This window comes from Perna viridis, chromosome 10 (assembly GCF_037379345.1).
Source record: "Perna viridis isolate PV_CMFRI_1.1 ecotype Kerala chromosome 10, ASM3737934v1, whole genome shotgun sequence".
NCBI lineage: Eukaryota > Metazoa > Mollusca > Bivalvia > Mytilida > Mytilidae > Perna > Perna viridis.
Window position 1 is genome coordinate 26,886,582 of NC_142454.1, and position 131,468 is coordinate 27,018,049.

A 131,468-nucleotide genomic window follows, 5' to 3' on the forward strand; every position below is an offset into this window, starting at 1 on the left:
AACATTGCGAAGACATTGCCATTGGTCTGGAAATATGAACATGTTGAAAGTTCTTAAAATTGAAGGAAAAAAATAATAAAAAAAAAAACTATTTGATAAAGTGTTTTACCATACAAAGATATTGCTTTGAATATAAAATAAATAAAACTATTTTGATGTGTACATTTGTTGAATTTGGATCATTGTGATAAAAGCACTCTAATTTAAAATAATCAATAGTTATTTTAACTGACGCGATTCCATCTAAACAAAATATTATTACATTGCTGATATGAAAAATGTCAATTAAATTATACATGGTACATTGCGAAAACGAAACCATTTTCACTGGTTTCTGCATGAGTATGAAACTTTAGAAATTTAATAAAATTTGGGTAAAATAGTTACAAGTTTTAGTTAATAAAGTGTTTTTGACTGATGCAATACCATTTAATTGCTCTGAATATAAGAAAAATGCAATTGTCAAGTGAAAATGTCCACATTTGTCGTATATGGGTCATTGTGAACACATTTCCCTTGTTACAGGTGAAATAAAAACACTACAATTTCATAGAGTATTGATAAAAAGTACTCAATTATATAAATAATTTAGCTATTTTAAGTACAAGGGTACCATCATTTTTGTTTTAAAACGAAAATATTGCATTTTTGATATGAAAAGTGCCCAATTTTATTATACATGGTACATTACGAAAACATTTTGATCGGACTAGGAGTAGGAAAAAATTGAAATTTCATAAAATGTGAGTAAAGTATTCTCAATTTTTAGATAAAAGAGTATTTTTGGTTTTTGCAACACCATCTTATTGCTCTAAATATGAAAAGAAAGTAATATGTGAGTGACAATTTGTTGAATATGGATCATTAGGAACACATTTTCTTTGCTCCAGGAGAATTAAAATACCAAAATTTCATAAAGTATAGGTAAAAAGTGCTCCATTTTAAATAAGTAAGCTATTTTAACTGATGCAATACCAGCTTATTTATCTCAAATAGAAAATATTGCATTGTTGATATGAAAAATGTCAATTTTTATTATACATGGTACAATGTGAAAACATTTTCACTGGTCTTGAAATGAGGAAATATGAAAATGTGATAAAGAGTATTGTTGGCTTATGCAATACCATCTAATTGTTCTAAATATATAAAAAAAGAAAGTATATTTTATGTAAGAAATGTACATATTAGTTGTATATGGATCATTTGGAACACATTTTCCTTGCTTCAGGAGAATTAAAATACCAAAATTTCATAAAGTATGGGTAAAAAGTACTCTTTTTCAAATATTTTAGCTCTTTAAACTGATGCAATATTATCTTACTTGTCTTCACAATAAAATATTGCATTGTTGATTTGAAAAATGTTTATTTTTATTATACATGGTACATTGTGAAAGCATTTATACTGGTATCTCAGTTTAAAATTTCATAAATTAGGGTAAGATATACTAAATTTTTAGATAAAAAGTAATTTTTGATTGACATGATACCATCTTATTGCCCTGAATATGAAAAGAAAGTTTTGTTTTTTTTGAAAAAAAGTCCATATTGTTGTAAATAGATCATCGGGAGCACATTTTCCTTGTTCCAGGAGAATAAACATTTCAAAATTGAAAAAAGAATATTCGTAAAGAGTACTCTCTTAAAAATAATTTAGTTATTTTAACTAATGCAATACCATCTTATCAGTCTAAAAAATAACATTGCATTGTTAATGTGAAATATGTTAATTTTATTATACATGGTGCATTGCGATAAACATTTTCACTGGCCTCGAAGTATTAAAATTTTGAAATTTCATTAAATTTGGGTAAAATATACTCAATTTTTAGATAATAGATTACTTCTGACTAATGCGATACCATCTTACTGCTCTCGATATGAAAAGAAAGTAAATGTCATGTAAACATGTCCATATTTATTGTATATGGATCATTGGGAACACATTTTTCATTATTGCAGGAGAATAGAAATACCAAAATTTTATTGCTAAAAATTACTGAAAATGTTGAAATTTTATGAAATTGGTGTAATATTTACTCGTATACTCAATTTTTATTCTCAAAGACAAACTATCCACAAGGGAATGATCGACATGAAATCATAAACAGCTATAGTTCGGGAAGCTTTTACCCGATCATTACGGAATGCCATTCAAATTTTTGCAGTATTTTATTATTTGTACAAATAATTCTCGAATGCTTGAAACCTATTAATTCCTACAAGTATTTATAACCGACAAAATATTGTCTGTTCAATGTTCAATGTTAAAGGAATGTTGAAATTACAGCGGTATGAAATTGATCTACCATAGGAGCTATTTTTATCATCCAATCAGAATACAGAACCGTTGCACAAAGAACATTACACGAAGAATGAAGTACGAGGTGCGCACACGAACGGCACACGCATACGAAGCCCACGCTGCAAGATACACGATCCCACGATAGATGCACACGAAGCACACGCTACGCGCACACGAGGCATATGAAGCACGCTAAATGGGAATGTTACTCGTTTCAGGAGGTTATATATACACGACTGGCACCTGCACTAAATATGGTCTTTTTCAATTGAAGCCACGCTCATTATCACATTCAGTTATATAGTGTCCGTGTAAAAACCAGATGGTTGGTTGCAAATGTCATTTTTTTTCCAAACAATTTTATCCACTTCATATTAAAAATGCATCATTGATCAAAGTTTATTGTCTGCTATTGATTAACAGCAATAAGTTAAATTAATATAAAAAAAAGCATTTAAATTCAGTGAAAAAAGAGAGATGACTCTTTATATATTAGCAAGATTAAGTAGCTTTGTGAGGTAATTTTAAAATCGTCTTCCAAATTATTTATCGTCCCATTCAAACATTCTTTGTACTATTTGTTACCCCTTGAAATACATGGTCAATATCAGCTACGTGACTGGGTGACAACGAATTTCACGAATTAACAGTTTATGACGCATTGACAACATAAAAGTATTACCAATTTCCAACGAAACATTTTATTACTTCGTGACAACGTAATATATACATAATACTTTACTTGTCCATTTGCATATCAAAAGCATTATCAAAATAGTTTTGAAGTAAGAAATGGTTCATTGACTTCCTTGCAACAGATCGTTTTTATATCTTAAAATAAGACTTAAACTTGATTTAAAAAATGTATAAGAAATAAATAAAAATGGCTGAAAAGTTGTGTAATTAATAAAAATGGCTGCAAACTAATAATAATTAATCAAAATAATTGCAAATTAATAAAAAAAACAATTTGAGTGGTGCAACCATTTTTTTCAACAATTTAAAAATTTACCGCCTATTTCAATTTGCCCTGCATATGCGCTTTTCTGCGTCCCTCTCTGTTCAAATTTGAAGATGTAAACAAATGCCGACCGTGAGGAATGAGAAGAAAAAAATGATTATAGAACATATTTGTTCGATTCATTGGAGATACGTAAGTTATTATAATAAACACATTGATAGAGAATATATTTGATATCACATATTGTGTAAATAATTACATTTTTGTTTAAAACACCGTTGTTATTCGTAGAAAAGGGTGACTCATGTGTACACAAGTACGATGCATAGCACAGATCATTCAATGGGGACAATTTAAGGGGGGGAACTGTAAGAAATTGAATTACTTAGTTGATGTTTGCCCTTCATTAAATTACAGACTACGCTGTCAAAGGGAACTTACAGTCTAAAGAAAGCAAGAAACGGTAACACTTCAATGAGTCTATCCAGGTTTTAGCACATGTGAGTATATATTAAACATACTGTTACATGGGGATTTACTCTGTACTCTTACAAGATATGTGCCTATGCCTCTCTCAAAAGTTCCCCATTTATAAACGGCTTTCAACCATAAAACCTATCCTATAATCGTGATAGCATAACGACTGAACAATGTGTCAGTATTTATATTAGTGATTTATGGAATAACGTTAATGCACTTCATCTTTTTACCTTACCACCAACATGGTCATAATATACATGTATATTTGTTATCAGTAGGAGTTCTTTCTGTTTACAGATGTGTATTTAGTTCCATAGTGAAGTTGTTTGTTTTCTTACATATTGGGATACTTATTTCGATCCTATTGTGATGATCAATATATCTGTTATATATATACGCAATTGACATTGTATTTATGTAATCGTTAATTTTTTTAATTAAAAGTTTAATGTTTAAAAATACCGTTGTGTTTACCAAAATCTTAGTCAAATACATATATGGAAGAAATGCCAATTCATCACATGAAATCTCATGAAATCAACACATGCAACGAATTATAATCTATCACAAAGTACAGTATTTAGATAGTTTCACTTATGAATAGTTTTAAAAAGAAAATACACCTTATCTACTTATAACAATTTATTTTCAACTTCAGAAACGGGAAAAAGACTTAGAAGTAACAAATTTTAAAAGTGGTTGATGTGGAAACCAAGTGCTGCACAAGACCATTTTATTCGCATCATTCATCCACTTTACTTAAACATGAGTTCTGATAAACTGCTGACATCTTACTTTTTTTACTTGTTTTATTGGGGAAAACTGTTGTACATCGATACAAATAAAATATTTTGTTTTCATTATCTTATTCCATGTCTATTTTTCTGTACCAATCAAATGATAGATGTAAAACATACACAAAATGAAACAAAATTATGTTCGTCATATTATTACGTTGATACAACTTCTTAATGACGTTGTGAAGACCTTGCGTGAATGGTTGCATTCGCGTGCTCTAGATTCTACAAAATTACGTTGAGATAACGTAGTAAATATAACGTTACGACGACGTAACGTAAAGTATTATGTTGTGACAACGTCCTCTAAAACGTAGGATTGTTTGTTTGGATATCACCCCCTTTAGGCTTACTTTATTTATATAATATATAATTGTGGTGTATTGTGTGCTTTTTGAACATCACATGGAAATATAATCACATTCATGGGCAATGAAACCAAAGAATGTTATTGCATTTTTTTTTAAATCTCAAAATAAGATATGTTTCAGGTTGTTGTGGACACACATAATCTTTAACAGAAATTAGGAATACTCTGTAGTTCACATTTTTTTGTGCTCATCGTTGTGTATCTTGATCATTTATTATATTTGCATCAAGCAAAATTAATATTGATGCCAAATTAACCAAACTGTTTGCTCTTTTTCATGCTATGCTTTAAGTGGTAATATATCTTTTATTCCATTGTTTCCAAATGGAAAGCAATTATTGTTTTACCTTAATAGTAATATGTATTGACTTCCATTTGATGCCATTTGAAAAAAAAAAAACATTTCACTTGGATCAGGGCAAAATATCACAAAGACAAATGACCTTTTGCCCTACTTTTTTCCCTGATTTCCGTCAAAAAGATCCATTTTATATTTTTAATGTACATACATGTATCTATCGACTTATAAAGGTCTGCATGGGAGTTTTCGTTATTGTACACATGGACTTTATCTACGATTTGTACTGTATTTTGTTTAGCAAAATAACTTTTTACACAATATATGTCTTGTGTTACTGCATATGCTCTTGAATCTTCATGTTAGTCAATTATTTCTGAAAAAAAACAAGTTTTTTTTTTATTTTCAAGGCAATATCGGTTACATAAAAAAGACGAAAAACAAAGAACAATTGTACAGCGCAAACTTGGAAAAGAATACATAAAGTTAAAATAATACTCAAACCTCTGTTTAAAATTCCAATCCATTCAGGTGCTACCAATCGCGATCTGTACATGTATCTTGGGACAGAAAATAGGGATATATTTGTTTGGTTGGCATTTCAATCAGTAATATTTATACAAAAATATTGTGTATAGACAAAAATAGTTACATACACGACCTGCGCCAGCACTAAGTATGGTATTCTTCAATTGAAACCACGCTCCTTATCACGTATTAACATGATGACATTAATGTCCTTCAGTTATATCTCGTACAAATAACCTTTTCAAGGGTTTAGATGGTGTGCATGCAAAAACCAGACAGTGGTTTTTACATGTCAAATTTTGTTTCCTAACTACTTGATCCACTTCATATAAAAATACATCCTTTCTGAAAGTGCCATGTGTGTTTTTTATTAACTGCAATGAGTAATTAATTGAAAAAAGGATAATACTTCTTATGTTTTAGCAAGATTTAGTGCTTTGATAGGAAATTTTAATCATCGTCTTCCCAGTCCTCTGTTGTCGCATTTCAAACAATCTTTATTCTATTTGACAAATATGATATAAACATTAAATTTGAACAAAAAAAAAATTCATTGGGATAAAATTTACCATGTGCCAACTGTATTATAAGATCTGCCTGGTTATTACATGAACAGCCACTTCATAGAAGATCCCGTACCATACTTACACAAACTTATAAACATATCATTATATCGTCCTACTTTATAAAGTACGACCTTCCTGTTTTTTTTTTGTTTTTTTTTTATAAAATCCTTGACCAAGTAAGTCAATAGGGTCACAATAAGAGAAAAATGATATACATAAGTAAAGTTTAAAGCTTTGCAAAAATCAAAACAATGAATAAATAACACCTACACTATTTACAATGCATTACATGTATTCAATTAGGAGTCTAATATTAAATAGGAGGTATTTAAAATAATTAAGTCACATATATCATTTCCATCCTCGTATTTTTAAGGATACTAAATATTTGTAACGTGCATAATGTTGATATAAAGTTGGTTTAACCAAATTCACGAGTTCGTCTTGAGTCGTTTTATTTTCTGTTTGTTAGCCATTTTCCAAATAATATAAAAATTCCATGTCAGTGTATCATTACTTTAAATGTTTAAGACAACAAAAAAAAAACAAAAAAAACAAACAAACAAAAAAAAAAAAAACACAATAACACGTTTCCTGACCGAGAAACCAGACTGCTGTAGTTAGAGAATTATGAGTGAGTATATATTCCGACGTCATTTACAGGCGTTCTATTATGGAATAATGTGAATTATCTTAACTGTCATCAAAGGAACAAACGCAAACAAGAGCTTCTAACTTGGAATAGTAATACATATTTGATTGCCTAACATGTTATTCCTCTTAAAAGCTAATGCTGCATACAGTGTAATGTTCTTCTTAACATAAACATATCGCTTAAATATGTCATATCATTCAATCAGTCATTTTTGAATCGAAACGTGTATTTACTTAAGTTATTAAAATCTATACCAACCGATAGCGATGTTTTGTGTTTGCAGAATGAGTCGTAAAAGATTCAATATTTTGTATCTGAGAGAAAACGTTTTCACCATACTTGTTTTAAAATTTGACTTCATAATCAAATACATGATACGCTTATGTGTAACCCCCCCCCCAAAAAAAAAAAAAAAAACAAAACAAAACAAAACAAAACAAAACAAAACAAAACAAAACAAAAAACAAAACAAAACAAAAACAAAACAAAACAAAAGAAAGAAACAACAAAGAAATAAAAACATAAAAAACTGAATTTGTTGTAAGTTTTGACAAAGTATTACGATGTATCTCTAAAGTATACCGTATTTTTCCGCTTGTTAAGTGGTACGTCTCTTACATACTTTATATTGGATTAAATGTAATTGAGTTCTATTAGAACTGAGTGCTGGTAATACAGGCATTGTTATTTTCTTAACATTAATACAGCCAAGGTAAGCATTTTGTTATCATTTTTTAATAAATAATTCTATAAACAAATACTATCCCTTTTTTCATTTTAGTTGACTTTGAAAATAACGTTGTATGTCTTTCTGTTCTATATTGATGATTAAAAGTTCAGCCGTACACAAACTATAGACCCTCAGTTTTTCTTAAGGCTTATCAAAATTCACTATTTAAAATTAATTCAATATGAGGAAAAAGGGGGCAACGTTCATGCACTACAATGCAGGGCTAGAAAATTAAAACATACAGTCAACACAAAATAACACAACCAGGATGAAACGAGAAAGTTCAAAAGGATAATAGGGTCGACAAATTTAAATTGCCACAAGAAAAACGGAGGGATGGGTGGGATCGGGCAATTTAGCCTCCTATGGTGGAGCGCAAAAGTTCCTACTCCTATCAAATATCACAGCAGGGTTCTTTAACGTGCGAGGAGCGTGACATATTTCCCAACAAGGTGCACAACTATGATTTGCGGTCAGGTTTTCCGCATTATAGCCTGACAATCCCAGCATATAACACGCCAGGGGTGCCCCATTCTACCACCTTTGGCACACATCCAAGATGCTCTGTGGACAGAACTCCTAGCCACCGGGTAGGTTCTGAGCACTATTTAGTCGCCTTTTACGACAAGCTTAGCACTGCTGCAGGCCTATTCTTTTGACACCCGGACTTGTACGGGGCGACACTATTTATGAACCGCTGCGATGTTCTTAAGGGATGGTTTTCACCTCGAGTGCGGGAGGTTATAGGTTCTTTCCCCGGTCGAGTCATACCAAAAAATTGTAGTCACTGCTTCTCCGACAAGCACGCGTAATGAAATTCGAATAAACAGAAAATTCTCCTGAATCCAAAAATGAGTCTACCAGGAAATGCAAAAGACCAAAATTATCAAAATAGGAAGCCAAATCCATCAATTAGAGGTTCTCTCATGTACAATAAATGGAATATAATCTTAGTTTGTATATATTTTGAAATTTATATAAAACTGCACATTGTTATAAATGATATATGATATTGTTGGAGGTCAGACAAGTTTGAGTTCTGAGTTGCCAAATGCCCTCTGGGACCGCAGGTCCATCCGCTGTAGCATCGACCCAGAGGTTATAAAATATCAAATTTAACTTTAAATATATACTGCAAATTCCGGTATGCTATGCATGAGTTTCAAGGAGTGCCCTATCACCAGGAGCTTAAGATCAACATAAATTGAACATGAAAAATAATTGCATTCAAGAATAATATCGAAGTAGGAAGCCAAATTAATCAGAATAGGATGTACTTTGTTCAATACAAAGAATGCAACTTCAGTGCGTTATATATTTTGAAATTCAGAATGCTACATATTGTTTACAAATATGATTTTAAAAAAATACAAAACAACAAAACAAAAACAAATATATTCATCAAATTTCGAAATAAGAAACATTGAAGTCAACCGATAAGGAAGTAATAAACCCCTATCCTGAGTTGTGACATACACTGACGTACAACCATACTTTTAAATTTTAAGTTGACATAGTTTGTATTTCGAAAATGAAGTCAAGTGTTTACTCTGATCAGCGTCTTTAATATTTAGCTTAAGTAACGTTCACGAAACTTGATAAACGACATTTTTGCTATGCCCTTTTGAAACAAAATGAAAATAGTAGATTGTCAGAGTATAAATGTATCGTCGCTAATATATTTATTACCGTCACATCAAGAATAACGACGACAAATATTCAACTGCAATACGGTTATAACCTAAACTCAAATGCAAACTCAAAGATTTCTGTCAAAATAACAATTATTTTTTTTCAAAATAAATCTGCGCATGCCTTGAAAATTTGAAAAGACAGTCAGTTGGGAGTCGACGTCCTGATTGTAAGTGTACAATTAAGTAACGACTTTATAAACAGTATTTATGAGAAGGCAGGGTACAGCTCTTGAATGAGAAAAAAAAACTTTCCACTCAGGTCATATACAATCCCCTTTTATCCATTGTCCAAATTCACATCCCCTATTGAAAATTCCCCATACACCAATAATAAATTATCATTCTCAATAAAATCCACATTGCATTATTTCATGAAATATTGCAATGTTCAAACTAAATTATACATTTCTAAGTACTTCAACATTTCAACTGTTATTGAAATTTAATTTCAAAGCATTTTTTATATCAATAATTTATTTTAAAAACTCATATTTCATCCTTTCCGCTCAAAATCCCCATCTCCCCATAAACCATCCCAATTACCAACCCCATACACCAGATAATGGGAAGTCTTTCCTATTTATAATAAAATAGTATTGTAATTCAATATCCGTTATATGTTTAAGTAATAATTTGCTTTACGCATCAAAAGATTCTTGTAGATACATGGTCATTCTTATTATTGTAACCTAGTGGTTAAACGGTTGTGGAGGTGGTGCTGACTGTTGCTGTGTTGGTGAAGAGTCAGTCTGATTAGCTGGTGGTTGTTGCTTACTCTGTTGTTGTTGTTGTCTGTTACCCCTGAACGGTTGGTAATTACCTCGCTGGTAGCCTCTATCCCTGTAACTACCTCTGTTGTAACTCTGTTGGTACTGTGTGTTCTGCTGGTAGGAACTCTGCTTCAAATCACTTACCTGTTGTGTCAGTTGGCTGATCATGCCTTTGAGTTCTTGGTATCTGAAGTCTTCTGTTGTTACTGCAGACTTTGAAGTACCTTGTTGTTTCTTCTGTTTTGCAGCACCAGACAGACTCTTTCTGTGTGGAATGGTCTTTCTCAATCTATCTGAGAGCAACACGGAGGATGTCAAAATCTGGTATGATGTCGTATTTGTGACCGCTAATGTCCTTCAGTTTTTGTCTTAAACCAGTCCAAAGCATATTATGCAGCATATTGTCTATCGCATGGGCTTCTACTAAACCAAGGTCTTGGGCTTTACCAATAATGTTCTCTAGTCTGCAACTCCAGCTAGTTACATCCTCATTTTCACGTTGTCTAGCTCCATAGAATTCAGCTATGTTGTCATATATGCCGTCCAACTTATGAAGTATCTGTTCCACTGTTGTGCCTGTACCAAGTATCATCACTACTCTTCCAGCTTTACCTCTCAATGATATACGGATAGCTTCCTTGACCATGTTCTCGGAGTACAAATGTTGTTGTAAAAGGCACTTGATCTGGTAACGCCATAGGTCGTAGGTAAGCTCTCCTTTGGCATTCTTACCGGAAAAACATGTCAACTTGGGTGGTGAAGTGAATGGTGGCTTCGGTTGAGATGGTAAATTCTATGGGACTAAAGTTGGCGGTGGTGAAACATACTTTTGCTCCTTCTTGACTGTTATCTTATCTGTCGGTTTGGATTCAGTCTTAGATGGTGGCGGTTTTGACGACTCTAGATGACCTGAGGCTTTAAGTAGCTCTATCATGGCAGATGCAAGTGACGGGTCTAATCATGAAGCTGTAGTTGGATCTTTACTCATCGACTGCATCTCTTGGTATAAATCACCAGATGTCATTTGTTTAGTCGGAGTTACTACTACTTCGGTTAACTCATCAGCATCTTTTCCTCCTGTGGCGATGTTGACGATGATAATATCCTCATAAATATCACGTAAATAAAAAAAAACACTTTTCTTTCTGTATAACCAATTATCTGCTATCTATACTGCTGACAGTAAACATCTGTTGTAAGTGGACACGAAAAGAGAAATATTTAATTTTACGGCAACAATTTCTTAAATCAAACATATCGTATAAAGCTGTAACTGCGTAACTATCTAAAAGATTATCCTACGGTAGTGCTCAAAGTAATATATCACAGATATGAAGTATCGCTCAAAGTAAACTCCGCTAAAACGGTGTCTATCTAATCACTGCGTAACTATAGTAACTCAAGTACAAGTGAAAACTGAAAACTCAAAAAAACTAGATCTGAACTAAGAAAACACAATAATACCTGAGCACGAATAAAAAATATAAGAAAATATGAAAGTCTCGGGAGGTGCTAGGCAATCGAACTAAAGGATTGATGGTACAAGGTAGTGTGTGTTAGTTAAGTTAACTGTTAGTTCAACATGCAATGCAAGAATACGCACACCCATACCAATCAATCGCTACAGTAAAAGTTGAGTTTATTTCACTACGATTTACTGAAAGTTTACTTTATATCGGTTTATGTATATTAAACTTTTATCTCAACTAGTTTATACCTATTTAGACTTTTATCTCAATAGTTTTATTGATGTTTAAACTATTTTATCAGTATATCAACCACAGTACTATGTATAACAATACACGAACATAAACATAATACAATGACAGTATAAAAACAACATGCACAATCACAATACTATAATATCACAACATACATGACATATGACAAAGTACAATGTCAACTCAGATAATGTATGTAATATGTATGTGTAAGTATGGACTTAATAATTTTATGTATGTTCTTTTTAATAGGCACGGACAAGTACACAGTCACATGTAAATATCCACAAAAATGCAGATATAATAAACAAATCTAAGCTATAGCATAACTGACTAAGTCAAACTATTATGTTGGTTGTGTATTATAAACACTAAGTAATAATCACAAAACAAAAATGAAAGTGTATGCAATCAACACTAATGTAACACTAAGTATGCAAATATGTGCCTGTCTGTCTCAATCAATCAATAAATGTACCATATAGTAATGCATTAGTGTTTGTTTACATGTGGTGGGTGTGTCTCTATGATACTTCCTGTGACTTTGACCTCAATATGGGAGGGGGTATGGTCTACCTCAAACAAAAATGTTCTATGTTGACAAAATCAAAAAGTCACTGCAATAACATTACAACATCACATGTACACCTTTATCTACATATACGGTCTCTATATTCTAACTAGTAAAGCTATACTGTAACAACAACTTGTTATAATAAACTGAAATTCAGTGACTATTTACAGAAATAACAGTTTATAAATCAGCGTACAGTTTCAAAGTCTAACTTTCAGATTATTCATGAAAATACAGTATTTATATTGATGACAGTGAATAAGAATACACATAAAATATATATACACACAATAAACATGTAATTAAATATAATAAACCTTTTAAACAGTCTGTATCTGTCCTTCATCCATGAATATTGACAAATTTTCAATCGTTTTCACTACACCGGAAATGTCTGACAGCAATATAATACTAGGTCAATATTCGGAACGAGCATGATACGTAATGGGGATCCCTACGAGTACGATCAATTGAAGAAATAAACACAACCCACGATGGGCGCCATCTGTAACCTAGTGGTTGTAGCACCATTTGGGGATAATAAAAACTCAAGGCGTTGATTCAATATGTGTGTTGTTTTTCCAACCAATCATATCAACAGTAACAATGTATAAATATACACAAGTAACCCTGCTAGTAAAATAAATATATTCAGTACTAAGAAAGATGACTCTAGCACTCAAATAAGCAAATCTTCCAAAATTACATGCATGTCTCATAGCCAATAGAAAATAGTACTAGTTTTCTACTTTTTTCAATATTATCAAATATAAACTGCATAAAGTATTTGATTAGCAAAAACAAGCACATCTGTTAGATAATAATCCACATCTTTTGAAAATACAAGTTATTAATAAAACATATGCATTGACAAGACAAATAAGCTGTTAAAATGCACATATAAGCAAATCATGCTGAAGACACTACACTAGCACAAAAATACATATAAAAAACAACATGCAACACAACCTACCATGTATATGGTACAAAGGTCTTCTAGTCAGAGAAAGTAGTCACAAATGTGGGATCTACATTATCAATAAGTATAAGCTGTAACAAAAATAACTATTATAAGCACTGTGTGTATTTAGGTTACATTCTGATCATTTCAATATTCAACATAAAACTATATGCATTTACCTATTAGAACATATTATAGTCAAAAGTTAGCGTTTTTATAATGGAAAATATGATTTACCTGTTATTTTAATCCTTTGATCTCTAAATTTAGCCTTTTTATGATTTTAAGTATTTTAAACAATATTTAACTCTTTTTATCAATAAAATTTATGATTTGTATACTCTTATGTGTTTTATTATTTTATAACGCACTTTCATTCAGAAATCACACTCAGGCCATTTATACAAATTTGACATACAACACTCATAAAACTGGAATATGAAACTATAGACAAGAACATAAGTGAAGGATAACTAACCTTAAATACAGAAATGTTGTCCACTAAAAATAAATGCAGAAAACCTAAGTAAAGTAATAAAGTTGACTAAAAATTAATATGTCTGCCAATCAATCAAACAACTGGCTGTCAAGAGAAAGAAACAATATAATTTCCCTCCAAATGTGACACATGACCAAAATGAACCAATAGAAAGACAAACAATTAGAGGTTTTCCAAAATAGAATGATTAAACTTAAGAGTATAGGCATAGAGAGCACCTGCTCTAAAGATGCACTCAACCATGAAATCAACATATAGTAAACTAGCAGTGGAATTACTGAGGCATGGAATGATCTCTGACCATTCATGACAATGAATGCAATACACATATAATACATGTATAGCAAGAATGAACACAATTGATATAACTAAGTAAATATATTTATTTATCAGAAATACAATGATATATATAATAACTGTATATGAAAATATCCCCTCCACCACATATAATAAAATAGTTTGTTTGTTTGTTGGGGTTTAACGTCCGAGCAGCAATATTTCAGCTATATTCAGACGATAAACATAAAATTGATGATAAAATGAACATAAAATATGTGATAAAATAAACATGAAATATGTAATAAAATAAACATGAAATATATAATAAAATAGTAATGTAATTCAATATCCGTTATATGTTTAAGTAATAATTTGTTTTGCGGATCAAATGATTCCTGTAGATACATGATCATTCTTATTATAAATGCCTCAAGTTTCTGTATGAAAGTTGTCCGTCTGTCAAATTTATAAATCATACATGTAAGCAGTGTATCCTCAAGTTTGCTGAATCTGCAAACCTTTGCCGTAATGTTTAATTAACAAAATTAACAAACACCTTTAAATTACAAAAAAAAATGTGCACCTTAAACAATTCTACTAATGGTACAAAAAGTTTTGAAATTCCAACATTGATCATGATTAACTCATTGAAAAGATAAATATTGGCACATTGGTCCTCTTAAACATTTCAACGGTTGTTCCCAGTTTTTAGTGGAGTCCGCGTTGCTCATTTGCTTTTGTTACTTTGTATGTATAATTTTAGTTACTTTATGATCTTTGTTGTGATTGTCTGTTTTCCATGTCTGGTCTTCGTCTCTGGATTACATTCTTTTGATTACCGCTATATCCTTGGTTCCCTTGATTACTCTTACTCATCCACCAATTGACGTATTGGTATATGGTATATGTCAATGTAAAAAAAAACATGATTTGGACCAGCTTTTTAAGAATTGACTTAAGCACAAGGATCATGTAAGAAAAAACTACATCGATCAAGAAACAACCTTCTTTAAATAATACGAGCTTAAGACAAAAATGAAGTTAGATAAAATACAATGTGATAAAAGACTTATTTCACAATGCTTTTTAAATTGGATACATGGAAAATGCAACTTGTTGAAATTGTAGACGACGATACCCGAAAGTTTCACTAACAGAACGATTATAAGCATTTGGACATTTTCAAATTGCAAAGCTATCCAGCTATCATGCGTTTAGCAAAATCAAAATGGATCATTTTTATAAACAAAAATGTCATTATGACATTTAATTGATCAATTTTTTGGAAATTGAAAATATAACGTATAATATAATAAATGTATGAATGCAACTGGTCAACATATTATGACATTATGTCAGGTGCTACACTTCTTACTTTTTAGTTTTAAAATATAATCCAAGTGGTTAGGTTATAATTATTAGCTTTGAGTGAAAAGGTCATACATTTTAGGAAAAAGGAACATCAACATTTTATTGAAAATTTCCTACAATAATAACAATCTTTACAAATAGTATTTAAGTGCCTTTGATTAAAAAACAATTCAAATATATGGTATTTTCTCCATTTATATAGATCATGAGTCATTCTACGATTTTTCTAATTCTGACAATGGTGCTCATTGAAACGCCAGTCACTCACAGCATTTTGATGAGCAGGTATGTAATATTTCAATTTTTATTTTAACATAATGTCCACAATTTTCTCGACATGGGGATGTAAAAATACATGCGTGTCAGTTGGAATAACATTAAACTACTGCAAAACTCTCTTGGTTCTTAGAAATACATTCAAAGATGTAGAGTTAGATATAAGGTATGGGAAATGACTCTTGAAATTAATGTTTGTACAATACTCAATTTCACTATAGCATATCCATTCGAAGCCAAATGAAATCAGTCCAGGGTATTTGATGTTTATATAAGACTGATGTTAAATGCTTTACACAAACGTGGTAGATTTTTGTTCTAACCCTAGGTCTACCAATAACTGCATTTTTTAAACAGGAATGACAGGCATTTACTAAAAACTACGATAAATTCCGCACCCATTTACTTTTTTATTATTTTTTTTTTCAATGTAATTTTGTCTAATGCTCTGATCATAGTGATGATTGTAAATTGTCGTGTTCAAGTTACTGTGTATATGTTTCTACGATTATATGATCAGCTAATGCAGTTATAAGAGGTGAAAGATCTCAAAAGTGGGTTAATATACAGTACTTGTGGAAAACCTCAAATACTATGGTATATGGGGAATGTACATTAAGAATGGGGATGTGGATTTCGTATGGGGGTTAGGGATTTCCAATTTGGAGGATGGTGATTTTTTTGTATATTTATTGACGTTGAAAGTATATTAAGTTGAATTCAAAATAACAGTTTAAATGTTAAAGAATTCATAATTATAAACTTGTATATGATAAGGTAAATATTTGATATAAAATATACATCGGGGATTCAATGTGGGACGTTTCTCTAGGAAAATGGGAAATTGGAAATAGGGGATGGTATATGGTGTAAGTGGAAACTTTAAACAATTCAAGAGCTGTATCGCAGCAGGGGGTTAAATTATTACAGCACTGGGAAAAATATTCATAACAGATGGATAAAATATCGCAGCAGTAGGGGTAATTTATCGCACCAGGGAGTTTAAGATATCATAACAGGGGTTAATTTATCACATAAGGGAGGTTTAAATATCATAACACAAGTTTTAATTTATCGCAGCACGGGGTTACCTATCATAACCGGGGGTTAATTAATCGCAGCAGGTAAGTTAATTTATTACAGCAAGGGGTTAAACTATCGCAGTAACAGGGTTAAAATATCACATCAGGGGTTTTAAATATACCTACAGGGGGTACAATATTGCAGCAGAGGTATAATTGAACGCACCATGGGGGTTAAAAAATCATTAAAGAGGGTTTACTTATTGCATCGAGGGAGGTTAAAATATCATAACAGGGGTTCATTTTTCGCAACAGGGGAGAAATATCAGAGCAGGGGGTTCAACTATCACAACAGGGGTTAATTACCGGAGCAGTAGGGTTAATTTACACGTGTAGGTATCTTAGCAGGGGGTTAATTTATCGCACCAGGGGAGTTAAAAATCGGAGCAAGGGATTAAAAAATCACAGAAGGTGTTAAGTTTCGCAGCAGTAGGTTTGTTTTATTGCACCAGGATGGTATATTTATCACATCATAGGGGGTTAAAATATTAATGCAGCAGGTAATTTATGATAACAGAGAGTAAGTTCATCGCATCAAGGGGGTTAAACAATGGAAGAAAATAGGTTTCATTTATCGAAGTAAGGAGTCAATTTATCGCAGCACGGGGTTTATGATATCACAGCAGGGTATTTTTGATATCATAGCAGAGGAATTAAATATTGTAGAAGGGAGTACAAATATTCTACAAGGGGGTATTCGTAAATATATCACAGCATGTTTTGAAACATCATAACTAGGGGGTTATTTTATGTCAACAGGGAGTTCAGATAAGGCAAAAGGGCGGTAATTTAACGCTCCCAGGAAATTTACATTTTTCCATAGAGGATTAAATTTATCAAAGTAGGATGTTAATTTATCGCACCAGGAGAGTTGGGTGGGGGGGGGGTCAAAATATCACACCAGGTGGGTAATTGTTTTTGCAGGTGGGGTTATAACATCATAATATGGTTAATTTGTCACATCAAGGGACGTTAAAAATATCAACATGATCAAAGCAGGGGGCTCAAATATCTTAACAGGGGGTTTAATTATCGAATCAAGAGATAAGTATTGCAGCAGGGGGTTCAAAATCGCAGTATAGAGCTAAAATATCACAGTAGTAGGTTTAATATATCGCACCAGGGTGGTTAATTATTCGCATTAGGGAGGTTATAATGTCACAACAGGAGTGTGTATTTATCGTATCAAGTGGTGTTATAATAACACGACAGGGATTTAAAATATCAAAACGGGGTGTTACATTATCGCACCATGGAGTTAAAATATCGCTGCAGAGGGTTTAAATAACACATCGAAAGGTAAAAAATATTTCAGCAGTAGGGGTAATTTATCGCCAAAAGGGGGGGGGGAATTTATTGCATCAATACCACAGCAAGGTGTTAAAATATAAAAAAAAAGTCGGTTAATTTATCGCATCAAGAGGGTTAAAATATTTCAGCAGAGGCGTTAATTTTATCGAGGCAAGGTGTTTTTCTATCGCACTAGGTGGGCTAAAATATCGCAGCAGACGGGTTGATTTACCGAAGCAGGATGGTTAAATATGGCACGGGGGAGGGTTAATATTACAGAAGGGGTTGAAAATTTGTGCATGAAAATATCACACGGGGGGGGGGGTAATTGATTGCAATAAGGGGTTTGAAATATCGCAGCAGAAGGGTTAAAATACCACACCCAGGGCGGATTATTATATTGATATCTCCATTCGCCAACTTTCAATTGCACTTTTATCTTTAAAACAGTTTCTATGAGGCTTACTTAAGAATTTCAAATAGAAATAATTGGGATCTGCTATATATCTTGGAATATTATTTAACTGGTTATAGTTTAAAAAAATTCTTGCGGGAAATTTTTCCTAATGTTTTCTGTAGTAGAAAATTACCAAATCTGAAGTATCAATATCTCCATTGAACTACTTTTATTTGCACTTATATTTTTTAAAAAGTGTCTATGGGGCTCAAAGATTGCCAATAAAAATATGTTGGATCAAGAAAGGTATACATCACTAATTATAAGCCTCTGCCTCGATTTAAGGCAGACATGTACTTAAAAATCGCCATCTTTATGATTTTGTAAAATATTTTCAGTCCTTTGGAACCTTCTTGTTAAGGATAAGAGAAATAACCCTGCAAAAATTAATATCAAGGTAGTTATTTGGAAACTTGTACTTCTATTACTTAGAAATCTATTAATTTCTACTTTAAGCTTTGTCTGAAGTTATTGTGAGGACATCTAGCCCCTTTTGGCCCATAACTCCCAAAGTATTCAAATCACAACCCTCAGAAACAATTTCATCTTTAATGTTACTGTATAGAGAATCAGTCCTTCTAAGTTTTTATTTTTCAACTACTTTTAGATAATTTCTGAGTAATGAAAAATATGAAAATTTCTTTTTGATATGCATACAACGCTCGAATTTCTGTTAGACGATATTTTCGTCCGCTATGTCGAAACCGTTTATTGTCAAGTTATTGGAATTCACATAGGGGCAAATTATGCACCAATTATTCGGCAAACGTCCATCCCGTCACAATAAACTATTCTGTCCCCTGCAAGACTTGAGCAAAACCCAGCTGTTTTTGAGTTATTTGCATAATTCGGCTATTTTACCATAGTGGTCTATATTGGTACCGCACCCATTGTTTTTGCAAGATCAAAAAAAAAAAAAAAATAAATAAAGAAATAAGTAAATAAATAAAATAAAATAAAATAAAAATAAAAAAAGAAAGATTGTTAAATATATTATTCAGATAATTTATGCTAAGATTTGTTCCAATCCGTCCAGGAATGTCTTAGGATAAAGTTCGAAATGTATAGTTCGGGAACAACATCAGGACCTGTAACTCAAAACATCAATTAACATATCTGTAAATATTGGCATAGGTTAACCAACTGTTTTCGAGTCATTTGAGGTGAGCTGAAAAAATTGATTTGTTTGGGCGTTGTCGTTTTGATTCCTTAAATTCATAACAAAATTAAGAGATGTCTGGTATCTGAATTTTCAAATGGAATTTGATATTAATTTTCTTTAATATCTGACCAAAATGTGTTGAATAGTTGTTTTATGGGGGCATGATCTCTTTTGGCCCTTATGTGAAGGGGAAAAATCACAATCTGAACAAAATTTAACAATTTTTGGGGTAGCCATTTAAGTTCGAAAAACAAAGCGATATCCAAAAATTGAAAAGCGCAGGTAGAAATAATCATCAGGAATCCAATAAAATAAAACTCGAAAAACGGAATAAATATTTAAAAACTTGTTTTTTTTTTTTTGTTGTTTTTTTTTTTGTTTGTTTGGTTTGTTTGTTTGTTTGTTTTTTATTTGTTTTTGTTTTTCTTCTTTTTTTTTGGGGGGGGGGGTGGACCTTTGATCTCTTAAGTTTCGAAAATGGTCTAAAGATTTAAGAACACAATCAGGGATTTTTATAAGGAATGAACTAAAACTAATTTCCAAATAAAAAAAGTTGAATTTTTGGCTCCAAAAACGGTTAATGATAAGCAAAACCTGTAACTTTTCTCCAAGATAATTTCAAACGGAACTGACTGACATTTGAATCATGAAAATCATTCAGCAATAGAATCTGCCTATCAATTCTAATGATAATATACATTTCCTCCCTTTTAGTCCTTTATTTTTAAAAATGTTTTTTTCCGAAACCCTGCCAAAATCTGGCCCACTACCATGATCTTAGAAACAATGTGTAAAAACTAACTTCTATTTTTTTTCATAAATATGTTCTTATCTTAAAGCTTATCAAAACAAATTTTGTGCCCACGCTTGTCCTAAGTTCAACATGTTGCAGTCCTCTCACGCTGCACTTAGCAAAGCTATGTATTTGCATATGAGATAATCAGTAATATATAAGATAAACAGATAATACATGGCAATCCACCATATGTTATGATATTGAACCCCACTCCTGCAAAAATAAAATCTCTGTGTTACGTTATTTTAACCCCCAGCTACGATAAATTACTCCCTATTATGACATTTTACTGCTGTGTATAATTAACACCATTGTTATATTTCATGTATTTTAACCCCCTTGCTGCTTTAATTAACCCCTTGTTATGATATTTTAACCTCCCTGTTGTTAAATTTTAACACTTCCTGTGATAAATCAACCCCCTGTTATGACATTTAACCCCCTCGGCATGTTGCGATAAATACACCACTCTCCTACAATTATCCCCCTGCTGCAATTAATTGCCAACATTGCTGCTATAAATCAACCCCCTTGTAATGATATTTTGTTCCCCCCAGTGCGATATGTTAACCCTTCCTGCGATAAATAACCACCCTGTTAAGATATTTTAACTCCTTGCTGCAATAAATTAACACCCTGTTATGACGTTTTACCCCAATGATGATATGTTTTAACCCTTTCCTACGATAAACTAACCCCCTGTTATGATAATATAACCCCTGTTGTGATATTTTACCCCTCTGTTTTATTCAACTTGCAATTTAGGGTCATACAGGGCTCCGGGGTCAAGTTATCTTGAAGGCGGTCAAAGATTTGCTATGGTATTTCAACCCCGTTCAATATTTAGCGGGGTCAAAATACCGCATGCATCAATTATCAATTATGTTGTGGCATCGCACATGCTTGTTTTTTGTTATTGTTTTTTTTGTATATATTAGTGTCACGACAGTGCATGAACATATTCCGTGGCGTTTTTTTTTTTTTTTTCGTTTCTTGCACGAGTTCAGTTGCAAACACTTGTCAATTCGAACGAAATTTAAGGAAACTGGATGATATTGCCTCCTGTTATATTCAGGAATATACGAGACCTCCAACGACCAAAGACTGATCCACAAATTTTCATCATTTATGACACAAGTCTTTCCATACAGTACACAGTCAAGTAATTTTGATATTACAGAAAAAAAAGCAATTTGCAATCCAGATTTCAGTGATATTAAAACGATGATCAAAAATTATTGTCCAGTTTGGAGGACGTGTTTTTTCAACAAACGGTCGGTATTCCAATAGGAACAAATGGTGCTCCTTTAATTTTTTACACCCTTCTGGAGTTTTTTAATCGACACCATATTTGTCAAATGCGGTGAACGTGTTTTTCAACAAACGGTCGGCATTCCAATGGGAACAAGTTGTGCTCCTTTACTTTAGTAAAAACATTGTCTTCTTTACATGAAAAATATGTTGTCGTACTAGCAGACAAAGCCCAAAACAACATTGTTTATTGTTTATAATCTGAGATAGACGTAGAAAACAATAGCAGTGATACGACCTATACTGCTTTTACACTCTTCAAAGAAGAGGTTGTGGAAAACCATGCTATCCTCTTTTGGTCTCTCTACCAAGGATGATGATTGTGATTTACCGTCTATGTACTGGATTCCTTAACTCCACAAGAATCCATACAAACAACGTTTTATAGCTGGATCTGCAAAATGTACCACCAAACCTCTTTCAAAACATTTAACTTCTATACTCTACTGTCAAAGAGGTTCTGCAGTCCTACCACAACACTTGTTACTCCCGTAGTGGTATTAATTCAATGTGGATCCTGAAAAATTCGACAATTTTTTTGGAGACAATCAGTACAATACTATTATCTGAATATAAGAGCATTAAAACCTATGATTGTTCAACACTGTGTACTTTTATTTCCTATATTCAGTTAAAATCCCGACTTAAAAACATTATACATCTTTGTTTTTTTTTTCAGTTTGGTCAGTAGTTTGCTACCTCGAAGTGTAGGTCAATATATGAGGCTTACATCACAATGTCTGTAGTATCCTTTATCTCAAGTTCTTTGGGGGATAGATGCGGTGTATCAAATCCCACAATTATGATTGTTTAAAGTAAATACGTCATATATATATATCGGAAACTAAGATTAAAGGATATAGCTAAACGATATTCTTTCTTTCCGAACAAATCACTTATAAACAAAACAAAAAAAACACAATGGTTGTTTAGATAAGAAGCTGTAGAGATTTGATTCCTCAGCGGTGTTTGCCATACCAGCAACTTGCAGATGCAAAATATGATATTGTATAAAAATGAAATGAAAAAGTTCACCCTCAATGTACACGATGTAGCTACATGTATAATAATATATTAATTTGGAAAGGTTAGTTTTATTTTTGTAAGAAGAAAACCATCTTTTCCTCAATTTTCATACCAAGTAAGAATACTATAGTAATGTTATCATCTATCTCCTTCTATATATTATGATCACTATTTTGTTTAAAATCCCTTTGACCTTGCTATAAGATAATTTTCAATCTCACGCCAGTCGAATGAGAATGAAAACTATCGCTAGCTTCTATGTCCTCGCGTGACATACAAGCAACAGCGTAGGAATATTTGACGACCCAAATAACCATACGTTTGTTTACGGTGTATGAAATAATGGCTAATTTTTACATTATTTTCGTGTTTTAACGGTGTTTGTGGCCGGTGTTAAAGGGGGCAATTCTTGCTTAAATAGCTTTATGACTTTGTTCAATTTAGTCTAAAAACAAATTTTTCATAATACATGTATATGGGGGTAATTTTGTTAGGAACATTTCCCCTATTTTCTTCTCGTTATAACCAGGTTATTTTTAAATTCTCTAACCGGGGTCATTTGCGAACTTCATACAGGCCTACAACGTCAGTCGTATGTTTCTTTTTAACTATAACCGCAGACGTTGATTGAAAATCAGATAAAATCACGTAAATCATTCACATTGTTCCTGAATTTGCAAACTGATTATATTTTCTAAGACTGCTGGCTTCAATCTGTGGACTGAGTTTCGAACGTTAGACGCTGTTTCAGCGCTCAGGGGTCAATTAAAACTTTAATCACTATATGATACGATTACGGACCAAAATACACAAATTAAGAAGAATAACACCATTATACATTTTTTTTATGCATGAGTCATTTATTTTACATGATCCTTACTTGGATTGCTATCTAACTGAGTTAAATACTAATCGTTTGTAAAGGTTCTCAAAAAGGGACGATCAAGGGATTTTGGTGAAAACATGGAATGCTAAACAACTGATATTGCTATTTGTCAATTTATTGCAACAAGTAGCTTTATAGTATGATATGAAGTCGTAACTCTCAAGAAATAAGGCATTTCTCAGCTTATCTTCCATACAAAAACAAGAGAATTTCTTTTTTTTTAATTATTTTTTGAACGATTTGTATTTTTATAATACAGTAATTGCTTTGAAATAACCATAATACGATTACACATTTGAAAACAAAATTTTATATTCGAAATATATTTGTGAATATTTCTCCCCGTGCATTCTAACTAATTATGAATGCACTAACAAACCCTTTGTGTCACGCTTGAATGGGTTATGTGGCGATATGTAGTGAGGCGATGGTTGATAAAGACACCTAAAGTAATGTCAAAATGTTGTTGTTGACTTGTTTTTTTTTCTAAAATTATTTTGATATAGTTTTGTTTTGTAATTCGTTTTCTGAGTTCACGATATGATCTGACTGTATTATTTTTTTTCACAAAACAGTAACTGACGATTATGTTGGTTGAAGAAACGTGTTGTCTTGACTCGATTTAACTCCTACATTGTATCTTAATTAACTCAAAGCAACATCTTTAATTATATTGATAATAGTATTATAATAATAAACATTGTATTCATAGGACATCAGAGAAGACTTCAACGAAAGGTGAAAGGAATGAGGCATACGTGAATGTCGGTATGTTATTTCAAAGTTGTAATAGCAATATAAAAATAGTGTAATAGAAATATGTCATTATTCAACACCTTTTCTGAGAAGATTTTATTGACCTATACAAGACCCATTATTGTTCTTTCTTCAACATATTTTGTATCCTTTTGCAAGTACGTTGAAACTAAGTTTAGTACTCAAGAATACAAATAACGCTATCTTTTAAGTTAAGGTGGGGATGCATGAATTTTTTTTTGCAAGTATGTGAAGGTATATGACCGTAATATTTGTTGTAAAGAAATAAAGGCGCTAAAATTATTTCAGCGATACAGAAAGATGTGCATGCTTGCTCTGTATGTGCTTTGTACATTATCTTTACTTAATTTCGTACACATATTTTCTTTCCTTAGTATTCTGTATTCATTTGCGATGCCCTGGATTGGTAAAAACATGATTCAAACGCCGAATCAACAACTATCTATCTAATAAACTAAATATGAAGACATCCGAATATTTTTTACAAAGAAAATACAAAAACAGAAAGACAAAAATATCTTATTTCAAAACATATTTATCCGAGATTCAGTTTATGCATATTTATACTTTAACAAAGTATTTTGTAAATTTGACGTTATGATTTATGTTTGATTGCACATTAAAATTAACCATTCGATTGCAAAGTCGAAACAAACATGCCATTTTTTTCTAAATGTTTGTGGTTCAAAATATTATTATCATGGGAGGAAGAATACATTTTTGGTCAATTTTGAATAATTCTTTTCTTGTTTTCAAGATTCTATTTAATGACATTTACAAATGTATAATTTGTTTGCATGTCCAAATGGAAGATATTTGTTTTTCATTTCTGTAAACTATCGAAATGAAACCAAAGTAAACAGCACCTGTTGAAATTATTTTGTTAATTATATTTTAAAATTTGTGATTTACAGATGTTTGACAGTCTGAATCACAAAATATGCATGTTGATGCGATTTTCATGATGTTTAGTTTTTAAGGGACAGTCATCTGTGAACTTAATGTTATCCTTAAACTTCAGGTATGAGAAATGATCACCGTTTACAAGTATGCAATGGCCCACAGTTAAAGCGTACATTTCCAGACCTAGATTATGCTTTATTTGGATACAACATATTGAATGGCTTTCCTCTGGCTAATGGTCATGATCCAGGTTTCACCTTGCCTATCTTTGAAGCTGATTACAGCGATTTGCGACAATCTTCTGATTGCAGATTTTCAATACCAAAAGGTCTTGTTGTTGTTCCGGACGTCTCATGTGTAACAAGTTTTATATCTAAAGTTGTTCAAAGTAAACACGAGCTATCTGAAGCCCTATCAGTGTCAGCTGGCGTTAGTGGAGGGGGGTGGGGTGTAAGCTTTTCAGCAAGTGCAGGATATAAAGAAGCTGCGTCACAAATATCATCTGGAGAATCAGTAAAAATAATATCTTCAGCGACTTGCAATTATTTTTTCAGCAAATTGATACAAAATAATCCGCCAAACTTAACTCACGCTTTCCGCAAATGGGTTATTAAACTTAGTGGTACAAGAAATAAAACCTTGTATTTTGAATTTTTCAATAAATATGGAACACATTTTCCAACATATACAAAATTCGGTGCGCGATTTTCCTATGAATACACGATGAACACAAAAACGTTTGAATCACAGCAAGAAAAGGGTATAAATGTAGGTATACAGGCAAGCTATTCGGGACTTTTTTCAATCGGCGGAGGTTTCAACATGGATTCCTCGCACAAAATAGCTGCATCTGAATTTTCAAAGTCGGTCACAACAAAAACAATAAGTGTTGGTGCTCCTCCACCACCCAACGGCGACGCTCTGACTTGGGCTTCTACCGTAAAGGAATATCCTGTTCCTATGGAATATAAACTTGAATCGATTGACAAATTATTTTCTAAAAAATTTATGGATGGACTAGGTATCAATTACAATGATATTGCAGAAAATATTAATCGTTTTAAATTATCCTACTGCAACCACATGAAGGAGACTGGAAGGGTATATACATGTCAGAGACTTGAACCAGGACTGAAGTTATCAGATATAAGGCTGTTATCACATTACAAAGAAAAACCTACAGATACTATTGATGAATGTGTAGAAATTTGTAGAAGTACCAGGAAATGTTTAGCAATTACGATGCACACCGCACGAAAGAATTTCCGAACATGTTTTATGTATAATAGTAGGATGAAAAGTAAAATTCAACACAAAAATGAAAATGGTTGGACAAGCGTTATTATGACACACAAAATTGATGATGCTGATTACCTCCGATTAATAAATGCCAGATTAGATGGTAGAGTACACACAATGTACCATCATTCTCAAGAAAAGGTTTGCAAAAATGATTGTATTAGTAAGGCTTACTGCAAAGCATTTTCTTACAACAAAAATCGAAATGAATGCAAACTTTATTCAAAAGAAGATGAGAACAATCTTTTAGTTGATCGTTATGGCTCATATGTTGAGTTTGTGCCTGCAGGAAAATAGGACGTAACAAAACAAATCTAGGATAAATAAAGTCATTTCGTCATGCGAACAAAATCAAAAATTTCTGATGACTTTGGTAGGAAGTGTTATAAAAACCTGAAGAATATAATCAATAATCAATATACAAACAATATATAACCAAGTTTTCGCATCATGGTTTCACTATCTTTATAACTATGTACGTGTTAACTTAAGTGCTTGTCTCGGAGAAAACATTACAAAATAAAAAAAAAACAAATATCGCATTGAATGTCAGAAAAACGTGAGTCATAACTTAAGAAAGAGCTTCATAGAGAGCAGCACGATACGACCGCAAATGATAAACTTTGAAATTAATATAACACGATTTTTAAAGAGAAAAAATGACATTATTAAATAAGCGAAATTAGACAAAAACAAAAGAAATTAACATGTTCATAATATTTACTTTAAAATATACCATCATAAGTGAACTATCCTAGGAATATTAAAATTCGGTAACAGTTTGTATTTCAGTAAAAAAATATCTTTATTGAAACTGTTCTGACTCAATGTTGCTATTCACTCGAGGTAATAGTTATTGTCAATTTAAATTATTTAAAAGTTTTTAGAAATATTTTTTTTAGATTACTACAATCAATATTATGTAATTGTCACAATAAAAGATATCTCAAAAACAATACTACACTGTACACAAAGGGAGTTGTGTCCCTCGTTTACTCTTCTGCATTATTATAAATGACATCTCATTTATAGTCAAATACAAGGGATAGACAAAATTGGTTAGTGAGTAAATAAAGAGCTTCATGAAGTGCAGCATAGTACGACCAAAGTGTTCGAAACATTAACAGTTAAGGCGAGTGTGGACATAATAGACATGCTATACGTTTGTAACAAACTGTAAGCATATGGACATAATATAGCACACCATTTGGAAACTCATAGAAATTTTTCGAAACATTCTCGGGGGTAGCACATTGATCCCTTTTTACTAAGAAAAACGATAAGAGATATCAGCAAATCTAAAAGATGCAGTGTTATGCAGGGATTTTCACAAAGCACCATACTTAAACAAACAGAAATCCGACCATTTTATTTTAAATCGATTTTTTTTCCCTTTGACACTTAATTTATTAAAAGCTAGAGGCTTGAGAGACCTTGAATCGCACAAGAAGAGAACTTGGAATCATGTGGGCATATTATGTGATCATTTAGAGCAAAAATAATCTCTAGCGGTCATCTTTTTTAATTAAGCGGAACTTAAATTTTATCAGAAGTTTCATTTGCAACTTTGAGTAGCAACAGGTACCGGCGGAGCCCTCTGAGTAACACAAAAAGTGGATTTATTGTGCGGATATTTATGTCATTAACCCTTTCTATTCTCAAACTTGTGGTTCAAGAGGAACTACAAGTATCTTTGAAAAGTTGCCAATCAGAAGCTTAATTTGTGTCTGTTGAAAATCGTGTGTATTCAAGTGACACCAAACATAACTCGTTTCTGCCGAGATTGGTTAAAATTGATCAGAGTCTAATGGTTGATCCCATGTTCCTCCTTTTAGCCCTCAATTCCTAAAAATGCTAAGATTTCTACAAACATTCAAAAACTATAAGGTTCTACGCGCCATTGTCCATGTTGTCCGAGGATCAATGTATCATGATTAAAAAAAAGATTTGATAAGCATTAGTAAAGTTTCGTAAATATAAATCATGCGAGTAGACAGATAGTCGACCAGGTATTGTTACATAGACAGAGTAGCTTTAATAGTTCACTAATGATAATTGTGAAAAGTAATTAAAAAGAGTGACTGGCTTACCCCGTAAAAATAGATGATGTTTTGCTAATTTCTATCAAAGGATTAACACCCCGAAGTGTACCTAAACAAAAGAAACAAACAGCCAATCAATGTGATGCATTTTTAGCTCACCTGGTCATGTAAGCTATTGCCATCATTTGGAGTCTGTCGTCCGTATTTTTTTTTCAAAAATCATTTTTGAAACCAATGGATCAAATGGTTTGAAACTTTGCAGGAATGTTTTATTGAATGTGTACTACAACAATAGCACCTTTGTTTTGATTAAAAAACATGGCTGCTGTTACTAGATATGGAACATCGGGGCAAATTGTTGTGTTTGCCATATCGAAAATCTGACATAGAATTTTGAATTTTGAAGTATATCTGATGACCCACCTGCGAGTTACTGCCCTTTATTCTTTGTTGAGAAAATCAGAATCTAACTACCCTGCAATTTTGAAGTAAACACAATATCTATCTTGGAGTAATTGCCCTTTTCATCAATATTTTAAGTACTTGTGTCGCCTGGATAGCTATTTCATTTCTTTAGAAAGCCTCGTCAAAATAAAATGAGTTTGCTCCAACCAAAACTTTGGATGAGTTGTTCTCACCAAAATCTGAGATTGGAAATTATTATCCCCTCACAGCAAATCTTTGAATAGGATATAGTCATTTGGTTTTCCGTATCAATGTTGGAAACGGCATAGGGGTCGTATCTTACACCAGATCAACATCAAAATTGGTATACAAGTTTCCCATGAAAAGAGGAAAAAAAATTAATTTCAAGACCAGAGTTCAATGGTTATAAAATTTTATAGGAAGAGCCTACATGCAGAATAGGGTCAACAAATGCATCTATTTAAAACTATTCAATATTGGTTTGGTGAACCCAGTTGAATGTCATCAAGTCAGTGATGTAGTTACCTCGTAGCATTATGGACACAAATTGCGGTTTTGTGAACAGTTCCCCTCATGGAAGTGCCCTTATTTGTTGGGGAGCACATTATTTGTACACAGACTATATTTAGTTGTTGTATTTATTAGCTTTAGTTGAAGTTGTTAAAAAGTTGCTTGAATAAAGAGATAATTTGAATGTTTGAGTATGCTGTTAGATCACAAGCAAAGGTGGGGTAAGCTTATATCACCACTTATCCTAACCTCAAACAACTTGACCCAATGAACTTGGCTTCCATTATGTCTGTTATTTGATGACGAGATACATGTTGTTTTAGTCTCTCTCGTACTTTTCAGTGATGTTATTCCACGCCACACCTTGTTTGTCTTTGACCTAGACTTTAGATGTATGTCACATGAGTGTATTTCCAGAATGTGTGTCGTGACCGTCAGATCAAAATACTTAGTGTTAACTTGTCTTAAGCATGTTTCTATGTTTTTACCTAGGCTACAGATATTTGACTTTTACACATATGGTGTAAAATAGTTGTTGTTTGACATATTTCTTCCATCATAGATAGTGGCAGGGGATTATTTCGTTTAATGGAAATGCAAACGAACAACTTTTCAGTTGATTGATATGAATCATGAAATTATGTATGAGACTTTATGTACAAAAGTGTAGTTCACTTTGTAATATGGGTGCTGTCATCGTAGAAGACTGAACACAGTTTTGTACATGTATTTGTATATTTTCATGTGCTGTGCATTATGCTCATACATGTGTACATAGAGTGAACCCATAATCTGATTTTGGCAGTCAAAATCGAGGTCAAAACAATATGTGCGATCATGTGGGAAATATCTTTAACAATAATATCAAATATTATAGAAATGCTCAAAGCAAAGTTCTGACCAAGTGCATCCTGGCCAACGCATGCTATTACAAACTATAAGATGCTGAAAGTTTAAAGATTAACTTGTGTTAATTTATCAACAAATTCAATTTCTTGTAATGATTTCTAAACACTTGTAAAAAGTCATTGATTCCAAAGTTTTCATGAGTTTGGTTGACTTCTCTCGATGCCTGTCTAGACTGTTCGTTGATAAAATGGCTAATTGGGGCAAATATTGGTCGGTCCCTTTCCTCTGTGTTATTCAAATTAATATGTCCTTTAAGTCCATACTCTAGTAATTCTGTTTCACTAAGTTTTATGCTTACTGGGTTTTGAAGTTGGCCAGACGACCACAAAATCAAAGGAGACGATTAAACTGTACGCGTTTTATGACCAGTCCATGCTGTTTTCCACAGTTGTACAGCTGCTAAATGCTGAAGGTTGAATGAATTGAATCTCTGAATCCTTTGATTGTGGGTACTCGGGCGTGAACATACTTCCATCATCCCTTTCACTGAGCACAATTTCTGCAACTGACACTTTTTTCCAGTCCCTTGTGCGATCTAACCCTTAGAGGCACACCGAAGTTTGCGACACCTGAAAAAAAAAAACATTTTAAGACTTTTTCAGACGTGTTTTTATCACAGCATTTAAGAAACATTGTCATTCTGCTAAAACCATCAATACCACCTATTATTACGAATCGCCAACGTACAAGCTTATGGTTAGTATCTATATGCCACAAGTGGTTAGGCCCCATTACGTTATAAACTCGTCTGTGAAGTATTTCCGATTTCCTTGTTTGAGCTTCAGAATCTAAACTTTGAATAGGGTCTCTAAGACGCAATCTCTGTACTTTAATGCTTTTGGCAATTAACATATGTTTAAGCATATTTTTACCACACAGAGGAAACTCTTGAATAGGTTTTCCCAATACAACATCAAGGTCATCATCGTTTAGTTCTGAAAATGTACATTTACTCAGATCAAACAGTGCCATTCTTCATATATTGTACGTTCATATACAATTAAAAGCTGTGCAATATCCGAGATCAAAAATCCATTATAAAGGACATGTCTGCTGTATTTGAAACTCCTGGAACTTCTAATTCATGTCTTGAAAGCATACCCACAATGTTTGGTGTTATTTTTTCACTTTCAAAATGTACAAACGGATGCTTCAAATCAACGTCTTTAGTACACACAACATGAGTGATTCTTCCATTTTGTTTTGTTTTGTTTTTCTTTTTTTTAATTTCCCATGATTCCTTTTGTCTTCACAAAATGGCAAAGTACCATCATATAATATCAAAGTACCATCATATAAGGTCAAAGTACCATCGTATAATGTCAAAGTACCCCATCGTATAATGTCAAAGTTCCATCGTATAATGTCAAAGTACCATCATATAATGAAAGTTTTTAACACGAGACAGTTCCATAATTCACAATAACCTATCTGAATTATGTCAATAAATGTTTTATCAAAATTCCTTTGGTTTATTTTAAAAATTAATCATATAATACATACTGTGACCTTCACATATCAAGAAATATTTTTTTATGATGTAAACATGTTATTGTATTAAAACTCCAAATTACTATAAGTTTCTACCCGTGCAGGTCCGGGTGTTAAAAGAATAGGCCTGCAGCAGCGCTAAGCTTGTCGTAAAAGGCGACTAAATAGTGCTCAGAACCCTAGCCAGGGGCTAGGGCCCTCTGCCCACAGAGCAACTGGGATGTGCGCCCAAGGTGGTTAAATGGGGTACCCCTGGCGTGTTACATGCTAGGGTTGTCAGGCTATTATACGGAAAACCTGACCGCAAACCATAGTGGTGCACCGTGTTGGGAAAGATGCCACGTTCCTCACACGTTAAAGAACCCTACTGTGGTATTTTTCCGGAGTAGGAACCACAGGAGGCTAAATTGCCCGACCCTACCCACCTCTCCCTATTTCCAGTGGCAATCAAAATTTGTTGTCCCCCCATTGTCCTTGTGTCCCATCCCTTTTTCATTTCATCATCATTTCATGTTCATTTTATCATCAATGTAATGTTCATCGTCTGAATATAGCTGAAATATTGCTGCTCGAACGTTAAACCCCAACAAACAAACAAACAAACTATAAGTTTCAAAGTGTTGCATAAAGATTATAATTATTCATTTAATTAATTATTCGGCATGAGTTGATTATAGAGTATATTTCTTGCGATGAATACCGTCTGTCAATGACCATACATAAATAGTGTTCAAAATAAAAAAAAATGAATGTATTGCGAATCTACAGTAAAGTAAATTCAAAAACAATAGCAAACATATTTTTTTATCATACAAAAATGTGATCTTTATTTAAAGGTTATCCAATTCCAGAACAAATCAAGTAAAATCCACTTAGGATTGAGTTCCCTTTACTCTGATCAACAACAGGTCGTTTCTCCTGATTATCTATAGTTATTCCATGATTTAGTTATTGTCAAGAAATGTGTGATATGTCAAAAAACGTAAACTTTTAAGTAGTTGTCTTGCAAGAATTATGCAAATTTTCATAAACACCAAAAGAGCTACACCTTTTCAATGTTGTTGTTAAGTTATTTGAAAGAGTAATGAAGGGAACCAAGGTTATAGCGGTAATCAAAAGAATGCAATCCAGGGACAAAGACCAGACATGCACAGCAAAGAACATAAAGCAACTAAAATCATACGTACAGAGTAACAAAAGTAAATAAGTAACTCGAACTCCTCTAGCAGCTGGAGCATGGACCATGTGCACCGGTAGGGTAAGCGTCATCGCTTTTCTAGAAACACCCACCGAGTTGCTCGTTTTATATGAAGAGTTTAAATGCTTGAATGTATAAATATTCATTTCAATCTGTCTGCTTTTAGAAGATAATCCTTATAGAGAATCCAACAGTGTCATTAACAGAAATGTAGTCATTAATTTCGAATTCTTCAGTACATTCTATATAATTGTTTATCTCCGAAAAAATGGTTACATGATGGGCAACAGTTTAATTTCTGTTTACTATGACATGTTAAACAAAATATATAAAAAAATAAACATATGTAGGTTTTCCATTTGTGAGTCACATCTTGCTTTAATAGTAGCTGGAGTGATATTTAATTTATTTCAGTAACGATCATTACAATATTTTATTTAATAATTAGCAGATTTTAATTTAGATTGAAAAACATATGTCTGTATATTTCAATTCAAAATAAGTTGTCTTTCCCCCATTACTAATACTTTTTATTCTGTAATCATCTGTCTGTAAGACATTTTATCACATCAACTATTTTACGGTCAGACAACGAAAGTCGTTTTTAAATTTTCTATTCACACAACATCATTTTTGCTGTGATAATTAATGTGATTATTTTAAAATGTCAATGATGCATGCCAATAAAATTTCCATTTTTTAACAAACGTCGATTATATTACTATTCTTCCGTCTAGTACATTTCATTATTGTAGCAACATCATCCAGTATAATCAATGTTAGCACTATCCCTAAAACAACTGCGCCGCCATACCCAATATGTTTTGATGATTTTCGGTTATCACTCGCGCTAGTTTTACGTCTGATGTATGAAGAAAGCTTGGTTCTATTAACTCTCAAGTTGTCTGTAATTTGTGTCAATATAGGCTCTAGGTCGATTTTAAGATCCTCGTAGGAACGATTCTGAATAATTTGAGACACAGAGTCAATCAGCTTCTGTCTGTAGTCACAGGAACAGGCACACAGTCCTGTGTCTGAAACAATTTATGGCAAGCGATGTTATATAAAAGATATGCAACTCTGCAATATTTTCTTATTTTATCTACTGCTGACATGTTTGGTGAGTTGCAAAAAAAACTAGCTCAAATATTCATACATTCATGAATTACTTAAACTCCAAAAACGAACAGCTTGTATTATTTTTGTTAAAATGTATTCTAGCCTATAATATGCTTAACAGCACAAACATTTATAAATCTGTTTCCATATGCTAGTCAAATAAGTTATAGTCAAAGTGTTTACAATCAATATAAAGGTCTAATATTGTTATTTGATATAATCCGTCAATTGATGTTAGGGAACGAACATATCTAGACAAAAGTACAGCACATTACCTAAATTCATATTTTAACTAATATGAACAATTTTGATTGAAATATGTGTATCGTTATTTATTATGTTAGTGTTTATTATTTCTTTCTGATATTGTACATGTAAAATTTATTGTGTATATAATGTATTATTGCAGAACCACATTGTATACAGGATTATGTAACTTAATATGCTATTTACATACTGTGTAATGAACTAGTAGATTTATCGATAGTTGCTGAGGAGTCGATAGTTGTTGACAAATGATTTATTTCCTTCGTGCTGTTGATGATTATAGCAGTAGAACTAGTGTAATCAAATTCAGTTCCTGAAGCAGGTTTGGACGTGGAATCTTCGTGGTTAATTCTTTCTAAGGAGTTAATATCAGTTGTTATGTTATATGTTTCATTCATGGCTTGCTCACTTGACACCAATTTGGTCGTGATAACATTTGTTGGACTTATATCATCGTCTAATGCTGAATGCACATAGGTAGTTGTATCTACAAGTCGATCCTTTCAATGTGTTAAGTAGTGCAAAAATGGTATTTGGATCTGTCATTTATGCAGACAATGCTCAATAAAAATTCAAATTGCATTAACTAAAATTGATTCAATTTACAATATAAAAAAAAATGTTATAAATCGTATCATATTGAAATTTCGTGTTTCTTGTGTATTTTTTGGGATTGTTTTTGTTTTTGTATCTGTTTGTTTTGGCTTGTTTTCCCTTTGTTAACCTCAATTTAATTTACATATTCAACTTGAGTTCAAATGCTTTGCAGAAATTTTCATTTAAATAATATATGCAACGTACAAAAAAATTTTACATTTTTTAGATAAAAATGGTTACATTGAGCATGGAAATTATGAATAAATCAAAGATACGACATCCCAACTAGGATGAAATATATCAGTTCAAGCCCACACAGGGGTCTTCAATACATTACTATGTACTCAATGCATACCTAATAAAGCTTCACATATAAAGTTGAATAAATGCGCACATGGTTTGTCATTCATTCTGAACTCTGTGGACTTGTCATTCAAAAATAAACAATTCTCATCATTTCCGCTGTTATCTGGTTGGCCGCTATTCCAGTTTAAAACATTTAAATCTATAAACTTATTTGTCGAAAACCAAAACCAGTAACCTTCTGACCGCCTGTCTGATCCACCAATCCAGTAACCTATACAAGAATATAATTATATTAAAATAATAAATCGCAAAAAATGATAATTAAAAGCGAAGGTGGCCTCCATTATACGGTTCGTTCCAATAGAACCACAAGTTTGTGTTTCATTACTGGTTCGTACCTAGTGGTTTGCCTCACACGACGATCCAGAATAAGCGGAAGTAAAATTACAGAAAGTTGGTTCCTACATGTTAAGCCAGGTCAAGGTCTCTAACAAAACAAATGTTTAATTCTATCAGGTGTTAGAACTTACTACGATGCAGAGATCAGATTAGTTCTAACCTCTCAGAGGAACTTTCAAAATAGTTCACCCTAGAAAAATTCTAAAATTGTGATAGAACAGTTCTACAGCAAACTCCTCTGATAGTTCTGCTACTACATTGTGTAGAGACATTTCTAGCTGTGCCGGCTCTAAGAGACCAGTTCTACTAGTAGACCCGGCTCTACTGCTAGAAATATCAGAATATATGGATCTAGAACTGTTCTAAATTTGTCATAATTCTGTTCCTTTGACACTTATAGGACAGTTTTCTGAGAGGTTCGAAATGATCTCATTTGTAGGCAATACATCTTTATTATTGACATGTCATTTGCATTCCCAGTATGTTGACTGTGATACATTAAGATAATGCATTCTGCATATATCATTATTTATACTTTTGAAGCTGTGCAAAAAATGACTACAAAATTCAATTTTCATCAAGAAGCATTTAAATTAGTATTAGTTATTGGTCCATGCTCCCAGTTTTGATTGGGTCCGAATTGCTCATTTATCTTTGTGTCTTCGTATGTATTATTTTAGTTAATTTATGTTCTTTGTTGTGATTGTCTGTTTTCCATCTCTAATCTTTGTCCCTGGATTACATTCTTCTATTTTTGCAATACATAAAACAAGATATAAAAAAAATATCTATATTATTTTAAAAATGTTGTTATATTTTTATTGAGATGCGCTAAAAAAATTCAATAAAGTATATTTAATATTTATTATGCACCTCAATTTACTCACTTACGAAATATAAGATACAAATGATATCAATATTCGGTGTGCTGCAAATTATAATTAGTCAAATTGATATTAATAATTTAATTGAAATAAAAATGAAATGAATCAACGAATTCCTAAAAACCAAACATATTAAAAAAGAAAAAAAAAATCAAATGGATTACTAAGAAAATAAATTTCTTTGAGTGAACGTATTTTTGTTCGTTTTTTATTTTTGTTTTTGTCAAGCATAGTATAGAGTTTTTCCCAATTTGCCAGATTTTTCAATGACTCGAATCTGAAAAACAAATAGGACAAGTGAGCATACATTACAAAATAACACTGATTTAATTGATTCATTTAACTGTGAAAAATGATTAAAACATTTATTTGGCTAATGGTATACCGCTTACCTCACTTTAAGGTTTTCTCTAAAAAACTTGTTAATGTAACCATCCTCCCATAAAATGTTCTTGTTACATAAATACTCATCGCTAGTAATAAACTTATTAAGAAGCAGTCTTTAAACAAATCAGACAGGAGGTGATTCCTGTATGTCAAAACCTACCAAATTAAGACTAATTTCTTGTTCAGAAACAGTTACTGATCACATAATAAGGCTTAGTTTGCATTTGGTTGTTACCCTTTTGAGATAAAAATCATATAGATTGTAAGGAAAATTGGCACTTTGCAAGAGTTATTGTTCTTGATTTTGTTTGATTTGGTTGATTTTAGTAGGAGATAAATGCATCAAATCTCAAAGTAATAATTATTGCTATGTAAACATATTATATAGGTAGACTGAAACAGCATCATTTGTATGGTGGGTTTTTCTACACCATGAATCACTTTAATATGGACAGTGTCTGAATTTCATGTTATTATGTAATTATTATGTTGATATGTGATTAGAGTTTTCCTTTAAATTATGTAGGGTACATATTGAACATTGAAAATACCCGTTTTGCCTCCGTCTTTATCCTCAGCTAAGTGTCTCAATTCGTTTAAATCACCTAGTGTTTCAGGCTCAGCCAGGAATGCACCAATTCTTAAACAGGTTTCCTTTATATATAATATATAAGGAATACGTAAATCTAATTATTATGTAAAATAAAAAAAAATTAAAAAAAAAAAAAACACTAATGAGTATTATGTTGTCTGTAACACATACACTTTGAATTGATAAATACAATATAAATATTTTGTTGAAATGATATTACCGAAGTGTTATTCAGCATGCCCCATTAAAATTCAATATTCACTGTAAATGATTAACTCATTAACTAGATATAAAAATAAAACTTGGCAATGATTCTTCAGACTTAATCTAAAAAATCAAGCCAGCGGTTGTCGAAAATATACTTTTGTATACTTTTTGTTTACCATTTCCATTCAGGAACTGGGTTATGACGCTTCTAAATTAAGAATTAAGGTCATCAGTCCATGAGTCGTGATGAATTCATTTTAATGTATGCAATGAACTCTTAGAATCAATTTGGCCACCGTGTCACAGTTTTTATTTCCTTTTTAGTCTTCTCCAAAATGAACTAATATGAGAAAATCAGTGGATGTTTGTAGAAGCAAAAGAGCCTTACCCTGTCCGTGCTGCCCCATATTCCACGTAATAGTAGAAGTCATATTGCTAATTTATTTTAGTTTCAGTGTGCGAGTTGTTAAGTTTATTTTATGTTCTTTGTTTTGTTTGTCTGTTATATGTGTCTGGTCGTTCTTACATGTTTTTGTATTACCAATCTATCAAAATACCCCTTATTCCCTGTTAATAAAAGAGTGTATAAAAGACGAGAAATTATTTAGTAAAATTGCAGACACGGACCAACAAAAACCAAAACCTGAAACAATTGGGAACACGATCCTAATACAAAAAATACATATATCTAGGATCTCGTTCTTCCTGCATGACGCTTGACATGTTTTCTTTACAATCATATAAGGGCCGTTCTGCTATTTTTTTGTTCAATTCTTCATTCGCCTTTTATAAATGTTAACTGCTTTCTTTTCTTTCACTGATATTTTCATTAAATGTAATACTTTTTCGTTTGATCGCTGACCATAATCTAATAAAGTATCAATGATATTCCAAATAAAGCAAAACATAAGAAACAAATTGCCTTCATACCACGAATGCAATATTCATGAATCATTTATAATCGATTTATCATTTTTTTAAAAAGAAATACCAAACGTTACAAACGTTAACATATTATTCGTTTTATGAATATATATTTTAGCTAATTTTGAACAACCAAAAGCGACATTTCTTTTTTTTTCGATCCAATATGTTCATCATTATCATGTTGTTTTATTTTCTTTTACCCCGACAAATATCTATTATTTTATTGAAAACAAATACTTGTTTAACTAATACTGTTCATTTTATTTCATTAAACATATTCGCGCTAATATGTTTTTTTTTCTAACGATGATAACGATGATAAGAAATGGTTAATTCACCATAGAATATCAGTATTATTTATTTTGTACTCACTAATAAAAAGAAGTACTTCTTATAATGTATTTATAACTGTTTCCCATAAAAAACGAAGGACAGATAACAACAACAGAAAAAAAATAATGAATTTCATTCAAGTTTTGTAAAGAGTATACATTTCTAGATATACTCAATTGTTGTTTAATGCTGTGAACATTTTGAGCCACAATATGATATGATGTAAGGAATATTTTGATGGTCTGTTTACTATTTATCACCGTGTTTCGTCTATTGCATCTATAATGAAAACAAGATAAAACTTGAAACACAGAGTTTTCAAACCAGGAAAACCCTGGCTATCAAAAATAGAAACATTAAAGAGATGCAACTGACAAAACACAGGAGACACAGCGAAGTGGATGTGAAAATAAAACTTGACTTTTCCTACATACAACATGTTTACCTTAGCATAATCCCAAGTACCTTTATCACCGCTAAACCAGACACAAGACCGGCTGGTTTCCGACCACCCAATTTTACATGCGGCAATTTCTATAAAATTGGATTAATTGTCAAACGAAAAATTCACAATTTGAGGCCAAAGCCTTTTGCTTTGCTACATAAACTTGCTAAAGATTTTACAGATGTGAATCTAACAGTAACTTTTGATTATGGAGGAAATTTGTTGGTGATTAATAAACTGTTAATAAACAACTGTTTTATAGCTTTCGTTTATATTGACTGCAATAATTAACATAGATATTTTCCACTTTAATGTTCAATCTCATTCAGAAATTAAGCAAACACATTTTTTACCTCGCTTTCCTATATAATGTTGGAAATAAATATATATTATTTTTGCATTTTAATGTATGCCGTGAAAGTACTTACCCTTAAGCATAAGACAGAAAAGGCAAACTAAGACAGTTTTCGAAAGAATTCCCATTGTTATCAATTTATCTGCAGAAAAAAAAAGACTTCTTGTTAAGCAATATGAATAGGTCTGTTGTCACAAGCTGAAAGGACGGAGTAAAATTTTGAACGTTATGTAGCTACAAAATTTAAGTCATCACTACATAATTTTTATAGTCGTCATCATGAATTCTTGGGTCGTTACGCAACATGAGAACGAATTTATTATGTAAAAGCAGATGACGCTTAATCCCCATATGGTGCAACTTATCCATGCTCCAAGCGTCTAGCGGAGTCCGAGTTATTCAATTACTTTTGTTACTTTATGTATTATTTAAGTTTGGTTTGTTCTGAGTTGTGTTTTTTCTGTTTCCCATGCCGGCTCTTTGTCTCTGGATTACACTTTTTTAAAAATGTCTGCTGGAATGTGTGTTCCCTTGATTACTTTTGTACGTTCTTTGGTGGCATATGTACATAAATTTGGTAAGTTACAGTTTCAATCGATTTTTTACCCATGTAAATACATAAAACAGGTCATGGATATATCATGTTTTTTTTTTTTTGGTGCAAAATCATGTATTCAAACAAATAAAAGTTTTGGCAAGTTTAAAATAAAATTAATTTGCATATGCTAACTGACAGTTTATTTGGTCCAATTGATCGATCCTAACGATATAAATGTTTAATATCATCACAGTTGTTGCATGAATCTATCAGATTCATATCATGTATTTTTGCTGGACTCTCCTCCACCGACACGTTCTGAAGATTAGCTGGAACTGCACTTCAATGCTACATGACTTCAACGTTCATGAACAGTTGAAAATATTTCCCAGTGTAAAGGCTAAATTTCATAAGAAACAAGTTTCATTATGCTAGTGCACTCTTAAAATTCTTAAATTTCATCCTTGACTGGTCTGGATTCGTGCGATGGTGTCAAAGCGGACGTTGGTGACCCTATGGGCTTTAAAATTGCTGCTTTTATGAGTTGCTGTTGTTCTGGTAGCCTGACGTCCATGCAGCATCATTTTATGTTTGGGTTTGTTTTTTTACAAATAGATTGCCCTGTATCATCCAAAAAGTGCCTTGACTTCTCGATCAGACGTCACTTGAGGTTGTCAAGATATCTTTGGATTTTTAAGTCTATGTTGTGCGCATGCTTTCAAACCTGTCGCCTGACAATTCGAAGTGGAAGTCAACTTGTTATCCTAATGCTTTGTAATACAGTAGGGTTATTTTTGCTATCTTTGCGCCTTCAATCTGTGTTAGCTATAGTGAATTTTAATATTCATCATCCGTTTTAAATGCCTAAATTCTACGCGCGAAAATATAGAGTGACGTGAAAAATATGTTTCATTCGTGGGTTTTCTCGTGATACACTCTTCCAGTCAAACATGGCTGTATACATCACGATTTAACTGTTTGAAATCTATTTACTTTATTTTTACTAAATAGAACATTTTAAATTATGAGTTGTACATATTGGTATCATATACGGTTTACTTATATTGTTACCCTGAGCTGCTTGATAAAAAGAGATTGTACGTCGTTTCCAGTCCCGAAAACCGTTGGCATTGAACACAGAAGAAATGAAAGTATTTTGATGAAAAAAATATCTAAAAAAAACAACAAAAAGCAATTAAAAAAAAAACAAAAAAAACTGCATTGTAATACTTTTCTTTAACATTTTAGATACAAATGATTATATACCCAGCACTGAACACATTTTCAAGAAGTAATCATTGTGATTCTAAAATTATATGGTTCAATTAAATAAAAATCAACCATACAAGGATATTCCACAAGGATCGATACATCAAACAAAAAAAATATTCCAATATTTCCTCATTATTTTTAAACATGTATGAAATATGTAAATCTAGGGATTGGGAATCAATTGTTTATACATGTAAGTTCCATCATATTATTGTAATGCACTGGAGACATGTTCGATGTGCACTAACCCAATCAATTACATCGTTTCTCTGTTACTTTATGCTCTAAAAACTTAATTCGTATAAACAGTTATCAAGACGTGATTAATGCAGAATGTGTTCTTTTTTTAGCAACGAGGAATCGCTATATGACATTGTGCTTGTTCTATGTATGAAAACATTTTAAACGTAGATCTACAATGATCTTGTAATCTATTTTTCTTAAATATTTCAAATATCTATCCAAATTTATGAACCGAAATTAAAAAAATCCATTTACATGTACTATATCTGTGTCATCTATTCTATTAATAAACGACGCTTTTAGTAAATTTGAAAATAAACGAGTAAACCTTATATGTTTGCAATTTTAGAAGTACGATTAAATATGTAGTATATACAAATCATTTTACATATCGCTTTTGTCAGAAGTAATTTATTTTCGAAATGAAGTTTGGGAGTGATCGTTCGAATTTTTTAACGCATATGCACGTTATGTGCTATGGAATAATATATCTTTCCATTAGTCGAAATATTCGCCAAAGATATAAACGCCTTGAAACAAAGTTACTTCTTAATACCATTATCAAAACATCATCATTGATGCCGTTGCATTGGACTACTATAAATTAAAACAAGTCTATAAATGATATTTCTCTTTAACTAACATCGTTTTGATATTGATCATCACATTTTAAATTGCATCATAATCAAACAGTTAGTTTAGAACATGCATTCATATTCATGTTTCACTTAGAAAATATCAAGCCACATCTGAAATCAGAATGTTAGACGTCTTAATAGTATTACGTAATTTCACCACTCGTTTTAAGTAGCAGACTTTAGGAAAATCCGAAGGTTAGTTATTCGTGCATGTTAAAAACCAACCAAATTCAATATCTTATTCAAAAACATTTACAGACTACCTAACCAGACTTTTTTGTTAAGTTGTTGCACTTTTCCGATAAGATTTATATAAATTGCGTATGAAATTGAAATTTTGGAAGTTCCAAAATGGCTTGATTTGATTGATTTTTTAGAGGACGATGAATGCATGTTTATTTTCTCCAAAAAAAAATGTATATATAGAAAGTACACATTAGCTTATGTAGACCAAAACAGTATCGTTTGCACAATGGGTTTTCGATTTTTAAACGGGCTGGTACTTAAATTTATAGAGAACTTCAATTTTCGTCATCGATTTCGTAAGTAAATAAATATCGATTTAGTTATAGAAAAAGACAGTCAGGAAAACAAACATGGTATATCTTTTCATATGCCATATCATTTCACAAATTTATACCATTGGGAACTTGTTCATGTATATCTAGGCTTTATGCAATTCTGATTTGTAATTATGATATTAATTTAATGGTGTAACTATTGTAAACATTTGTATTTACAATAAAATGTTAAAAAAACGCAAACCAAGAAAGGGAAAAAGACAGGTGTGAGTAATATATGGAAAATGTGAAAACACCGTCGCTTGGGTCGAACTTAAAAAAACAACAATTTGTGAAAAATATAAAATAACTAGTAATACATGCAACTCAATATTATATCTAAACCTTATTGAGAATAATGTATATGCCAATGATTTACATTTGCTTATTAATTCTTATTCATTCGCTTTATAGTTTTGGGTACTTTAAACAACAACACAAAGAAAAGAAAAAAAAAACATAAACAAAAACAACAAAACGACAAAACAAAACAGAAACAAAACCCCCCAAAAAAGAAGAATAAAAACAACCTACATGTCAAGATAAACTATGTGTTAGTGTTTCAAAATGCCAATATATCAATATTAAGTAAAAAAAAACACGCAAAAATAGCATTTTTGTTTATGAAATATAAGTTAAGTTTGAATATTACATAAGCGTGAAGTTTACTTTCATGTAAGACTTAAACACATTGAGACTGAGTAAGATGCTTTCTATTGACAAACAGTACCATGTTTTTGCAAACTATGTTTTTTTAATATTCAACACAGCGGTAAATACAAGATAAAGTTAAGCCTGTCTTTAACGAATACTAGAATAATTCGAAAACCTTGTAATTCAGCAGTTTTGAATCCCTTTGTATCAATTTAAAAATGATTTAACTCACATGTCTCAAAGTCCTAAATGGGTTTGGTTTAAACAAGTAACATTGTAAAAAAGACCTTGTAAGTTTTCGTTATAAAATCAATGATTATTTGCATTCTTGCTGTTATACATTTATTTCAATTTTACGTATCATGAAATGAAAGATTCAAATCACGCTGTTTAAGAGTTCGGAATGAATTTGCATATATTTTTGAAATATTACTCTTGAAATAGGAACAGAAACGCAAAAGTGTCAGTTAATCTATGTTTGGATTAAGCATTACGTAATTCTCTATCTAAGAATTAGGCGAAATGCTTAAAGATGCGGCACATGGAGTAAAACAATATTTGTACTTCATATACTCCAGGAAATTCATTCTATCCGTTTGTTCTATATCAGAAGTTCAAAAATATCTAAGTCACAGATGCGACAGGATAAGAATTTTTTTTCAGTTGTTTTCTAGATGTATTGAATATATTTGTGTAAATATAAGTCTACTTGAGAAAAAAATTCGTGCCACCTATTGCCTGATTCTTACACAGAATGGTACCCAACGAAACGTTCCATGGAGTAAAATACGACCTAACAACATGTAAAGTTACCTCATCCTGTTTGACAAACAGGAAGCATATTGAGAAGTTGCCGTTAAAGAAAATAACAGGAAACACATAGAAAATATATTTTTTGTAATTATGACATCAAAGACAAGCAAGTCTCTAGTGATTCTAGGAATAAAACATGTGGTACGAATAATGATAATTTGAGTGATTGAATAATTCATAAACCGGAAAGTTCCTTACTGTTTTAAGACATAATGCAGTATATTTGATATTTGTTAAAGTACTGTGATCCGTTGATTTCTTAACGCATAATGAAACACGTTGGAAACGAGAATGAATTGCAAGAATAAATATGACCCAGAATGGTCGTGTGGTTTCTTGAAATTGTAATTAAGTAACTTCGTATTTACGTCTTAATTCCATTTCCTGAACTGGACTTTTTTTTTACTTTCGGATAATAAATCACCAGAAAAGATCACAATGTTTTGTTACGGAGGCTAAAACTCCGTGAAATAGTACAGTTGGTGTTTTGTTGGCATAGTCATAGAAAAAGAAAAACAATGTGTTTAACAGAGTGTTAAAGCATGTTGTTTTTGTTTTGATTCAAGTTGTATGCATTTTATATCAAAGATTGACTTTTTTGGTAAAAGAAACATATATTATGTCTAGCAATTTTTAATCTTTATTTGTAAGTTACTATTTATAACGTCATCATGATGCCATGACACGTAGCTTGAATTTTGAATTATTACCAATAAGCATGGTGTTTAAATATTTCTTTTTTAATCTATCCCTCTTAATTTATTAATTACACATCTACACTTGAACGTAAATCTAAAGCTATCACCTAATAATTGTGAATGAAACACGGTAACAATTTTACGTTACCTATGTTTGTTGTGATATACAGGAAATATTTAACTGAAAAAGAAGTTAGAGAATGAGCACTATAAAATATGGGACAACCTGCCATTTTCAACTTTCCGGATTTTACTTTGATATTATCATTTGTCATACTGAACCACTTTCCATTTTACGAATTTAACAATTGACAAACGTCCATATTTGTTTTTACTTCAATACTTGTGTTACCCTTCACGTCCTTCTGGTCTTAATTATTAATATATTTTTTTTCAATTCAAATGTACGCAGGCTACATAACATTTAATTACAAGTGTGCACCATAGCTAACAGCTGATTGATTCTCAGAGGTTTTTACTTTAACCTTATGCCAAATTCAAGAAGACAGGAGCATTTAAGGTGTGACAATACTAAATGCACTACATCCAGATTTGTCTTATTTTATTTATACGGTCAGAATGAACCAAGTGATATTGATACATCAAAAATACGGGTCCCGGTTCTCGATCTGTCAATATTTTGCTTTTAAACACCCGAGTTTGGTGGGAAATTAACAACGTCCTATTGCAAAAACAATTACAGTTTTTTTTGTCCGACTATTGCCATTCTGTCTTAAATCTAACATAATTAGTTATGCAGTATTAGGGGAAAATAAACGCTGGGTCACTGTTCTGGTATTCGACTTATTCTGCCTAGAAATTGAGAATATCCTCGGGAATGCAGGAAAAGTTGACATCGGATCTTCAAATAGTATTGACCCCGTTCTTTACATTAGTAAATTATTTTGATAATTTATTTCTTACGGAAAATCTAGTTTCACTGACAGGGAAACATACAGTCACTGAGTCTAAGATTTTCAACTCATTGTGATATTTTATTTTTACTTGATCCTCAGATAATTGTTGGAATCGCGGTTATTTCTCATGTTATGTTCCGTAGGTTTAAAGTTAGAAACATTGTAAAAATGATTTTTGAGTTGGAAATCTACGTATGATGTAATATATTGTAATATATTGTAATAAGGTGCATTGTGTCAAAATCATGCATCAATTGCACACATCTTACCTTACAAAAAATATTAATACTCCGTAATTTCCGGGTCCGTTCGGGAATGTTGCTATAACACTGAACATGTGAATACAAGTTCACAAGAATCCCCATGTTTTCAGGTTATGAACTATCATGCAAATTAAAGAACATTTTAATATACTGTAAGAGTTTTTTTAACTAATATTTTTGTTGAAAACGTCGTTGTCAAATTTTTCGTTTGTGCATAAAGCATATTAGAATTGAAAACCGATTTAACACTGAAAACCTACTTTCATCGTAAAGGTGTGCACAAACGTGTTTATCTAGTTTTTGTATATATATGGATATAGCGGAATCGTTGTATCAAAAACCCTCCGTAAAAAATTAATACAAAATGAAGCGTTTCTGATGGTCGACTTTTTACCCGGAACCAGGATGTCATGATATGTTGAATTGATTTAAAATCACATATGATAGCAACTGCTCCTCTTCTTGAAATTGTAGACCAACACTAAAAAATCCAAAAAAGCCTCTTACCCTGTGCTACATGTACATATGTAAAAAACATAAACATTTTAACTTAAGGTCAGATTCAAAGTTAAAATCGCAGACCTTTGTAACTAGACATAATTTCTTACATTTACTTCATGAAAATGAAATAACCCCAATATTTGACTCCATGGTCAAATTTAAAGGGCAAAGGTCACCAACCCTTGTATCCATATCTTCTTCATCAGGTTTTCTACCCACATACCAAATATAAAACACGTTTCATCAGTGAAGATTATGTTTATTTGATAAAAGACCTCGCTTTTAAGAGTCAATTTAACTGTATTTCCATATTAAACAGCATTTTATTACATCTGATATTGGGTTTCAGGTCAAACGTAATAGTTATTTTAGATGTTCTTGGCTTTTGACGATATACCCTAACCATATTGCTAAAGCATTATTAAAAATCATGTGTAATTGTACCGCAAATATATTTATATCATATCTTTTTTTTGATTTGATATAGTTGAAAAATTAAAAACCTTTAGTGTAAAATATAAAAATTTTATATCCAAAGCAACGTCCCTAGCAACCACTTTCCTAAAGATGTTTTTTTTGCATTTAGTGGACGACTATATATCATATTACAATACTTTAATTATACTTAGATACTAAACTGCTGCATAAGTGTATTAGAGTCTAATAAAAAGTGCAAAAATTAGGTATTTGACACATGGCTCAGGCCATAATTTGTTATACCTCAAGATGTACCTTTCAACTCTTCCTTTTGTAGAATATGTCTGTTCTTGGTCCATGTTTGAAACTTTATAGATTAACAATAAGGACATACTATGATCATATCAATGAACAGCAATTGAATAACAGTAAATGAAGGCTAAAATACCTTAATTTTCAGGTAAAATATTTAACAGAAAAAAGGGATGTGCGTTACCATGGCAACTAACTGTTCAAAACATAAAAAAAAAGTTGATTGCTCATGTAATTGTAGATCTTTACCATTTGTTCAAGATTAAAGAAAATATGAGACCATGCGTGCCACCACCCCTATTTGAAACGTTTAATGCTTACAGAGATTTTCTAAATGCATCCGGAGTTAAATACAGCGATATAGCAAACAGTCCTGAACTTCTATGTGGACTGCTGGTAATTTTAAATAACCTACCACCAATGACCTATGTAAACATTATGTAAAAATCCTATAAATTATCGTATCATTTGGAAGTAACTCGGGATGTACCCGTATTGATGCCCTTTCCCGGAACTAGATGCTCCCTGCATACAAATGTGGGTCTGTATGCAAAACGTATGAGGTGGTAGAGTTTTGTATTATTTAGCCCGGTGACCAAGATCACATTTAGAAAATATTTATCGTCAACAGTAACATAAGGCTACACCATTTATCGATTGATTCCTGAAATTCTGAATTTCAATTTTAGACTGGTTGTGAAATTGACAGTTATGCAGTCTTTTCATTAATCGAGTCCAAATGCTCTCCCCCCCCCGGGCCAAATTAAATGCAGTATGTGTAGTCTAAAATGGAATCATTTCAAAGTAGTTTACCATTATTTTCTCATTTTTATATATTGTAATAACGTTGTTTTCCATCATAAACATGGAGAGTTTTTCTAACGAAAAGTTTTTAGACTGCAGAGTATGATGTAATCAAAATATTGATTTAAATAACTTGTCTTGGGGGGTTCAGAAATATGCTGAAAACACACACACACACACACACACACACACACACACACACACAGATATATATATATATATAGGAAGGTCTGAAAAATTCCTAACGATGTTGGAACTGTCAAATTTGCGATGCAAAGTTTTGGTCGTTTCCTCCGCGGGTCTCGAATTCGTACCGCTGTGACATCTATGGCAACCAAAATTTTGCATCGCAAATTTGACAGTTCTAACATCGTTGGGAATTTTTCAGACCTTTCTATACGTTTGTATATCTTCTCTGTATCAAATTGATCCGATGGAGCAGTGTAGCGAATAGAGTCGTCACAATCTGAGACTTTTATATAGATATATCTATTGTATCTATGAGAAGTTAAAAGCTTATCGGACTTGGAAAGTGTCACTATATTTAAAAAAAGGGGGCGGGAAATATATGTTTCATTTGCGACATAAACTGAATTTGAACGGATAGATTCAACCTCTCTTTGATAAATACAATGCTTTGTGCAAAAGTATATGAAATTTTTTTTTTTTTATATTTTAAATCGATTTTGCTAATCAGAATTGATAAATATGTCTAATAAGCATATTGAGAGCATAAACTTATTTTGATTAGTGTACATAGTTTGTTTGTTTGTTTGTTTGTTGGGGTTTAACGTCCGAGCAGCAATATTTCAGCTATATTCAGACGATGAACATGAAATTGATGATAAAATGAACATGAAACGATGATGAAATGAAAAAGGGATGGGACACAAAGACAATGGGATCGACAAATTTTGATTGCCACTGGAAATAGGGAGAGGTGGGTCGGGTCGGGCAATTTAGCCTCCTGTGGTGGAGCCTTCTGGTTCCTACTCCGGGAGAATACCACAGTATGGTTCTTTAACGTGCAAGGAACGTGGCATCTTTCCCAACACGGTACACCACTATGGTTTGCGGTCAGTTTTTCCGTATTTTAACCTGACAACCCCAGCATATAACACGCCAGGGGTACCCCATTCCACCACCTGGGGCACAAATCCCAGTTGCTCTGTGGGCAGAGCGCCCTAGCCCCCAGCTAGGGTTCTGAGCACTATTTAGTCGCCTTTTACGACAAGCTTAGCGCTGCGGCAGGCCTATTCTTTTGACGCCCGAACCTGCACGGGTCGATTAGTGTACATAGCAAAAGACGTAAATGTATTTCGATTATTGTGTATAGCTAGCAGATTTATATTATGAAGATATTTTTATCTCCCAAGACCCTTTCATTCGTTAAACTCTGTTCAAAAAAGAAGAAAGTCCTGTTGACTACAATATATATATAAGTTTAAAAACGCAAAGGAGGAGTTCGAAAAAAAAATCATCAAGCTTTGGTTCAAGTAAAATAATAAGATAAAAAACGCAAAGACTGTTGTCATGCATATGTTTGTTATGCAGTGCATGGTGATTGAAAATGACTGTTTTTCACCTTCCTAAATTGAGTGTTATTTTATAATATTGACTGAAAACTGCTCGTACGGAATGCTTTGGTCATTTTGCTTAGGTAGGCAGTTTGCATGATGTTAGGATGTTACAACAACGCATTACAGAATAAGTATACTGTGTTATTCTTTTATTAAAATAATACAAATGTCTCATATGTAACGCAAAATAAGTTTCTACACGTATTTCTGAACAAAACAAAAGCGAGGTCCATGAAAACAACAGCAAAGTAACCAAAAAAAAAAAAAAAAAAAAAAAAAAAACACCGATTATAAACTACCAAAAGTCGACTTCAACCGTTATATGTATGTGACAATTTGCTTTTAAAATACTTGTCGAATGTTTAATACAGATTCCACTCAGCAGAAATTTACTTTTTTAAAGCAATTTAAATTATACAGAAATAAAAGACATATGGTAGGAAAGTCGTGACGGCAGGGAGTATAATTTTTGACGGTTATAAATTCTACATGTATATTTGGAATTTCAGTATACAATTCCATGTACGAAAACAGTCGTGATCAAACAAACAAACAAAACGAAAAAAAAAAGAAATCCGGTGTCTTTTATTGATAATTTCTTTTTTGCACCTGAAAATCTCATTTATGTTTCATAAGGTAACAAACTCACAGTGACAGCATTGCTTCTCTGTGTACCAACAAAAAACAATAAAAAAAAATAAAGATCCTATATAATATAATTTTAAAAAAATGAGATGAAAGACTTGTAGTTGCAGACGATATAAGTTCTACCCTTTCGGCCAAACTGTCAGAAGAGCCGACTCAATGACAGTTCTAAAAGTGTCACCGAATGGTTATAGGGCCGCCACCTTTCGGACAGTTCTAGCAGAGCCGCATTTAATGCTGGTCTCGTAGAGCCAGCTCTACAAGGGCTAGCTCTGCTTAAACTGTTGGCTTTATAAGAACAGTTCTGCCACTTGAACTGTCAGAAGTGTCAGCTCTGCTACAACTGTAAGAAGATGTATATCCATCTTTTGATGCAGTTTTCATAAATCTATGCACATGGATTCTCCTACTTAGAATATTATATTCAAAGGATCCGGTTTTGTTGAAACCTTTCATAATTGTTAGGTATGTTTTTCTTACATTAACACACGTTATAATATTGTGGGACAAACGATCTTACTTTTCATCATTTTTGTTCGATTGAAAAGATTGTTAATATTTCCTTTATTAAACAAGTCACAATTTAACAAATAATTTTAATTATTCAATACAACTAATCAAAAATTTAAATATGACATAGACAAATGCTATAAAATCAATCATGTATATACATGTGCGTGTATAAAATTAATCCAAGAAAAATTTACAGATATAAAATTAGGCTATAAATTGTTAACATAGGACATACACATAGAACAGAAAGCATTTCATGTATAACTATATCAATACATTTTCTTCGAAAACTTCAAAATTGGATGAAAACCTGTAATACATGTGATTACATTTGGACCTATTTTGATATTTTTGCTAGTCTTATCACTCCAATTTTGTTTTAATTTGTCAATTTTCAGTGTACCTTCGCTAATATTTCAGTTTGTTAGCATGTGACAAACAAGAAAACCAAACATGAGTGCTATATTGGAATGTTTGAAACGACGATTATCAATTGACTCTAAAATTAGATCAGATAGTTTAAATACAGAGTTTAAAACAATATATATATATATATATATTACATTTAATCATATTTGACTTGACGTCAATCCAGCAATTGCGTTTGCTTAAAAAAAAAGATAAACAACACACGTAATTAACGATATTTTCCTTTGAAAAACGACACAAATGCTGATTCATAAATTGGAATTATAACTTTAAAGTTCTTATGGATGCCGTCGAGGACTATGCAAGAAAATGGTTAAAAGAGAACAAGAAGACATTGATCCACTGTCAGAGTGGTTAAAGTCCGTGAGGTCTTTAATTTTGAAACGAATGAAAGTTTTAAGTAGGTCAATGAGTGCCGAGGCTACATCAGTTTCCAAAGACCCCGATGTAGCAAAAACATTGTCTACTATACATTACAAATATGTTGTCGTACCAGCAGACAAAGCCCAAAACAACATTGTTTTTTGTTTGCAAAACGTTTTATATTCAATGTTTATTATCAGAGGTAGACGTAGAAAATAATAGAAGTGATAAGACCTACACTGCTACCACTCTCTCCAAAGAAGAGATTGTGAAAAACCATAAATCTGTGCTATCCTCTTTTAGTCTCTTTACCAAGGACGATGATTGTGATTTACCGTCTATGTACTGGATTCCTAAACATCACAAGAATCTATACAAGCAACATTTCATAGCTGGATCTGCAAAATGTACCACCAAACCTCTTTCAAAACTTTTAACTTCTATACTCACAACAGTCAAAGAGGGTCTACAGTCCTACTACAACACTTGTTACTCCCGTAGTGGTATTAATTCAATGCGGATCCTGCAAAATTCGAAAGATCTTTTGGAGAAAATCAGTTCAAGACTATTATCTGAATATAATAGCATTAAAACCTATGATTTTTCAACACTGTATACTTCTATTCCCCATACTCAGTTAAAATCCCGACTTCAAAACATTATACATCGTTGTTTTTTCCAAAAAAGATGGTACACCTAGATACAAATATATAGTTCTTGGTAGAGATTCTTCATACTTTGTAAGAAATAATTCCAAATCATTTTCCAAATATACAGAGGAAGATGTTTACAAAATGTTGGAATTTTTAATTCACAACATATTTATCTAGTGTGGTGGACGTGTTTTTCAACAAACGGTCGGCATTCCAATAGGAACAAATTGTGCTCCTTTACTTGCTGACCTATTCTTTCACTCTTATAAGGCTGACTTTATAGTTGATCTGATCAGAAAGAAAGAATATCGTTTGGCTAGATCCTTCAATCTCAGTTTCTGCTATATAGATGACGTATTACCTTTAAACAAACCTAATTTCGGGGATTTGATACATCGCATCTACCCAAAAGAACTTGAGGTAAAGGATACTACAGACACTGTGAAGTCAGTCTCATATCTTGACCTACACTTAGAAATCGATGGTAAAGGAAAACTATTGACCAAACATTACGACAAACGTGATGATTTTTCATTTAGAATTGTCAACTTTCCTTTCATATGTAGCAACATCCAATCGACTCCTGCGTATGGAGTGTTCATATCACAACTCATACGTTATGCCAGAGCTTTCGGAAACTACGCAGACTTTTTGTATCGCACTAGAACTCTAACAAATAGGATTCTGGAACAGGGTTATATTGCTACAAGATTGAAGTCATCAATTCAGAAGTTTTATAGTCATTATCATGAACTCATGAACTTGTGGGTCGTTATGGTGTATCCATCAGCACCATGAAAACTTATTTATTCAAAGGGTCATAGTTTTCCTTCCCTCGTTTGTCTACCCCGGACTTTACTTTTTATGAGCAACTCGGTGGATGTTTCTAGAAAATCAAAGGACGCTTACCCTACCGCTGCACCTGGTCCATGCTCCCAGTTTTTGGTGGAGTCCGAGTTGCTCATTTACTTTTGTATGATTTTAGTTACTTTATGTTCTTTGTTGTGTATGTCTGTTTTCCATGTCTGGTCTGTACCGCTATAACCTTGGTTCCCTTGATTACTCTGTAAAATATTTTTACGCCAAACGTACTGAAGACAGAACATGGCAACAACTATTGCTGTAATAGATCCCATCATTAAGAGTGTAAAATACCTTATTACATTTCTCTCAAATATTGAAATTATTCATATAAGATTGAATGAGAGATTTGTAACGCAACTGATTCTGTGATTGAATAAAGTAAACATCTAGATTTCTGGTAAATGTGCCATCGGTGCATTGAACGTGCATAATCGAGAAAGTGAAACAATCAGGCACTGATGTGTTTTTTAGTGCAAGCCTTGTGTTCATGTACTTATGTAAAAGGTATTTTTACATTACCTTTTAAATGGGACTGGTACCATGTATAATGCATGCATAAAAATGGAGACATTGGTGAATTAGGATGGAAGAAAATTGCAATTAGGATTATGAAAGTGTTCTTTATCCCCAAGAAAAACTTTATTTTACCAAGCTAAAAACAATATCAGTCTAGAATGGATGTATGTACATGTACCATCAATATAAAACTCAGTCATTGTCTATGATAATCAACAGTTATTAATTGTGAAGTTCAATTCAAGCAAGAAACAATGTTTTTTGCCAGTTAACGTATTCATTTTTTCTACACTAAAAGTCATTTCTGTCTGGGAAAACTACTCATTAATCTCCCATTACGATACATGTGTAACTCTTGCAAAATGCCAGTACCAATCACAATCTATATAATGTTTCTATACAAAACTACAACAACATATTTACAAACTAAGGGATTATTTTTGCTACAATATCTTAAGCCGATGAACTCATGCATTGTCAATGTCAATGCATGTTATTTACTTTAACTCTGTTGTGAAGGTTTGAAGATGGTTTTCTTCTTATTTTCATTATTCTTAACTACGATGTCATCATATCTCATCATATTGATATCTGTTTTATATGTTTATAATAATCATTGGTTTGTTATTATAACAGGAAATGTTCAAGAGTAATCAAGGCACCAAGGTTATAGCGGTAATCAAAAAATGTAATCTAGGGACAAAGACCAGACATGGAAAACAGACATACACAACAAAGAACATAAAGTAACAAAAATCATATATACAAGGTAACAAAAGCAAATGAGCAACTCAGACTCCGCTAAACACAGGGAGTATGGAGCAGGTGGACCGGTAGGGTAAGCGTCCTCTGCTGTTCTAGAAAAACACCCGCTGAGTTGCTTATAAAAAGGGTAGACAAACGAGGAAAGGAAAACTATGACTATTCATATTAACAAAATTATTTTGTTTTTTTAAAAATGGCGGAAGATTTCTACAAGTCTCGTGGATATTTCACATTTTTTCAACTTTCAATTCTATCCGATAAAGCAGTATGTTGTTTCCCAAATACGATGCACTTTCTTATATTCCACTATCAAACCATCTCAAGGAGATAAGAAACAGATTGGAATGTACTATATTACCACTGCTACTATTAACAGGTAGAGGTGTTACAAATCGCCTCCAGAAAATGTTTTCGACTGTTGTTGGGCAGGGTAGTGTAACATTTTCTCCCTCCCTGTCAATCATATTATGAAAAGTTTGCGTTCCATTAATATGCGTTGAATCTGCCGTTGTCGATGTACTACCTATAGGCGTAACGCTATGAATACTTATTGCTGTTTTAGATACAGGGTGACTGTTGTCTAATTGTTTGGAAGTGCTTACATTATTAGAATGACCATGTTGTCTGTGTTGGTCTTGTTCGAGTTATAAATAGTTGTTGCGTTGCCTGTTGTTGGTGATGTCAAATCTGTTTTGCTAGTTGCATATTGCTGAGATGTGTCTAAAGCTGTTGATTCATTGTATTTTGACGATGTTGGCGAAGTTTTATCTTGTGCATACTGACTAGTGGTCGAAGCAGTCATAGCTGTTATGGCTGTAGTTGCTGCCGAATAATCAGCAAAAAAAAAAGAAAGAAAAAAAAAAGCTCACTTCGGATTCAGTCGTAGAATAGGTTGATTCAACTGCAGATGTTTTGAAAATATATTAGGTATGCCGTTTATCAATGTTTCTTGAAATTTATTTGGAACATAGTCATTAAGATTAAACCTGTAAAACTCCTGGAGACTTTTCCAAAAGTATTGAAAAATATTTTTCTCAAAGGAAGGAAATTTCCCAATTGCCAGACATAATTTTAGAAAACTGGGTAAAAAAACCAGTGAAATGTTCCTCGAGATGTGATTTCTGGACCCGGTGCTTTGTTCACTTCTGGGGAATGTTTTTCTTCGGCAAGTCATAACCTAATTAATATTGGGAGTAGGTATTTGTCAGTTCGGTATCAGTTTTCAGTTCCAGATCGGCATATGACGCATTTCGGTCCCCTATAAAATATTTTCCCAAAGTTTGCAAAATACAGCTAAATGTCCCAAAATAAAGGGTTGGGGTGCTTTTAAAACAAAGAACAAAATCGGTGCCGGGACGATCCACGAGTCATCATAACGACCATAAAAACTCTGTAGTGATGATATCATATCAATCTTGTAGCGACATAACCCGGTCCCAAAAGCCTAGCTGTTAGACGTCTAGCGTGATACAAAACGTCTGTGTAGTTACGGCGATATGAAACTCCATACGCAGGTGCTGAAGGGATGTTGCCACAGATGGAAGGAAAGTTGACAATACAGAATGAAACATTATCGCGTTCGTCGTGTAGTTTGCTCAATAGTTTTCATTTACCATCGATCTCTAAGTATAGTTCAAAATATGAAGTTGACTTCACGTTGTCTGTAGTATCCATTATCTCAAGTTCTTTTGAGTATTTATATAGATACGATATATCAAATCCCCGAAACTAGGATTGTTTAAAGATAATATGTTATTTATATAACGGAAACTGAGATTGAAAGATCCAACTAAACGATATTACATCTTTTGAGTCAGCTGTAGAGTCAACCTCACAACTTTTAACTAACAAAACAAATGCTAAGGTGCTGGAAACCAACGATAAATAAATGCAAGAAATAATAATTCACAAACAGAATCGAATGAAATTCATTATCCACTGATTTTCAGAATGCTATTAACATTGAATATTCCTTATACTGCGATATAATAGTTATCTTACGTATATTTGCTTGCAGATTTGAAGATTAAAAGTTTTAAATTTGTATATTAGACTGAAAAACTGAATGTTGAGTAATGTTTTATTTCTAACTTGTATTCAAGCGTTAGTTATAATTATGATACATTGAAACTGTAATGTTGCAAATGTTCTGAAAAAAATACATGAAATATTTCATTAAAATAAGAAAAATTGAAATTGCATCAAGTCATCTGCAAAAGTATCAAAGAAATTATTTAGAATAATTCACGAAAAAAAGACAAAAAAAATCAGTACGTCTTACCTTAGAAATCATTAGTTTATTATTTACTGCACTGTTGACAAGCGTTGATTAAGTCGCCCGTTATAATAAACTGATAACCTTGTATAACACACTATTGTCTTTAGTTAATGTTGAAGCTGTGTTTTGTCGATTAAAGATAACTTAACAGACATTTATCTTTGAAATGCAATACAATGAAGATCTGAATTTTGTTACTATTACACAACTTTCATCGATACCAATCGTCTACGTTATAGACTCTAGTCACAGTCATATATAAATAAGTGTATTATTATAAGGTATTTCCCACTCTTCGTATATTTGATTATAACCTAATGTATCATATTCATTTATTTTTGTTTACTTTTAGAACAAAGTAGCCAAAAACAATCAAACTGTTTTGTCTCTAATTGTCGATTTTTTTGTAGTGCTTTATGGTCTCGATATTATTTTCTTCGTGACAAAAATGACATTTTCCATTTGATGTGCCCATTTTTCGCAGTCTGTTTAAATTGTATAATATGCGGTTTATAAATTTCCAATAATGTTGTTGGATGAATTATTTAAACTTTTCTTTGTTGAAGGTTTCTTCCTTTTTGCTCTGACATTTCGGATTAAGGTTTTCATTGATTCTTTTTTTTATATAGTTACAGTCGAAGGTTTTCTGGATAAATTACTCGTCTGTTTTAATTCAGAATGTGTTGCCCATCTGTAATAATAAAAACAATATCATTTCTCGTGAATTTTGGTGAATTTAGACATGAAAAATTCGAAACCAAATTAATTTTTTGAAAAAAAAACCTACTCCCATATACATAGCACACAGGAAAAAGAAATTCAGTTTAAAAATTGAACTTGATAACTTTTCCCTAAGTTCCAAACTTCAACTATTTACGAAGAACATATTGATTTTAAGTTTACTTGTTATACATGCCGAGGTTTAACAAAGCAATTCTGTATGATACACTATGTATAATATGCTTCATTTTTTAAACTAAATACGTTACTATGGATGGATAAATTTTTCATTTTCTTTTACTTCAGCCCTGAGAAACAATGTTTTTAGTGTATACAGGGACCCTTATACTTGTTCGCCTGGGCCGTATAAGGGTATTGTACATACCATGTGAGTACTAAATAAACTATTTCAAATGCGTAGAGTCAATTTCATTAAAAAACACACAAGATAATTAAATCAACTTGTTTTCGGTACTTGATATTGGCATCTGTGAAATTGCTTTATTTTTAAGACGATTCGATATCGATATTACTATTATAAAATCTGATTTATAACTGCATACACAATACATTTGAGAAATTACACGTTACCCGTCGATTGGTCGATTTTGTGTCTGGCTTGGGTATGTCTATGGAGTTTTTTGTTTCCGTGTGAACATTGAAGACCGTGCTTGACCTTTGCATTTAAAATGATTTCAAAATCAATGCAGAATTTAATGCTTAATTAAATGTTAATCCAGAATGAATAAAAATCCGCGTTATATATGTACTGTTAAAAAACGAAGGGCAGAACTGGGCGTTATGAAATATTTGTTTGATGGGTTAAACTTCAAAACAAATGTTCTGTATTAGTCTCTTTTTAAAGTATTTCTTTTATATTTCCAGTGGGCATTTGTCTGGATACACATGAGCAGCTTAGACTTTTGTTTATCATTCCCCCTCCCCTTTTATGCAATTGACAAACTGTGATTGTGAGAAGCGATGCCTTATAAGTCGCTATACAAATGATGAAACGGAATGAAAGAATAACCTGTGTGCGACAAGTGTAATAATAACCTAAAATATTAACTGCATAACAATGCAATTACACAATTCACAAAAAGTCGGAAAGATCAGGTTCACCATAATGGAATGATTTTTTTTATGACAATCGTATTCTTCATGTTCTTCTATGATTAAAACCTTGCCTATGATAGACCAAGCTTGTGTACATACATTAAACTTAATGATGCGCCTTTTTTATCGATAATATCTCGACTAACAGAAATATAAACACATCCTTACAACAACATAAATATGTCTGCATTAAACAATAACTTTTCTATTACATACATCATTTTCGAGATAATGTACTTTCCGACAGAGCAATTGTGTGCAATTTGAATTTCAAAGTAAACAGTGCTAATTTAAACAAAAATGTGCGATTTTGTTTTCTTTCAACTATTCTTGTCCTTAGCAAAATAATATTTTGGGAAGAAAACAAATGTCGGAAAAGTAATCAAGGGAACCAAGGTTACAGCAGAAATCAAAAGAATGGAATACGAAGACCAGATATGGAGAAGAGACACACACAATATAGAACATAAAATAACCAAAATAATACATACAAAGCAACAAAAGTAAATGAACAACTTGAACTCCACAAGAACTGGGTGAAACAAGCTTCAACCGAAATCTGAATAATCCGAAAAATCTTCGATATATCCGTTTAAATATGTTTAGGACCTCTGTAAACCTAACAACTTTACTGAACAGAACAAATGATAAAGTTCAGATAAAAAAACAAATAACTCTGTGAAAACATGTATTTTCTTTTTCTCCATTTGTGACATATTTGTGTTGTATTCTTACACTTTAACAGTTCACTTATGCGCATTGGATGACATTAATGCACTTTTGAATTTTACGATCCCTTGTACTGCAAATGAAACTGATAAATAGTGTGTAACCCAATAGTCTTTTCCACAAGTCATTCTTTCATATCACGAGAAAGCATTGACCTTGGTACACATGAACCACTGTCACTCCATATATCCTTTCAGGCATTTTTTTTCAAATTGCTTTGCAATTGATGACAGGAAATGAAAGAATAATATATTCTTACACGTGTCTCTGTTGAAGATCTTGATTTTCGTCCATGGATATGATAAATTCCTTTTTTAGACGAGTCGAGCGCACCGTTTTTCTTCCGTTTTACAGCCAAAGGTGTGAAATAACAAGAAAGATCAAGAGTAATTTGTATAGAATATGTGTCGTATTAATGGGAGCCGTGTAACCAAGTGTAATTTACAGTAACCACCACGAAAATTCCGTTATATAATGATGAAACAGTAATTAATGCTTAAATTGTTGTAAAATTTGAATATACTAAAATCCAGAATCATACAAAGATGTGCACCTGCTTATAAAAAATTGGATTCATTTACTCATTGACCATCTGAACTATATAAGATACTTTCATTTAGCGAGTTGCGAATGGCTATTTTACCCATGGCAGTAACGGTCGCATGCACTTGCCTGTTATGGACAAAAAAAAAACAAAAAAAAACAAAAAAAGAAAACAACGAAAACGGAAGAATAACCTGAGAGCGACAAGTTTGATGAAAGTCTTAAATATTAACTGCATAAAAATGAAATTGTACAAATGGAATGTTGTCACGAAAAAAACTGGAAAGATAGGATTAACCATAAAAATTAGATTTGTTTGACAAATTTTATTCTTTATATTTTTATTCATTTGTGTAAAATATCATTTGCAATGTGTCCTATTGCCTCTAACATTGCGAAACTTTGCTGCGGCCATAATAACTTTTTTTACAGAAAAATCAAATGTAACTCTAAAATTGCATCAAACAACAACAGCGACACCCACTACAGCACACACAAAATATTAATTTACCAAATTTGAAAAAAAAAGTAAATTGTTGTTTTATTCAGTATATAACATTCCGAAAAGAATGGAGTATTGAATACCAATTCGTGTTTAGAACTGAATTGAAGGAGAAATCAAAGGAACCAGACCTTGAAGGGTAATGAAGATAAAACAAATATTCCAGGGATCTTGAGAAGTAAAGGCTTATTAATTAGCATAAACATTCACGTACAAAACGTTACAATGCCTTCGAAGGGCAGTAATACGGATAATGAAAATGAAATGATATATGAAAGTTTTTTTTTCTAGTGAACGTGTTATATTTGACGATGATAAGTTCAAACTTATATGAGGAATCTAATAATGTTATTTTCTATCTTTTTTGTCTTACATGTATGGCATCAAATGAATATTCAAGTCGACTTTATATTATTACTGTCTATAAATGAAATCACAATTATTTTGTTATCGGAAAGACTTATCATGTAAATGTTCAAATCTGTTTTCCCTTGACAAAGTGTTATATACGGGTCTATGAACTAATGTCGATTGGTACCGTTGAGTAATGGATTATTGTTTACGGATATATTGTGTGTTATTTACTCTCTTGAATAAATGGAAAGGAAAATCCCTTATTATATATACTCTATCGCTGTTCTTAGGAAAATCCACCACGTACATTAATCGATATACAGTATTTTCCCGTTTGTGTTAAGTGTATGACAGTCTTTTCTAAAGTTATAAGATCTTTTTGTTAACATGAGGGCATTTAAAAGCAAAAATTTAAAACAAAAAATATATCGAAATAAAATACAAAGGCCATTTAATTATCTTTTTATTAGTCAACGAGACGTTACACAAAATAACATAATATGGTACAACTTCCTTTCCAATTACAACATACAATAACGATGGTTGATTCCAATATGGCGTGCTTCAACGCTTTTTATTCCACAGCCGTGGTAAAACATTGATAAAACATGATCAAGATTTCGAACAACATGTTTGCTGCGTCCATATACAAAAATATGAAGGAACTAGTCTTACTAGGCTCAAAATAAATCACGGAAACTCCCTTTTTTTCATTGTTTTATCACGGGCTGGCCATTTGTTTGCCTTATTTAACCGCTCGTTGTTGCTCGGGTTAAAACAAAGCGGCATAATTGGCCAGCCCATGGTAAACCAAAGACAAAAAGAAGTTTCCATGATTTATTTCGTAAATATGGTTAAAGCTTTGCCTATAATAGACGGAACTTTTGTTCTTACGTAAAACTTTTTGATTATGCACATCTTTATTGTTTTGTCGATATTGTCTCGACTAACGTGAATATTATTACAAAATAAGTATGTCTGCTTTAAACAATCAGTTTTATATTACATACACGAGATAACGTAATTTCTGACAGAGCAATTTTATTCAATTTGTGTTTTAAAGTATATTTTGTTCATGACCAAACTGTGTGAATTATGTTTGTTTTTTTTTAACCATTCTCGTCCTCACCAAAAATATGATATTCGGAAGTCAAAAAAATAGTAAACATTGTCAACACTGAACCCTGAATAATCCGAAAATCTGTCTAAACGATAGATCCGTTTAAATATGTTTTAGACCTCAGTAAACCTAACAACATTGCTTAAACGTACATATATTAGAGTCCAAGAGGAAACATATTTGTAAAACACGCACGATTATTCTCTTGCTACATTTGTGACATGTTTATGTCGTATTATTACACTTATACAGTTCACTTACGCCCATAAGATGACATTTATGTATTTTTTTAAATTTTATTATCCCTAGCTTGTGTTGTACATGTAACTCAAAACATAAACAAGATGAATACATATTGATTTGAATGGCTAAATATATAATTGTGTTTCTTTAATAGTGGACACGCATTAAATGTATTACTGTACTGAAAAAAAAATGAAATACCGAGTAATGTGTTATACAGCAAACGAAAGATAACTCAATCAATATTCTTAACATTTGTGATGATATCGATGATCATAATCTAAACCAGATGGTTGCCGTAAATTATTATCTAAACCGAAGCATAACTGAGGTCCATTATTTTTTTATTTTTTTTTTTGACGACCATCGACCGAGTAGTCTGCATACTGCTTTTTGTTTCAAGGTATCATGAATTACTTGCTACTATTATACTTTTACGGTACTTAAGCGTATCTTGCTCTAGATGACTCGTTAATGATTTACATTGTGATGTCACGTTTCATATTTTGATAGCAAGTCGGTCTTTGTAACATTATACGTACCGGCATATATATCCTACACAGTACGATAATTAAACCTTAAAAGAATAAAAAAATAAGAACAAGAACGGGAATGTAAACCACAAAAAAAATATTAGAACACAAAACTGTGAATAATGATCATTTTACTGGGATTTCCGTGAGCAGTTGACAAAAGCATGGATGAACGGGTATATAAGACCATTATTATGCTCTTTCTTTATCAGAATGGCATATATTACGTTCACAATTTTAAAATATAATACATTGTTTCTTATTTGGTGTCTAAAATATATCGAATTTTACCGCCACTAATATATCGAATTTCATTGCCATCAATGTAATATATGAGTTGTATATGTATAATGTAACATATCATATTAATGTGTCGAATTAATAGAATATTACACAGATTGTGTTCTAATGAGTGGCACAGTTCTTTTGAAATATCCCTTTGGTCAATTGAAGAAACCTACTCATATCAATAATCAATAACAACCCAAGAACAATTCCCAGAATAACAGCACCAAAATATCCAATCCTTTTCGACGAAACACGATCATCTTCGGCACTTGTTTTTCTCCGTTTATAAGACGAAAGCTTTGTTATATTCAGTCTTAAATTGTCTTCGATTTCAGCAAGTGTAGGTTTTAGCTCAATTATCAACTCGTCATACGTTTTGTTTGAAGTTCCTTGCGAAGTCCAGTAAATTAGCCTTTGCCTGTAGTCACATGCACATGGGCAAAAGTTTTCACCTTTAATTCAAATAAAAAATACAATATAAAAAAAATTAACCTTCAGAGTCCATATTTTCAGATATTATTGCAAGTATAATCTTGACAACATTATTCTAAATCGAAGTAGAGAACATTTTGTTATACTAGCTGTATATATGTTAACCAAGCACTTGCGACTACGACGAAGCAAAAAATTGCTTTGGTCAGAAGATGGCTTAGTATAACAAAAAGTAACGGAAAAAATTAGTCATAAACACTTAACAGACGAAAACATTAAACGTATTCAGATAATCCTTGATTACTATATACGCAATAAGTTAAAATCTGTCAAAATTTAAAAAGTATCAGAATGAGAGAGTGGATAAAAAATGGTAAGAAACATACCCAAAATTTTGAAAATTAAATTTGACTATTTGAACCAACAAAATCAAGAGAAAAAAATAACATTTTGCCAAACATTATGGTAAATTGAGTTATGGTTTCATTGAAATGCACTGAAAAAGAACATTTCAAGGGCAGATAAATCTGTCAAAAACCCCATTTTTCTAACATTTTATTGAAAATTATAGGAGCAACTCCAGCGGTGAATAGTTGAAATAATTGTCTTTTTCAAATAGAGAAAGCATATTTGAGTGAACTTATATTGTTGGCTTTTGAAATGCATTTGTATACGATTTATCCAATTTTGCCGGATTACAAAAACCTTAAATATACATTTAAAGAGTAATAACGGAACAAAGATTTGAGCGATATCAATAGAATATATTCCAAGGAGAAAAACAAGGCAGGGATATCAGACACACTCAAAAAAATAACATGAAATAAACGAAGTAAAACACATGTACAAAGAAACAAAAGAAAAAGAGTAACCCGGACTCCATAAAACACTTGAAGCATGGATGAAGTGCACCAGTACAGCAAGCGTCTGATGCCTTTCAAGAAATATACACCGAGTTGCTTATGACATTTTGTTTGTCCCGGGTAGAGCAAAGAGATAAAAAATCTAGTACACGATGTGCATAATTGTTGTTATGGTGTAAATGGATACAATATAAAGATCCACGAGATCATGATGACAACCATTCAGCTTCTGAAGTGAAGACTTCAATTTTATAGCAGCATGCACTGTTGAATAAACCAAACTGTAGGGAGTCAAGCACCGTTCAAAAAGTCTGCGTAGTTACAGCAAGCTCTACCATATGAACTTTGATCTGAAAAATCCGTACACAGTACCTGAAGGCATGTTGCCACATTTTTCCCATATAACTATCAAGTGGGCAACTGTGGAAAATCTTTTTCAGTAAAAATTCTTAAACTTGACATATTTCTGCAACATGTATGAGTGCGCATACTTTTAATTCCTCCGAGGGTCTAAAATTATTAACTAAAATGCTATTTTATCAATAAAACTGCATATAGTGACTGCAACTTATTAGTTTGAGTCGAAATTCTTTTAAAATGCCATATTCTTGCAAAATGTATGAGTGGGGGAACTTTTAATTTCCATGAGGGTCTAAAACTAATGACTAAAATGCTATTTTTCCATATAACCTATATCGTGTGGGTGACAATGACAAATATATTTTAGCCAAAATTCTTAAAATTGACATATTTCTGCAAAATGTATGAGTGCGCACGCTTTTAATTCCCGTAAGGGTCTAAATATTTTTGGCTATTTTTTTTCAATAAAACTATCATTTAGTGGCTGCACATATTAATTCTTTACAAATGCCATATTCTTGAAAAATGTATAAGTGTGAGCACCTCTAATTTCCAACAGGGTATAAAAATTAACGACTAAAATGCTTAATTGTCTCAAATAATTATCATGTGTATAACTGCGACACATATATTTAAATCAAATAATATCAATCAATTTCAGCCAAAATTCTTAAAATTGACACAATTCTGCAAGGTGCATGAGTGGGATCATTTTTAAATTTCAAAATGGTCTGAAATTAATGATTAAATGTTTTACTTTTCTATATGACTATCATATGGGTGACTGCAACTTAAATATATCAGTCAAAATTCACCAAAAATTTCATATTATTTCAAAATGTATGCGTTAGAACACTTTTAAGTTTCATGAAGGTCTAAAATGTCTGTATAAAATATTTAAAATTGTCAATATATATAGGTACTCTGTATCATACTGATGTCTGCAACGACAAAAAAAATCAGTCGAAATTCTTAAAAATCAGGGGCATAGCAGGTACGGAAGGCAATAATTTTTGTTGGTACTGCATGCCATACATAAATGTCTGTCGAAAATTGAAAAAAAAATATTAAGTTCAGACATAGCAAGGATTCCTTCCCATCGAACGAATCGGGGTTCGAGTTTTTTTTTATCACGTACATGTACTGTCAATCAGAGAGGTATTTTAGAGCTAGTGATTGTCAGGTACGATCTGTCAGGAACTCTTATAATCCACGTATCTTCTCTACCTAAAATAGTTCCTGATAGGAGAGTGTCAGGACCCATGACAGATTATGACATAGATTGTCCAAAAGACTGACAAACCCTGACAAGGTGTGTGGCGGGTCATAACAGTTTCTGACAATTTAAAACTGTTCTATGACAGACAATCTTTACAGAATCGAAGGGAGGTTAGAATTGATCGCGACTGCATGAAAGGAAAGTTGACTATACGGAATGATAATTCTTTGCGGTTGTCGAATAGTTTGGTCATCATGAGTTTTCTTTTTTCATCGGCCATGATCAGTATGATTTGTAATTTTGTAAATCTTAGTGCATTTTAAGATATTAGGCTGACTTCATAGTGCCTGTTGTGTCCTGTATTTCAAGTTTTTTGTGGTAGCTGAGGTATATAAAATCCCACCAAGACAGATTGCGCAATGTTCTTTCTATTTGGATCAGATCAGCTATGAAACTGTATTTGTTAGAGTGAAGGCATACGTCAGCAAGTAGCAAGTAGGAGGTCAATTTCCAATTACTAGAATGCCGACTGTCGTTTAAAAAATGCGCGAGCAATACAATGAACAAATAAGCATATTCATGTGTCTTTACTTACTAGTAATCACCGTCAGATTTATAAAATGAACCATGGCTTTGCCTTCCGATATGACATGACATTCATAAATGCCTAAATCAAACCACCTAATCGCCGTTAAAATCAAATGAGGAAATTGAATGTTTCCACCAGAGCTTATCGAAGGCAGTGGAAATTCTTCTGCGTTGAAAAACCGCTTCCAGAAAATTTCATCACCCATAATAGATGGAATTATTGGGCAGGGCAAGCTGATGGTATCTCCTTCACTCGCAATAATATGGTTCGACATGCTGCTTCCAGTTGAGATAATATGCGTGCTACTACCAACAGTGGTTTCAATCGGGTGTGTTGTATGTCGAATGGTTGTAGTCGTGCATTCTATGTTGGCTGTATTTGAATTGGGATCATTCGTTGTGGTATGAAGTCTTGTCCTTGTACCGTAGTTTGATAATGTAGTTGAAGGATAAGCTGTTGTTGTAGTCTCGTCAAGTAGTGATGTTTGCTGATAGCTTGTAGAAGTAATAAGTTCCGACTGTGTTGGCGCAACCGCTGTAGTAATATCTGCAAATATTTCATAAAAGGTAAAAAAGAGGTAACAGAAAAGTAACAGTAACTTCAAAACTTAGGATGATTAATAAGACAGAATGAATTACCAAAATATGATCATGAGTGCCGAAGAGTACCTAGATTTAGCGAGTGTGCAGGTCTAAACCATGATAACAAATTGATTATCCTTTCTATATATATATATAAATTTGGTGTACGGCGGATGGATATTCGTGTTGTGACGTTTTTGCAGGGAAAAAGCTCTAGTCCTAAGTTGGATTCAATAACAATGTTTTTCATTGAAATGTATTGAAATTAAACATGTTCATTTGTTTAAAAGTACAAGCAAGAGATTGGACTCAAGTGATAAAACAATTAAGGAAGACTTTACTATATTTTATACAGAAACTCATGCCTTTAAAAATACAACTTTGTTTGCCATCTAAATGTTTTTAAAAATCTGATATAATAGTAAAAATGGGAACCAAAATTCTTGCGGAAATTAAAAGAAGGTAATCAAGGGACAAAGATCAGACGTGGAAAACATACATACACAACAAAGAACATTAAGTAATTAAACTAAAACATACAAAGTAACAAAAGTAAACGAGTAACAAGGACGCCATTAAAAACTGGGAACATTGACCAGGTGCACCGGTAGGGTAAGCGTCCTGTGCTTTTTTAGAAACACCCGCCGAGTTGGTTAAACAATGTGCAATTATTTCGAGAAATAGGGTGAAGAATTTTTTTTTAAATATTATCCATTGACCAAAACATCCATTCATAGTTACTGTATTCATGAAATCAACATGTCAAAAAAGGAATTATTTTTTTTATTAAATCAAAAATAATGTTTATGTGTTTTGTTAAACATAACCATTACAAATTACATTCTAATGACGTATTGTTTTTACAATTGCACTCATAGGTTGCAGAGAGTTCTCTGTATGTATGTTCTTATTTTTCATGATTTAAGCCATAGTAACATGTCTTGAATAGACATGACTTACATTATAAAATATCATGATACAACATTAAACATGTTAAAAGAACAGTAACAAATAATTTCAGTATTAATAGTCTACGTGCATGATAAAATACATGGATTATATTAATTAACAGATTCAATGGGGCCATGTGATGGATGACTTCATGGTTGAAATAGAGTGCTAGAACTGTAAATGGGAATAAAAAGTATCATGTAAAGGTAAAGATAAACTAAAGCGTTTATTGGTAAGCCTTACTTTTGACGGACGCGAATATCTTATTAAATCATATTTTTGAACAATTGAAGCAATTGAAGACATCGTTTCAATCATTATCAAATTTGAGGCTCTTCTTTATATTCTACTTGTTCCATCATCATCATTTTGAAGCTTGATAATCTGTATATGTTTCATTCATACGTTTCATAGACAGAACAATTTGAAATTAAATTAGCCTTATCCAAAGGTAACTACAGAAAAAAAAGTTATATGTTTTACATATACACCAGTTGCACATATCTTCAATTCTTACGGTAGATTGGTACCTTATATTTACCTTGCAATGTCTCACATATGTAGTTATATTGATTAGAACATACACGGTCATTCATTTTATATTCGTTGCTGGCTTTATTCATAAAGAGGCAATGTTCCCTTTGAGTCCCATGAAGGAAGTTATTAGGTTCTCCAGAATTCCAATCAAGGACAGTAATATCTTCCTTTGTAGATGACCAGACCCATGTTCCTTCGTTGAACATATCTGTGCCACCAATCCAAAAACCTGCAGTAATATGACATAGTACTGATCTTTATATTTAGGCAATAAGCGTGTTTTGAAATGGATTCTTTTTAATACAATATGCATATTTTAGTTTCGTTACATTTTAATAAATATATCTCCCATCATCGTTAAACAATTTTAGTTTCGGGGATTTCTTACATAGCATCTACCTGAAAGAACCTGAGATAAAAGATACTAGAGACACTGTGAAATCGGCCTCATATCTTGACCTACACTTAGAGATCGATTGTAAAGCAAAACTATTGACAAAACTTTACGACAAACGTGGTGTCTTTTCACTTGGAATTTTTTTAACTTTTCTTCATCTGTGGCAACATCCCTTCAGTATCTACGTATGTAGTTTTCATATCATAACTCATGCCAGAGCTTGCCGTGACTACAAACAATTTTTGTATCGCGTTAGACTTCTTACAAGTAGGCTTCTGGAACAGGCTTATGTTGTTACAGGATTGAAGAAAGCACTACAGAAGTTTTACGGTCGTCATCATGATCTCATAGTGTACCATAGAACTGATTTTTGCAAGGTGTCATAGTTTTCTTTCCTCTTTAGTCTATCCCAGACTTGACCTTTATGAACAACTTCGATGGGTGTTCCTGCAAAAACAGAGGACGCTTACCCTACCGGTGCACCTGGTCCATGCTCCCAGTTTTTAGTGGAGTCCGAGTTCCTCATTTACGTGTGTTCCTTTGTATGTATTGTTTTGATAACCTCATGTTTTTTGTTGTGTTTGTCTGTTTTCCATGCCTGAACTTATTACATTCTTATTTCCGCTAGAATCTTGATTCCCTTGATTACTCTCTCAATTCTGTAAACGTATTAACTTTGGCGTTTTACGTTAAATAAGGACATATGTGGTCGCGGATAAAAAGAATGATGAGCGTTTTAAGTGATATAAATCAAATCCGGGGTACTATTTTGCGCGCTACTTTGTCCACGGCGAAAATTAGCAAAATATAGTACACCGCGAAAATTAATACGTTTACAGTAATTTCCTTTACTATTTTCAAATATATTTGTTTGTATACCACATGTAAATCAGATAAATTGATTCGTATGAGTTTGTTTATTATGATCACAGAATAAAATTTATTTGTTAATCAACTTGGGAGAATACATCCCAATGGTTTATAAGTGATTTTTATGTGTAGAAACTTTTTATTCTAAATATGAAATAGCAATCATATTTCAAACGTTTTGTCAAATTGTCAAAAGTGATATTTGTAAGTAAAAATGCAGTCATAGTCATGTGAATGTCACTAAAAGGTTTTGATGTTAGGCTTCAAATACATATTCAAGGTACAATTTCAAACATGCAGCAAATTTATATTTAAGTACATATTTAAGTAGTGAAAGTAATAATTCAATGTAAAGGTTATTGTTCTATGGTCTGTCAGTACTTACTATGCACGTCCAGTCTTTCATTTTTATCAATATGATAATTATTTGTGTTGATTTGATAACATCATGTACGAATCAATTCATTGCCAAATAACCCATGACCTAAGCTTTCAAACAGTATCAAGAAAGCTGGGGTCACATTTATGCACTTTTTTTGAATGCCAAATAATCCGAAACCTTAAGTAAAGTTGCTGAGACTGACTCATGGGTAGCATGGACCAGGTGCACCGGTAGGGTAAGCGTCCTCTGCATTTCTAGAGTTCGCAGAGTTGCTCATAAAAAGTCAAGTCCGGAGTAGACGAAAGAGGGAAGGAAAATTATGTCACATTGAACAAATCAGTTGTTATAGCACAGATGGATACACCGTAACGATCCACGAGTTCATGATGACAACCATAGTTTTTTTTGTAGTTATGACCTCAATCCTGTAGCGACATAACCCTGTTTCTAGAAGAAGCCTATTTGTTGAAAGCGATACAACTTTGTGTAGCTCGGCAAGCTCTGGCTTTAATGGTCCTTTTCGAGAAAAAAATAAAAGTCTAGAATAGATTTGATGAAGAGGATAAGAGAATTATAGGACCGTACAAGTAATAAAGACATATTTTTACTATTTTTGTCAGGATCTGAAATCAATTTACATAACTGTGTTCTTTTCACAAGTTAAAACAGCATTCCACGGCGATTGCAAAATTGCAACTGGAACAAATTATTTGAATAATTAAAAATACAATGTACATGTTGTCATTAAAAATCGGTACCAGAACCTAATTTAAGGTCAATGTAAAACCAACGAATTCCATTTGTCAGAGACAACTTTTTTATTTTAATCCTGGTATACTGAAATGAACACCGGTTTCCGTTTTTTTGTAGTGTTTTCGTTTCATTGTTTTTGATTGTTTGTATTTTTAGTTTTGTGTATGCGTATTTCAGGTTCATTTGCTTTCTGTGTGGTTATATCACTATCATCGATTTTGGTAATGATTGATTGACTGATTGTTGGGGTTTAACGCCCGAGCAGCAATATTTCAGCTATATTCAGGCGATGAACATGAAATGGGTGATAAAATGAACATGGAATGATGATGATGTTCATAAAATATGGGAAGGGACACAGGGATAATGAGGTTGAAAATGTTTTATTGCCACTGGAAATAGGTAGAGGTGGGTAAGTTCGGGCAAATTAGCCTCCTGAGGTGGAGTCCTATGGTTCCTACTCCAAAAGAATACCACAGAAGGGGTCTTTAACGTACGAGGAACGTGGCATATCTCCCAACACGGTGCACCACTATGATTGGCGGTCATGTTTTCCCTATTATGGCCTGACGACTCCTGCATGTAACACGCTAGGGGTACCTCATTCCACCACCTGTGGCACACAACCCAGTCACTCAGAGGGAAGAGCGCCCTACCCCCTCCCCCTGCTAAGGTTCTGAGCACTATTTAGTCGCCTCTTACGACAAGCTTAGCGCTGCTGCAGGCCTATTGTTTTGACAGTCGGACACTGTTTGTGGTAATTTTCTATTCACCCCCAACATATTTCGTTGAAAATGATTCATTAAAATTCAATAAGAATGACTCATTATTGTCTTTGTTTTGTTTGTTTGTTGGGGTTTAACGTCCGAGCAGCAATATTTCAGCTATATTCAGACAATGAACATGAAATGAATGATAAAATGAACATGAAATGAAAAAAAAAGGATGGGTCACAAGGATAATAGGGTCGACAAATTTTGATTGCCACTAGAAAAAGGGGAATGGGTAAGTCGGGCAATTTAGCCTCCTGTGGCGGAGCGCAAAGGTTCCTACTCCTATCGAATACCACAGCAGGGTTCTTTAACGTTCGAGGAACGTGGCAGCTTTCCCAACACGGTGCACCACTATGGTTTGCGGTCAGGTTTTCCGTATTATAGCCTGACAACCCCAGCATGTAACACGCCAGGGGTACCCCATTCCACCACCTGGGGCACACATCCCTGTTGCTCTGTGGGCAGAGCGCCTAGCCCCCGGCTAGGTTTCTGAGCACTATTTAGTACCCTTATACTACAAGCTTAGCGCTGCTGCAGGCCTATTCTTTTAACACCCGGACCTGCACGGGGATCATTATTTTCTGTAACGTGGTTAGGCTTAGATGACTTTAATATAAACATCTTCAATGTTTAATTCAAATGGTTTTAGGTAATAATGTAAACACAATGTGCAGTGCAAAAAAAAGGCCACCAATACTCCAACACTAAATATCTAGCTGAAGCAGAGGCGTGTCATGAAATTGACAGAATACATGTATCTGCTAAAAACAAAACTGAATAGTTGAAGACTGGTTAGATGTGCATGTGTTAAGGATTGCTTCAACAATTTCTCAAGCTTATTAAGTAACATGCATTTGTAAACTAGTAAGTATAAAAAAAGTTTACAAATGATTAGAGTTACTTTTTAAAACATGTCAACAACATATCGAAATGTGCAGTACAAATGATCGGTATTATTTGTGTATTTATATGTGTTCTAAAAATCAAAACGTAAAATGTTTAAATGTCGCGAGCGAAGATATCGTGCGAAGGGAACTAAAAACAAACAGTACCTTCTTTAGCAGTTTCTAATCTGCACTTGTTTCTCAGAAACTCTAATACACTAGATGTTTTTGGCTCGGCAAGTTTACCCCCCATTTCTGAACAGTCATCCTGAAAAAAAAAACAACATTTGAAGTAACAAATACTATGTTTTTATGTTTACTCATTACATTGATTCTTAATATTCACTATATATGTTTTCGCTGCAACACACGCGGATATTCACATAAATTTGCACACTACATTTGGAATACGGTTATAGCTTAATTTAAGACTTATTTATTTTCGGTACAGTGTCAAACCTCTGCTAGTCGAAGTCTGCAACTAAAAAAAAATATTAACAATACGATTTCCTTGTAACAAGCATTTTTACCTTGACTTGAAAAACAGAGTGCTTTAAAGATTCTTGCGTCGAATTCACAAAAGTCGTAAGAGTAAAGTTGATCATAGGTAATGACGTAACAATCTAAAATAGTATTGTGACGTCATAATTTACGATAAATTTCACACTTACGGCTTTTTTTTTAAATCGACGCCAGTGATAATCAATATCCAGAATATCTACAAGTCTGTTGAATTGATGAAGCCGGAAGTGCATGGCAATGCTCTTTATTCAATACAGATGATAACAACTTGAAATTGGGTAATCTTATTGAATACTTACGTAATTTAAGCCTCTAAAATATTATTCGAAATTATAGTGATAGAGACATATTTCGAATGGCTTACCTCACAATCATTCCAACATTTTAAAACTATACGGAGAACTTTTCTGAAACTTTTATACATTTTTGTTTTGTTTTGTATACACAAAATCCATAAAAAATATTTTTTTGTACACGAATTGAATAGAAGTTTTGATATACGCAAATGGCAGAAATCCTTGTCTTTGATACATGTTTTACAACATAAACAGAAAGAAAACGAATCATGTCACGATGCTATTTACGATTTAAGTATATTTCACTTAAAATTTAGTTGTTTATTTTTTAATATTTTGTAGAAAAAAAATATCCCCCAAAACCAAAAATGGATCAATTATAACAATGCTTCGGGTGAGAAAAATAATTCTTTACATATGCACGGTGAATTTTCTATAACAATATCAGGCGATGTACAACAGTTAGTGTGATATTATATACACATTTATGAAAATTGAATAATGACAAAACTTTGCAGGTTTCCTACATTAAATTATAATTTAAAATGATTTTAATATGTGTTCATGCGAAAAATGACACTTTGAACTAATTTAGGGTGTGTTCAATTGTGTAGTATTTTTAGGGTGGCAAGACTTAAAAGAGAACACCTTAACTGTAGCGGATTTTTCATCCTGGTGGTTTTGTTGCATTTTTTGGCGTATTCACCATTTTCATTCTCATTATAAAGTCTGTCTTATATACAAATCTCCACAACAATGAATAACAAATTCATATAAAATTAATCTTACCTGTGCGCTTTCCCAACTTTTTGTTATGGTACTTAGCTTAAAACACGAGCCTTCCGAAAAATGCCAGCCATATTCACAGGCGTGAAATCGTGCTACAATTTACAAATATAATTACTTTTACTTAAACTATTTTTAAAGATAACGAATATTAACTGAACTCAAGAAAAAATCGCGGTTTGTATTTGTTCTATTCTAATTGCTTTTTTTGTTTTTGTTTTTGTTTTATTTTTGTTTTATTTTTATTTTTCATTTTCTTTTGTTTTGTTTTGTGTGATTTTTTTTTGTTTTGTTTTGTGGTCTTTTTTAAAATGGGAATTTCTTACGACATGCAACATTTCTTAATTTTTTTTGCACATTATTTGAACCGATGAAATTGGAAATTATTATACGACATGCGAGGTCTCTTAAAAAGATATTGTTTTAAAACATGTATCGATATTTGAACTGATGACATGGTTGTTCAAAAATGGTTTCCTGCGTATTAAGATTCAATAAACGACTCTGAAAACTTGAAATATGAGTTTACTTGTATATGAAACTGAAATAATAACAATACGAGCAGATGCAATGCGGACTTGAATTATTATCAATGACTGATAGTCGTTCAGCGTTTCTGCTTTTAAACTGAGGCACAATCAGTGATTCGAGAACCTGCCCGATGTAGCGTTCCCCGGTCAAGTTTCCTGGAACATTTATAAAATCTGAATTACTGTAATTGGAGATGCAATCATATACCAGAGACGAATTTTACAGTTGTCATTATCTTTTGTTTATGTAAAGGCAGCATTTTTTGTATATATACCTTAAATCGTCAAAAAGCGGTACCCACTAAGAGCCTTTTTTCTTTAGATCAAGGCTCTTAAATTCAGACGTTATGTCGACAGGCAGTTTATCAATATGTATAGGCTGTAGTTTTCATCAAAAAGGGACTTTCTTGAACTTCAATGCAATTGTTTTCATGTTATTTGTTACATTTTGGATAGACAGGCGTCTATAAAACATCAATTGACGTTTAAAGCAGGTCGGGTAGCAAATGGATTGCGCCGTACCAACCGACCAAGAGACATGTCCTCTCGATTTAACGTCATGTGAAATCGTCCGAATCTTAGGAGTTATAGCTTTTTTACAGCATTTTACACCATGAATGTTTTCTAACCAGTCGACCGATAATCACGTAGTTTTAGTCAACTTGCTTTCCTTTTGTTTACTAAGATATACCAGCAAAGTGTATTTCAACAATGTTTTGGCATCTTCGCTTTCGTGATTATATTCTACGACAATTAGCTTCATATCGACTGCAATTTATTTAAATACTAACATTTTACACGCAAATAGTTTTGAGCTTGTCTTTTACATGAAAACTATGTTCCACTAGCGGTTATGATGTGGGAATTACTCGCTTCACTTTAATTGTATATGATAATGAATTGCAAAAAATGACTTTTGTCTCAGGTGGCTTAAATATTTTCCTTGTGCATATATATATATATATATATATATATATATATATATATACTTTTCAATGATACAAACATTTCATCCTTTTATCGACATAATGTTAAGATTCTTATTTTTAGTTTACAATCAATGTAGTTATATAGGAAGGAAAACCGTTAGATTGAAATGTATCAAAGGTTTACTTACAAACCGCAATAAAGATGTGTATTCCCAATATCAAAAGAAAACGATGTGTTCTCATTATTACGAATGTACCTGAAACATCAATAAATGTGTAAATATTTTTGTGAAAACCAGGCATATTTTGGAAATTTCCAAACATAAGTATCAGACAAACTGTAGTCTATATTCATTATGACATATGAATAATTATTGTTACTTATTACATGCAACAGTTGGGAATCATTTTGATAAAATGTAATTGAATTGTAAGTATCATAAAAAATACCCGATATGGTTCCTTTGCAGTGCAATTCTATTTCATTTCACTTTCAAATAATAACATTGATAATTGCAAATTTATTAATTGCACACCTCTTCATATAAGACATAATTTTAGGTTAATTAGAATATCACGTGTTTACAAATTAACTGTACCTTATCTTACCATGTAACAACTTAATTATGTTTTGACGGAGGTTAATACGTCCAATTTCTTATGTGAAAATATGTATTGCTTTATTTAAATCAAGCGTTTTCTTCGCAAATAATGAAAACAACAGGAAGATAACGGGATAATATTCAACAATTTTACGTTATTGAACCGTGAATGGAAAATGACTTATTAACTCTCCTTTTTCCATCTTAGATATCGTTTTAATCGGATAGTAAGTACAATGACATCGTAAGTTAATTTATTCCAAGTCTACAATTAGTCGTTACATAAACCGTTGAAAGAAAAATCTATCATATAGGTGGATTATTCAAAATCTGGCAATTTAAATGTGACGTAATAAAGTTATGAACGATTTTGGAATTATATTGCCATTTACCGATTTTCCCATGATTTTTATAGTTGACGAACTTCACATTGTGAGAACAGTGATCAATTCTAGGGAATGTCTGAATAACTCTTGATTTCAAAAACATATGTTTATGAAAAGATCATTTCTGAATGTCTGCATGTTTTGCATAAGTCAAAGGCACTTTTGACATTTTTTCTGCTGGCTACAATTCAGATTCGTACTATTAATGCAGCATAGTTAAACACAAATAAGATTTGTTTTAGCATTTTTGCAAAATGATAAAAGATCCGGTTCAGGAACAATTTTGACAGAACAGTTCTAGAATTATCTTTTTAAACAGTCTTCTTAGTGCCAACACCTAAACGGCCATTGTAGAAACAGCTATACGGGAAGAGACCAATAGATCAATTTATACTATCTTGCATGTAGTACAATTCATAGTAATTTATTTTTAATAACATGTAAGACCATTTTTTTTTTATTTGTATCAGGAATAGATTTATTGATAAACTTTTATTCATTTTGTTCTTTCGAACTGTATTTCTGGTAGTTCTGAGCCAGTTTCGTGAAACATATCTGATCTGCAAACTCTGCATAGAAAATTCCATCTTAAAGTACAATCGGATTGTTTTTGGCCTAACAAAGGTCTCGGATACATTGCCCTTAATACGCAATTCAGCATCCTCCGATTTACTAAATTATAATTTTGCGATTTGAGCCCATTAATTCAAACAAAATTTTATGCAGTTTTCCCTATCCGTTATTTGTACATTTTTGACAAATTAATGTTATTTGCGATTCAATGTGGTCAGGGCATTTAATTGTTTAAGCTACGTTTCTATGAATCATTCAATGAGATCCAGTCTCATGACTAGTAAAACGGACACAGAAGAGATGCAGTATAGTCTTTAAGAACATTTGTACATGTTACTCTTCCATTGGTTTAAAGTGACCGTATACAGGTCAAAATCATCCTATTTACCATAGAAAGCAATTGAAAACTTGCAATATATTCCAATAATAGACCAATATAGTTAGTTCAAACATCATAACATCATTGGCGATGAAAGGAAATTTGTCACAAAATTAGTACTCATTTTGAGAAAATAGGTAAATGATTTTCCTCGCCGTTCAAGTTCACTCAAGTAATATAGATACTTAGTTTACATAAATATTAGCCAAGACCATGAACAATGCTGTAATTAGTATTATATGGTATTGTATTATTAACGTTTCAGACTTTCATATCATTTTTCTTGTAAATTATGTGTATAGTACATTGTATAATCAAAAACTTCTGAACAAACATATTGGAGTGGGTGAAATTCTTCTAACTAATGTTCAAAAAGACTTATATCAGACTTAATATATCATATTCATGAAATATTGCAGTATTACAAATTTCAAAATAACTAACACACTAAGGCTTTATTCGTTGAATTGGGCTTATTGGAACTCTTGGTGGTTGATTTAGGCTAAATGTAACTTTTTTAGCTTTGATTTTGATAACTTCTTCATTATACAATTGTATTTTTCGATTTAGAATTCCCTATACACTAACTTTTAGTGATGTTGATAAGCGGTAACTCCTTAAAACAAATACGCAACGTATCGACAATTGTAATATACATGATATATATGATTGGTATATTGTTTTAATATTCATCTAATCACAAACTGTTTACTATTGTTGTATATGTACAATTAGATGGATGTATCTAGATCTCATATCTTAGATGTTAACTGTACATTAACGAATGCTTATATGTAAATGTATAAATGATCATCTAAAATACAGGTGTGAAAATAGTTAAAGTATTTATAGTTCTGGAACAATATTATTTTACTACTATATTATTACTTACTATTGTTATTTCGAATGCCAACTCCATTTGCTTTTATGTAAAAATTCATAGCAAAATCATGCTAACGTTGGTTCAAAGGAGTCATTTACCTTGGGCCAACGTAGGGTATCCAATGTTGGCCCAACATGGTAGGTGCAAAGAGAGCCAACGGAGGCAAACAATAGTTGGGCAAACGGTAGCCCAACGTAATGCCAACGTTAATCCAACCATATGATCAGACGATTGTATTGCTTAAAATATTAGTTAACATAGTTTAATTTTGAGTTTCCTGGTCATGTCGCAGAGTGCTGATGCTGTGCATTCCTTCAGAGTAAACGTTCACTTTTCTCCTCAGTTGATCATATAAATTCATTAGAGTAAGAATATACTAATGACAAGCTGATTGTAGTTAACAAGATTAAAACAAGAAAATCTAGTATAACATCAGCAGTTACTACGAGCATTGGTATACTAAATATTGAAAATTTGCATTTTTTTGCATTGATTAGACATATGATAATGTCTGTCACTGTTTTGTGTTTAGAATGAATTTACATTGAAAATATATATACATTTGTTCAAAATCAAAGACAACTTTTGTTTTGTAAAAGGTGTATTATGCTCTCAGTTAAAACGCTGCATAAGGGGGAGATAATCATGTACACTATTGTCATCATAAATTAGATTTGGTTATTCATAGTAATTTTTTTGTGTTATTAAGTTCTAAATATTACAAGCGAATACTTGTTGCATGAATGTTAAACATGCAGTTAACAGAATTCGACAAAAGAGCCAACAATACTTTTTGAAAGAAGTAAAACTATATTAATAAATATATATATTTTGGCGTTTCAACGTTGGGCCAACGTTGGTCCAACTTAGTATTGCAATGCAATATTTGCTTCCATACATCAGGATTTTCTTTCTAGTTTTACTTTCTTGAGACCAACACACATTTTTGCATCAGAAATAATACTAAGTCTTTTTCAACATGTTTGTTACCAAAGTCGTTTCGACGTTGGTTCAATGTTGGTTTAGTGTTGGCTCACTATTGATTATGGGTTGGACAAATGTAGAAAAATGCAAATCATGTAATCATGGTTTTGATTTGAAAATCAAAATTTAACAATACTCTCACGCAGTATTCGCTTCTAATACAAGTTTTTTTTAAAAAGAAACATAAAATGAAATGGTTGATCAAATATAGCAGGGCCAACGTTGGACCATAATTGTGGCCAACGTAAAACGTTTGTATGATAAGAAAATATTTAAAATTTCAAAATGTCGTGTTTAATCATGTGGTTGTCAAGTAAAAACCATTTTGGTTAAAAATAAATCAAGAAGAAACATTTCCAGAACTACGGACTACAACATTGGGCCAAAGTAGGGCCAACGTTGTCTTGCTAACGCCAACTTAAAGCAAACGATCCAACCATTAGCCAACGTTGGCCCAACGGAGGCATGCTGTCTGGGTTATCGTGTTCAGACAAGCATGCTTACTTTTGTTTCAATTAATAAATCTTTCAAAAAGGAGTGAAGCTTTCACATTTTACACCATGTTTCTTTTTATTGTAACTCGTGTTATTTTCTTTAACAAGATACCAAAATGAAATCTTTAAAACGAAATACATCGCATATATAAAAAGTTGATAAGAACATATGTTCGTAAAGCTACATATGTATTTGAAATTAATAACCTTAAAGTTAAAAAAAACAAATCATTAAAGTTTTCATTCTCAAATGTCGTCATTTTCATAAATGGTGCAGTTAAATTAAAATCACAAATGTACAAATCAAACCGCCAACATCGTTCCTGACAATCTGACTATCGGGGAGTTACTTCGTATGGCTGAATTATTTTTTGAACTTTTTATGTCAATGAAACACGAATCTTTTTTTTTCTATTAAAAGAGTAATCAAGGGAACCAAGGTTATAGCGGTAATCAAAAGAATGTAATCGAGGGACAAAGACCCGACATGGAAAACAGACATACACAACAAAGAACATACAGTAACTAAAATGATACATACAAAGTAACAAAGCAAATGAGCAACTCGAACTCCACTTAAACCTGGGAGCATAGACCAGGTGCACCGGTAGGGTAAGCGTGTTCTGCTTTTTTAGAAACACCCGCCGAGTTGCTCATAAAAAGTCAAGTCCGGGGTATACAAACGAAGAAAGGAAAACTATGACCCATTGAATAAATCTATTTCCATGGTGCAGATGGATACAAGATAACGATCCACGAGTTCATGATGACGACCATAGAACTTCTGTAGTGATGACTTCAATCTTGTAGTAACATAACCCTGTTCCAAAAGCCTATTTGTTAGAGTTCTAGTGCGATACAAAAAGTCTGCGTAGACTTAAGAATCATAACTCAAATGTAGACATTACATAGACATTAATGCTTCATCAATGTATACAAATGTATATGGTTTCTAATAACAAAGTTTCCCAACTGATAACATATAGGCTACCTCATGAAGAAATATCTTACCTTATCCCTAGGTTAATCTTTGTTGACTAACTTAACTTTGAAGCAGTGTATATATCCTAATTGTTCTATAAAGTTGGCATAAATATCTTCTTATAATCAATGTCTGATGACTTATCATTTTGTGAATAGAAAACATGACTTGAATGATCAGTAAAATACTAATTGGCAGCAATAATTTTGAAATTTACAAAGCAATACAATCAAGCAAAACTAAAATTATGCAATGCTTCATAGAACTAAAAAGTAAAATTCAGAACAATATGCAAGTTTATGTCAAATATTTATCAACAAGGTATCATATTTCCCAGGGGAATATATTGTTTGAAATAATAATACTAAATTAAATTCTCCGGAAAAATGATCACATTCATAATATTCTGAATTTTGATTGTTTTATTTAGAGTTATGTAAGGTTAACATGAACAACATTTTAGTAGCTCTGGATTATTAATACGAAGTTGTCTTAACTTTGGTGTTTTATGAAGCATTGTACAAATGTACCATTGTAATTTTGTTGAATTGTTTTTCTTTATTAATTCCAAAATTGTTGCTCCAATATTGTTTTTTATCTTAAAAGGAGAAAACTCTGATTTTCTTATCCTTAAAAGTCTCAACATTCAGGTATTCCACTCCACTTATGTTATTTTGTCCGAATCATATTAAACAAACCAGTCAAAAAGTTATCCCCTAAATACCGCTTGCTTCGCGGAGAAGCAGTGAATGAATATCAATTCTGATTGGATGGTCAGTAATGTTACATTTCAATAATTATAATTTATACAAAAAATCCTTAATTGTTATATAGCATAAGTACAATAAAAAAAGCTTCATAGTAAATTAGCTTAAAACAAAGTAAAGTAAAATAATACACCGTAAAAACAAAGCTTTTAAGAGTAAGTAAGTGAACCAAGATTCTAGCGGAAATCAAAAGAATGTAATCCAGGGATAAACCAGACGTGGAAAAAGAGACAAACACAATAAAGAACATAAAATAACTAAAATAATACATACAAAGTAACAAAAGTAAATGAGCAACACGGGCTCCACTAAGAATTGGAAGCATGGACCAGGTGCATCGGTAGGGTAAGCTTCCTCTGCTTTTACGAGAATCAGCCTTGTTTGTAAACAAAATAAAACAAAACAAAACAAAACAAAAAAAAAACAACATGCATTTACAATGCACACGACCTATACATATATACATAAATTGTCAATGAATGTCAATGAACTCATGTGTAACGGAATTCTACACTACAGGAATTTAACTACTTATTTCATGTACTTTTAATGCCGATATAAAATAAAATCAGTACTTTTCTTTCGAATAACATTTCAGTAAGGAATTTCTATCGGTAATTTCAGTACTTACCTGTTTTTGTCATTTTACAGTACTTTGATTTTTTGTTATTTTACAGTACTGTAAATTTTAGTCAATTTTTAGTACTGTAAATTTTAGTCAATTTTTAGTACTGAAAATTTCAGTAAACTTTCACTACTGAAAATTTAGTATACTTTCGGTACTGTAAATTTCAGTAATTTTTCAGGACTGTGGTTTTCTGTCGTTTTTCAGTACAAGTAATTTATTTACGATGATTTATCGAAAAAAAACATTAGCTTCGTGTTGTCAGAATATTCAACTTCGTTCATTTTAATGTTTATATAAACAAAACAAATGTGCAAAATGACGTAATTTGTTTACAGATCTTTCGAGCGTTTTACCGAGAAGAAGATAATTGTGAAAATTCAAGCGCATACGTGATACCGACGAAAAACGGAAACTGGCGTTCACATTTCAGTTGGAAACGTCGCCGTTTAAATTTTACTGACATCTTACTGCCACACAGACATCACCAGAAGAAGAACTGTTCTTTTAACAAGTTTGTAGAAGAACCTGAGCTTGGTATTGGCGCAATATCCGATGTAGATACAAATGAAACGTACACTATTTGCATTCATCAGCTTGGGAACAAGTCTCAAGTCCTGATATTGACACCCCCCCCCCAACAACCACCACCACCACACTCATTAGGTGCTTTTTATCCATTTCAAAATTTTTAAAAATGGAATATTGTTAACCGTTGGAATATTTCTGTAATTTTTTTCAGGGTTGTATCTTGGTATTCTGGCCAATTTGGCCATACTGGGGTTAAATTATCGAAACATTTTTCCATTTAAGTTAAGAGTCAAAATTAGGGAGGTAAAGTCAAAATTTTGGGAATATTGCATGATTTGATAGGATTTTATTTGGGAAAAGGTCCTTTTACAGGATCATGCTGAATGCCTGCCTCCTTTTGGATCGACATATGAATTTAAAATGCTGTATTATAAACAACTTTGATTTTTTGACATTTTTAATACTTGGAGTAGAGACTTGAAAATGATTGAAATCACTTGTTTCATATCACATATTAAATCTGATTTTTTATACCCCCGCAACGATAAGTTGGGAGGCATATTGTTTTACCCCTGTCCGTTCGTTCGTTAATTCCGTCCGTCTGTAATTCCGTCGGTAATTCTGTCCATCCCAAAAATTTTCCGCACCTTTTTTACAAAATCCTTGAACCTGCTTTTTGGTATGTGAGTCTGTCATGATTAGTAACAAATCGAGTATAAGTTTCATTCTTCTACGCTGAGTTTTACTAAAATAATGGGCCTTGCAATTGTATTGAAATAATAGTTTTTCGCTTTTGTTTTTGTAAATGCTTGAAGATATATGACTGGTTTTTGGTATGTGAGTCTGTCATGATTAGTTACAGATTGAAAGAGTAATCAAGGGAACCAAGGCCATAGCGGTAATCAAAAGAATGTAATCCAGGGACAAAGACCAGACATGGAAACAGACATACACAACAAAGAACATAAAGTAACTAAAACGTATACATACAAAGTAACAAACTCGGACTCCACTAAGAACTGGGAGCATGGACCAGGTGCACCGGTAGGGTGCTTTTTACAATTATGAGTTATGATATAGCTGTATGAAGGTTAAATGCGGGGGCATCACTTTATCTAGTTATCAATGTCCCATTTTTGTTGAAAAAAAACATGCTACACGTTAAAGTGCCCTCTTCTCTGCATCCTTCTATCTTCAAATCCAAGCTAGAACACTGCAAATTGATTGATTTTAGGTGAAAACTGACCAACTGAACATTTTTTTATTTCATAAATGACCATTTCTTACGGCACTTCCATGCAGATTCTAATGCGGCTTATAATAAGATAGTGGCTGCAATTGGCTGTATCAGTCAGCAGATTTTAGATTACCAAGAGGTTCCTTGTGTTAAGGCTGAAAAATGGGGGGTCCAAACTTGACTTGTTATGAATAGGAGACCAAACAAATTGAGATTTTGAAATAATTCGGTATTCATAGAATAGTTTAGGCATTTGTCTTCTCAATTCAGACCCTTTTTCATCTTTAAAAGGTAACAAAATCGTTTTTTATCAAAACTTGTCTCTTTTTGAAAAAAAACAAACAGATATTTAACTTAATACTGTTATAAGATACATATATTAAAATTGAAACAAAAATTCACAGGAAAGCAGGAGGACAGAGATATGTTGTCTTTAAGTTGGAAATTGAACACACTTGTAGAAATGCAACAGCATTTATAGATATCTAAAAGTTTGTATTAGTAATAGGTATCAGTCTTGTATTGTGTTCCGAAACGGGTGTACGTCAAAACATGGAGGCTAAAAAATATAGTGCGCTTTCATTTTGCCATTTCCGGTTTTTTGTTTTTTCACAAATGATTATCATTTATCATCAAAAGTATAGGATGAATATCAAGCTATGACAGACAAAACTTGTTTTTGAGGAAAAAGCAGTATTTTCATGAAAAATGATGCGACAGAAAATGAGTCTTATTTTATGAACTCAAAATAACAATGAAAGTAGAAGTAGTCTATTTTTAGTTTGACATGTTCTGGTGTACCAAAGTTCGTGCCTTTTTTTCTAGAATGGACCTAAATTATTTTTGACATTGACTTAATAAAAAAAACATGGTCAAAAGTTAGATTGAAACTCCTTGTCTATTTTTTTTTTAAAAAATCATGAAAACTTATGGTTTACTACAAAAACCTTTGGGGCAAAGACTACAAGACTGAGACCTATTGTATTTAGTGTCATTTATAGAGTAATCTCCCTTTATTTCAAATTCTACAGTGAATTTTATATATTATTTTATCTCCTACATAACAGAATGTTAAATTCTATTTACAACGTCAATACAAACAAAACATAAAAAAAATATGTAGGCTAGGCATTTTGGCCATATATCACATTATGCATGATTCTTAGATGAAGTGCTACTTAATAACAAAAATAAGAAATTGAAGTCTTTTGGAGTTGTTTCGATATCCCATATAACAGAATCTGCATGACTCTTACAAGCAGTGCCACTTGAACAGTGTTGCAGTACTCAATACCTACACTTGTAAGTAACCCCTTTCTCTATTTTTCAACGGGAACTCTTAAATGAATTTTCAGTCTTTCACAAAATCATTGTAGAATATGATGTGATTTAATTGTTCAGAACAAGGGAAAGATGATACTGCGTTTTTTTAATTTTCTCTCTTTAAACATTTCAGTAGCCTTGATGTCAACTAAGTGCAGATTATCTGGGTGATCCTGCACCAGGATATTTGACAGATGATCAGGCACAGATTCAAGGACTGGCGTACCGGGCGGACGCCCCCCTCCCCCAAATCGGTAAGAAAAACATTTTTCACCACAAATTTCACCCCATAATATTTTTGCCTTGCTTTGCACGGCATTTAATTCAATTAACGCCCCCTAAACTCAAATCCTGGATCTGCCCCTTATGATGATAGTCCAAAAAGTAAAATGTAAGACTTACTTTTGAAATTTAAGCAATCAAAGGTAGAACGAAGTGCTTGTTACTACACAAACAAATGTAGCTCCACCTTATGAGTTGTAAATCCTTAAATCCGTAAAACCTTACATAGGGATTTCTATAAATTCTTGAATGCAAACGGCAAAAAGATAACTTGAATTTTACCAAAATTCATATATTTCGTTCATTTTTTGGCCATATTTTGGTCAGAATGATGTTCACAAAAACAACTTAATATTTAGTCAATAGATTCATTAGACACAAAGGAAGACCTTTCAGTGTTTGAAGAATCTTGCATCACCCAGTTTAAAAAAGAGGGGCTGTGATGGAGAAAATAGGTCACTGTAAATCTTCTTTTTTTACAATTCTGTTGTGAGTTTGTTCTTTTTTTAAATCTGTTTTCTTTTAAGCAGAAATTTGCAAGATTCATATAATGTTATGGCATTGTCATCCCCAAATCAACAGGCTGCAAAGGACATTATTCCCATTATTATCAGTGTCTAGTTATGTTTTATAAATTATGATATATTTATATGTATTGCATGGTATATGGTACTATACAATTTTGATAATAGTGTGGAGCATTTATATTTTTTTAGACTTTTCTTTTTATATTTTAGGTTGGTTGTAAAGCCCACATTGTGAACAAAAGGAATGAAATACTGGAGAGCAATATTTAAGAAACTATATTATAATGAATATAAAAGATTTAAGGAAACCATTTTTATACACCTATGACTATCAATTAGAGATGGGTCTTATAATGGTACACGTTCATATATCCGTCTGTCTGTCTGTGTCAACATGTAAAATGGTAAATTTAAATTCCCTTGAATAGTAAACCTTATTTTTATACTTTATAAAGTTCTTTGTTATCATGGTCTTATGATCTTTTAAGAGAAAATTCTACTTTAAGTTTCTAAGTTATGAGACTTTTTCTAAAAAAAAGGTGGAGGGTCAAGATTTTACTGTGTTTTGGAAAATGCATGTACAATTTACTTCACACTATGCAAAGTTGTTTGCTACCACTGTATAAGGGAAATACATTTTGGTAAAGGTCTTGTTTTTGTTCCCTGCTGCTACATGGAAGAAAATAATCATATAGAAATATCCAACCAACACATTTGACTCTATGGAGGGATTTTGTTCAAATTATGTAGGATTGTTAGCCACTATATGTAATTGATCACATTAGTCACCACATTGTGTTGATCATATTGGGCCACCATTAGGATTCGACAAATTGGGACTTTCTTGAATTTGGACATGCTACCCTATAGGAACTCATTGTGGATGCAACACCTTGGGATACAGCTGTACAGGTTTTGTTCAGATTTTATCAGATTGTTAGTCACCATTGATTTGACTAATATACATGAGTTATGGGACGTATGATCTTCCACTTTTTTATGGTGAGGAGGGACGTGTGGTTATGTGTAGCAACACTGTTATTTTTTTTTGTTGAAAAATTGAAATTTTTACATAACTAGAAATACAGATTTTATTGCCCAACTGTTTAGGAATTAGGGTGCAAAATTGCTACAAAGTCATGCATTTGATATAATTTTACTACAGAACTCCAATGGAATCACATGGATGTCCTGATTAGGAAAGAAAAATATGCTAAAAACCGTTAGTAATGGAGTTGACTCACATTTATTGACGCGTATATTTTTGATAATTAATCATGTTGTGTCGAAAACATAATTGTAGGATTAAAAATAATACAGAACTGATGAAATTTTCCATGTTATACACAACATGATTAATTATCAGAAATATACGCGTCAACAAATGTGGTCACAAATGTTTAACAGAATTTAGGCAATATCTGAACTTCAAATAATTTTTGTTAAATTAAAATGTATTGTATCGTAATCATTCATATGTTCGCCATTAGGATATAGGTGCCAAATAAATCTAACTGGTTGGTCTCTTTTACGCAATTGTTCTGGTGGGAAAGCTATTTTCTTTTTAAATTTATTCCATTGTTTCCAAAAATGTAAGAATTGTTTCGCATTAATAGTAAATAGGTATTGGCTTTCTTTTGATGCCATTTGTGTAAAGGAAAAGATTATATTTCATTCGGAATAAAGCAAAATATCACAACGATGAATACTGAGAAAAAAACCTTGTTGCCTACTTTTTGACCTTGGTTTCCATGACAAAGAGTTGGTGAATATCCTCGGGGACCTCAGCCTCTCCACCAGTAGCATCGACCCAGTGGTTATAAAATAGCAAAATTAACTATTATATATACTGCAAATTTCTGTATGTTTTACATATGTTTCAAGGAGTGAACTTTCATCGGCAGCTTTACAAATAGGAAAAAACTGTTTCCGAAAAAAGAATTCCATTCAAGTAAAATAATAAAAATTAGAAGGCCAAACCAATTACTAAGTGATTGTACCATGTAAAATACAAGGGATGAAGCTTCAGTGTATTATATAATTTAAAATGCTGTACAATTTACAAATATGATTAAATAATTAAAAAAATATGTTATTATTCAGGGTCAGACAAATCTGACTATTTGGTTGGTGAATACTCCCAGGGACCTTAGGTCCACCATCAGTGGTATTGATCCAGTGGTTATAGAACACAAAACAATACCATTAATGTATTTTCTATATGCTGTACACGTGCTTCATTGTCATCTCATCATCAGCTTTACAATCACCAAATCCCTCCCAAAAAATATTGTACAAGAAGTACTTCTAGCAAAAACAATCCAAAATAGGAAGCTTAATCTATCACTAAGAGTTTTTTCATGTTTAGTACATGGAATGAAACATCAGTGTTAAATATATTTTGACATTTATTGCATATGTTGAAGTATCTGACAAAAAAAATATGAAATTATTTGGGGGCCGAAAAAATTTCAGTCTATTTTTTTAGTGCGAAAACATTTTGTTTGGAGGCTTCTTTAAGGGGTACTTGCCTTGTTTTTGTTTGTTTTTATTGTTTTTTTTTGTTTTTGTTTGTTTTTGTTTGTTTTTGTTTTGTCTGAATTAGTTCCTCTCCAAAACCGTATAAATATTGAATCTCAAACAATCGTCATTGGCTTCATAGAATGAATTCAAAGATGTTTAGCTCAAGTAAATAAAGGGGCATAACACGAAATAAAAAAAGGCAACAAAACAAAACAAAACAAACAAACAAACAAAAAGAAACAAAAAGAAACAAAAAAATTAAATCAACCGATAAAGAAGTTATGAACCCTAACCCTTAGTCGTAACATAACATGAACTACCATCATACCTCTATGGTGACATATTTCAAACATGTTAAGGTCAAGTGTGTATGCTGACCATTCAATCAGACCTGCGTTTTTTTTATATTTAACTTAAATATAGTACTTAAAAAGGGAAATTGATAAAATACAAATATGTTTGTTGTATCTGTTTACTACAACCACAATGCAATACAAAAAATCGATGAATGTTGTTTTTTTTTTAAATAGTAGATGGTCAGAGGATAAAGGTTTGGAGCGGTCAATCGTGGATTTGTTACCGTCAAATCTAGATAGACGACAACACATATTCAATCACTATATGGTTATACTCTTTACGCAAATTCAACCGTCAATGTTGTCTGTAAAATAATCAATTTTTTTTCAAAAATAAGTCTGAGCATGTCTTGACATTATGAGACGGTCAGTCGGGAATTGACGACCTGAATTTTTAGTGTTATGTAATTTTTTTTTTTTACAAATCGGTTTGCAATTAATCAAACACAATGAAATAATTACAGTTTTTTACTCGAGTCTCTATTGCAGATCTTGGATTTCTTCCACGAATGTGAGAAATTCCGTCTTTTGACGAATAGGGCGCGCAGTTTTTCTTCCGTTCTACGGCCAAAGGTGTGAAATAACAAGAAAGGTCAAGAGTAATGTGCATAACCGACTAACCACCTGCAATTAACAGTTACTATCCTGACAATTTCTTTATACAGCAATTGATGCTAAGGTTTTTGTATAGTGTGAATATACTAAAATACATTGTTGTTCAAAGGTGGACCTGCGTGCATAATGTTGGAATCATTTTTTCATTGGCCTTTGAACTTTACTGGAATACTTTCACTTAGCGTGTTGCGATTGACTATTTTATCAATGGCAGACATGGCCGTGTGCACCTGTCTGTCATGGGCTGCCTGTCATAACAAAAACAATGAAAACGGAAGACTAACTTTTGAGCGACAAGTGTGATACTATATACTAAAATATTAACATAAATAAGAAATTATACAAATGGAATATTGTCAATTAACGAATAGTCGAAATATAGGATTTACCGTAATGGAATGATTTGTTTGAAAATTTATTTTTCACGTTCTTATTCATTGGGAAAATATCATGTGTAATTTGTCTTTTTTTGCCTCTAACATTGCAAAATTGGTCCCGGTCATAAACACTTAACTGATCAAAATATCAAATGTACCACTTAAGTTGTCTCGAACAACAACATAATTCAAAACAACTAAATTGAATACTAATAAATGTTTAGAATTGAATGGAAAGAGAAATCAAGGGAAACAGACCTTGAGCGGTAATGAAAAAAAAACATGACAAATAAATGTTTACTTATTAACATACATGTACACATTCACGTGCAAAGTGTTACAATGACTTCAATGGACAGTCCATGTACCAGCTACATGTAATACGGATAATTAAAATGAAATGATATATATATATACCTTTCTGGTGAACGTGTTGTTTATGCGAATGAAAAGTTCAAACTTATATGAGTAATCTAACGAAGTAAGTTTCCATCTTCGTGTTTTTCTTATGACATCAAAATAGCATTTATGTCGAACTTTTATCATAACTGTCTATAAATGGAATCACAGTTGTTTTGTTATCAGAAAGACTTATCATTTAAATTGTTCAAATCTGTTTTTACTGTACAAAATTATGTTTCATTGGTTAATATACTACTATCGATTGGTACTGTAGAGCAATGGATTTTTTACCGATTAATGATTCGTTATTACACTCGTGTAAAAAGTGTAAAAGGAAATTTCATTATCTCCATTTCCATTTCTCGTTCCCAAAACTGCAATATGTTTTGTTCATGCCTATGAATTATACTTTTTTGAGAAAATGGTTTCCCCTGTAATGTCACGATCAGTATCATAAATACCACTATAGGTTCTAACATGTTTTAACTATCTCGTTCTTGATTATTACAAATATTCATCAATAAACCGAATGAAATGTACTCTACCGCTGTTCTGCGGAAAATTCATCACATTAAGTAATCGATGTACAGTGTTATGCTTTTTGGTCGATGGTTTACAATGTACATGTAACACTAGTGTTGTGAAAAGGGCATGTCAGCTTTTTTTAAGTTGCAAGTTCTTATTGGAACATGAGGGCATTTAAAAGTAAATTAGTAAAAAAAAACTATCGATGTAAAATACAAAAAGTATTTAATTCTCTTTTTATTAGTAAACTAGGCTTTACACGAGCTTATCATAATTCATGTCAATTTGCTGAATTTTGATTGGCCAAATACGAGGGTAATATTCAGCTCTATCACATGTCTCAGGGGGTGATATTTTTGTCTATTACCCTCTCGAGAAAACTAAACTTGTTTCGGTAAAAAATAGGTACAGTTCGATCTTTTTTGCGTTTGAAGGAATTAATATGTGCAACGTGCGTACCAATAACATCGATTAATGAAAATAAAACATTTTTTTTAGAAAATATAAAGACCGAAGACAAACATACAAAACCTATTGTTAAAGCTTAATTTGAACAAAAATGACGATGGAACATCCAGTATAATTAAAAACAAAACATATATAGCTTAGAGGGTGAAGAGAGTTTGTTTATCTTGACAATACATTGTCATCTTTGGCTACGCCTCGTGGAGACGACATTCTCGGTGTAACAAACTATGACCCTCTTAGCTATATGCTATTTATATAGTGGTACAACTTCCTTACCAATCTCAACTTATTTAACAACGACGGTTGGGAAGTTAATTCTAATATGACGAGACTCAACGCTCTTTATACCACAGCCTTGGTAAAACATTGATAAAAACATGATCAACATTTAGTGCAACATATATGTTACGTCTATTCAAATATATGAAGAAACTAGTTACAATAACTAAATCATGGAAACTGCATTTGCATCATTTTATTATCACGGGCTGGCCATTTTCGTCCTTACTAACCCCTCTTTGTCGCTTTGGTTTCAACAGTTCGTGATAAGCCAGTGGTTAACAAAATATAAATGGAGTTTCCGTTAATATGGTACAAGCCTTGCCAATGATAGACTGAACTCTGTACTTACAACAAATTTTCTTGATTATGCACCTCTTTATTGTTTTGTCGATAATGTCTCGACCAACAGGAAAATGGACACTTCCTTATAACAAATTAATGGAGTCTGCATTAAACAATCACCTTTCTATTACATATATCATTTTCGAAATAATGTTATTTCCGACAGAGCAATTTTAATCAAATGTAAAGTTTGTGACCAATTGTGTGATTTTTTTTCAATTATTCTCGTCCTTAGCAAAATAGCATTATGAGAAGAAAAAAATGATAGCGGAAGAGTAATCAAGGAACCAACATAACAGCGGAAATCAAAATAATGAAATCCAGGAACAAAAACTAGACATGGAAAACACACACACACAATAAAGAACATAAAATTACCAAAATAATACATACAAAGCAACAAAAGTACATGGGCAACGCGGACTTCACTAAAACCTGGTGAAGCATTTCTACACCGAACCCTGAAGATTCCGAAAATCTGTCTAAACGATAAATCCGTTTAAATATGTTTTGAACAAATAACCAAGGGAACCAAAGTTATAGCGGTAATCAAAAGAAAGTAATCCAGGGACAAAGACCAGACATACACAACAAAGAACATAAAGTAAGTAAAATTATACATACAAAGTAACAAAAGCAAATAAGCAACTCGGAAACCACTAAAAACTGGGAGCATGGACAAGGTGCACCGGTAGGGAAAGTGTCCTCTACTTTTCTAGAAATACCCGCCGAGTTGCTCATAAAAAGTTAAGTTTGGGGTAGACGAAAGAGCATAGAAAAATCATGATACGTTGAACGATAACGCAAAATATAGACAAGATGAATACATATTGATTTGAATGGCTAAATATATAACTGTGTTTCTTTAATGTAGGACACGCATTACATGTATATGTATTACTGTCCTGAAAAAAAGTACCTAATCTGACATCAAGGAGAATAAACAAGCATTATTTTACCAGGAATGTTGTATGTTTCTTCTGTTGAAGAATAAAAGAAAAAAACATTAATGATTTACATTATGACGTCACTCTTCTCATTTTTGTTAGCAAGTTGGTCTATATGACCTTATACACACCGACATATATACCATAGATAGTCTTACATATATCAAAAAATAAGAATAAGAACGGGAATGTAAATCACAAAAAAAAAGAACACAAAACTTTGAATAATTATTACTTTACTGGAAGTTTCTGTGGACAGTAGACAAAAGCATAGATGAATGTGTACATAAGACCATTATTTTGCTCTTTCGTTATCAGAATGACATATACAAAGTACACAATTTTGAAACATAATTCATTGTTTCTTATTTGGTGTCTGAAATGTATCAAATTTTATCGCCTTCAATGTATCATATGAAACATATTTGTGGGTCGAATTAATACAATATTACAACGAATGTGTTTTTAATGAGTTGCATAGTTCTTTTGAAATATCCTTTTGATAAATTGAAAAAACCTACTCGTATCAATAACCATTAACAACCCAAGAACAATTCCTAGAATAACAGCACCAAAATATCCAATCCTTTTCGACGACACACGATCATCTTCGGCACTTGTTTTTCTCCGTTTATATGACGAAAGCTTTGTTATATTCAGTCTTAAATTGTCTTCGATTTCAGCAAGTACAGGTTTCAGCTCAATTAGCAACTCGGCATACGTTTTGTTTGAAGTTCCTTGCGAGGTCCAGTAAATTAGCTTTTGTCTGTAGTCACATGCACATGGGCAAAAGTTTTCACCTATAATTAAAATAAATAATAAAATACAAAAAATATAACTGTTAGAGTCCATACTTTTAGATATTATTTCACGTATAAAAATAAGAAAACATTTTGAAATAATCGCCCTATATATGTTAATTAAGTACTTGCGACTACGACAAAGCAAAAAGGTATTTTGTTCAGAAGATGGCTTTGTATAACAGAAAGTACCCGAAAAAAAATTAGTCGAAAACACTTAAAAGTCGAAAACATTACACGTATTCAGGTAATCATTGATTATTATATGAGCAATAAATTAAAGTCTGCCCAAATTTAAAACAATGGTATCAGTTTTTGTAGGAATAAGGCAATAGATTTTAAAAAAAGGAATAAAAAAAAACTCCAAGATTTGGAAGTTTAATTTGACTATTTTAACAATCAGAATCAAGAGAAAAAAGACAAGACTTTGGTAGATTGACTTAAATTTTCATCAAATTGCACTGAAAAAAAACGGCAGATAAATCTGTCCCCAACCCCACTTTTTTGAAAATTATAGTAGCAAAGCCGGTGGTAAATAGATTAAATAGTGGTTATTTTATACAGAGAAGGCATCTTTGAGTGAAATTATATTGTCAGGTCGGTGGACTTTGACAAGCATGTTTATAAGATTTTTACAATTTGCCTGATTCCAAAAACGTACACTTAAACATATACTAAAAGAGTAATTAAATGAACCGATATTCGAGCGATTATTAATAGAATATATGCCAAGGATAAAGACAAAACAGGAATATCAGACACACAGAACAATAGCATGAAATAAACAAAGAAACAAAAGAAAAAGAGTAATCCAGACTCCACAAAAAACTTGAGGCATGGATCAGGTGCATCAGTAGAGTAAGCGTCCTCCGTTTTCAAGAAAAATACACCGAGTTGCTTTTGAAATATTTCATCTCAGGTAGATGAAAGAGAGTTATATAGGGAACGATGTACAGATTGGTTATTTTGGTGTAGTTGGATACAATATAAAGATCAACGAGTTCATGATGACAACCATACAGCTTCTGAAGTAAAAACTTCAATCTTGTAGCAACATAACCCTTTTCCAGATGCCAAATTGTAGGGAGTCAAGTATCGTTCAAAAAGTCTGCGTATTTTTAGCAAGCTATGTCATAAGCTTTGATATGAAAAATCCATACGCAAGTCCTGAAGGCATGTTGCAACATATAAAAGGAAAGTTGCCGAATAGTTTGGTCATCATGAGTTTTTTTCTTTTCCAACGATCACAATAAATATGATTTGTAATTTTGTTTCTGATAATGCAATTTAAAATTTGAGGCTAACTTCATAGTGCCTGTTGTGTCTCAAGTTCTCTTTGGTAGATGAGATAAATAAAATCCCACAAACAAAGATTGCTCAATGTTTCTTCTTTTGGATCAGATCAGCTATAAAATTGTGATCATCAGAGTGAAGGAATATGTCAGCAAGTAGCGAATGCCGACTGTCTTTGAAAAAAAGCGAACAATACACTGGACAAATAGACATCTTCATGCATTCTTGACTTACTTGTAATCACTGTCAAATTGATAAAATGAACCATGGCTTTGCCTTCCGATATGACATGGCATTCATAAATGCCTAAATCAAACCATCTGACCGCCGTTAACATCAGATAAGGCAATTTCATGTTTCCACCACTGCTTATTGAAGGCAGTGGCAATTCTTCTGCGTTGAGAAACCGCTTCCAGAAAATGTCATCACCCATAATAGATGAAACTAAAGGGCAGGGCAAGCTGATGGTATCTCCTTCACTCGCAATAATATGGTTCGACATAATGCTTCCAGTTGAGGTAAAATGAGTTCTACTACCAACAGTGGTAGTTGAAATTAGGTGTGTTGTATGTGGAAAGGTTGTAGTCGTGTATTCTGTGCTGGCTGTACTTGAAACGGGATCATTCCTTGTAGTATGAAATCTTGTGCTTGTACCGTACTTTGATAATGTAGTTGAAGGATAAGCAGTTGTTGTAGTCTCCTCAAGTTGTGTTGTTGGCTGATAGGTTGTAGTAGTAATAAGTTCCAACTCTGTTGACGCAACTGCTGTAGTACTATCTGCAAATATTTCATAAAAAAGGTTAATGGAGGTAACAAAGTAACAAAAAATAACGGTGAGTTAAAAGCTTAAAGAAAAATAGGATGATTAATAAGAGAGAATGAATTACCAAAATATGACCATGAGTGCCGAAGAACACCTAGATTTAGGTCTAATCCACGATAACCAATTTATTTTCCTATGTATATCTTTATTATATAGATTTCCTCCATTATTCGTTGCTATTTTCACAACAATTTTTTGACGTTTTTGCGTGAAAAAGCCCTAGAGTGAAATTACAGAATTTATTTATTTAACTATGTGAAATGTCGATTTTTTTACACTTTGAACATTCAGTAAATCACTGCTATCTACATAATAAATATGTTAAATTTTATTGTTCAAATTTGAATACATTAGTAATGTGGAAAAAATGTAAGTTCTGTTGAGTCCAACGAAGCTTCTTACTTTAAATTCGATTTTTTTTATGTCCTATTTGAATTCAATGTAACGGTTTAGTGAACACACTCTACTGTATACTGTTCAGAACAATGTTTTCTTTAACAGTATCAAAATTAAACATGTTCAGTTGTTCAAAAATAAAAAAAGGATTGGAGTCAAGTGATAACACCATTATGAAAATCTTCCGCTATATATGATACAAAACTCATGCCTTTAAAAATTAAAATTTTGTTTCCATCTAAATATCTAAAAATATAAGAGCAATAAGGCGACGTATTTTTTACTTTTAGAACTGGCTTTATGAAATCAATACGGCAAAAAAAGGTATTATTTTTTTTTATTAAATTGCATTTTAATGTGTATTGTCATACAGAACCATTTATGTTAATAAGAAGTCGATAAAAAAGATATGTTATTGACGAATTGTATTTACAATTACACTCATAGAGATTGCAGAGAGTTTTCTGTATGTCTGTTTACCTTAATTTAAGCCATAGTTACACATCCTGAATAGAAATTACTTACATTGTAAAATAGGTCGATGCAATATTATACATGTTAAAAGAACAATAACATTCAATTTTAACATTAATAGTCAACGTGCATGATAAAATACATGGATTAAATTAATAAACAGATTCAATGGCGCCATTTGATGGATGACTTCCTGGTTGAAATTGGGTACTAGAATACTCTAAATAGGAAAAAAAAGTATCACTTCTCAGCCTAACACTTTTTAAAACAATTTATGTAAGCAATTCAAGACATCATTTCAATCATTATCCTACCGTCTCAAAATTGAGACTCTTATTTTTATTCAACATGTTTTATCATTATCATATTGAAGCTTGATAATTCGAAAAATGTATCACTCAAACATTCAAAGGACAGAGCAAATTGGATTTGGATTGCCTCCCTTATTCCGCGTTAACTTCGTGTGTTCCTTTTTCCACAAATGAATCAGTTTCACATATTTTTATTTTTTACGGTGAATTGGTACCTTATATTTACCTTGCGATACCTCACATATGTAGTTATATTGATTAGAACATACACGATCATTCATTTTATATTCGTTGTTGACTTTATTCATAAAAAGGCAATGTTCCCTTTGACTCCCATGGAGATGGTTATTAGGTTCTCCGAAATTCCAGTCAAGGACAGTGATATCTTCCTTTGTAGATGACCAGACCCATGTTCCTTCATTGAACATATCTGTGCCACCAATCCAAAAGCCTGCAGTAGTATCACATAGTACTGATCTTTATAATTAAACAATAAGCGTGTGTTGAAACATATTCTTTTTTTAAAACAATATGCATATTAAAGTTTCGTTACTTTTTAATAAATACACCTCCAAGGTATCATCGTTAAACAATCCTAGATTCGGGGATTTTATACATCGCATCTTCGCAAAACAACTTGAGCTAAAGTATACTTCAGACAGTGTGAAATCGGCCTCATATCTTGACCTACACTTAGAGACCGATGGTAAAGCAAATTTATCAACAAAACTTTACGACAAACCCGATGATCATGATCTCGTGGAACGTTACGGTGTATCCATCTGTACCATCAAACTTATTTGTTTAACTGGTCATACTTTTCAATTTTCTTTCGTCTACACCAGACTTGACCTGTTATAGGCAACTCGGTGGGTGTTTTTAGAAAAGCAGAGAACGCTTACCCTACCGGTGCACCTAGTCCATGCTCCAAGTTTTAAGTGGAGTTGTTCATTTACTTGTGTTACATTGTATGTATTATTTTTATTACTTCATGTTCTTTGTTGTGTTTTTCTGCTTTCCATGCCTGGTCTTTGGCCATGGATTACAATCGTTTGATTTTCGCTAGAATCTTGGTGTCCTTGATTACTCTTTCAATACTGTCAACGTATTGACTTTGGTGGTTTACGTTAAATTAGCATATACGTGGGTATCAATTGTCGCGGTTTTAAAGAATAATAAGCGTTTGAAAATGATATAACTCAAATTTTGGGGTACCATTTTCGCGTTATTTTGTCCACCGCAAAAATAACAAAAAACAATACACCGCGAAATTTAATACGTTTGTAGTATTGTGTATAAAACATCAACCACTGTCAGCCAATCGGATTCATAAATAATAACAGAATAAAATTTATCTGTTAAACATCTTGGGATACTACATTCTTATGCTTTATATGTAATTTATATGTATAGAACCTTTTTGCTTTATTTATAAAATAGCAATTATTTTTCCAACCTTTTGTCAAATTGTCAAAAGGAATATTTGTAAGTAAAATGCAATCATAGTCATGTGAATGTCACTAAAGAGTTTTGATGTAAGGCTTCAAATAAATATTCAAGGTACAATTTCAAAAGTTGTGCAGCAAATTTATATTGAAGTATATTTTAAGTAATAATAGTAATAATAATTCATTGTATAGTGGTCCATGGACCGTCATTACTAACCATTCACGTCCAGCCCCACACTTTTATCAACATAAAAATTATTTTTGTTGATTTTTATAACACCATTTACGAATTAAATCATTGCCAAATAACCCATGACCTAAGCTTTCAAATAATACCAAGAAAGCTGGGGTCATATATACACACCTTTGTTAAATGCCAATAAATCTGAAACCTTAATCAAAGTTGCTAAGACTCATTTGCCAATGGTGTAAGGGTATATAAAAAGCACATTGGAATTGATGATATAAGGAAGCATTTCGATTTTTTTCTAAAGTTTAAAAGAATAATCAATGGAACCAAGGTTATAGCGGTAATCAAAAGAATGCAATACAGGGACAAAGACCAGACAGGGAAAACAGACATACATTACAAAGAACATAAAGTAACTAAAATCATACATACAAAGGTAACAAAAGCAAATGACCAACTCGGACTCCACTAAAAACTGGGAACATGGACCAGGTGCACCGGTAGGGTAAGCGTCCTCTGCTTTTCCAGAAACACCCGCCGAGTTGCCCATAAAAAGTCAAGTCCGGAGTAGACAAACGAGGAAAGGAAATTTATGACCCGTTGAATACATCTGTTTTCATGGTGCAGATGAATACACCATAACGATCCACGAGATCATGATGACTTCTGTAGTGATGACTTCAATGTTGTAGCAACATAACCCTGTTCCAGAAGCCTATTTGTTAGAGTTCTAGCGCGATACAAAAAGTCTGCGCAGTTTCGGCAAGCTCTGGCATAACGTATGAGTTGTGATATGAACACTCCATACGCAGTTGCTGAAGGGATGTTGCCACAGATGAAAGGAAATTTGTCAATTCTGAATGCAAAGTCATCACGTTTGTCGTAAAATTTTGTCAATAGTTTTCCTTTACCCTCGATTTCTAAGTGTAAGTCAAGATATGAGGCTGCCCTTACAGTTTCTGTAGTATCCTTTATCTCAAGTTCTTTTGGGTAGATAAGATGTATCCTTTTCAAGTAAAAAAGGAAAAGTCTAGAAAAGCTTTGATGAAGATGATAACAGATGTAATAAAAAACTACTTTGTCAGGATCTAAAAGCATTTTATATAGCTGCGTAAGTTAAAAACGGAATTCAACGGCGATCGCAAAATGGTAAGTTGAACAAATTATTTGATTAATTAAAGATACAATGCACATTTGGTCATTAAAAAGTATACAATTGCCACCAAAACCTAATTTAAGGTCAATGGTGTTTAAAGTAAAACCAACAAATTCCATTTGTCAGAGACAATCTTTTTTTTATATTAATTCTCGTATACTGAAATGAACACCGGTTTTCGTGCTTTCGTGGTATTTTTGTTTCATTGTTTTTGTTTTATTCGTTTGTATTTTTTTTATTTTTTGCGTATTCGTATGTCAGTTTCATTTGCTTTCTGTGTGGTTATGTCACTAGCATTGATTTTGGTAATGTCCAGGGCACTATCGTATTGTAATATTCTATTGACACCCTAACATACTTTGTTAACAATGAATTATTCATTAAGAATGACTCATCCTTGTCTGTAAAGTATTAAGGCTTAGATGATTTTAATATCAAAACTTCAATTTTTTATTCATTTTTTTGTAGGTAATAATTTAAAGACAATGCAAAGAAAGCCTATTAATACTCCAACACTAAATGTCTAGCTCGAGCAGAGGCGTGTCATGAAATTGACTGAATACAGTTAACCGCTAAAAACAAAACTAAAAAGTTGAAGATTGATCAGATGTACATCTGTTAATGATTTCTACAACAAGTTCTCAACCTGATTAACTTAAATACATTTGTACACTATTAAGTTTTAAAAAAAGTTTACAAATAATTAGGTGGCTTTTCTTACAGGGTTTACCACACTGCTTTGTCACATTGGCATTTATTTCTAACAAGCTTAGTACCAAAATCATTTCTAATTTTCAACACACTTGCTTTTCCATCGTATTTTGAGTACTTCTGGAAGCAATGAACTTCACATTCAGATCTTCATATTCATTTTATTCTAATGCGTCTGATGAGAGTTATTCCTTAAAACATATGAACAGCATATCGAAATGTGTAGTACAAATGATCGGTTATTTGTGTATCGATATGTTTTCTAAATATCAAAACGTAGTATGTTTAACTGTCGCGAGCGAACACATCGTTCGAAGGCAACTTAAACCAAACCGTACCTTCGTTAACAGTTTCTAATCTGCACTTGTTTCTTAGAAACTCTAATACACTAAATGTTTTCGGCTCTGCAAGTCTACCCCCCTTTCCTGAACAGTCATCCTGAAAAAAAATTGAAGTTACTGATACATTGTTGTTTTTATGTTTACTCATTACATTGAAACTTAATCTTCACTGTAGACGTTTTCGCTGCAACACACATGCGTACTCACAAAAATTTGCATACTACATTTGGAAAACGGTTATAGTGTAATTTAAGGCTGACTTATTTTCGGTACAGTTTAACCTCTGTTAGTCGAAGTGTGCAAGTTTATTAAAAATAAAAGGTATCTACAGATCTCAGCGATTTCCTTGTAACAAGCGTATGCACCTTGACTTGAAACACAAATCAAATATTCTGGCGTCGAATTTACAAAAAATCGGAAGAGTAAAGTTGATAGTAAGTAATGACGCCACAACCTTAAATAGTATTGTGACGTCATAAGTTACGATCAATTTCACACTTACGACTTTTTGTGTGCACGCCAGAGATAATCAATATCCAGGATATCCACAAGTCTGTTTAGTTAATGAGGTTGGATAAGAAACTCGAGTGTCCAAACTTGTTTTATAAAAAGGGTGCAATAAAGTGCTATGTTCAGAGTAAAATTAGGGTTCGATGTGTTGAAGTCCAAGATGTTTTTGTACAAAAGATAGAAGATAATCTATCGAGACACCACGCATCATAGTGGTGTTGTACAGTTAAGGATGGTGTAAACAGGAATATCTCAAAGTAAAAGATTAATCTTTTAGAACAAAGATGTCTGTGTTCAGCAACTTTGCTCTTCGTAAACTACGAAAGTAAAGTACGGATTGAAATGATGTCATATGCATTTGCCCAGTCAAACGTTTATTGGACATTATTTTGCATCATTTTCAAAATGCTTGGTAATACTCTCTATTCAATACAGACCATAATAACTTTAAAATGGGTAATCTTATTGAATACTTACATAATTTAAGCCTTTAAAGTATTATTCAAAATTCGACTGATAAATAAATATTTTGAATGACTTACCTCACGATCATTTTAACATTTGAAAACTATACAGAGAACATTTCTAAAACTTGTATACATCTTTTTTATTTTGTATATAAATGATCCATAAAAATCATTTTTTTACAGAAATTGAATATAAGCTTTGATATAGGCAAATGGCAGAAAACCCCTCTTTGATATTATTTTGGGAGATAAAAAGCAAGTGATAATACATGTATAAACAGAAAAAAAAAACGAATCAAATTTTATATAGTATTACGATTTAAGTACATTGCTTTATAGCAATGAATAAGAAATTCTTACATGTCTGGTACGAGTGAATTTGATTTTATTATGCATTTAAGATAAAAAAATGACAACATTTGTAATGGTCTATGTTTCTTTGTTGTGTATGTCTGTTTTCCATGTATGGTCTTTGTCCCTGGATTACATTCTTTTGATTACCGCTATAACCTTGGTTTCCTTGATTACTCTTTCCCCTTACCAAAAAAAAAAAAAAAAAACACCACACTGGTGTCATGTTATATCATCAAGTCAACCTTTCCTGTCATTAACTAACATAATCGTACCTGTGCGTTATTCCAACCTTTTGTTGTGGTACTAAGCTTAAAACACGAGCCTTCAGAAAAATGCCAGCCATATTCACAGGCGTGAAGTCGTGCTGCAATTTACAAAAGTAATTACTTTTACTTAATGTTTTTTAAATAACGAATGTTAACTCAACTCAAGAGAAAATCGCGGTTTGTATTTGTTCTATTCTTATTGCTTGTTTTTTGTTCTTGTTTTGTTTTTGTTTTGTTTTATTTTTCATGTCGGTTTTTTTTTTAGGACTTTTTATTTGTTATTTTTTTCTTTTCTTTTCTTTATGTTTATCCGATAAATTAATCCATTCGAAAAGCATACTCTACTTCAAAAAGATCTTTTTTTTTTACATTTTTGCTCGCATGCATAATTTCGTCGTTTCTTTGAAATGGGAAATTATTTTACGACATGCAAGATGTCGAAAAAAATATGTTTTGGCACATTATAACATATATAGATATTGATATTTGAACTGATGAAATGGTTGTTGAAAAAATTTTTTTTTATTTATTAAGATTTAATATACACACATGTTTATATATACAAAACAGCCTCATGTGTTTTGCATATGTTTATTCAAGTGAATATATCCTGTAAACAAATGACTCTGAAAACTTGACATAGCATGAGTTAATTTGTATATGAAATTTTAATAATAAAAGTACGGGCAGATGTTTTTGTCAAATTGAAAAAAAAAATACAACAATGTATGCTCTTTGTTTATTGAAAAAGATTTAAGGTCGTACAATATAACATATTTAGTCCTATAAAAGTAATTGCATAATTCGAACAGACACTTCAATAGAATGTATAACCGTCATTTGTACGAATGGCAGCGCCTACAACAACCTTGCGTTTCAAGCCTGAGAGCGTTAAACAGATTTGCTAACGAGTTATGTTTGCCTTCCCTAGTGAAATGTCGCTTCCATCAACTGAGGAGATGAAATAATTAGATTGAGTACTTGTACCCGTCAACCAAGCTGGTCCAAAACATGTTTTTTTCAATTCATATCAGGACTTCCTGCTGTCGCCTATTTATTTAAAAAGCTTGAACAGCTTGTAATCAAAGCGGCCTAGAATTATTATCAATGACTAAAACTTTAGCGTTTTGCTTTCAAACTGAGGCACAATAACTGGTTCGATAACCTCCCGGATGTAACATTCCCAGTCAAGTTTCCTGGAACGGTTACAAAATTCTACTTACAGTAATTGGAGATGCAACCACATATCCGCGGCGAATTTAACAGTTTTCATTATCTTTTTTTGTGTAAAGGCTGCATTTTTTGTATCTGTGCCTTAACTCGTCTATCTGTGGCACTCACAATGACCCTTCTTTCATTTAATCAACGCTCTTAAATTCCGACGTTGTGTTGACAGGCACTATATCAATGTGTTCAGGTTGCGGTTTTAATCAGAAATTGAATTTCCTGGACCTCAATGCAACTGCGTTTACGTAATTTGTTACATTTTGGATAGAAAGGCGTTAATAGAGCATCAATTGACGTTTAAAGCTGTAAGGATAGCTAATGGATTGCGCCGAACCAACCGACCAAGAGACATGTCCTCTCGATTTAACGTCATGTGAAATCGTCTGGAGCTCACTAGCTATAGGTTCTTTACATCATTGTTCCATAAATGTTTTTCTAACCAGTCGACGGGCGATCATGTTTTGCAAAAAGTGACTTTTGTATTGGGGGGGGGGGGTAATTTTTTTCCATGATCATATATATCCTTTTTTAATAATACACGCAATTTATCCTTTTATCGACATGATGTTAAGATTCTTATTTTTAGTTCACAATCAATGCATTGACTTAGAAAGAAATACCGTTGGATTAAAATGTATCAAAGGTTTTTGTGTAATCTACTTACAAACCGCAATAACGATGTATATTCCAAATATCAAAAGAAAACGATGTGTTCTCATTATTACGAATTTACCTGCAATATAAAAAATGTGTACATATCCTTGTGAAATCCAGGAAAGTTCGAAACATAGGTATCAGACAAACCGTAGTCTATATTCATTATGACATTTGAATAATTTGTGCTCCTTTTTACATGTAACAGTTGAGAAACATTTCGATATTATGTAATTGAAATGAAAGTATCATAACAAAAATACCCGATATGGTATGGTTCGTTTGGAGTGCACTTCTATTTCATTTTACTTTCAAATAATTACTAATGATTGCGAATTTATTCATTGCACTCCTCCTCATATAAGACATAATATTAGGTCAATTAGAATATCATATGTTTACAAATTAGCTGAATCGTATCTTACCATGTAACAACGAAAATATGTTTTGACTGAGGTTAATACATCTACTTTCTTATGTGAAAATATGTAGTGCTTAATTTAAATCAAGTGTTGTCCTTGCAAATAATAAAGACAACAGGAAGACAACGGGATAATATTCAACAATTCAGTTTTAAACCGTGAATAGAAGCTAACTTATTAACTCTCTTCTTTTCCCTCTTAGATATCGTTTTAATCGGATAGCAAGTACGATGACTTCGTAAGTCAATTTATTCCAAGTTAGTCTAGACATAAAACGTTGATAGAAAAATCTACCATATAGATGGATTATTCAAAATTTAGTAATTTAAATGTAGAGTAGTAAAGTTATGAAAGATATTTGAATTGCATTACTATTTACCGATTTTCCAATGGTTTTTATAGCCCTACGAAGTTTACATTGTGAGAACAGTGTTCAATTCTATGAAATATCTGATTAACTCTTGATTTGAAAAGCACATTTTTATGACGAGATCAATTCTGAATGTATACATGTTTTACATAAGTCAAGGTCAAAGACAAAGGCAAGACATGGAAAACAGACATACACAACAAAGAACATCAAGTAACTAAAATCATACATACAAAATTACAAAAGCAAATAAGCAACTCGGACTCCACTAAAAACTGGGCGCATGGACTATGTGCACCTCTGCTTTTCTAGAAACACACGCCGAGTTGCTAATAAAAAGTCCGGGTAGACGAAAGACGATATGAAAACTATGACACGTTCAACAAATTGGTTTTCATGGCGCAGATGGATACACCGTAACGATCCACGAGTTCATAATGACTACTTTATCTTTAAATAATTATCTTGTGTCTAAAAATTAACTGTCAATTAAGGAATGTTTTTTTTATGTTAAAGTCTTAATTATAATCTAAAACACATTTGAGAAAATAGTTTAAGTATTTATAGTTCTGGAACAATATTTACTTACAATTGTTATTTCGAAATGCCAAATCCATTTGTTATCATATAAAATTTTATAGCAAAATTATGCAGTTTTTTTCGATCAAAGTTGAATTTGAAGGACTGAAGCTTTCATCTAACAATTGTTTCGTTTCATTGTAACTTGTGTTATTTTCTTTAACGGAATACCAAAATGAACTCTTTAAAAAGATATAGGGAACACGTAAAACGTTGATAGGGACATGTGTTCGAAAAGCTACACTTGTATTCGTAAGTTCAAATCTTAACAAATCTAAACAAATCACTTAATTTTTAAACCTCTAATTTCGTGTTTAAATGTGGGCATTTGCATGAAAAGCGTCGTTAAAAAAACCAGAAATGTGCAATTCAAACCGCCAACGTCGTAACTGACCATCGAGGGGGAGGCATTACTTTATATGACTAATTGTTTTTTTCACTATTTAAGACTATGAAGCACGATTCTTTTTCTGTTAAGGATCATACCTAGAATATACGATATTACACAAACTATTATGCTTTGTCAATGTATACAAATGGTTATGAATTGTAAATACAAAATTACAAAATTACAAAAAAAGATATAGGGAACACGTAAAACGTTGATAGGGACATGTGTTCGAAAAGCTACACTTGTATTCGTAAGTTCAAATCTTAAAACTAAAAAAAACAAATCACTTAATTTTTAAACCTCTAATTTCGTGTTTAAATGTGGGCATTTGCATGAATAGCGTCGTTAAAAAAAAAAACAGAAATGTGCAATTCAAACCGCCAACGTCGTAATTGACCATCGAGGAGGCATTACTTTATATGACTGATTGTTTTTTCACTATTTAAGACTATGAAGCACGATTCTTTTCTGTTAAGTATCATACCTAGAATATACGATATTACACAAACTATTATGCTTTGTCAATGTATACAACTGTTTATGAATTGTAAATACAAAATTGCCCAACTGATAATATCTAGACTTCTTCATGAAGTAATATCTTACCATGTGACTGGGTTAATCTTTGTTGACTAAATTAACTATGAGGCAGTCTATGTATCCTAACCGTTCTATACAGATGACATAGATGTCCGTTTTTCATGAATGTCTGTTAAGTTGTTATTTCAAAAAGTGCAATCAAGCAAATCTAAACCTTTAATGAATCAATACGTCAAAGAACTAAAAGTAGAAAATTATGCAGGTTTATGTCAAATATTTATCAACAAGGTATCATATTTCCCAGGGAAATATATTGTTTGAAATAATGACACTAAATTAAATTCTCCGGAAAAATGATCACATTCATAATATTCTGAATTTTGATTGTGTTATTTAGAGTTATGTAAGGTTAACATGAACACCACTGTAGTAGCTCTGGATTATTAATACGAAGTTGTCCTAATTTTGGAGTTTTATGAAGCATTGTACAAATGTACCAGGGAAATTTTCTTTGGAAGAATGACTCTAAATTGAATTCTTGGGAAGATTGATAATTTGCTATTAATATGCGTAGCTCTCAATTTTAATTACCTAATTATGAGTTATGTATGATTGAAATTTAAGAAGCTCTGGATTATAAGTACAAACTTTACGAATGTCGTAATTTTGGAGTTCTATGACGCATTGTTTAAATGCACCTTTGAAGTTTTATTGTTTTTTTTGTGAATTTGAATGTTGCTCCTGTATATTTTTTTAGAAGCGAACTCTGATGTCCTTATCCTTAAACATCTAACAAAATGCATTTCCTATACATGAATTGATTAATTGATTTATTATGATTTAATTTTGTCGTATTCCTACTGAAAAAAATAAGTCGTAACGCTTTCCCCTAAATACCGCGTGCTTTGCGGAGAAGCAGTGAAAGAATACAAATTTTAAATAGTTGATATGGCTCGGCCCGGAACCAAACCTATGTACTACCGCAATCACGCAAGCATTCAATGCTGAGACCACCGATTCGCCCTGTTTTAGTGAAATTTTCAAAATATTTTAATTACCTATAATGTGTTTCCAGATGTATTTTATACTTCAACTTAAGGATAAGTTATTTTTAATGGAAAACGTACTAGCCATTAAACGAAATTATACAAAGTTGAATTTCTCAATATCTACTTATTTGTTCAATTCAGACTACTATAATTTTCATGTTCATTTCATATTAACAAATGCAAATGGCATGTTATCTAAACATTTTTTGTCGCATCTGCTTATCAATGTTAAATTAAAATACAAAAATATTAATCCACCTTATATACTTTAATCGTAATATTTAAAACAGGACTGCATTTAAACGTTAATATTCAGTTTATATCATAGTGAAATATAGCTATATTATTTAATTTCCTCCCCTTTTCTAAACCAAATAGATGGGACGCTGGGTTCGAAAGCTGGTCATTTTTTTTTTAATTATTATGGATACTTTTCAATTATATAATTTGTACAAAAAATCCTTAATTAAAAAATAAAAATTCATACAAACAACGTTTCATAGCTAGATCTGCAAAATGTACCACCAAACCTCTTTCAAAACTTTTAACTTCTATACTTACAACTGTCAAAGAGGGTCTGCAGTCCTACCACAACAATTGTTACTCCCATAGTGGTATTAATTCAATATGGATCCTGAAAAATTCGAAAGATCTTTTGGAGACAATCAGTTCAACACTATTATCTGAATATAATAGCATTAAAACCTATGATTTTTAAACACTGTATACTTCTATTCCCAATACTCAGTTAAAATCCCGACTTAAAAACATTATACATCGTTGTTTTTCCCAAAAAGATGGTACACCTAGATACAAATATATAGTTCTTGGTAGAGATTCCTCATACTTTGTAAGAAATAATTCCAAATCATTTTCCAAATATACAGAGGAAGATGTTTACAAAATGCTGGAATTTTTAATCGACAACATATTTGTCCAGTGTGGTGAACGTGTTTTGAAAACAGTCAACAAACGGTCGGCATTCCAATGGGAACAAATTGTGCTCTTATACTTCCTGACCTATTCCTTTACTCTTATGAGGCTGACTTTATAGCTGATCTGATCAGAAAGAAAGAATATCATGTCGCTAAATCCTTTAATCTCAGTTTCCGCCATATAGATACATCGCAACTACCCCAAGGAACTTGAGATAAAGGATATTACATACACTGTGAAGTCAGCCTCATATTTTGACCTACACTTAGAAATCGATGGTAAAGGAAAACTATTGACCAAACTTTACGACAAACGTGATGACTTTCCATTCAGAATTGTCAACTTTCCTTTCATCTGTGGCAACATCTCTTCGGCTCCTGCGTATGGAGTGTTTATATCACAACTCATACGTTATGCCAGAGCTTGTCGAAACCACGCAGACTTTTTGTAACGCGCTAGAACCCTAAAAAATAGGCTTCTGGAACAGGGTTATGTTGCTACAAGATTGAAGTCATCACTATAGTTGTTTTATGGTCGTCATCATGAACTTGTGGATCGTTATGGTGTGTCCATCCGCACCATGAAAACTGATTTATTCAACGGGTCGTAGTTTTCCTTTCCTCGTTTGTATACCCCGGACTTGAATTGACGTTTTATGAGCAACTCGGCGGGTGTTTCTAGAAAAGCAGAGGACGCTTACCCTACCGGTGCACCTGGTCCATGCTCCCAGTTTGTCCCAGTCCGAGTTGCTCATTTACTTTTGTTACTTTGTATGTATGATTTTAGTTACTTTATGTTCTTTGCTGTGTATGTCTGTTTTCCATGTCTGATCTTTGTCCCTGGATTACTTTCTTTTGATTACCGCTATAACCTTGGTTCCCTTGATTACTCTTCTCATATAAAATAAGTGCACTATAATAAAAAAACTTGATGGTAAATTAGCTTAAAACATTGGTTTTTTTTATTTCAAAATATTTGTTATCTCCTGATTTGTTATCTGGCGAACGAATCAAATATTGTCTTCTAAATCTTGGTTTTACTGCTGGGATACATTTAAATTGAAGAAATACGATTTTTGTGCCAAAAGTACATAACGGCGGGCCATAAAATATTTGCCTTTTTTTAGATATTTTTATAAATTCAAATATGGAAGACCACAAATCGAAATCAGGAGAGAAGTTTACATGCATGTATATCTTGCCTTGACATATGCATTTGCCTACAATATGAAATTTAGGAAGGAAAAAAAAACTAAATCAACTGAAACCATATTTTCGTTATTTTTTTTTATAGAACGAAGAAACGTTTTGAAAGTAATATATTTTTACGAGGGGTTTAGAAGGTTTCAATCTTTAATTCTTAAAAAAAATATTGAAATACTGGCATATACTGTGTGTATAGGCGCATCCTAGTTTTTTTCCTCTTTCGTCTACACCGGACTTGAATTTTTATGAGCAATCGACAAGTGTTTCTAGAACAGGAGAGGAGGCTTGCCCTTCCGGTGAACCTGGTCCATGCTCCCAGTTTAAGTGGAGTCCGAGTTGCTCATTTGCTTTTGTTACTTTGTATGAATGATTTTAATTACTTCATGTTCTTTGTTGTGTATGCCTGTTTTCTATGGCTGGTACTTGTCCCTGCATTACATTCTTTTGATTACCGTTATAACCTTGGTTGCCTTGATTGATCTTATTCTAAGATGACCGTTATCATTTGATTCGTTTTTGCCATAGGTAGCTGCTATTTTGTATTTGGCAATACCAAATTAATTTATTTTTATGTGATTGTCATGACGACATCATCATGAACATGGCAGCTGTGTTTGAGAAAAAAATAGAATTGAGGGTTCAAGTTACGCAACACGCGAGTGCTATATTTTGTCTGTATAATTAAAAATTAATTTCTATACATAAGACTTCTTTTTCTATATAATTATAATATATATCGATAAGAAAATGAGTAGAACTACACGTTAATTGTCCTGATAAAATATCTTCTTAATAATAAGCAATGGCGCTTAACCGATTTTTGTTTTTTTTGTTTTTTTGTTTTTTGTTTTTTGTTTTTGTTTTTTGTCCCTAATTTATTCATACTCCTCATTTATGGTTCTTGCAGCTTATTTTATTTCCTAAACTAAAACATAAAGAAGATATTTTAAATAAATATTTAAACAAATCACTGAACGCCATCAGTGAAGTAATTCCGTATATTTACGCATGTGTTCATGTACTAAAAACCTCATGTTAAAACTCAAAAGAAAACTATAAATTATGTATAAAGAACGTTAATTGTCATAAATGACACAAACACAATTTTTTTTTCTTGCCAACTTCAAAACATTATTCGTCGTATCCGTAAATTTTATTTCGCTTGGTGTAAAAAGAAAATTGTTAACACAGTTAAAACAGTTGTTGGTATTTTTAACGCTGTTAAACTATTTTATACATATTATATTCCGCATGAAATGAGTAATAAACTTTTTAAAAAAGCAGTTAGTTCCCATCGAGAGATTTAATATATTTGCTCGAAACGTACTAATATTTTTAGGAAAAAAATTATTCTACAAACAATCACCAAACAATCACCAGCATGTTGGCTTAAGAAGTTTAAGAAGCTAGAGATATTTAATGCAAAGTTGTTCATTTAGACTTCTGTGACTCATTGTAAATTTATTATTTTGTTCTTTTTTCTCAAAACCAGATTATTGAGATATATCGATTTGTGCATAACAAATGACCTTACTAATTCAAGTATGCAAATTGAAATACAACTATTTACATGAATAACCCTGCTCCATTTTTTTCAATATTACATTGTATACACTGTATAATATCTAAATTGATTAAAACAAATTTTACTTCAATATCTTTCACCAACAAAAAAAATTATTTACAAGTCTGTCAAATGTGGAAAATTTTGCGGTTTGGAAGGGTGGAGTTCACTGACTTGATTAACTTGAATTCTCGCAGCTTGTTGCATCTATCAAAGTTCAGAATTGTGGGATATAGCTAAAGTACAAATCATAGAATATGAAAACATAAGTGAACAACCTGGACCAATTCTACAGATCAGTTCAAACCTCTCACAGAATTATCCTAAATCTGTCAGAAGATCAGTTCTAGAGTCTGCTCTGCTGACTGTTCTAGCAGAAGAGCCGGCTGTACTAGTAAAACTGTTTTCCTGAGCTGGCTCTGAAAGAACTGTCAGAAGAGCTGGTTCTAGTAGCAGAGCTATCGAAGAGCTGGCAAGAGAACTGTTTAGGACCGGCTCTTCTGACAGTTCCCCTGAGAGGTTATAACTGATCTTATCTGTTAGTATAACTTCAATTTCCACAGATTAAACTGTGAAAACGTAAACCCATAAACAAAACAACAAACAATACAAAAAGCCGAACAGAAACTCCATAGTCAATAAGCAGCTGATTATCTTTTAGAAAATGAGGCATTGTCAGGTTAGCATCCTGTATATATGTACATGTAAATATAGTACTCGTCAGCGACATTCTATTTAGGAAATCAAAAATATCACAAATTGTGTATTAACATCATTCTAGGTGTAATATAAGTAAGATAAGCATCCGAATTTCGTTTAAATAAAAAATGTTAAAATACTATGATTCACCCGAAAAGAAAATTAAAAGATCTCAGGTAGTTATGGTCATCAGGCTAATAAACAAGTGAATCACGTTTTTATAACAAATACAGGTGTTAATCAAAAACATGTATTACGGACATTTACCGGAACCATATCCATTGAACACGATTGGGATTATTACATGTACATGATATAAGAGCAATCAAGGGAACCAAGGTTACAGCGGTAATCAAAATAATATAATCTAGGGACAAAGACCAGACATGGAAAACAGACATACACAACAAAGAACATAAAGTGACTAAAATCATACATACAAAGTAACAAAAGCAAATGAGCAACTCGAGTTCATGATGACAACCATAAAACTACTGTAGTGATGGCTTCAATCTTGTAGCAACATAACCCTGTTCCAGAAGCCTATTTTTTAGAGTTTTATCGCGATACAACAAGTCTGCGTAGGTTCGGCAAGCTCTTGGCATAACGTATGAGTTGTGATATGAACACTCCATACGCAGTTGCTGAAGGGATGTTGCCACAGCTGAAAGAAAAGTTTACAATTCTGAATGAAAAGTCATCACGTTTGTCGTAAAGTTTGGTCAATAGTTTCCCTTTACCATCGATTTCTAAGTGTAGGTCAAGATATGAGGCTGACTTCACACTGTCTGTAGTATCCTTTATCTCAAGTTCTTTGGGGGTAGATGCGATATATCAAATCCCCGAAATTAGGATTGTTTAAAGATAATACGTCATCTATATAGTGGAAACTGAGATTAAATATTCTAGCCAAATGATATTCTTTCTTTTGGATTAGATCGGCCCTAAAGTCAGCCTCATAAGAGTGACGGAAAAGATCAACAAGTACAGGAGCACATTTGTTCCCATTGGAATGCCGACCGTTTGTTGAAAAAAATGTCCACCACACTGGACAAATATATTGTCGATTAAAAATTCCATCATTTTTGATGCAATGCGTGAAGGAATATGAAATAATTGGTATGGATTTGTCTTTGAAATATGGGGGAATTTTGTTTGGTAACGTTTTTGTGATGGAGGATGTTAGCCAAATTAGCCACTGTAGTGGAAGAAATGATCGGTTTTCTTCATCTTAACTTTTCACAAACTGGTTTAAAGAGTTTGTGGAAATCCATATCCAAAATGATGGCAACAAGTCTGTATAATGATGAGGTGGGGTCAGAAACAGGAGTTGCAAGACTTGTTTCGTAAAGGGAGTGTAGGAAAGTGAGAGGTATAGAATAAAGTTGGGTTCTAATGTGAAAAATTCCAAGAGGTTTTTGTATGAAAGGAAGACCATCTATGGAGACATCATGTAACTTAGGCGACGTATAGTGGCGATGGCCATGACTTATATCCCGTCTTGGATTGTTGTCAAATAAATTCATTACATTTGTGCTATTGTTTTATTGGCTAGAAAGGTTTCCTATACTTTTGATGTTGTTATTGCATCCGTAAGGTATTGCAGTACGTAGTCTTCATATCCAGTTCTCCTGTCTTTCCCTACGATAGTTTATACTTAGAAACGGACTGTTCGTATGATGGTAATTTTTTTCTGAAATACGAACTTTCATAGAGAGGATTGAATGATGTTGTTGATTAAAGTGTTGATAAACTGTAGGGAATTTGGCGGTGTTAATTCCCGAACGATGACCGCACATTATTTTGTTTAATCGTTCTTGCGTTTCTCCGACATATACTAAACCACATAAGTTGCATTATAATCCATATATTAAGTTTGTTGATTTGCAACTTAAGTCATCGTGACTTCTTGTATGGAAGATTTTGTTTGTAAGGGAACTGTAGAAGTAAGGGTCGGTTATAAGAATGTAGCATGTTTTGCAGTTTTGAATACCACATTTTGATATGGTACAATATGGTTCGTCATCGTTGAAGGCAAATATATCATTTAAAGTGATGGAACATGGTTTGATAATTTTGAAAAAGTCAAAATGTTTTTAAATGGAATAGATGGTCTGCAGACTGAACGTGTGATTGGGTACTTTTAGTTGAATTGGTCGGGGCACTTTCCATACCAGATGTGAGTGTGCTAAGATTCCCATCTTGGGACACTACATTCTTACAAAACAACCGAGTGTCCGATCTGCTGTCAGGTTCGGACCATTTTATACTGGGCGACGTCCGAGCCAGTTTTTCTTTCATTCCTCTAATTAAGGAATTGATTTTAATTATTCATATCTATTTACTATCTTTGCTGGGGCAAAATAAGTGGTATCAGGTATGTGTCCCCTCGTGCAAGTAAATTGTCTAAAATTATCCACTAATATCATGCTCAGTCAGAATCAGAGCCACAAAAACACGTAGTTATCAAACAATAACAGTACAAATTAAGGTAAAAAAAGTGCCCTCCATAATAGACGAGTTTTCTTGTGTTAAAAGCCATAAGAAAAAAGGAAGATTCGTCAAAGTTATCAAAGTTCGGACAAGTGCTAAAAATACGAGCCTGTCTTAATCTCTTTTTATTTTGTGTTACATTGAACGATGTGTTTATTAATATGTGTTAATCATCTCATAGATGAATATCTCTTTCATAAATGCGTTAATCATCTCATAGATGAATATCTCTTTCATTAATATTAATCCAAATTTTCAATTGTACATTAATTGATTGAAATGTACAATCTCAGTTCGCTTGAAAAACAGAGATATCAGCTGTGACTTTTCGAAGGCGTTCAGTATTGATCCGACGCACCACTTTTGCTCAAAGTAGTATTTCATTTGCGCGAAAAAAAATATATTAACATTTTAGAAATAAGATAATTTTTTTCAACTTGCACCTAAATACAATATTACAGTAATTCTTTTTATATCAGACTTTTTACAATAAGTATAAACTTAAATCTATTTTTTTATCCATAGTTTTCTAAAGAGAGACATAAGATTCATGTCAAATAATGAAAGTATATACATGTACATGCAGTCTATTTCTGTACTCAATTGATACATTTACCGCACATTTTCTTTTATTTTTTGTGTACTTTTGTGTTAGTTTTTTACAAGTTTGTGCATACAATAGCAGGCGAATCAGACAAAAAATGATCGGCATACTGAGTTGATTATATACACCCACTCTAATGGGGTATATTGCAATCAGCTCTATCAGTCTTTGCATTACGCGTTTCTGTAACAGATTCCTCAGCTTCTGTTAAAGGAAATTGTTAAGTGTTTGTAAATTGCTTTTGCACGACGACTTGTACCCAGGTTAGCCGATTAAATGTTTTTTTTTTTGTAGGGATTTCTTAGATATGTGGTATATTGCTTACGCATGATGACTTGTATTGATCCTCGGAAGTTAACCTCCCATTTTCAAGTTGGTTGATTGTAAGCTTCGTTACTATTTTCGTAACAAATTTCTCAGCTCCATTGTAAAGAATTATATGAAACTGATATTAACACACCTTCCACAGTGTAATTATGCAACTGATCACAAAAATCCCTTTCTTGCTGCTTTTTTTTTGTTTTGTTTTGTTTTGTTTTGTTTCATTTAAATTTATTGACTATAATTCATTTTAAAGTAATCGGCATCTCAAATTTGAAACTCACCAATTAAGGCCGGGGATGCTGTATGGTATGTTAAATCCAGGTACACGGGTAAAGATCAAAGGATTTCCAGATTGCGTAATCCTGTCCAGTGACACATGTTACGGTACCCCTGCTGTCGATTGTAAATTTAATACCTGCACAGTTTACATGTATATTGTAGCAAATTCTATATCAAGTAGTGTATTTAATGAATAGCCCAGTAGAATAAGCTCTTAATGCATTTTCGTATCTATTAAAACAGTTAAGCTGTTAGCACGAACGTTTTCAGTTATCCAGGACTACGCTTGTTTTTGTTTTTGCTTTGTTTTTTTTTAAACAACCATTTTGGCAAGTGAAAACGAATCATGTGATCGGAATATTCTAAAACAGATCAAAATGATAAATTTATTAAATAATATAAAATTAGATTATTATTGTACTATTTGATTCTGAATACTCTTACTAAATGCTTTATAATTACATTTATTACTAAAATAATTACTGCAGATCGTAGCCTGAGGAAAATCATACTTTACTGGTTATACATGTAACATGGCAATACATATATATACCGAAATTTATAACCCGACACAAAATATTATTGTATGTTTTGACAGATGACAATATAGACTTACTACGTTTTCTCACATTGAACTTTTATATTAAGTCATACATTTACCTTTTGTCGTTCAAGTTTATTTAATGTTAAATATGTGTACTTGTATTACTTATGATATATACTAGAAGCCTGGGAATATAAATGTCTTTTATATATTGTCTTCTAGAGGTCTATAAATGAGCGCAAAGCACACGGTACACGGTACACAGAATGCACAGGGCACACTGTGTACAGAATGGGAATATTGGGAATGTTGACTGATTCAGAGAGTGTTCAACCTTGTCTCACATCAGTTTCCCACTGAGCGACCTGTCAACATTTTTATTAACCCTTATAGCATCAACACAGAGCTGTGTTGCCAACATCAAAATTTTCACAAAGTGAAAAAAATGAACCCATTTTAACCATAAGGACAGCTTTCTTATTCAACTTGTTTTTCTTCTTATATATTATGAAGATAAACTTTGTAATTGTGTTATAATAGCGAGCGCCTATCCACTTGCTAAACATCACCTATAATCAGTTTGTTTGGAAATGTTTGATTTGCTCCTTAATTTTAATTTTACCTTTTTTGTGTTTTATTAAGTGCCTGTATATAGTTTTCGTTGAATAGTTCCCTACTTTTTTATATTGCATATGAAATGTGAGTTATGGTTTTGCTTTACCCTGTGACCCTTCATCTCAATAAATTATACAATATTGAAAATATTAATTGATTCTGTGTTTGTTTTTTTTTTTTTTTTTATTTCATGGAAGATTGTTATTTGTATTGGTTTGAAGGTATATGCCTGCAAGTTATAAAAATACTGAATACAATGAATTATAGTTATAAATCAAAGACTGAAGTCTTCGAAGTCGATAATTGTCAAATATTCCTTGCCATTTTGTATCATTTTGGCTAACTTCAATACCCGAAATGATACAAATGCAAGTGACTTCCGCTAAAATCTTGGTTTCCTTGATATTATTGTGACTGTCCTTTTTCGTAACCGTTATGATCCAAATGTTTTCAATCATCCGGAACAAGATTAAACAACTGGATATGGCTATATATAAATATCGGTATCCTGATAATATATGACCTTTATACAACCAGATTTAACAAACGCCTGTTTTTGAATCGGAAACTGGTAAATATTACATAAAATCAATGCTAACCGATCATTTTATCTTTTAGAACTTCCCATTCTAATACAAACAAAAACACGCGAAGACATGTGTATGATATGTTTTTAAAAAGGTACGTTGCAGCGAGTTTTAGGTCGCTTATGATATTGACCAGGGAAGCGGTTTAGGAACCAGATTTAGCTACATATTTGAAGAGTGGTGGTTTAAAATTAGTTAAGTTTCATTCATATTGATTTTCAATGCTGCCAAATAACTTCCTTTGCTGAAAATATTTTCCATTCGTTATTTTCAATAGATAACAATTTGATTTGTTTTTGTCTTTTATTATTCATGTATGCTAATAAAACAACGGAGCTGGTGTTTGGTTACAAGTTTGAGGATTGAACACACTGACGATATGAGGATTATAAAATCATATTTCTGTATTATGAACTTGAAATATTCGTGTTCTTTAATTCACTTAAGGAGGTAGACCTAGAGTGACACAACTTTTACAAATCATTGATACGTTTGTATTCATCATGTTGCTTCAATTTCATGTAAGCATCAAAGTAACTTGGACTGATTTCGTTCTGTTTCAAATGGAAGTTTGACAGACTTTTTCACTGATTAAGAATTATTTCCCTTACCCTAGGTCTACCTCCTTAATCAGATCAACAAGAAATTAACCAATGAACTGTTAAACGTTTTCTTAAACACATCACAGCTAACTATAAAAATAGTCAGAAACAAAATTGATAACCAAGTGGAGATATTTACACCTCCAACTTCACCATAAAACAACAATAGTTCTGCCGAATACTACGGATGAAAAATCTACTCAGAACTTGACAGGCAATTTAATATTTAACGGACACTGTTAAGTTGAAGTGGTTTTGGAAAAATACCCCACTGAAAACTGTTGAAATGCAAATACCAAGCATAAGAAACCTGTACTAAGGGAAATTAATATGACTTCATATAAAAGGCAATATTATATTGATAGTTTTTATTAAGATACGCTATTGTGAACTAATGAACCTTTTGGTACTTTAATTGTGATATATTTTTTATTAAATAAGGGGGACAAGTCCTCGGGGCGGCACCGAGGTTCATAACAGCAATTCTAGGTCATTACTAATATCCATGCTATTTAAAAAAAATATATATAAAATGTATTAATTAATTCGCCATTACATTTTACTCTAGTCAAACTAACATTAAAGATGGCGCTTTTAGAGCAAGATTAAGTATGCGTATTGCATCCGCAAAAAGACCACACTAGTCATATGCAAAGTAAACCCTAAAAAGAAGAAATTATATTTTAATCTATACTCGTAATGCATGGATGTGTAGTAATGATTGGCTGTGTACTACAGTACTAATGTTTGGCCTGTTCCATATTGGCATTGCAACATGCCCGAGGTATAAGTAATGATCAAGGTTGGTTGTAATAACAGCCATTCGAGGTCATTGTTAATACCAAGGGCATGTTTTACTAACTTTTACTAACCATCTTTAATCAGGACATAGTCAGAGTCTATTATTAATACATATGATTTCACCATAATTGAAAATAAGTGCATATCTCCATGAATCAAATAGTCATAAAAATAAATCATGAAGGTTTTGTTGTCTTTTCGAAGAACCCCCCCCCCCCAAAAAAAAAAAAAAAAAAAAAAAAAAAATAATAATAATAATAATAGTAATAAAAATAATAATCGTAAATTTATTTTGTAAGATCAAGCAAACCTAATAATTCAATATACTCAGTCCCATTACCATTTTTCGGCAACTTTAAATATCCTTATCGAATTGATTGAATTATTAGGTCACTCTTAATTACAGTTGTCACTTATTATAGGAAATGTACGCCATTCTGATTTAGTTCATAATGGTCCCGAATTGATGACCGGTTTTAAAATTTGTAATGCATGACTCTGATTTCGTTATTAATTTCCGATTCATATTAACCAGTTGTCGAAATTTTCGATTCATAAATGATGGTCATTTCTACAAATATTGTAGTAAATTGGTTAATAAAACAATGTTAAAATCCAGGTTGCTTTGTTTACCAGTAGAAATAATGTACATAAAGGAAGGGCCTTTCTTTGTTTATTGATAATCTTTTGTTTCTTTCAATTGTGTACTGCTCTGTTTGATACAATTGCCGGCGTATTCGTGTTATGGCTTCGTATAATAATTTTATTTGCCAGAAGTAAACTTTACTTTATTTAATGTGTACATAAAGATTGGTTCAAACCCATCCGGAATCTTCTATAATAGTAACCTTTTAACTTTTTACATTATGGACAAGTCGTTTAGTATATGTCATTCGTTCCTTATATACACTTCCATTGATACTCGCAATGTTAACTTTTGTCATCCATTTATAAATATGTAACAATTTGATTTTTGAATGTACGTCTAAACAAAGGGCGACACTTGTGAAAATCCATACTCATTTTCATTATGGAATTATTATAGATGCCACTAAAACATAGCAAACAAACTGTCCAAATAATGATATATCACGGATAAGAATGTGTATGTACGTAAAATAAATTTATCAATGAGTAGAGCCGTTTAGTATCTTTTCATAGCTGGTCAGTATGTATTAAAAACTGTTATCTGATAACGAATCAAAATACCATTCAGGTAATAATAGATTACCAGAATTTGTATGATAAATGCCTTATTCTAGAATTAAAAGAATAAACTATAAAATGCATTATATTTTATATGAGTAATCCCATCTTGACGAATACTTAATGCATGTCGTTTTGCTTAACCAAATTCTTGTACATAACATGTATTCATTAAGTTATTTTTTTAATGACAAACAACAGAATGTAGATATAGTAAAGCAATATGTTTGTACTATTTAGGAATTAATTTCAAGATGGATACACGATTACAGTTATCACTTATACCATTAAAATCGTTTGCACCATGAGAACAAATTTGTTCATCGAGTCTAAGGTTCAATTTCTATTTCAACTACACTGGACCTGACATAAATAAAACAGATGACGCCATCACTGCTGGTACACATGTTCCCTACTTCCATTTTTTTTTTCGTTTTAATCCTGGTTTTATTGACTTTCCTTAATCAATAAGTCAAATATGAATTTGCGTATACAAAAATTCACAGTTCTTTAAAATTTGTTTAATAACATTATTCTTAATCGAATGTTTAAAAAATAAAGGCAAAAAAGGTAATTTAATAAATGAACAATAAATTTTTCTTACCATCCAAAATCATCAGTATCCATACAGCGCTGTTATTCACAATGAAAAGTTCAATATATTATCATGGCAAGTTCCATGATATATCTGTATAACAATACCTTGCTTTCAATGTTATGTCGAATGCTCATACAGAAGAGAACAAATGAAATGAACTGTACAATAAGTATGAATGCATGCGCTATAACTTGTTAAGGTTGAATAATTTCGTCATCTATATTATTTAAATTGAACTATTTATTTTCTTATTTATGTTATTATCCAGCGGAAGTTTTTGCAAACAAAACGGATCAATGCGTGAACGTTGATATTTGATAAATATAAATTCAGAGTTTTCAAAATATAACTGTTACCAATAAAACGTAATTAAGTAAAGTCAGATTACCGGATGTATATATTGTATTTGTCATAAACTGGGTTTTCTGATGACGTCATAGTGTTGTAGTTTCTGTCGTTTGTTTTAATCTTTAAACAATATTTTGCTTTCGTTACGGTGTATTTATCTGCACCATGGAAGCCTATAGTTTGTTCAACATGTCATAGTTTTCATTTCCTCTTTTGTCTAAACCTGACTTTTTTTCATGAGTAGCCCGATGGATGTTTATAGCACACAAAAAAGGACGCCTATCCTACCGATGCACTTGGCCCATGCTCAAAGTTTTTAGTGGAGTCCGAATTGCTCATTTACTTTTGTTGCTTTCTACGTATTATTCTGGTTATTTGACGTCTTTTTTGTGTGTGTCTTTTTTTCCATGTCAGGTCTTCGTCCTGGGATAACTTTCTTTTGATTTCCCTCAGAATCTTGGTTCCCTTGATTACTCTTTCATATATTTTCAGATATTTGATCAGAGAAAACACATATTGTCTTGAACTAAATTCAAATAAATGGTACCAATTGTTGCGTTTTCTTTTGCAAACCATATTCCCAAACATTATGATATGATTAGCTGGTAATGGTCAGTATTGTATTTTTATCATTACCTTTTGACTGCAGGGTTGTAGTAATAAAAACATATTCATGTATACGCGTTGAAAGTAAACATTGGAAACTTGCAAGTTCATAGATGTATATTTTATTATGGTTCCTTAAAAAAATATAGTCTTCTGGTTTCATTCGGATTATGAATTGATGGTTAAAATCAAAATTAAACGTTCGTAAAATGGAAAAAAAATATGTGCACTGAAATTCAGCTGTCAATGGATGGTTGAACGAGGAAAGGAGCAAGCGTGGTGGTGTGGCACAATTTGATGTCAGACAGTTTGTTTGTTTTTTTTTCTTTCATAAAACATGTAAACTATGTATACAAAATATAAATAATTAATTATTTCGTAGCATGCATAATACGGGTTTTGTTTTTGGGACGATCGATGTGGAACATGATTTGGTAATGTTACCCAAGGAATGGGGAAATAGGGCAGTCATGATGGGATACCGGGAGAGTGACACGTTTATCTCATAGAAAATCTGAGGAACTTTAATGTCATATGCGTTTTCACAAATACTGGTTGTCTATATGCCTACCCCGTCATACATGAACATCAAGCAGTTGTTCATCTGTAACTCGTCCGTGATGATAGTTTAATCGACAACTAACCAATGTACATAGTTGTTGAATGGTTATTGGATGTACTTTAAAACTTCATATGAGTTAAGAGGACGGCCGTAAATAATCAGATTCAATAGTAGTTTATCAGCTCTCAGCTGTGTATAAATACTTTAAATAAGGTGATAGGATGATTGTCAATATCTACGGAATAAAGAGGTATGACGGTTATCGGCTGTACATTAATGCTTTACCTAGGGTCGTCAATAAATCAAAGTAAAAAGTACTTTGGTGGCTCTTTGCTGTAAATTTATAGTTTATCTGAGTTGATAGGTTGGTGGTCAATATACCAGAGCTAATAACTGCTTGCTCTTGGCTGTACGTTAATACTATCTTTGGCGTAATACTATAGGTTGACAATGAACCATGAATGAACCAAGATAAACAGAATCTGGGCGGCTCTCAGCCATCCATAATGGTTTCGCTAATATGATACTGTAGGTTGGTCAATTAACCAATAGGAGCTGGGCAACTTTGGTTGCATATTAATTCTTTCAATAGTTTATGGGTTGGTCGTCAATACACCATAGGCAATATTAGTTTGGTCGGTTCTCGGTTGTACCTTAATATTCTTTCTGTGGTGATACTGTTGGTACATGTCAATGAACGGAAGTCTGTAATATCTGGGTGACATTTGGCAGTACACTAATTCTTTACCCAAGATGTGAAATTTTGTTCTTCAATAAAAAAAACAATAGTAGCCGTGTGTATCTCGGCTGTGCATCAATACTTTCAATGAGATGATAGCTATATAGGTTGGATGACAATAGACCAGGGCTTGTAGGTGCTGGGCAGCTTTTGGCTTTACATGTACATGTATACCTTACCCGAAGTGATAGGTTGGTCGACAATCAACACAAGTAGCTGGGATGTTCTTGGCTCTGCACATAAAGACTTTACTTGAGGTGATACGTAGGTAATTCGTCAATTTTAAGCCAAAAGTCTTAAATATAATTACGGAATGCAAACCTTTTTAGCAAGTATTTCATGGGACATTACCAACCTGACACGCCAACTTTGGCGGTCTTACTGAGGAAAGGGAAAACAGTGAATATTTTTCTTAGAAACTTTAACTATTTTCACTTCGGTGAGCTCCTGAATGGTTTAAAATAATACATTTGAAAGTATCCAAGTAGTTACCACCGCTATCAAATAATTGAATATTTCCATTTGAAGTATATTGGTATTCATTACTCCAATTTGACAGTGAACCTCTCTGTCGGCTTATAAAAATGTAGAATCTAACTTTCCTTTGTTTTTTTATTCTTAGAAACGAAGCCGTCTAAGACGGGAATATGCAAAAAGATGGTCCTCAGATATTAAAAGAAAAGTGGTGAATTTCTGTTATTTTATTGCAACCTAACATTTAAAGCAATACTGATAATACCATGTTGATCTTTTGCTATAACTTCCACCAACGATTTTATCCAATAACTATTGACTTTCTTCTAAAACTGTTTTTATGTGTACGATCTCTAACAATACACTTGTAATTCCCTGCACTGTCTTCGGTTTCAGGAAACACAAAATAATGGGTTGACACAAACATTTCGTTCACTTTGTTGGGAATGATGCCTGATATTTTCTTCTCGCCCATCACGAGATGTATGACGTAATGAGAAATCTAGGTTTGTTGCTGTACCAAGTGCGCGGTAGGTGATAACAATATGTGTGTCACCCTTTACCACCGACATATCTGTGATAAAAGGTGACCTTGCAAGGAATCTTTGAATCGAATATTTACCATTGAACAACGGTCTTGTAACATCATGAAACTAACCTTAGAGTTTAAAATGTTAGACATTTCGACGCCTATCGATACTAGTCCAGGGGTATTATTGACAATAGTATCGGACATGACGATGTAAGTTTTTTTCTGGAACGGCTGTTGAATGATTGCTGATGTCATATATAAGGACCAGGTCGCTGCTGTTCAGGGAACGAGATAATCTACACGATGCAACAGATTATATTAACTTTCTCTTTCCTTTTACTTTATCTATTCCTTCAAATTTAGCCGAAAAAATCGATGATAATGATGGGAGAGTGAAGTCGACGAAGTCTGCAACAAAATCGGTTCTTTTCTTCAATTTTTTGTATTTTGTATTGCAATTGTTCAAACTTAAAGTTTAGATTTTCCTTTTCTTCATCTCCTTTAAAACTTACATGATTTCCGTCAAATTCAACCTCATACGTGATGACTTTGTAATATGTTAATGTCTCTTTGTAATTATCATTTGGCTCACCAACAAAGACTACTTGAGATGTAAGTTTTTTTTTTTTGCCAGCACCATTCGTGGGTATTTAGATTTTAAATAGAATGACCTGTCGCTGACCTTTCCATTTGTAGTATATACAGAATAATAAAAGTACTCTAAAATAGTAATTAAAGTAGTTCTATCATACGATAAATTTATGTTTAAAATTAAGAATTATAAGAATTAAATATCTCATTTGACTTTTATATGAGAAAGAACGTGTCGATGTATGCAAAATGACTTTGTATATCGGGCTAAAACACGAACAGGTCTCTATAAGAGAATTGAATAATATTATGTAAAACATATAAAGTAACTACCAAATCTAATCTTGCTTGATTTTGAACTTTATACCAGTATGTTAAAAATGATTTGAAATTTAAGACTTTCAATAGACATCAAATTGATATATTTATCCTCCACACAAGAATATTTCAAATATAAAAAGAGAGAAAACAAAGAAAATATCCTATAATTCTTTAAAATTGTTCCTTCTGGTAAAAAGAACAACTCGTCAATGGTTTAAATAGTGGAGTTACATGTACAACTTGTACTGCATTACATCCGCTAAATGCATTGTATTTGACTTCTTACGCATAAATAGCATATACTCAGGTTTCCTCGGGTTTAATCAAAAGAAGAAGACCCAGAAAATGTGCTATTCTTAACCAATATTGTTCCCTTGATATCATTGATTTGAAAAACAAGGAATGGTTTCGTTCGGTCGTCTAACTTTTGTCTAATGATAACCCGCAGTGGGTTTCCATTTTTAAATCACACTTATAGTTCTATTCACTATAATAAGAGTTGAAAAAGAAAGTAATTATAATTTTCTTTGTTGCACCTTTAGGTATATAGTACTGACTCATACCTTCGCTATGCGTGATAAGTTCATTGTCGATAAAGTCCAGAGGTTCCATCAAACGACTGGTACACCATTTCCTTTGTTGTAAATTTGTATGTGATGCTGAATAAATCCGGATTGTTCTTATATACCGTAAGCCTATCGAGGTAAAAGTTAGGAAAGTTGGTGTTAGTGCTGTTATAATATGGCTTTTGGTTAAGATGCTAAAACAAATGAAGTGTCACATTTCACTGAAACTTTGCAAATGCATTCAGTATGTGTGTAGGAAGATACCTGTATAGTTATTTATTTTTTCTAAGACAAAAAGTGACTCTTTAGGTTACAGACCACCAATTCAACCAATGAGCATTTGGAACGTACGCAAAAATAGTCCTACGCAGAAATTACCCCTGTTCCTCATAGTGCTGTGAAAACAGTTCTCATCTTATTTAAAAAATTTAAACAGTTTCTGAAAGGAAAAACATTTCTGTACATTTTATAGGTGCATTTTGCTTCTTGTAATGTGAAGCCTAATCTCCATAATGATTTTTAAATATACCCCTATCTTGTGAAAACACTGGGATTCCCCATGCTATTTATAGACCCTTCACTTCCGGTGACCAGTACTGCACTGCAAGTCTGCTAACCCCACATGCCATTCTGAGGATTGTGAGCTGACATATGTAGAATCATGCTGATATATAGTCATCTGTAGCTTAAAGTTAAGGTAAAGTCCAGAGAAGCCATTGAATATTGTGAAATTAGCATGGAAGCCTATGGGAAGTGGAATTAGTGGTTTTTAGCCTTAAGATGAAGCCATGGCAAAATGAAAAGTTTCTTGAAATAGCTTTAAACTACTTGAAGATCTTGTTAACTTTGCCATGAGAGGAATACACTACAAAAATCCTTCAAAATATGCATTTTTTTTAAGTTATAGATCCAAATTATGGAAAATTGGTCTTTTTGGCCGATTTTTATGTCCTATCTTTTAAAAAGTGTAGAAAATTTAGTAAAAATATCAAATATTAAACTTTGAGGGCTATATTTACCTAAATATGGTAGTAATAAGCACTTGAAGTCAAGTTTTGTGTAGATTTGAGCAAAAATTAGGTTAGAAATGAGGAAAAACTCACTTTCATTACTGCGGTAAAGGCCATATAAGCATTCCCCTATGGCAACATGGAAAATCCATTATTGAGCACTTTTTTTGCTTTAGGTGCCCTTTACTGGTCATGTTTTAATGTGAAAACACTGTATTTACAAATTTAAAGCCAAATATATCACCTTTTGTGAAAATTTAAAGATTTAGGATTTTTGACATGTGATCAAGAAAAAGGGGGAGGCATGTCAGAAATAAATTTTAAAAAATAGACCAATTTCTCAGAAAATGATTACTTTTAAAAATAATTCGTCATTAATATTGTTAAAAAACAAGTTGTGATTGATATTTTTTATTTGAAAAGTCAGAAAAAGTTCTTTGCAAATATTTAATGCATTTCAGTATGGTAGAATATTTTCACTTTTTTGCTCGCACGACTTGGTTACTCTATATTTAAAAATCAAATATTTAAAATGTGCTTGTCACATTTCACTGAAACTTTGCAAATGCATTCAGTATGTGTGTAGGAAGATACCTGTATAGTTATTTATTTTTTCTAAGACAAAAAGTGACTCTTTAGGTTACAGACCACCAATTCAACCAATGAGCATTTGGAACGTACGCAAAAATAGTCCTACGCAGAAATTACCCCTGTTCCTCATAGTGCTGTGAAAACAGTTCTCATCTTATTTAAAAAATTTAAACAGTTTCTGAAAGGAAAAACATTTCTGTACATTTTATAGGTGCATTTTGCTTCTTGTGATGTGAAGCCTAATCTCCATAATGATTTTTAAATATACCCCTATCTTGTGAAAACACTGGGATTTCCCATGCTATTTATAGACCCTTCACTTCCAGTGACCAGTACTGCACTGCAAGTCTGCTAACCCCACATGCCATTCTGAGGATTGTGAGCTGACATATGTAGAATCATGCTGATATATAGTCATCTGCAGTTAAAGTTAAGGTAAAGTCCAGGGAAGCCATTGAATATTGTGAAATTAGCATAGAAGCCTATGGGAAGTGGAATTAGTGGTTTTTAGCCTATAGTTTAGTCAATAGTTTTCCCTCATCATCGATGTCTAAGTGTTTGTCAAGATATGAGTCACAGTGTCTGCAGTATCCTTTATCTCTATTTCTTGGAGTAGACACGATGTATCAAATCCCCGAAATTAGGATTTTTTTTTAGATACTACGTCATCTATATAGCGGGAACTGAGATTAAAGATTCTAGTTAAACGATATTCTTTCATTCGGATCAGATCAGCTATGAAGTTAGCCTCATAAGAGTGTAGGAATAGGCCAGCAAGTAGAGGAGCACAATTTGTTCCCGTTGGAATGCCCACCGTTTGTTGAAAAATGTGTCCACCACACTGGACAAATATGTTGTCGTTTAAAAATTCCAGCATTTTGTAAACATCTTCCTCTATTTATTTGGGAGATGATTTGGAATTATTTCTTACAAAGTATGAGGAATCTCTACCAAGAACTATATACTTGTATCTAGGTGTACCATTTTACTTTTGGGAAAAAAACAACGGTTTATAAAGTTTTTATGTTTTCAAATTGTGATTTTAATTTTCGATATGCAGATCGCTACGGAATTCCAGAAGAATTTATTCTCTCTGGATCCGAGGTAACCACTATATGAAGTGTTACAGTATATGAAATCACCGAATGGTCTTGATTGTAAAAGGCACATGCATATATTTGAAGGGATCGAATCAACTACATACGTGTACCTGGAAAAAACCCAGAAGCATTACACTCCTTGAAACGTTCACATTTCCCATTTTAGCGTTCGTACATCGTTTATCATGCGTTTACACATCGTTTTGCGTTCGTTTAAACGCACGATAAACACACGATAGAAGCTTTAGTTTAAACGCACGCTAAGAACGTTCGTTTAAACGCACAGAAGCGTTCGTTTAAACGCACGCCGGGAGCGTTGTTTATTTTTGTATTTGATTATTTCCTTGATTCTACTAATATTTTTATATTTTTTGCTATTATCAATTTATATAATTTCATTAATTTTATTTTCTTTTATTTTTTCTTTATTTGTTCATATTATTATTTTTTCATTGTTCGTCTATCGTGCGTTTAAACGGACGATATGAGCCATCGTCTATCGCGCGTTTAAACATGCGTTTGGTGAGCGTTTAGCGTGCGTTTAGGTTTCGTGCGTATGGGAAACCTAAACATCTCAAGGAATGCACAATCGAATTTCTATTTTTTTCATAGGAACTACAACAAAGCCCGCCTGTTTTTTCTTCCAACTCAAGGCAGTAACATTGGTTCAGTGAGTTTAGTTTAAAATGAAGAGCAGATTATGAAAAACTGTAAAGATTTTATTTTAGTACCACTACATGTATGATGCAAAAAGTTCAAGATGAATATAAAAAATATCAAAGCTGAGTAATACATTATAATCTCCATCGTTCCAATCCGAAAGAACTTTAAAGGAAGATAAAAAGACACAAAAAAACAGAATTTTTAACTCTGACGAAGGTCAGTGTGTTGACAACACGGCTTATGTACATCAAACCTTGTGCTTTTCAAATTTAGACCAACTCTATATCATTAACATCATCATTGCAAGAACAGTCTCGGCTTGTTTGTTGTGATGTTGAAACAAACTGTTGCGAGTAGATATTCCCCTTGCACCATTGAATTCCACCAATCATAAAATCATGAATTGAATCATGATAACAAGCATTTCTTAATATTAGAAACTAAAAGAAATATTTCTTATTTTTGATAAAATAACCTGGTTTGGGTGAGTTTACACTGTTTTTATAAACCGCTTTAAAATTAGAAACATATATTAAATAATTGTTTTATGACAGTTTTCATTACAAGATGAATTATGGATTTCACATCTGAAGAACTACATGTACCTATTGGTGCCTCGCCTTAACACTGTGCATCCATCATAGTAAAACAATGAACGTGTATAAGGGATTTTATACTTTTGTTCCCTAGGTAAGAAACTTTAATGCACTTTTGCATTCTCTAGTTAATGAAAATCTATATACAATTGTTTTTAAATATTTTTTTTGCTTCCTTAATGTTTTGATCAGATCAAGCAATGATCTGGGTTTTTTTCATATCATTAATGAATGCTTTAAGCTTGAAAGCATTTTAGAAATGGATCTCAAGCTGTATTAGTACAATGTTTTTGTTCTTCGAAATAACAATAATGTTAAATATTGTTATATAATCCATAATGATAAGCATACATTAGTGTGTATTAGCATTAGCATTACTGACAATATGCAATATTTGCCTTTGTCTGAAAGTTTTAAGTACCATTCCATATGGACGTCATACACTACCTATGGCAGGGGTGATTCATGGTGTAGAATAAAAAACGAATAAATATGCTTTTTCGGTCTACATGTGCTATATTTCAAATTGTATGTAACGATAGTCCTCTCTGTAATCAGATACGTACTTTTGAGAAAAAAACATACTTTCATCGCCCACTAAAATCAACAAATCAAGAAGACGACTCTTGCAAATGGTCAATATCATACACAGTCTACATATATTTTTTTTATCTCGAAAGTATAACAACCAAATGAAAAACTAAAACTGTTTATGCGGTCTGTTACTATATCCGAGTTAGTAATAAATGTATATAGGTGGGTTTGATATGCGGTAATCATCTCCTGTCTGATTATTGGAAAGACTTATACTTAACTAATGACCTTCATAACGTACATTTACATATATATTTTTCGTTTATGAAGTTCAATTCTGCATTTACATGTTTCAATGAATGCCTCCGTCTGAAATTCTATCAAAGTTGTAAACAATTGTTTTTTCTAATAAATCTATTTATCATTTAGTTTTGAATTTTTCAGTCAAACAGCTGCACATTCGTTCAATATAGTTATAATAACTTATGCATGTCAAATGCACATGAAACTTCAATAGGTGCAACAATTTAAATGGCTAATAGCGCGTGTAACTGTAGCTATGATTGAAACTTACGTGTATAATGCATGAATTAAATATGTTAATGCCTTTTCATTACCTTCGCTTAAAAGAAACGATTATTCATACATCATTGCATGCATATTGATGAATATTGGCCCGAGCAGATATCATATTGCACCATCGAACGAGTGCTTTATTTTAATCTGCCGGGGCAAA

The 131,468-nt window shown here is 32.3% G+C and overlaps 3 protein-coding genes across 8 annotated transcripts; 1 reads left to right on the forward strand and 2 right to left on the reverse strand.

Annotated features, from left to right (window-relative positions):
- Positions 1–7,533: 7,533 nt before the first annotated feature.
- Positions 7,534–29,959, forward strand: LOC148605186 (perforin-like protein 1). The gene is made up of 4 exons (XM_088549055.1): positions 7,534–7,674; positions 15,764–15,846; positions 24,560–24,615; positions 25,646–29,959. The coding sequence occupies exons 2-4, from the start codon at positions 15,767–15,769 to the stop codon at positions 27,121–27,123; spliced, it is 1,614 nt and encodes a 537-aa protein (XP_088405181.1). The 5' UTR covers positions 7,534–7,674; positions 15,764–15,766; the 3' UTR covers positions 27,124–29,959.
- A 31,919-nt stretch (positions 29,960–61,878) lies between these two features.
- LOC148605187 (uncharacterized) lies at positions 61,879–81,781 on the reverse strand. 2 transcript variants are annotated; one of them, XM_088550164.1, is made up of 7 exons: positions 81,571–81,781; positions 76,447–76,515; positions 74,803–74,894; positions 73,364–73,463; positions 69,141–69,365; positions 67,074–67,613; positions 61,879–64,056 (listed from the first exon to the last, which is right to left on the reverse strand). In XM_088550164.1, the coding sequence occupies exons 2-7, from the start codon at positions 76,499–76,501 to the stop codon at positions 63,722–63,724; spliced, it is 1,347 nt and encodes a 448-aa protein (XP_088406290.1). In that variant the 5' UTR covers positions 76,502–76,515; positions 81,571–81,781; the 3' UTR covers positions 61,879–63,721. The 2 variants fall into 2 exon arrangements, with proteins under 2 accessions (XP_088406290.1, XP_088406291.1); XM_088550165.1 differs by lacking the exons at positions 76,447–76,515; positions 81,571–81,781 and adding an exon at positions 75,329–76,409.
- Positions 81,782–91,968: 10,187 nt separating this feature from the next.
- LOC148605188 (uncharacterized) lies at positions 91,969–121,674 on the reverse strand. Of its 5 annotated transcripts, XM_088549222.1 has the most exons (9): positions 121,506–121,673; positions 116,549–116,660; positions 107,460–107,633; positions 105,102–105,170; positions 103,217–103,308; positions 101,611–101,710; positions 97,994–98,218; positions 95,998–96,540; positions 91,969–94,470 (listed from the first exon to the last, which is right to left on the reverse strand). In XM_088549222.1, exons 4-9 carry the CDS (start codon positions 105,154–105,156, stop codon positions 94,136–94,138), a joined length of 1,350 nt encoding a protein of 449 aa, XP_088405348.1. In that variant the 5' UTR covers positions 105,157–105,170; positions 107,460–107,633; positions 116,549–116,660; positions 121,506–121,673; the 3' UTR covers positions 91,969–94,135. The 5 variants fall into 5 exon arrangements, with proteins under 5 accessions (XP_088405348.1, XP_088405350.1, XP_088405347.1 ...); XM_088549224.1 differs by lacking the exon at positions 116,549–116,660 and having other exon boundaries at positions 107,460–107,607; XM_088549221.1 differs by lacking the exon at positions 116,549–116,660.
- Positions 121,675–131,468: the final 9,794 nt, after the last annotated feature.

Coding starts and splice junctions, on each gene's coding strand:
- LOC148605186 (XM_088549055.1), top strand. CDS start 15,767: ATGAGTCATTCTACGATTTTTCTAATTCTGACAATGGTGCTCATTGAA. Junction 15,847..24,559: donor CACAGCATTTTGATGAGCAG/GTATGTAATATT, acceptor TTGTATTCATAG/GACATCAGAGAAGACTTCAA. Junction 24,616..25,645: donor TGAGGCATACGTGAATGTCG/GTATGTTATTTC, acceptor CTTAAACTTCAG/GTATGAGAAATGATCACCGT.
- LOC148605188 (XM_088549219.1), bottom strand. Junction 103,309..105,101: donor ATACATCGTTATTGCGGTTT/GTAAGTAGATTA, acceptor TGTAAATTGCAG/CACGACTTCACGCCTGTGAA. Junction 98,219..101,610: donor ATTAGAAACTGTTAACGAAG/GTACGGTTTGGT, acceptor ATACTACTGCAG/GCTTTTGGATTGGTGGCACA.
- LOC148605187 (XM_088550164.1), bottom strand. CDS start 76,501: ATGAGAACACATCGTTTTCTTTTGATATTGGGAATACACATCTTTATT. Junction 73,464..74,802: donor AAAGTTGGGAAAGCGCACAG/GTAAGATTAATT, acceptor TTTTTTTTTCAG/GATGACTGTTCAGAAATGGG. Junction 67,614..69,140: donor CATATGTGAGACATTGCAAG/GTAAATATAAGG, acceptor AAATATTTGCAG/ATATTACTACAGCGGTTGCG.